The sequence below is a fragment of the Protopterus annectens genome, chromosome 8.part0 (assembly GCF_019279795.1).
Source record: "Protopterus annectens isolate FY-2018-M chromosome 8.part0, PAN1.0, whole genome shotgun sequence".
Lineage (NCBI taxonomy): Eukaryota > Metazoa > Chordata > Ceratodontiformes > Protopteridae > Protopterus > Protopterus annectens.
In genome coordinates this window covers 393,390,806-393,534,984 of record NC_056741.1, presented here as the reverse complement: position 1 = coordinate 393,534,984, position 144,179 = coordinate 393,390,806, and the positions used below count along the sequence as shown (strand labels likewise).

The 144,179-nt window shown below is 41.1% G+C and overlaps 1 protein-coding gene across 1 annotated transcript; it reads left to right on the top strand.

Annotated features, from left to right (window-relative positions):
• Positions 1-58,168: 58,168 nt before the first annotated feature.
• BOLA1 (bolA family member 1) lies at positions 58,169-126,002 on the top strand. Its single transcript, XM_044079907.1, has 2 exons — positions 58,169-58,419; positions 124,934-126,002. Exon 2 carries the CDS (start codon positions 124,954-124,956, stop codon positions 125,398-125,400), a length of 447 nt encoding a protein of 148 aa, XP_043935842.1. The 5' UTR covers positions 58,169-58,419; positions 124,934-124,953; the 3' UTR covers positions 125,401-126,002.
• Positions 126,003-144,179: the final 18,177 nt, after the last annotated feature.

Below are 144,179 nucleotides of genomic sequence, written 5' to 3'. Positions count from 1 at the left end.
CAGGTGGGTCCACTGGGACCGGCCTTTCCATACATTCTATGTTTAGGAGGATTTAATGACAATATGAGTTAGTAATAGCCAACAGCATTCCAAATTAGTTGTAACAGCATGCAGTAGTATTCCCATTAACCCAACACACCAGAGTTCCAGCAGTTGAACAGCAAGCATAACACATGCATATATAGAACAACAGTGGACATTCCAACAGCATGCAGGATTGATTGGTGGCAACAGGCCACCAAGACTGTGGTATGTGAACAGGGCACATGCATCAAAGTAAATGCAGATATTTATAAACCAATAGGACATATGTCCCAACAAATGTTATGAGATTAGACATACCCATTGAGGTGAGGAATTGCATTGTTTATGCACATACAGTAGGGTGTAAAAAGATACCTCCATTAACAACTTATATATACGTATAGTTTACACTACATTCCTATTGACTGCAGTTATATATCCCCTACATGTATTATTACACTAGGCAATGTCCGTTAAATTGTGAAATGGGTTTTGCTAGTTCTTTATATACCTGACCTGTATCTGACATACAAACGGTCCAGAATGCAGATGTTACTGCTACGTATTTATATATTTCATTTATATTTATATATCTACATATCTGTATGTGTTCAGGTGACATTATCAGGTATATTTTAACAGCCCCCTACATTTCTAGCAGCACACTGACATTTCTAGGGAACACAATAACAGGCTACTCATGTGCCAGATTAACCTGTACATGCCGGCCATGAACTGAGAGTTGAGGACTGTATATATGCTTAACAGCTACTGGCACTCCCTTCATCCACTTTATATGGGCCTACCCATGTGTGGGTTGACTGCGCTTAATACAACAGTACTATTTCTATAATGCAAGGGTACAACAACATATCGAAGAAAGTGACACGGACACACTCCAGGAATTATACCTTTATTAATTACATTACACACTTTTCTAGTGGCTCTCTCATTTATTTGATATATCAGTGCATGCAGAGGACTTTTATTCAAGACGTATTATACCTTTATTAATGGGTTACAACACCTTTTCATGCTGTCTCACTTATTTTATATAACAGTACATGCAGAGAAGTTATCTAAGACTTATTATACCTTTATTAACGGTTTACATCACTCTTTTTCAGGCTCTCTCACTTCTTTTATATAACAAAACATGCAGAATAATTACTAACCTGCTGGTCGCGCAGCCTTAGCAGCCTATCTGCATAGGCTTGCTGATTCGCAGCATGGACATCTGCAGCTGTGAAGTAAATGAAGCGATATTGAGACATACCTATCCATAATATAGACTACAATAGCAATTCTTACATACTTCATTCCATGGCTACATACTCAGTAGTGGGGCATTTTCCATTTCACGGGCCTCCGGTATCCACTGGTTCAGTCGGTCCTCCTTGCGTCTCTTCAGGTCTGAGTACTGGTGTCTGACCTGCTCACTAGTCCGAGGGACGCCTCTGGCACTGGTGAGATCATGTGCTAGACAGTTCCAGGCTTCCGCTTTGTACTCAGTGCCTTGAAACTGGCCCTGCAGGAGTCTTGCATAATGATGATGGGCAAGGAGCCAAACCATTACTTTTGACTCCTCAATGCCCCACCGTTGCGCTCGAAAAAGAGAGCCCTCTCCAACACCGGCCATGCTGACTGCAGATGGGAGCTACAACCAGTTATGGCAATTATTCCCACCTATGGAGCTTAAATATGCCTCATTTCCCACACTTATTTGTGATTGGCCGGTTTTGAAAAATCTGAGCTAAAAGCAAACCTGCTTAGCAATGGGTAAACTTCCATTGATATGTATGAGTGTGTTGGAAGTGCATCCATATAAAAAGCTGTCATGGCTTAGTGGTTTAGTACTGTGATTATGGTGCACAGTATCCCAGGTTCGAGGCCTGTCATTGCTTTTTATTTTACTACTGGCCAGACCGGCTAGGAGTTGTGGCTGTGTTTAGCCGACTTTGCTCAACTTTGCCCAACGTTGCTCGACGTTGCTCTATGTTGCTCTACGTTGCCCAACATTGCTCGACGTTGCCCAACATTGTACTAGTTAATGTGGTGCGCAGCTCTGCGCAAACATGTTTTTTGTGCTAGTTGGCGCGATGCGCAGCTCCGCGCAAAGCCATTGTGCTAGTTAAAGCAATGCTAAGCTATGAGCAATTATACTTAGCTGTGCTTAATACTAGTAAACTTTGCTTAGCAGTGCTTCACATTGCTTAAAATACATTACTTATGCATTTATCAGTACGCATGACCATTTCACCTTCACATATATATATATATATATATATATATATATATATATATATATATATACATATAAAATAATTTCAATGCATTTTACTAAAATTTAAAAGGTAAATGTCAGGGATTATTTTTATGCAGAGATTTCCTACAGAAAATGGGAAGGGGAGTGGTGGGACTCGAACCGGGAATGCCTCCTCTTTGCGAGAAGGCTCTACCACTACGCTATTGCTATTTGGCTTAATTTGCATATAAGTAGTTTATTATCCTCTTCGATGTCTAAACTGCTAACTGTAGCTAAGCAATGGGCAAACCTGCGCACACACACGCAAATACGGGCAGCTATATCGGGAATAATAAAACAAAAAAGAAGTTTTACATTTTATTATATTTGTACAGGGGTTTAGAATGTGGGGGAGTGTAGTGTTGGGGATATACACATTTGAGCAGACTCACTCATGTCTGGTGATATTTGCAGTTTAGGCACTTGCAGGGGCTTGGATATTTGGACTGCTTGGCAGTCTGACACGCCCCCTGCATTCGTGCACACTCCGTGTTTGCCTTAGAGTTGAGTCAGCATGCCCTCATGAATATGCATGACACGCTGATGTCATACTCTTAGGCTGCAGTTTCCATGTAAGGCTTATTTAGTCTTACACAGAGGATTACTGAATCCCGGCCAGACTTTTAATATCTGTTTCTATTTTTAAGATTAATGTATTATAATCAGAGAATGGACACTGTATTATATTGAAATAGATTATTCTCAAAATAATGTCTTGAAATACCATTAGTTTATCAATTTTTGATTGGGTACAAAAATTAAAAAAAAAATAATGAGCAAAATTTAATCAATTTACATCTTTAAAACTAAAAGTAGATTTAATATTTAAAGATTCTTTTCAATTTATTAAAGATTTAGCAATGGGAAGTAATTTAAATTTTGTACAAGAATTGGATTCTGAGACATCTAAAAGACAATTAGAATCATCATCTCATAAATTTCCCTTGTAATTATTAATTACAAAATCAATATGTTTTAACTAATTTAACCCCATTCCAGGAAATCAATGCAAATTAACCAGAGTCCAAATTCTATTTCTATATTTTATAATGACTAAGATAAATAGACCTTCTTTTTCCTCATACTTATATAGAATATGAGGCATATGCAACTCTTTTTCTTTTTATATTTGAGAGAATACTGAACTGAAACTAGATATGTATTTGATTTCCAAGTTTCTTTTCCAGTTTCATAAGAAAATGTGTCTCCTGAAGGTATACAACATGTGGATTATTTAAGTCCAAATTCTTTATTTAAGTTTGCTCTCTTTTTTGAGTTCTTTAGATCATTAACATTTACTGATAATAAGTTAAAATCCATTATGAAATATTACAAAAGAAAAGTCTTCATAATTTGAAACTAATAGCAAAAGGAACAAAATTAATATAAAAGGAAGATAATAAGCTTGTACTGTTATTGTAGGCAAAGAAGTTAGTCTCAGGCAAAAAAAAAATAAAAACAAAATATTAATAACAAAAAAATCTATCCATAAAAAGCTAAACATGGAATATCTACAATTCATTGTCTTATATGAGAAAAAAATCTCAAGATTAAGTATCACTGACCGATCAAAAAAAAATATCCTATTAAGTGAGCTCTGCAGTAACATAATATATATTGGGAACAATAAAAGAAAAAAAATACAACAACATTACAGTAAGATAAACCTTTGTCAGACAAAACAGCTACATAATGAATAGAAACAAAAACAAATATAAAAATCCAACAATTCTACTTCTAAGTCTGTCAAAATCATCATCATCATCTTTTTTCGGCTGTTCCCATTAGGGGTCGCCACAGCGGATCATCTGTTGCCATTTCTTCCTGTCCTCTGCATCTTGCTCTGTCACACCAACCACCTGCATTTCCTCTTTCACCACATCCATAAACCTTATCTTAGGCCTTCCTCTTTTCCTGTTACCTGGTAGCTTCATCCTTAGCATCTTTTTTTCCAATATACTCAGCATCCCTCCTCAGCACATATCCAAACCAATGTAATCTTGCCTCTCTGGCTTTGTCTCCAAACCTTCCAACCTGGGCTGACCCTCTAATATACTTATTCCTAATCCTGTCCATCCTCATCACACCCAGTGCAAATCTTAACATCTTTAACTCTGCCACATCCAGCTCTAACTCCTGCCTTTTTGTCGATGCCACTGTCTCCAACCCATCTAACATAGCTGGTCTCACTACCCTCTTGTAGACCTTCCCTTTCACTCTTACTGGTACTCATCTGTCACAAATCACTCCTGACACTCTTCTCCACCCACTCCATCCTACCTGTACTCTCTTCTTCACCTCTCTTCCACACTCACCATTACTTTGAACTATTGATACCAAGTATTTAAACTCATCCACCTTCACCACCTCTACTTCTTACATCTTCACCATTCCTCTATTCTCCCTCTCATTCACACACATATATTCTGTCTTAGTCCTGCTGAACTTCATTCCTCTTCTCTCTAGAGCATATCTCCATCTCTCCAGGGTCTCATCCACATGTTCCCTACTCTCACTACATATCACAATGTCATCTGCAAACATCATAGTCCACGGGCACTCCTGTCTGATCTCGTCTGTCTGTCCATCACCATTGCAAATAAGAAAGGGCTCAGAGCTGATCCTTGATGTAATCCCACCTTAAACACATCTGTCACTCCCACCGCAGACCTCACCGCTGTCACACTACCCTTGTACATATCATGTATCACTCTTACATACTTCTCAAAATACATTATGTAATATATGCAGAATATTGACATTTCAAAATATAATATATAAAGATTAATAATATCACAATAACAAAAGAATTAATGTTCACATTCATTACTTTGACAGAGAATCCCTTATTAGTTTATTACTGTACTTTGCAGTCAAAATTCATATAACTATGACTCAGCAATAATCACTACCAGCTATCACCCCCTAGCTCCATTATATATCATTTTATTTTCTAGATTAAGACCCCTTTAGTCTATTTATTCCCTAGAATAAAACTCAAATGAACTGGATATATGATGCCATCATCTATATTAGGGATTGATATTTTCTATATATTACTCCTCAGGTATGCCCATAAAATCCAAGGATTAGGGATCTAGTGGGTCAATATAAAGTAAAGTACTTTAACATCTATATACAAAATATATTCAACTGGCCTAAAACCATCATAAGACATCTATCACGAGATCTCTAGTTTCCAACAGGGATTTCAACATTTAAAGTATATCTAAACAAAACAGCTTCACAATCTACATATGAGAAGAAAAACAAAATTTACTTTACCTTAGCTCTTTCCCCTATGTTTCAGTTCCCCAATAGTAAAATTAGTATTTGAGTCTGGATTAACTAATTTTTAGAGAAATATCCCTCATTTCCATTCAAACTGGTTAGTAAATTTACAGTGCATTTTCATGTAGCCCTGTGTACATTAATATCTACAACCATAGTTGCTACTTTATCATTGTCATTAATTAAAACACTTAAGTCCTATAACTAGTTACAGAGTTACTAGATTAATATGAATATACTGACCTTTCTCTCTATGCTATAAACATGAACCTGATAACATACAATAATCTGATAATATTTGAATTAATGTGCTTTATTAGAAAAATATAAAAAAGTATCTACAACCTCAGTTTACTTATATTCTTCAATACAGTGCATTTAGATTCTATATCCACTATATTCAATTCCTTTAAAAAGTTTTTCCTATATTTCATCACCTAGCTGTTTTTTTTAATTGCAATCTACAATGTTTTCTTTTCAATTTCACTTCAAATCATTATTCAACAGTTTACTTAGAGTCAAGTATTGGGTATAAGAATTAAAAATTCCAAACAACAAACCCCACAATCTCTGATATAAGATAGCCACAAACAATATAAAATATGTATAGGACTTATCCAATGTTTCTGAGGGAGAAGTGTTCAAAACAAAATCAAAATAACTAACAGTAGTATTTGTATATCTACATCTGCATTAATCAACTCTTAATATTTTACTACAAAAATTCAGCATTATATTTTATTTTGTTAAATTATTTAAGTAGATAAATGCATATAAACTTTTGAAAACTTATTTCTCATATAAACATTTGTCACTCGTACATGCTAAGAGATTCATATTGAGTGGCTATCGTACATTCTAATACATTATGCAGGAAGAACCATGCACAAGAAAAATAACAACAGTTACATGAATCTGGTTTTAAGCAACTTGAAAATTAGTTAAAAACAAAAAAGCCATTATTTGTAAATAACCTAAGCCTTTCAAGTTGCACAAAGTACATCTTTAAAAAACAAGAATTAGACAAATATGAATTTTGGAATGCTGGGGTTAAACATAGCTAAAAGCATATTTTGTAATTGTTTTTTTCCTGCAAGTAGTAGTAGATATTTATAGTGCTTTTAAAAGATCCAAACAGAACAGAAAGATTGAGCATCATTGCTAATACTTCATATAAACTGACAGCTTACTGGACAACAAAGTAATCTAGAGAAACACAAACCAGGGAAAAGAATAAAAAGCAGAAATGCTCCATGATCACTGCAAACCACACAACATTTTTTAGAACAAGTACATAAGCTCTGGAGCATTGTTTTAAATTTGTGGTGTTAGATCAGCTTGATGCTAACCCCAGTGGGGGTCCCTATGTGTTAATTTTAAAGAAAAAAAGAGTTATGTCAATTTTGCTTAATGCACATAATCACCCTGAACTTAATGGGACCCCATCCATCACTTGCTTACTGAAATTAAAAGCTTACCAATGTTAGACATTTTTAAAATAAGTTTTTAAAATATATTATTCGGCATTTATCTGCAATATTCTCAACATGTTTTTATTGTTTAGTCTCATTACAAAGATGGATGTATTTTTTTAATACATTTGTTTCTCTTTCATAGTACTAATGCCTTTAATGCATTTTAATTACATTGTTGCTTTAAAATTTTTGGAGCAAAAGTGTCACGTGATTTCAAAAGCTTTTAAATAGCAGTGTATCACTTCCTTTCTGTTATATGAAGAAGTCTAATGGCTTACTAGACAACTGTTGCATTTTTCCAGACACGTCAAATATTTAAGTTTTCACTCACTTGCCATATTACGTTTTAAAATACATTCGTAAGAACACAGTATTCTCTACAGTCCACAAGTTTTGCAAATATCACTGTGCTTGACTCCAGCATGAGCAGCACCTCCAGTTTCAAATTGGATCAGCCACCCTGCCCTCCCACCACCAGTCACACATGTTGCAACATGTCCACGAAGAAAGGCCAAGAGATACACAAAAATCAAACCCCCATTGAGACCAAGTAAATCGCTGAACACATTATTCCCAAAAAAACACAGACCAATGAATCCGACAATTCAAAAACAGTGAAAGGGTCACCTGAAGCACAAACTAAACCCAAAACAGCAACAAAACATTGTGTGGTGTGATGTATTATACAAGGGGGAAAAAACATTAACATCGTGCATGTGTGTGTGTGTGTGTGTGTGTGTGTGTGTGTGTGTGTGTGTGTGTGTGTGTTTTACAAAAGTAGCTAACTGACATAGACTGAGAGATAGAACATTTACTGCAGATACACACAGTATAGCAGTCAATGTGCATTGCATTTCAACTACAGTGCAGACAGATTTTAGATATTAATACAAGGGTGCATAAAGGATGCCCCTGTTTTGCTGTCTTCTTTTCAGCAATGCTACTGGTTCTTTTTAAGTTGGAGATGCAAGGCACACAACAGAAGCAGCTTGTACACACAGAATGTTGGGGAGGTAGTGTTACTGGAATTCAGTTCACAGTGCTGTATTTGTACCCAGGCTGCCATGCTTTGTACTCCCCAATGACTGTATCAAAGGCTGTATGGTGAAAACACATGTAACTGTATTTTTAGAGAGCACCACATAGCAGCTGGCATGCACACGTTTCACGTGAACAGGATATTATGTGTTTGATCCTGCAACATGCAGAGAGGCATACTTTAGCAGATGTACACACATTTTCTGCACATGTGCAGAGGTGTAGGGGTGTTTAAGAATACAGCATTGTTTGTGAAGCTTGTAATCCACCTACTACATGACAAAGTTGTAACATATTTCTAAATAAACTTAAATAATAACTCCTTTATACCATAAAATAATTATATATATTACAGCCCCATGGTTAATACTCAACATAATATATATATATATATATATATATATATATATATATATATATATATATATATATATATATATTAGAGAAAAAGTCTGGAAAGCATGGATCTCACTAAAATCTTCCCAAACTCTACAACAGCACAAAAACATGCTTAACCAAGCAAAAACTTTGGTAAGAAATAGCCTGAAAAACTGCTACAATCATTTACAAAATGAACATATACACAATCCCAGAGTATTCTGGAACTCTGACAGTGCTCTACTAAAATCTAGAAAAAAATATTCTGACTAATAAACCTAATTATGAAACATCTTGTATACTAAATTCCTATTTATAACTGCTACCTCCTCTGTAACACAGCAAGATATCTTTAATGTTGAAGACAATCAGTCGCTAATGTCTACAGCCTCCGTCACCTTTACACTACCACCAATAAACTTTATAAAAAAAAACAGAAGAAGAAGAAAAAGGTAAAACCCACAACTTTCATTACAGACAAGTTACCCTCTAAATTCCTTCAAAGTGCATCAGAATCAATTCCCTATCTGGTATCCTAATAAATCACTCTGTCCAGCAGAACTATGTCCCACAGCTGTTGAAACAGTCATACATTACCCCTCTCCTTAAAGGAGGGAAGTCACCTGAACTTGCCAACTAGAGGCCAGTTGCCATATTGACACCCTCTTCCTACAACACTAGAAAAGTGCAACCAGAAGCAACTGTCAAGAACACAAACAAATACAACTTACTTTCCAATTCACAACAAGATTTTAGAAAGGTGACTGTAGAAAAAGAAATCAGGGACAACTTGTAATATCTCTTCCTTAACCTAACAAAAACTTTGAAACAGTAACTAACCCAAGTCTACTAATAATGCGATCTCCTGTAAATATCAGTTACTCCTCTAAGCAATGGTTTCATAATTCCATTGAAAAAGATGATAGGAGTGATTATTACTACAGGAGTTCCTCGAGGATATATATTAGGCAGTCTCCTCTTCAAAATATTTATTATCAGTTTGTATAAATGCATCAAACTGCGGACACTCATCCAATATATGGATATTTAAGCACTAATTTGCTCTGCAAACTCTGAAAGTCGGCTACAAGCTCATAACCAAGAAAGCTTTACTTAGTTAGAAAATCACTCACCCAATCCCAACTACTACTAAATACAAAAACAAAATGTAGTCTTTTCCATACTGGCTCAGACACTGATCCTGAGCTGTGTGAAAAAAAAGTCTATGGAGTCAGCGCTCTACCCTGGAAACAAATAGAAATACTCAGCACATAAATGATACCATACAGATCACATCACTTAATAAAATCATCACTGAACACACAACCATGACCAAATTACTATTATACAATGACCCCCCATTAATATTCCAAAACGTGCACGCTGATTGGTCAGCATACACGTTGTAAATCAGACTTATACTAATGGAATGGTCGCCCGGACTTTTTCCATTAGTATAAGTCTTTTTTTTACAGCAATGGACAACGCAAGATCTCCTTTAACATAGCGAGACACTTTGTAAAAAGCAATGGAGATCTTGCTTTCTCCGTTACTTCCAGCCACAGCTCTGATGTACTCCGTAAGCATATGCATGTGCAGTACATCAGAACTGCCGCAGAATACCAGACAGCTGTGGAAGGGCAGCAAGGAGGCATTATACAATGCCATTACTTAAGAAAAGTAAGTATTTTTTTTCTTAAATAATGTCATTGCATAATAGCAATAACCCACTTCTGGGTGTGGGTAATGCTGGATTTACCCATGGTTGCCTTTGTTTGGCCACTCGGGCTTCGCCCTCATGACCAAACCACACCAACCGTGGGTAAATCCAGCATTACCCACACCCAAGCATGGGTTATTGCTATATTAGTTATCATTGATCAACATCTAAAGTAATATGTTAAGTATACTATCAATAAAACAAACCAAAAACTTGGATTACTTTACATATCGATATTACATAATTACATATGAAGATGCCATGTAACAGGGACTTTAAAATAAGCAATAGGACTTCATTTTTCATGTTTGCTAAATGTGGCTTTGCTGTTTAGCACTTGTAAAAGAAAAAAAGCTAACGTGTGAGCGTGCATGTGCATTTGTCCATATGTGAGAGACAGGGAGAGAAAGACAAATAGTATAAGCAAGTGAAATACAGGAACAGCTCGTAACAACTTCTTACAACTTTAACAGGCAGTCCTTCAGCACACATTGCCTAAACAATAACAAGTATGAAACTCTAGTTTTAGTTTGGCATCATTGACTGACATTAATCATCACTGGCTTAACAATAAATCACACATTCTGTGATGGACAGAACTATGCAGCAAAATCAGGAAGAATTAAGAAGCATGGAAGGGGGCTTGCAATGCCTTTCAATGTGTGATTTTTATGCTTATTCATTTGATCATAATGAGTCGTCTGAATTGCATTCACTGAACAAAGCAGGTATAACTGCTGGGCACATGTGTATGTTTCTAGGTATATATGTGATTATGAGTCTGTCTATTCTGCGCTTCTGAATGTATGTATAGACAATAAATATTTACATAACCTATATTTTGGATATAAAATTTTCCTCTAACAACAACACTTACATATGCCACAAGTTTGAAACATTAAGCACAGGAACTATGCTTATTCATTTGATCATAATGAGTCGTCTGAATTGCATTCACTGAACAAAGCAGGTATAACTGCTGGGCACAGGAACTATTTTATATGGCTTAAACACTGGTGTCATTCAAAGGGGATCCAGTGTCTGTCTGCCTGGGATGACATGCTGGACAAGCCACGCTGCTTCGCAAGGGACGGCTTGCACCTGTCACCCCTGGGATTCCGGATATTGGCAAAGGCTCTTGCCACCCCCATAGTGCCTTTTTTAGGCAAGGCTCAAATTCTAAACCTACCACCCTAGAACACAAAAAAGGAAAAAAACTAAGGGTAATGCTGCTCAATGCCAGAAGTCTAAATCTCAAAATGCACGCACTCGAGGCCCTTCTCAGTATGGAGAACATCGATGTCTGTGCTGTGACAGAAACCTGGTTCAAGGCTCCTGAGAGCACCCCAGCTATCAGGTTTTACCTCATATCATGCGTTCCGGCCCCAAAATCTGGACAAAACCAAGAAAGGAGGGGGGTAACCATATTCATCAAGGACACCCACACCTCAAGACTGGTGGCAACGCACGATGCATCGGAGACCATCCAGGTGCAATTAACCATAGGCAAGACTGCTCTGCAAATTGTAGCATGTTACAGGCCACCCTCACAAACTCAGGAACCTCACATGGCCTTCCTGAAAACACTAGAGGGATAAATGTATCACCAAACACCATCATACTAGGTGACTTCAATTACCCTAATATAGACTGGGAACACTACTCAAGCCCAAACACCCTAGCCCAAAAGTTCCTGGAATTCATAAACTCAAATGCCATGGAACAACTAGTCACCATCCCCACAAGAGGAGATAACATACTTGATCTCATCATCACGAACATGGGAGCACAATGTTCAACACCGGAGGTGTACCCCTCACTGGTGAGATCAGACCACAAACTAATCTCGCTGGAGGTCCTCATCCCACCCCACCTGAAATAAAAAGACCACAGTAAAGAACTTCTCAAAAGCCGACTTCACACTTCTAAAGACTAGTGTGGTCTCCTTTAAGGCCCCGAGCCATGGAAAACAGTACTCAAGCCGCTGAGTCACTTACAAATGCCTTCTACCAGCACCTGCAGGACTGCATGGATAAGGCAATCCCAAGCAAAACAAAGACTCTTTGTACCAAAGGCAAGCGTCCAGTCTGGTGGACCCCAGCCATAAACAAACTCTACAACAAAAGGAGGAAGCTACTACAAGATAGAGCAAAATCCTTAAAAGGTAAGACACCCTTGATCACTATAAGTAAAAAACTAAGAGCTCTCATAAAATCATCCAAAGCAAATTTCGAGAGAAAAATAGCTAAAGACTCAAAAGACAATCGTAAGGCCTTCTTTAGCTATGTTAGAAACCTGGGAGGAAACTCCCAGATATGCTCAGAGCTAGTTCAAAATGATGTGAAGATTACTGATCCTACAGACATTGCCAACATACTGGCTGTCAGGTTCAGTGCAAACTTCTCCCCTCCCCAAAGGAGAGATATCTATACCAAACGATTGCAGCCCCCAAACATCTCCAGCGCCCAAGTGAGAACTGCTCTCTCCAAAGCAAAAAACACAGCTTCCATGGGACCTGATGGTGTCCCCGGCTGTGTGCTCCATGAACTCAATGAGGAATTAAACCCACAGCTAGGACAGCTGTTTAATCAAAGTCTTACCTCTGGATACGCACCCAGGAGTGGCGCACTGCAACTGTGGTACCACTTCACAAAGGCGGTGCCTCCACCAACCCTGGAAATTACCGGCCCATTAGCTTGACAAGCCTTATCTGCAAAGCCATGGAGAGGATCATAATGGACCTCATAAATAAAGACATAGGGAATTTGCAGACTTTGGATCCAACCCAGTTTGGCTTTGTCAAAGGCAGATCATGCCTTTTAAACTTGGTTGACTTTTTGAAACAGTCACCAAAGCCATTGATGAGGAAAGGCAGTCCATACAGCCTACCTCGATCTGGCTAAGGCCTTCGATACAATACCCCATTCGGGTATCATTGAAAAACTCATCAGCTTAAATGTCAACCCATACATCACAAGATGGGTTGCAAACTGGCTGAGTGACAGAACCCACAGGGTCAGAGCTGCTGGCGCCATGTCAGACTCAAAGCCTGTCACAAGTGGTGTCCCACAGGGCTCAGTCCTGGGCCCACTCTTGTTTGGCATCTACTTTTCCAGTACAAGCAAACACAGGAGGGTTATGGCTGACAAAGTTTGCAGATGACTGCAAACTGGGCCATAGTAGAAAACACATCTGACACAGATATCCTTCAGAAGGGTCTCACAGAAATGGATAACTGGTGCCAGAGCCACGGCCTAAAGTTAAATGCCAAAAATGCATAGTCATACCCTTCGGGAAAAACAAGGTTACCCCTAGCTACCAAATAGGTGGCAATCCACTGAGCACAGAAGAAGTTATCAGGGACCTGGGGACCCAGGTTGATAGTAGTCTGTCATTCGACACCCATGTAGCTAAAGTAGTTAGGAAGACCTTCTACATTGCCCACCTTATCATGAAGGGATTCTCATCTAGATCAAGGGAGGTCATAGTCTCCCTTTACTCATCACTCATCAGACCAATGATTGAGTACAATGCCCCATTCGAATGTATCTGACCCGACACTTGCAGCAGCTGGAGAGGCCACAAAGTTCCTCACCAAAAGGATAAAGGGTCTCAAAAATCTGTCCTATGCTGCCCGACTGAAAGAACTCCAGCTCTATTCAGTCGCTTACGCTTGCTCAGAGGTGACCTTTGCCTAACATACAAGGCCATGTCAAACCCAGATTTGATGAATATGCTTCACCTCAAAAATCTAGATCCATCAGAGCCACAAGGGCGGGAGACTTAAACCTTGACACGGCTATTAATAGGACGTGCTGGAGGGATAGATTCATCACCCAAAGACTCCCTATGCTGTGGAACAAAATCCCGGTACATGTGAGGCAGAGCACCTCGCTGGCCTTGTTCAAGAGAAATCTTGACCAATGGATGGGAGATCGCAGATATACCCCAGGGATTACCTCAGTGTCACTGCTCGACAGAGGCACAGAAAAATAATGGGTATAGTTCCCCATACTAAAGGGGTGGCGTAAGCCACAAAACGATGGGCTAGGCTTGTAAATGCCCTCGGGCAGATAGCCTAGTATGAACCTATGAACCTATGAACCTATATTAAAACTATAAAAACAAGTATATCATAATAAAAGAAAACAAATACAAAACTATTAGACAGACCATTCTCTAAATGCAATAATGCCCTCTATATCAGGAAATTAATAACATTTCAGGAATGGTAAGGCAATCCAACTATAGCATCAGGCCTCAAAACACCCCTGGGCATACATTAATTCCCTGATAATGCCCATTCTGTTGAGCATTATTGCTTGCTTATTGACCTATTCACATCTCTAAAGAGTCAACCTTTTTATTATCAAGCCACAGAGATGCATTATTTACAGTAACCTGCTTTAAAAATAAAACCCTTCAGAAAACCTTAGGTCAGAAAGTCCAACTTTATTGCTTACTCAAAACTCTATTAATCAGCATGAAGATTCATTATACTCAGTTTATGTTGTAAAACACGTAAAATCCTCCCCACCTTAATAAAACTTGAATCTAATCCTGAATCTAAACATCTGACATCCAGATGAGCCTGCCTTTGTGCCTTTCCACAATGCCAATACATGAATTAATGCACTTCCTAACTCTACTTGCAGCCCTGCAACTGTCCTCACTGATAACACTATAATTCACAGCCCCTATTCAATTTTTCTGTATTAATTTCTTGCAAACCTCAGGTACTTTTTTCACTCTCTCACACACCTAACTCCACTATATCAACTTCCTCTACTGTACAATAAGTACCACAACAGACGTAATGTCAATATAACTCCTTCTTCAAGTTCTTCCAAAACTCTCACACACTCCAGTGAACCCCTCCCTTATTTTAAAAACCTTACTACCTGCCCCTGTCTGCTGTTCCTCCTCTTCCTTGTCTTTTTCCTAGTGCATTGTCTGCCATTATATGTAGACAACCTACGTGTGTGTATGTGTGTGTGTGTGTGTGTGTGTGTGTGTGTGTGTGTGTGTGTGTGTGTGTGTGTGCCTGCGTGCGTGTGTGTGTGTGTGTATGTGTGTTTGTGTGTGTGTGCGTGTGCTTCTATGTATTTGTGTGTGAGTCTGTCTCTGCTTCTAAACCTGTTTTCATGTGTGTGTGTGTGTGTGTGTGTGTGTGTGTGTGTGTTTATATGTATTTGTGTGTGAGTTGGTCTCTGTTTATAAAACTGTTTGCATGTATGTGAGCGTGTCTGCATGCATGTGTGTGTGTGTGTGTGTGTGTGTGTGTGTGTGTGTGTGTGTGTGTGTGTGTGTGTGTGTGTGTGTTTCTATGCATTTGTGTGTGTGTGTTCACATGCATTTGTGTATGTAGACATTAAATACTGACATAACATATTTTTGATGCAAAATGCTTCCTTCAACAAGTTACATATGCTGCTGTAAGTCTAAAACATTAGGCAGAAGAACTATTTTACATTAAAAATACAAAACAGTATATATAATTAAAGAAAACAATTGAACAGATTCTCTAATCATAGTAATTCCTTTCAGAGTGGGTGTTATCAGGGAATTAAGAAATGAACAACCTTCCAGGAGTTATATGGCTTTTAATATACGCACCTCTTCACAGTTTCACTCCTGCCTTCTTCCCTGTTGTCTACTGGGCTGTGCCTGTGCTGAACATTTGTGTTATGTGTTTCAATCCGGGCCTTCACTGGTCTCCATACTCTTTATTTGTATATACATTTATTTGAATACTCATGGAATATGTTGAAAACTACCTATATAAAATCTGTATTAAGAAAGCTGTTAGTAATACGGTTTGTTACACTGTGTAGTTAGTTTCTTAGAACCAAACCAAAGAAAGGGTCTACTGTTAGCCAGAAGGACAGAGTCTTGGACAACATTTTAGACTTTTAGCGCTTTTGTTCTCTAATAAATGACAAAGAACTTCTTCAGAAACTAAAATGTGTACATAACCAGCAGTTTAAAAAGGGGACTAAGAAACTTAGCATAGTTAAACTTAGTACCTTTTTAAACTGCTGGTTATGCATGTGTTTTAATTTCTGAATGAGTTCTTTGCCACGAGAACGAAAGTGCTAAAATGTTGTCTGAGACTCTGCCTTGGTGGCTAACAATAGAAGCTTTCTTTGGTTTGGTGGCTTTTTGTTCAACAACACTGTTTGGATAGTTTTTGAGAACATATTAATCTTTCATTTTATCACAGAGCTTTTTTTTTGGTGCATCTACTGAAAATGGTGTTAAGCCCAGTCAGACAATCCCATTAAAAAATTTCAAATGAATAAATAATGAATGGCGCATGAGACTCATGATTGTGAAATACATCATGCCATCAAATGGGCCATGGAATTCAGAAACGTGCTTATACACAAATCTCATTACTCAGTCCTGTATACTAGGCACCATGTGCATCTCATTTTTGGCAGCTTCTCGATTTGTGATGTCTCTGTGCTGCTACATTTCATGGCCCTGTTGGCTTTTCCTATAGTTAGAACAGCCTGCATGTGTACATTGGAGCAACTATAGAGCAAGTGAGCTCCAGGAACATCAGTGACAGGTTATAGTAATAATGTTTTACATTTGTTTCACTTCACCTGTGGCCAAGTTTGAACATAGAATTGTATATGAGTATGTCTGGCAATGTACTCTGTAGCACTCTATGTTTACACTTTAATGTGTGATCATATCTCTGCTGAATGTGGACTTTGGTGTTGCTTTTCACTTGGCATGGCTTTATACTGACACTGGAAGGCACACTGCATACTTTCCTCTTTGATGAGTGTGAGATGGAATGCCCACTTATATACGGCTGCAGTTGTGTTCCAGGGCTACATTTGGTGATGGTCTTGGTGCTCGATGGAGCTATCTTATAATTGTGATTACAGTGATGCTGATATGTTGCTAATTATTTTGAAGTTTCTGTGCACCAAAAGCAGACCCCTAGCCACACTAATACAGGTCAGATCCAGCCCTAATATGCTGTATTTTGTGAATCATTTGGGGGATTTTCCTGTGTAATTCTAATATTATATATTGCGTACCCCTACTACAGGTACTTGCATGGTAGAAGCTCATGGCACACTTGCTTGCTTATACTTGTTTAAAAAGCAAGTGCACAAACTCCCACTAGCCCAGTCTCTTGATTATATGTAGCCTTTCCAAGATCTTATCCTATAAACTGTATAGCCCTGCCAGAAACATAATTCTAACCCTGAAACTCTCTTCTTACTCCCCAATCCCTAGACTCCCTTCTTGATCCCTAATCCTAAAACATCCTTCCTACTCCCTAACTTTAAAAACTCCCTTCTTGCTTCCTAAACTCAAAACTGCCTTCCTGCTCCATTAACCTAAAACTCCATTCCTGGTCCCTAAACCTAAAAATTCCCCTTCTGCTCTCTAACCCTGAGACTCCCTACCTGACCAGTGCCTTAATCTACTCTCTCGAACCCTCCCACTTCTTCACCATGGCTGCCTCACTCGAACTCAGATAAATGTCTTTGGGTAAGCTGCAGCAGCTGCTTGCCTGAACTCGTATTCAAATTCAAGCAGATCTGGCCCACCTAAGCTACAACACTACTGAGTCTCTGACTTCAAGACAATAATCTTCGAGCACATGGACTTGAGTTCTTGGAGTAGAACACTATATGAATGCCTTAATTGGAAAACAAGTGACAAGACATAGCTGTGCTTTTTGTAATTAGTAATTGCAATGAATATCAGATGACTAGAACCTACAACAAAATGCAAAGGCATTAACAAATGTTAAATATATGCAGTGAACAGATGACTGCAGTAAGGGGTTATATTAAAACATTATCCAAACTCATTGATGGCCATAACTACTAATACATTTGAAACAAGTTACAACCATACAGTCTTCATTACTGTGAAAGAAGAGTATTTTTGAATCTCATGGGAAATGACAAATGGACACCTTAGCTGTCCATATATATTAAGGAAAAAAACTTCCAGGCACATTCATTATATTCATTTTGTCTATTAGCCATGTGCATGTATTTTTTTAGACACAGTCCATGACAAAAAGGTAAACTTCTGATTTGTCTATGTTCACATCCTGATATACAGAAAATGTTGATTAATATTCCTACAGAGTTCATGAATGAAATGTATTTGTATTTTAACATTCAGATATAGACTAGGATCATTTTATCAAGCCTGCATAATTAAATAAAAGAACAGATTTTGAAAGTAGAATGCGATGTGAACTGAAACTTAAAAAAGAAGGAAATTAAAAGATCTTCCCTCCCCTGTCCTATCTAGCAATGTCTGACCTGATTAATGATACATGGCACAGTTGTTTAATCAACCTGGAGGGAAAGTGAAAAACTGAGGAGTGTCTTTTTATCTTTGTGCGTGAAGCAAATCAAGAGAAGCTGAGATCTCAATCTATCTTTCCCTGGACAGTGGACACACCTGTTAAAACATGCTGAGAAGAAAACAAAACAGTGAAAGAGTTTCAGGCACCTATATCAAACTTGGGAAGGAAAGAGGGATGCAGGGTCAAAGCAGTGACCCATTTAAGTGAAGAAGATACTGTCAGAGAAAAGCAATTCATAAGCACCATCATGTTAAATAAAGGAAATGAGGGGGTACAGTTTACTTCCCAGAAATGAATTTTGGTATATATTTCACTCCTCAAATACATTTGAACCCTCTGTGGTAACTACTCACTAACATTTCTTCCTTCGCAACATAACTTTCCCACGCTATAGGCTTCCCAGTCCAGAATAGCTTATCAATCCTTCTCCATCTGATTTCCTCAGAATGCCATTTTAAATCTTGCAAAAACATTGCCCCTTGTGTACATTCATAATTTCTCTTTCAGATAATTAGTTTTAGTTTCAACTTTATCACAATATTTATTTCCCTCAGAATGTTTACTATAAGCTGCAACTGACAGAAGATTTTATTACACCTCTATTACTTTCTCAAGCAAGTACGAGTCTCATCTGGTGAACAATAGTCTAAATTAAACTTGGACGCATAGGATGTTCTATCTTTATTTGTTCAAATACTTTATAGTCTAAGGAGCTCAGTTTTAAGTAGTTATTCATGTATCCACACTTGTTTCCTTGTTTGGGAATGATTTTCTTCCATTCCACAGCTTATACTTTCCAGAAAATAATTAATTTTGTTCAGTGGGGTGTGTTAAAATTTAAGTAAAAACTATCCTATTTACAATGATATATTGTCATATATTCTGGTAAACAGCTTTTTTCAGAATGTGTTGCAGATTTATTTTTCTTTGCTTAAGCCTGTCATTTCAGTTTTTTAAAGTATTATTTAGTAGTGAGAAAGTAGTGAGAATATATCATGTCAAGAAACATGTAATGTTTGAGTTTGGCGGGGTCCATTCTTGTCAAGGGAGGGGGGGACTACATTCTGGAAATGCATGCTGCATACTTATTAATCCTACAAGAATTCTAATTCAAATGGGACACTTTACACCAACAGACAAAACACAGTACAAATATAATGTGCAATAAACTGCAATCTACAACACAGTACAACTGGCTGTGTGAAAGGCAGAAGTGCAATTATAACAACAGGTTAACACTAAACTTTAGTAACACAATTATAACAACAGGTTAACACTAAACTTTAGTAACACAATTATAACAACAGGTTAACACTAAACTTTAGTAACACAATTATAACAACAGGTTAACACTAAACTTTAGTAACACAATTATAACAACAGGTTAACACTAAACTTTAGTAACACAATTATAACAACAGGTTAACACTAAACTTTAGTAACACAATTATAACAACAGATTAACACTAAACTTTAGTAACAAACACATTACACTTTTTAAATATTAACACTACTAATGCTGAAAGCTGACAAAATGTGTTGAATTATTATGTATTTTCTGCAGTACTAGAAGTCTGTAACTGCAAAGGTGACGATGAAGATAATGATAACGATGACATTATTTTATTTATTATTAATTAATTAATTTATTTATTTATTTATTTATTTATTTATTGTTAACTGGGTTAGCCCTACTAAGATCAAGTCTGGTCAAAAAGGAATTCATTAAAAAATAAATGAAGAAAAGTAAATTATTTAGTCAGTGTCTGTAACTCAGTGGGTAGCACCCTCATGTTTGATGCTGGAAGATCAAAGACTATGGATTCTATTTCTACACCAGGTGTTTGGATTCATCATTGTATCATCTTGTAGTGCTATATGATGCACTTAATTTTTTTAGTTAATATGGAAAAAAAAGCAACATCTAGCTGGCCAAAAATGAATGTACTTGCCATTTTGTGCAAAATTGTGGTTGTTACAATGACTGAAAACTATAGAATCTTTGTTGTGGGGCCTAACTCATGCAGGCTGAGAAAAACTTTCTGAAACAATAGACAACTGAAAAGGGAAAACTGTGATATCTTCACGATCAGCAGGAAAACAAGTGCAAATAAAACTGAAATGAAGTGAAGCATTTGTGGGCTATAAAGTACTTTTAGATTATATCAGAGGAAATAAAAATATCTCTGAGATAAAGCTAGCAACCTTGAAGGGTGGAATTTTCTTTCAGATAAGAATACTGTTATAAGAAAATTACATTTTGCATATAGAAAGATTTGGTGTTTTGGGAATGAGAAATATTGTCAAACAATTTTGTGTATTAGCCATATAAAAGTAATAAGTATGTGGAAAGAGAAATCAGGCAGATTAATTGAAAATAGCACGTTTTTCTTGTCCCACAACTCTTGGAATAGTCCTGCCTTGTTTTGCTTTGAATATTACCTTTCAGAAATGAAGAAAGGTCTATTTTAAAGTCTGAATGCACATAAAGGAAAAGAAAGCTAATACTTCAAAACATTCCAGCAAGTTAAAATTGAATCTGACTTTACTGTGCTGGAACATGATAGATTCCCCTTATAAAAAGCTCTTGTTCTAGATGCGCCAAAATATACATGGATGATAATTTCACTTACACATTGCCACTGAAAGTGTCTGCTAATAGGATGAAGACTAGAATGTGGACCACCACAGCAGAAAGCTATATTGTCAAGGTTCTTTCTGAAACAGCACTTAACTGTAGAGGTTGGGCTTGGAGAATCAGCAAATCACACTGGATACCTGATATTCCAATGAATGAATGAGTGAATACATGTACTAGGAGAGCCAGATAAAAAAACAAGTATGACTATTCATGGCATAAAACTCATGTGCCATGACTGAGATCTTTCACTGTAACCACTTTTTTTTCCTTTCTTCCCACTAACAGTGGCTCATAAAAGACCACTATTAGTGAGCAGGAAAAAAGACACGTAACTACAGCAGCAGTAGTTATGTGACAGAGAATGAGTGCCGGGAGGAAGTGTAATAATTTATATTGCACATGTATGGAAAACAATGATCTAAAATATATTAACATGGCTATTGATTATTCATTTGATCACAACCAGACATTTGAGGTGTAGCTGGCAGGTATTTGAGTGTGAATGTGTGCATGTGTCTGTGTGAGCGCAGCTTTCTTTGTATATATTTGTGAGTTTGTTTTTCCATGCCTATGCCTACATACTGTGTGTGTGTGTGTGTGTGTGTGTGTGTGTGTGTGTGTGTGTGTGTGTGTGTGTGTGTGTGTGTGTGTGTGTGTGTGTGTGAGTGTGTCATCATCATCTTTCAGCTGTTCCTGTTAGGGGTCGCCACAGCGGATCATCTGTTTCCATTTCTTCCTGTCCTCTGCATCTTGCTCTATCACACCAACCACCTGCATGTCCTCTCTCACCACATCCATAAACCTTATCTTAGGCCTTCCTATATATAGACGCACATATGTATCATCTATATAATATATATATATATATATATATATATATATATATATATATATATATATATATATATATACATATATACATACACACACACACACATAAATATTTGTGTGTGTGTGTGTGTGTGTGTGTGTGTGTGTGTGTGTGTGTGTGTGTGTGTGTGTGTGTGTGTGTGTGTGTGTGTGTTTGTGTCTAAGTGTCTGTCTAAGTGTGTGTACTCACAGAGTTATTATTAAATACTTACCAAACATACTCTGGGTGTAAAATACTTCCTCAGTTAGTAATTATATATACTACAGCAACTTTGAAACATTAGGTGGAGGAACTATTTTACATTAAAGATATAAAAATTGTATTTGCTAATAATAAATGCAAAACAGCTTAACAGGCATCCTATTTTGTTGGTGCAATAATAACCCCCATTGTGGACATTACAGGAAAATAATGTAACTTCCAGGTTACCAAAGCCTTCTGCCTGTAGCATCAGGCCGATCAACATGCCTAAGAGGTCCATTATTTCCCTCTGTCTGTCCTGTTGGACTTTATTGCTTACATGGCTTACAGGTAATCTTGCTGACTCCAACTATTGAGTTGTCTGGGTGCCATATAATGAATGCATCTCCTTCAAGGGAGCAGATCAACAAATATTAATCCAGGCAAGATTTCAGTGTTTTGTCTCTCATACTAGCTGTAACATTACATGGTGACATATTTAATATCCACATAACTGCAATGTCCACGTCTCAACAATAAGGATTCGTATTGGATACAGTCCCTCCTTATATCACCCTCATTGTTGAAGTACAGAGCTGAAAGTTCCCCTTTGCTTTTAAAAAAGTGGGGAAGCATATCTCAGCTTTGATGAAACCCAGCTAGACTACCCTCCACTGTTTGGTTTGCAGTTTAGGTATTGCAGTGATATTTTTTTTGTTGGACTATATCCTATAAAACTTTAAAAACTGTATTCCATGACAACATTGCAAGTGTTGTTGCGACATGTATTTGTCACCCAACTCCACCTCTAATACACAAAGCATCGGCTCCAGAAGCCCATCTTTCAGTGATTTTAGAATGCCTCCTTGTTCTCTTAACATGCTTAATTCACTGGTGTCTACTGCAGACAACAGTTAATTCTCTCTGTGACTTCTGCCTCATAACATTGTCTCTCACAAGCACAAATCTCAAAGTCCCATTCACTCTGACCTCCTTCAGGCTGAAAATTCAAAAAATTATCAATGTGTTGAAATAAGAGCTAGCCAAAATCACTTGGACATCAATTCTTTCTGAAGATAACCCAAATATTATAACGTCTGCTCTGACAAGTAAACTTCTTCTTCAAAATAAAACTTCCCCATTGTTATGAGACTACTGAAAAACAACAAAAAACAAAGGTTCCCAGTTTCAAAGGAAGTTACTAGGCTAATGGCCCTAGGATCTTTACAAGCCTAGCCATGTCATACCCAAGTTCACTAACTGACCTTGGTTAGATGGTCGTTATTCTCAGAGCGAGTCTATGATCAGCACTGACTACTCTTGTCCATGAGGGACATAGGTGCCACCCCCCAGGGTGAATTTACAGTCTCCCATCCAATTATCTAGGTTGTGCTTAAATCAGGTCATTGAAGAGCTCTGCTACACATGAATTGGGAGTTTATTCCAGATGAGCAGCAATCTCTGGGAGACATATTTGTCTCTCCAGCATGTTCTGTTGATGTCACAGGCTAGGTTGAGATCCCTGGAGTGAGTGACTCTTTTTCCATTTGATTTGCAGACATGCAGCATCTCCATTAGGGCAGGGTCAGAGACTGCTCTGTAGGCCAGATGCAAGTTGCCTTTCAGAAGCCTGTAGGATACAGATTACAGTGACAGGGCTTTCAGTCTTTCCACGTAGGTCATGTTTTGGAGGCCATGAATTTTCTTAATGAGAAACCTCTGTGCTCTCTTCACCTGTTGCAAGTATCTAGTGAGGTACATGCAAAAGGGGCACTGCACTCTGTTAGTGGTCTGATGAGGGATGAGTACAGGGAAGTTATAACATCCTTAGTTTTGGATGCAATGCCCTTACTTGTGAGATATGCAATGTAGAAGGCTTTCCTTACTACTATGGGCACATGGTGTTCAAAGTTTAGGTTCCTCACACCACTGGGTTTGAGCTTAGGGAGTGATGTCAATATTGTAATTTGCAGGGACTTCTTCCTTGCCAAAGGGGATAATAATGTACTTTTTGGAATTTAGTTTTAGTCAGTGGCTTTGGAACGAATCATTTGTCTGTGTTAGCCCCTTTTGTAAAATGTTAACATCATTGAGGGACTCAGTGATTGCATCCACTTTGCAGTCATCAGCAAACTTGGTAAGCTACAGGCCGTCTACTTTTGCCTGGACTTCCGAGAAATACATTCCAAACAGTAGAGGGCCCAGCACAGATCCTTGTGGTACACCCCTGTAACTGGTCTACTGGTAGAGGTGGACTCCCCAGCTTTGACAGTATGCATTCTGTGGGTGAGCCAGTTGGCTATCCATCTAGTGGCATATGGGTTCATCCATAGCTGGGAGAGTTTCTCAATGATACCTGAGTGGGGAATTGTGTTGAAAGCCTTTGTCAAGTCAAAATAGGTGGTATGTACTGTTTCATCCAGAGATTTGGTGACATTCTTGAAAAAGTCCGCCAAGTTTAATAAGCATGATCTACCCTTAACAAAGACAAACTGGATCGGGCCAGGAGTTTGAAGATTGCCTATGTCCTTGTTGATAAGGTCCATGATGATTCTTTCCATGGCCTTGCAGATAAGGCTGGTTAGCCTTATGGGTCTATAGTTCCCAGGGTCAGTTGATGGACCCCCTTTGTGCAAGGAGATTACTGTTGCTCTTTTCCACTTTGCTGGAACAAAGCCTGTGCTCAGGCTGTAGTTACTACAGAACTCAAATAATTATACAAATCAAGAGACAGCACATGGAGAAAATGGAGCACCCCAGAAACCCATCTCAAATTCATTCAACGTTGAAACCTAGCCAAGAAAGCCACAAGAAGAAATAAAGCCTCCAAAGTAAACAAAACTCCCTGAAAAAAAAAACAATAAAAAACAATTTAAACAGCATCTATGGTCCCAAAGTTGTACATGACAGGAACTCAATAGACTGAGCCTCAAGACCACTTCTTGTATTCGACTTCCTTAAAGATTTATTCACTCTTCACACAACACCTCCCATCACTGCAAACACTATCAATCCCCCAACAGAAACCCCATTCCTTTAACATGCCAATTCTACTTCAAAAGAATTTCATCTGATGAAATTATTAACATCATGGAGCAAATCCCTTCTGATGTTCTTCCAAACATAGCCTGCCTATTACTTTGGTTTTGACTTCTGTGTAAAGACCATATCATATCCCCTCTCCAACATCTATATAACATCACTCTCCAAAAACATAATGCCAGCCAAATGAAAACAAGCAATAGTAAAGCCTACACCTAAGCTCTCAAAGCAGAAAAACACCAAAGACTTCCAACTAATATCAGTGCTATCAATACTAGGGAGAATTCTGGAGAAAGCCTATCTTTAAACAGTTAACAGGCTACATTAAAAAGTATAGTATGCTGTCCCCCACCAACAGAGCTTTTGTTCAAGGTGTAGAACCATGACCATACTCTATACTGTAATGGATGACATACAACAAAATATTGGCAATGGCCTCCTCATGGATGCAGTGTTTATCAGTCTCAAAAAGTAATTTCACCTTGTGTACTATAAAGTTTTAATAAACTCTGTAATTAAAGCACAAATTAGCTTGCATACCCTCCTTTGGTTCAACAGTTTCCTGTCTCAAAGATAATTTATAGTCATTATCCTCCCCACTCACTGAAGGCCTCCTTTGGATCAATTCTACCTCCACTTCTACTCTCACTTTTCATAAATAATATTTCTCCAAAACTTCCACAAACCCCTTTATACTATTGATATATCTGTATCTAGTAATCCAATTCCTCCATTAAATGAGAAATAGAAAAAGATCTCAGCTCACTATCACATTGGTTCTCGCATAACAAACATATCCTTAATAAAAATAAAACAAAATATATGCTGTCTGGCACCAGACAAAAAAAATGTCTCTGTCTCCCAAAACTGGGACATCCTCCACAACAACAAGGAACTAAGAGAAATTCTACTGGACTTTAAAAATACTTTGGCATTTGGTTATCTCACTTGCTTAACTTTCAAGTAAATAAGAGCAAACTTAACACTCTTATGCAAACAAATGGTATGTCACTTCATTTCAACAGAGAGCAGAAATGATATTAACAAAGGATTTTTATCCACTCAGCTTGAGTAAAGACTTTAAATCATGGCTATTGCATCAAAAGAAAAAAAACAAAAGACTGCATTTCAAACCAAATCCAATCATATATGCAGATTCCTCATCTGAGACAGCATTGCTGATCAGTTCTGACTCAATCTAAATGGCTCCCAAAAAACAAAGATGTATGTCAGTCCTGATTTCTTTAACTTACAAACTTATGCAGCAAGAATCCTTCCACTTTTTTACCAGCCTACTTACCACAAGAACTGCCACCTATAACCTGAGATTACAATACTCCCTCACTATAATCATCCCCATAGTAACCCTCATTTCACAATGACATAGTTTCTCAGTAATGGTCCCATATACTTGGGAATCACTTTCTAGTCACTTAAAATCAATCTAAGACACTAATAAGAAAAAAGAATCCTCCGAGACATGCTTTATTAACAAGGACACTGAATTATGATAATAACTACACTACAACTTTCAAACCACCTACAAAGCATCCCACTCCATAGGCAAACTGAAAAAACACAGATTAAACTTGATTATCTTCGCCTTCCAACCCCCGACCCCTTCTCTCTCCCCCTGCCTGCATCTCACAGTCTATTACCCCCTGCCCTCTCCTCCTCCGATTTCTTTTTTTTTTCCATCAAACTGCAAATATTATAGATACATAAACAATTAGTGAAGGCTAATGTACACTGCTAACATTCCACTGTATGCCAGCTTACATTACTTACAATGTATTCTGCACTTATCAGTCTGTTTTGTCTTTTCTATACTTTGTTTACCCACATAGGCTGACCCCAAAAATGGTCCATGAGCATCAGCATTCCATCCCAGTTAACGAAGTTATAAATAATTTATCAAACGTTTAAGCAAAGAAATAAATAAGGATGGTATGAAGGGTTTTGCTTATGATGGCATATCCCCATGTCACAACACATTATAGTAAAAAAAAAAGTGAAATGCAGAATCTCTCCTCCATATACTGAAGAAAAAGGTCTGCTTAAAAACTGGGTTTACTATTGCCCTTGGGGGAACCCAGATTACATGATAATATTAGTCATTAATTTAATATTATAGAAACAAAAACTGCATAAGATCTAACTTTGCCAGTTTTCCTCAAGGCTAAAAAAGTGCATCTGACAAACTAAGCTTAGGTTCATAGTTAGTTTATTATAGAAAACTGGATTTGACTTGAAGTTTATAAAACATTTAATTAACATAAAGACTGCAGAAGTGAAACTGATAGCAAATGTCACTCATGTCTAGTTTTAACATAGGCATGGTGACTAGATACGGTTGTCTTATATGCCCAGTTCTGTTTTCACAAAGGACTGGACCATTTATCAGAGCACACAACAAAGTAAATATCATGCAAGTGAAATGTAGGAGACATGACATTTCACTGAACACATATGAGGGATACATTGACATAAATGATATACCCAATTCAGTGATTTAATACTATTGTCCATATTACAGATATTAAGACGGGTTGCTGTAAAGATAATGTGTAAATAGTGTGCATTGCTTCCATGAGGTGACTGCAGATGGTACTCCTAAGAAATTACTGTAACGTCTGAATAGATCAGTTCATATGTTGTAATACTGTAAATACCAGCTGAATTCTAAATGTAAATATCTTATAGTATACTAAACAATATTTCATCTACTATAGATATACAAACTAGCCCATATACTACTTCAGCATATTACCTTATAATGTATATACATACACAAATGCAGGCAATACAGAGCTATCAAACTCCTTTCACTGCATAAAAATGTTGAATTGCTGGAGAAAGTGCCTGATAAATGAATACATAGAGTAATAGAAAGTAAGATGTGAGATGAGCAGCTTAGATTCAGATCACTATACAGTACAACTGACTTGATGTTTGCAGTGAGCTAGATAGTGATGAAGAAGCTGGAGATGAGGAAGGAGTCTCCAATGGGACATTCATAAACTTGGAGAAAGCATGAAACAAGGTTCCATAAAAGCTGGTTTGTGTAGTTCTGTCACAGTTTACAGTCCCAGAAACATTGGTAGAGTTAGTGCAGACTGTGTATGAGGACCCAATAAAACAAGTACAAAAAGTATTCAGTCTCATAGAAGAGTTCCTGGTGGGAATTAGTGTGCATCGGGGTTCTGAGCCCACACTTGCTCATACTTGTGATGGGCTACATTAGCAAACAGGATGGAGAGGACAGATCAGCAAAGTTGCTGTATGCAATGTGACACTGATCTAATATAGCAACATTACCATGTTTACCTCAACGGCAAAACATTCCAATAATGCATACTAACGTAAAACTAAAGCAGATCACTTCACATTATTTTGACAAGAAGGCTGTGATCATAACTGTTAAAAATTATCAGAGACTGCATTACAAACCTAAAAACTGTTATAAAAGATCATGAGAACATGGTTATAACAAGATATTTATATCAGGGTATACACCAAAGGAAATTTTGCACTAAAACATACAAAGATAAAATATAATGTAATGAAACCAAAACAAATGAAAACGAAGAAACGTGGATGTAAAAATCTACTGCATCCACACACACAATGCCAGCGCTCAATAACCATGGTAATGTTGCTATATTAGATCATTAGTTGTCTAAATTGATTTTTAATTGTTTAATTGAGTAATTTTACCGCCAATTCATGTATTTATGAGTTGTAATTTTGGTGTTTTTCATCTGAAGAAGCGTAGAGGCATCTACGCGAAAGCACTCATCTTTGTGTCTTTATCAAATAAATTGTTCCGTTTTGTTGCTACCAGCTTCCTTGTGGATTCATTTGGATTCGTGGCGAGACCATCTGTTTTTCTGTTTTTCATTTGTTTGCTTTAGTGACGGGTGGTCTCCTCAGCTATTCAGCTGCATCTTTCTGTATTTTATATTTTATATTCAATGGCACAAAATGTCAGAGGTACTACTTCACAGAAGAATGTCAAAGAATTTGAAAAATAAAGAGTACAAAACAGTGGTGCAACCATTGGTTCTGTAGGAAACCTGGACAGTGAAGGCAGAGCATTTGAGGATGCCTGAGGTGATGAAGATGAAGTGACAAAAACAAAAGCACAGCCGACCAGGGCAGCATGCTATGGGCCTCCTGTGCCAGCGGCTGAGTTTATTTATCAAACTGTAAGTTATGCTTTACACTATGTACCTACTTGACAAAAATATATATGTTCTGTGTTTGGCCTACTGTTTGTAGTCATAGGCATCTGTGGATTGCTGTGTCTGTGTTTATTTTTTTTTCTTATTCAAAAAAGCAAATCTGTATTTAACTTTTTCTTATTATCAAATGCAAAATTAATGCATGGTACAAGTAATCCAAGCATTTACTGAAAACAGGTCTGTGGTGAAGATTTTATAATTACTACTTTACAGTTGGAAGACTAACTGTATTGCTTTCTGTAATATGCCTCTGAACTAACTTGTTCAGTACATATAATGGTTTTAAAAAGGCAGTAACTGATTGTTTTGTTTTTTTTGCTGCAAATGTGGACTTGACCTGTTGCAAGCTGAATAGGTCTCTCTCTTTATTGGTACTCAAGAGGTGTTTGTATATTAAGTTAATATAGTATAGATCACTGTTGTTAGTTAGCACTGCTGCTAATCCACACCTGTGTTAAATTGCGGCTTGCTGCCTTGTGACTCTACTTTGCACAGCATCTATTTACAGTGTGACTCTTGTTAAACTTTTAGCAGCTATGCATTAGGTGTATATTCTCTGTCTGTAGATTTCTGCAACTGTATTCTCCTTCACATCAACTATACTGCTGTGTTCTTCTGTTCTTTTTCTTCTCTCTTCCATATATTTTCGATACTTATTTTCACAATTTACCTGATGACTATCTTTTCTGTTACCCCTTGCATTAACATTCTTCTTTACTTTTGTTGTTCCATTGCTTGCTACCTTCCAATTTCAATGCATTAACAGCTTTAGAATGTTGTACTGATAAAATCTGTATCCTTAATTCTTTATGTGCAATTATTTACTGCATCTTTATTTTTTCTTAAGTTTATGTAGTTAACTGTCATTTTTATGTAACTATTTATGTTATTCATGTTAGATGTACTATAAATATTAAATGTTCTATAAATCTTAGTAGTTCCTTCAATTGTTTTTTTGTGTATACACATTACACTTGATGTACCACAGATTTTCTTTGTCCTAAGGCCTCCACTAAAAATGGGTTACAATCCAGATGGACAACCCAGTCAATATAATACAAAGAAACAAACTGCATGTACTCTCTGAAGTCACGTGGGTTTCCTCTGAGTGTTCTGATTTCCTCCCACATTCCAAACACATTCAGTAGGTGGATTGGACAGTCTAAATTGTGTGTGTGTGTGTGTGTGTGTGTGTGTGTGTGTGTGTGTGTGTGTGTGTGTGTGTGTGTGTGTGTGCGCGCACGCGCAAGCAGTATGAATGAACTACCATGGCAGGGCTAGCCACCCAGTGGTGTAAACCTTGGCTCGAGATGATTGTCACTGCTGAAGTGACACCCCGACCCCATGTGCAAAATGGGAAAAGGGGCTGAGGATGGATGGATGAAACAAACAAGCAAGAAAGAAAACAAACAGACAAACAGATAAATAAATAAATCGCTGTGCCCTAAATTTCTATGATGGATGCAGCCATGCTGAAGTGATTTTGCATTCCAGTCATGGCACATTCTTTCCCTAATCTACTGTGTCCTCATTCTATAAATTCTTTACCTTTCATTTTCCTCCAGTCTCCTCTCTAAAATGACTTGTCAATGGCAACAGCATAGGTTTATAGTTTCATAGGTAGGTACTAGGCTATCAGCCCTGGGGCCTATACAAGCCCAGCCAAAAAGGTACCCAGGCTTTTGCCACCCAAGAAAATTATTTTCCTGTGCCACTGTCGAGCAGAGCCACAGAGGTGATCCCCGGAGTGAATTTCCTATTTCCCATCCAATCATCAAGATTTTTCTTGAAGAGTGCTAATGAGGAGGTTTGTTTGATATAGATAGGTAGTTTGCTCCAGAGTATGGAAAGTCTCTGGGTCAGGAATCTATCCCTCCAGCATGTTCTGTTAATTGTGGTGACAAGGTTTAGGTCCCTAGAGCGTGTAGCTTGGAGGGATTGGGATTTCTTTAAGTGGAGCATGTCCAATAGCTCTGGGTTTTACATAGCTTTGTATGTTAGGCAGAGATCACCTCTGAGTAGGCGATATGCGACGGAGTAAAGCTGGAGTGTTTTGAGACGGTCTGCGTAGGGCATCTGTTTGAGGCTGGTAATCCTCTTTGTGAGGTATTCCTGCGGCCTTTCCAGTTGTTGTAGATGTCTTGTGAGGTACATACCAAAAGGGGCGTTGTACTCTATAATGGGTCTAATGAGTGATGAGTAGAGGGGAACAATGACCTCTTTTTTTCTAGATGAGAAACCTTTTGTGATGAGATGTGCCACATAGAAGGATTTCCTGACTACTGTGGCAATGTGATTATCAAAGGAGAGACTACTGTCCACTTGTGTCCCAAGCTCTCTTATCACACTTTCGGTGTTAAGTATACTACGACCTATGTTGTAGTTCATGGGTACAGAGTTTTTACCAAAGGGGATGACAATGCACTTTTTGGCATTGAGCATGAGGCCATGGCTTTGACACCAGGCATCTGTCTCCGTGAGGCCCTTTTGTAGGATGTCCACATAGTTACGAGTTTCGATTATGGCTCCTAGTTTGCAGTCATCTGCGAACTTCATTAGCCAAAGACCTTCTGTTTTAGCCTGTACTTCAGAGAAGTAGATACCAAACAGGAGAGGACCCAGGACTGAACCTTGTGGTACTCCACTTGTCACTGGTCTGAAGTCGGATTTGGAGTCTGCTACTTTCACAGTGTGGGTTCTGTCAGTGAGCCAGTTGGCAACCTATCTTGTGACATAGGGATTTATACCTAGTTTAGTGAGTTTATCTATAATTCCAGAGTGGGGGATGGTCTCGAAAGCCTTGGCAAGATCTAGAAAGGCTGTGTGAACCACCTTACCCTTGTCTGCGGCTTTGGTGGCTGCTTCAAAGAAGTCTATCAGGTTTAGGAGACATGATCTGCCTTTTACAAACCCGAACTGGGTGGGGTCCAGAGTTTGGAGATTACCAATGTCTTTGTTTATAAGTTCCATGATGATACATTCCATGGCCTTGCAGACCAGGCTCATCAGGCTAATGGAGCAGTAGTTCCCGGGGTCCGTTGTGGCTCCCCCTTTGTGGAGTGAGATAACCATCACTGTGCGTCACTCAACAGGCACAAAGCCTGAGGTGAGGCTATGATTGAACATGGTACTTAGGTGGGGTGCCAGTTCATTCTGTAGTTCATGTAGAACGCAGCCTGGGATATTGTCTGGTCCCATGGATGCTGTGTTCTTGGCTTTGGAGAGTGTGGTTTTTATCTGTGCAGCCATGATTACAGGAACTTTGCATTCTTCCGGTATAGAGATGGGCTCTTTAGGGGGTGAGAGGGGGGTAAAGTTAGCACTAAACCTATCTGCCAGGATGTTGGCAATATCAGTTGGGTCTGTATATTTAGTGCCATTGTGCTGTAACTCAGAGCAGATCTGAGTGTTGCCATTGAGATTCTTGACATAGCTATAGAATGCTTTGTGGTTGTCTTTAGAATCAGTGGCGATTTTGTTTTTGTAACTAGCTTTGGAGGATTTTATCAGGGATTGCAGCTTCTTACTGAGGCTAACCAGGGAGCTCCTCCACTCATGGGATTTTACTCTCTTTTGCAACAGTTTCTTCCTTGTGTTGTATAGTTTGTTTATGGCAGGGGACCACCAGATTGGCTTCCTTTTTTTGGAGGATAATGTCTTGGTTCTGTTAGGGATAGCACAATCCATGCACTTATGTAAGTGCTTATAAAGTGCAATTGTGTAGGATTCAGTAGTCGTAACTGTATTGTCCATCTGCATGGGTGTCATGAAGTTCACCACTTCTGTCTTAAGAAGCATGAAGTTGGCTTTGGAGAATTTTTTACCATGGTTTCCTTAATGTGGGGGCAGGATGTGGATATCTAGGGTAATTAGCTTATGGTCAGATCAGACCAATGAGGTGCTGACTTCAGGTGTGGAACACTGGTCACTCATGTTGGTAATGACTAGATCTAGGATATTGTTGCCCCTGGTGGGGGTGTGGATAAGTTGATCCAGGGCATTGGAGTTTATGAATTCCAGAAAGCGTTGAGCAAAGGAGTGGGTACATGAGTAGTTTTTCCAGTTAATGGTGGGGTAGTTGAAATCGCCCATTATTAGGGTGTTTGGTTGAACCCCAATATTTTCCAGTACATCAAGAAAAGAGGAGTGGGAATCCTGGGGCATGGTGGGTGATCTGCAGCAAGCTACAATTTGGATTGCAGTTTTGCCCAGAGTTAGTTGCACTTGGATAACCTCGGCTGCATTATGCTGAGCAACTAGCCTGGAGGTGTGGATATCCTTAATGAATATGGACACACCTCCGCCTTTGGTGTTCCAGTCCAGGTTACATGGCCGAAAAGTATGGTATGAGTTATAGCCTGGTAGTGCAGGGGTGCTCTCTGGAGCCTTGAACCAGGTCTCAGTCACTGCACAGATATCAATGTTCTCCATTTTAAGGAGTGCCTCGAGTGAGTGCATTTTGAGATTTAGACTTCTAGCATTGAGTAGCATCACCCTCAGTTTTTGCTTGCCTGTTCCTGTTACGGTGGTGAATTTGTAATTTAAACCTTGCCTAAAAAAGGCACTATAGGGGAGGCAAGAACCTTAGCCAGTATCCGGAATCCCAGAGGTGACAGGTGCAGGCCATCTCTCACAAAGCATCGTGGTCTGTTCACCATGTCATCCCAGGCAGACAGATACTGGATCCCTTTAGAATGGCACCAGAAGCTTAGCCAATTGTTGAAGTCAGTCATTTTGTCCTTGTACTGCAGCATCATTCTGGGTGATGGCAGAATGCTACTCAGGGCTAGGGTCATACCTGCCTGGGCTACAAGATCGGAGAGCTCTTCCATGTCTCTTTTCATGTAGTCCAGGGAGGTACGTCTCAGGTCATTCACACCAACATGGACAATGAGAGAGTCATATTTGTATATGTTTTGGAGTGACCTGAGTGCATAGGTTATGTGGTGGATCCTGGCACCCAACAGGCAGCTGACAGTAACCTTCTCCTTGTTTAGCCTGGTGAGTGGGACATCAGTGTGTCTGATTATAGAGTCACCTATGACATGCTCCACCTCAGTAACTCTAAATCCCTTAGAACCACATGCTCGAGGGACTTGAACCTCAGCACAGAAATAAATAGAACTTGCTGGAGGGACAGGTTCATAACCCAGAGGCTCCCTTCGCTCTGGAATAGAATTCCAGTTCATGTGAGGCAGAGCACCTCACTGAATCTCTTCAAGAAGAATCTCGATAAGTGGATGGGGGATCGTAGGTTTGTCCCAGGGATTACTCCCGTGTCACTATTAGACAGAGGCACAGTAAACTAAACCTTAAAAAGGGCACAGTATACTCAAATCAAGGGGTGGCGTAAGCCATACAGAATCGGGCTAGGCTTATAATTGCCCCAGGGCAGATAGCCTAGTATGAACCTATGAACCTATGAACCTAAAAACTCCTCTTGATCCACTAGGACAGGGGGATGGAGGGTGGGATGCAAGAAGGAAGGCTTGATGAAGACAACTAACATGGAACGTTATGGTAGGTACATAACTTCTTTATGTTAAGTTGTCTATCTCGCCTTCATTCTCGCTGGTTGGGACAGCGTCCCTAGCACTTAAAAACCTGGGTGGCTCAGTGGAACAGACTCTTCAGAACAGTGGACCCAAATTCGGCTCTGCTCCTGGAGACCACATCCAACTTGTAATGAGAAATAAAGGTATGAGGGTTTGCCCATGTGGCAGCTGCACAGATAGAGTCCATAGGCAACCTGGACTGGAAGGCTACAGAGGTGGCCAAGGCCCTAGTAGAATGACCTCTCAGTTTAATAGGTAACTCTTTGCTCCTTAGCTGAAAAATATAAGAAATAGTGTGTGATAACCATCTGGACAAGGTTACCTTGGAAAATGGGAGACCTTGTTTGCTCAAGGCATAAGAGAGGAATAGTTGGTCCGATTTCCTTACTTCTTTTGTTCTGTGCGGGTAAAAGTGCAATTGCCTATGAACATCCATTTGGTGTAGTTTGTATTCTGCCTTGTTGGTATGATTAGGGAAAAGCACAGGAAGATCTATCAATTGGTTTAAGTTACTTTCTGAGCAGACTTTAGGGAGAAATGAGGGATTCGTTCTCAGAGCAACCCTGCCCTTATGAAAAACCAAGTAAGGAGGACGAACACATAGCACCTGAAGTTCGGAGACACGTCTGGCTGAAGTAATAGCTACCAGAAAGAGTGTCTTCCAAGATAGGAACTTGATAGAGCAAGAAGCTGCTGGTTCAGAAGGGGGCAGAATTAAGGAGGTTAGGACTAAATTAAGGTCCCAAAGAGGAGGGGGATCTCTCACTGGAGGCCTAAGAAGAGTTGCCCCTCTCAAAAAAGCTTTACATAGCTTATGAGACATAATGTTAGAGTTCGTAAAACCAACATGAAAGTTAGAAATGGCCGCCATTTGTACCCTGATCGTAGAATCAGAAGACCCGGAATGAAACAGCAGAGCTAGGAATTCCAAGATTTCGTGGACTGGGGCTGAGAAGGGTTCCACATTCCTAGTCTCTGCCCAACAAGAAAAACGTTTCCATTTGCTAGCATAAGTTTTACTTGCTGTAGACTTGTGAGAGGACACGATAATGTCACGGACTGCTGGGGAAATGCTGGAAAGCCTGGCTAAGCTGTGAGCTGGAGGGTTTTTAGGGATTGATGTAACCTGCCTGATTGATGAACCAGGAGGTCTGGAATTGGGTCCAGAGTCCAGGGTTGATCGAGAAGGTAACGGTGCAGGAACGGAAACCATATCTGTCGAGGCCAGTAGGGAGCAATGAGGATCATTTTGCAACCCAACGATATTGCTTTCTGTATAAGTTTGGGTATCAGAGGGAATGGAGGAAAGGCATAAAGAAGTCCCTGGGGCCAATCGTGGACTACAGCGTCTCTGGGTGTGTGACCCGGAAGCGGAAGAAGGGAGAAGTAGTTGCTGCATTTGCTGTTGAAGGGGGTAGCAAAGAGATCGCAGCAAGGCTGTCCCCATTTGCGAAAAACAAGATTCGCAATTTCCTGATTCAGAGACCACTCGTGAGGCATTAGAATAGCTCTGCTGAGCCTGTCTGCTATGACGTTGGATCTCCCAGGGGATGTGCGTCGTAATCAGAAAACGTTGGGAGGAAATCGCCCACTGCCAAAGCCTGAGTGCTTCTCGACACAGGGGGTAGGACCTGGTTCCACCCTGCTTGTTGATGTACCACACCACTGACATGTTGTCCGTTTGAATAGCAATGGTCCCAGGAGGAAGAGAGTCTTGAAGGGCTTGCAACGCCAGGAGCATGGCTCTCATTTCCAGGACATTTATATGCAAATGTAACTCGTGAGGTTGCCATGTGCCTTGGACTATCCTGCCCAGATAATGCCCCCCCACACCCTATCAGGGAGGCGTCTGTCGTCACTGTGGCTACCGGAGGGGGTTGTATGAAAGGTCTGCCCTGAGTAACTAGTGGGGAGACCATCCACCAAGAAAGATGCCTTTTGCATGCGTCCATGATCATGATCTCGTACATCATGGGTAGCTCTTGGAAAGACCACTGCATGAACAGAAGCCACTGAAGAATCCTCATATGAATGCGCGCCAGTGGGATTAGGAGAATGGCTGATGCCATGGAGCCCAGAGTTTGAAGGACGTACCTGACTTGGATCCTTTTGCTCTGCATCAGAACATGTACCTGCTGACGAATTGTGGACACCCTTTCTGGTGGTAGCCTTGCAAACATATCCCTTGTGTCTAAGTCTGCTCCTATATTAGTGATAGATTGACAAGGCAACAAGGCAGATTTTTTTAAATTTATTGTGATGCCGAGCTGTGAGCAGATTGTGTAGTCCCGTGTTTGTATGAGTTGATGCCTGGTGGTTGCAGTAAGGAGCCAGTCATCTAGATACAGTAACACCTGGAATCCTTGACGCCTCTGGTGAGCCGTGACCACTGCCATACATTTGGTGAACACCCTGGGGGCTGTGGTGAGACCAAAGGGCTGAGCTCTGAACTGATAATGACTGGCCCCCAGCTGGAAGCGAAGATATCTTCTGGAGTGCCTATCCATCTTTATATGGTAGTACGCATCCTGAAGATCTATAGAGCACATCCAATTGTCCTGACCCAGAAAGGGTAGAATGGACTGTAGCGTGACCATCTGAAACCTCATTCTTTGGACAGACCTGTTTAGTCTGCTGAGATCCAGAATTGGTCTCCAGTCGCCTGTCTTTTTTGGTACTAAAAAGAACCTTGAGTAAGTTCCGGATCCGTGCTGGTCTGCCGGGACTTCCTGGATGGCTCTTTTTTCTAGCAGTTTTGAAACTTCTATTAATGCTTGCTCCCTCAGATTGGGTGGAACATCTGGGAGGGTCTTCCTTGACTGCAAGGGGGGGGGGGTTGAAGGAAGGGAATTTTGTAACCTCCGGATATAACGGACTGTACCCATCTGTCTTGTGTTAAACTTCGCCAGGCTTTTGGGTACAGCAAAAGTCTTCCCCCAACTGCCTCCAGAGATGAGCAGCCGGGCAACCCTTCAGGGATGCTGAAAGGGCTGATCAGAGAAGGATTTTCTGTTGCCCTGGTTCTGCGGACCCCCCTCTGCCACAAGGGCGGCATCTATTATTATTGTTTCCCTCTCTGCCTCTGGAGGAAAAATCACTACGTGTCAGGCAAGGTTCCCTGAGATTTACGGAACCACATCTTACCACTCTTCTGACCTTTGGGGTAGGATCTAGAGGGAGTGGAAAAATGGACTCCCACAGCAGAGAGAGTCTTGCCTTCTTGCTCACACCTAGTCAAAGTGTCTTTCACCTGTGGTCCAAAAAGAAAGGAACCATCAAAGGGAATGTTGGTGAAGGACGCTCTAAAGGGTTCCGCAAAGTTACACAGCCACATCCAGGCATGCCTCCTAAGGGCCACCCCGGTACCAGTGGCTCTACTTGCCCCATCGGCTGCATAGGAAATGAGCCTCATGGAGGAGTTAACAACAGAATTAAGCATCGCTAGCTGGGAAGCTACCTTAGCTTGTGCTCCCTCAGCTGTTGGATCTTGGAGGATATCTCCGAGCTCTTTAAGGAGATCCCTTTGAAGGTGAGTAAAATGACACAGGTAGTTCAGTGACCTCATAGAGAAGGTTGCTGAAGCGAACATTTGCTTCCCATATCTGTCCATCATCCTAGACTCCTTGTTAGGGGTATGGACAGATGAAGAGGTCTCCGTTAACTCTTTTTTTGTGGCTGCTGCTACCACCATAGCATCAACAGGGACACCTTTCAAAAGGAACTGCTTATCCTGGGGTGCTGTAATAAATTCACCAGGTCTCCTCGGAGTTGGTTCCACTGTATCCGCAGCTGACCAAGCCTTTCGAGCCACCACTGTCATAAGTGGGTCGAAAGGCGGAGACACCCAGGAGGTGGAAGGTCGGGAACCGAAGGCATCCAGAAATACATACTGATCCTCAGAAGGGGCTAGGGGATTCCAGTTCCCCCTCTGCTTGAGCATTTCCAGGATGTCCGAAAAGGAAACATCTTCAGAGGGGGATCTCGGGGACCCTTCCAATTCATCTAAGTCTGTATCAGAAGTGACAGACTCAGGGGAGTCAATGTGCTTCCTCTTGCACTTCTTCTTCCGAGGGGGCTCCTCTGAGAGATCAGGGGAGGCCTTGGAAGAAGAGGAAATACCCAATCGGGTGCCTGGAGCATCAGTTCCCTACGCTTGGGGTCTGGAGGAGGAGCAGAGGTTGGCACAGGCACTACAGGGGACAGAGCCGGTGGGGCTGATAGTGGAGCTGGCTCAGTGGCCAGCACACTCCGCATGACATCGAAGGAGTCCCTGCCATGATGCAGAGAAAGCTCCGGTTCCGAAGAAATAGGAATCTTTCTCTGCACCGAGGGAGACAGCTCTGAGGCCGATGTAGGAGCTGAGCTCACCTGCACCAAAGCTCCAAGAGGGAGAAAGGGATCGGACAAGGGTCCGATGCCACTCGCCCCCTTAGAGCCGAAGAGGGAACCCCGGCACCCAGATCCCTCGATGGAAGGCGCCACCGAGGGAATCGGAGCCGACATCGGAACTGAAGGAGATAGTGTTATCGGAGCCGATGGTTCCACTACTCGAACCCCAATGAACTCCGGCTCCGAACTCACTGTAGTCGGAGGAGGAACATCGAGAGAAGTGGTAGGAGCCGATACCTGTTGAGGAGGGCTGGACAACAACTTGGCTAGTGCCTGCGACATTAGCAACCTACTGACCACTCTCTCCACATCGTGATCCGATAGCCTAGAGGGCCGAAAGGAGTGAGAGGATTGGTGACTGCACTCGCTCTGAAGTAAAGGAGACCGAGGAGCCGAATGCACTGATTCAAGTGAGGGGGACCTTAGCCTCTTGTGGCTCTGCGATGGCTCCGAAGCCACTGATGGAGCTGACGGGGAGACTGTCTTGTTGGTGCCAGCCGGAACCGACGTGGAAGGTAAACCCTGAACGGAAGATGGCTCCGAACTTGGAGCCGACGGCTTAGTGGGTTTAGGGGATTTCACAGGCTGTGAGCTCTTGGCCGGTGAATCCTGGGGTTTTAAAAGACCCCTAAGGATAAGCTTATTCTTACGGTCCTGCAGGACTCTTGGACTAAAGGCATGGCAGATAGAACAAGAGTCCTGCAGGTGCACAGCGCCTAAACAATAGACGCAAGAAGTGTGCCCATCTGTCAGAGACATTTTCTGACAGCATGAGTCACACTTCTTGAACCCAGAAACCTTGGATTCCTTTGACATCCTTGAAAGTAAGGAAAACAATTATAACAATAACAACCAGAAGCAAAATACAGTCTACAAAAAACACACTACTATAAAGACTATAGCCAAAGGTTTTTTTTTTTTGTTTGTTTTTTTTTAAGATAATAGGAAAGCCTCTAAATTAAACGGCTAGCCTATAAGAGAAAGACAGAAGGAAAAGCCTCTAACTTAAACGGCTAACCTGACAAGAAGAGGTAGGGGGGAGGGGTGGGGGAGAACTCTCTAAGTTAAGCGAGTTCTACAAGAAAAAGGAGGGATACTACAAGCTAACAAGCTAACTATCACAAAACAAGACTATCATTAACAATAAAATACTAGAAGGGTTGAATTTTAGTGAAGAAAGTTATACAAAAACTTTATACGAGCCTGAGCCAGAAAAACGACACCTCGCAGCTGAAGCGGCAAATGAGATCTGGGTAGCTATCGCTAGGCATTATAGGATAAGGGGTAGCCTCGAGCCAGTAAACAGCTCTCGAGCTATTGAAGATGGCCGAGTCGGAGCCGAGGAACGGCTCTGATCCCAACCAACAAGAACGAAGGCGAGATAGACAACTTAACATCTACAATTTCTGGGCCAGAACCACTCCTTATGTGGTAGATAGGTTACCTAGTGCTTACCACTCCCACTGATAAGCTAGAAGGCTTCCCTCCAACACAGAAAGCTTGGGGGAGGGGGCTCAGAAGCTTACATACGGTCCTGGATACAGCAAATCTGAATCCGGACTACACTAGTTACAGGAAAGGTATTTTATATATATATATATATATATATATGTATATATATATTATATATATATATATATATATATATATATATATATATATATACATACAGAAAAGTAGCTAAAACAGCAGTAAAAACAATTCAAATGCAGTGCAAGCTAGCACACTTGAGCATGTGGCAATGTTAGACCAAACAGTTTAAAAAATGCAATTAAATTAAAAATGACTAAAAACAAGTGCAGAAGGAGTCTATTAGGTAGAATGAGGTAAAGAGATGGGACTGGGGGAGTGTCCCAGATCAAATCTACAGTGGGGGCGGGCAACTGCAAAAGCCTCCAAATTTAAACAACAAGACAGGAATAGGGAGGGTGGGTATGGGAAAACCAGCACCTTCAGCAGAGATCTAAAAAACTATACAGTGAAGCAAAAATAACAGTGCACAACTCTGAAGTCAGCCAGCAATGATATAAAATTAGTCAAACAACAATTACCAGTACACAACTCTGAAGTGCCAGAAAAATATACTCAGCTCTGTATATCTCCAGATAGCTTGAAGAGCACTCTGTCAGGACACAGGAAGGCTCCAGCAATGATATGCAGGCTGCTACTAAGAGGGTCTAATTTTATGCAAGTAATAGGTACACAACATTTAGAGCCTTTGCAATATACTCAGCCCTGTATGTCTTACTAGTTACTTACTACTACCATAACTTACTACCTTCGCAGAGGATCTCTGGAGGCAGTGCAACTTGTTTTTTAGTGATTCCCACTGATTTCTTATAGCAATATACCACTAAACTGATATTTATTATCTTTTCATTGTTAGAGCAAGAAATGAAAGCTTAATTATTTATTTTTGCAAAGGCTCTAAATGTTGTGTACCTGTCACCAACTTGTCCAGTGTGTCAGGTTTTCTGTAATACATATCAATGCTGTTCTCTCACCTGTAAATAATAATCTTCAGTAATATCTTACTGTCAATGGCCATATGACATGTTACAACAAAATTCCAAAGGAAGATATTATTAGATTTCAAGTAAAAATAAATCATGAGCAAGAATACTGCAAAATTAGGAGCAGGTAAGAAACAAAGCAAGAAGAACTTAAAACAGTTTCTTTATTTATATATGGTGGTCTAAGAATCAGGTGAAAAGAGAGATAAACCACCCTGAGGTGGGAAAATTAGCATTTGTAAGTTTTTGTCTCTTAACTATATATCTATCCATTGACACTGATATTCCAGCCATTGGACCCTAAGTAAACCAGAACACAGCTTGAAGATAAAAGGAAGATGGCAAAGAAGTAATGTGAGCAAGCTGGAGAGGAAATGTATTCAGAAATGATAGGAGAAATTGTGAATGAATATAGCAGGCATGGATGGATCGGGCAACTCTTATATGTCATAAAAAACCTCTTTTCTTATTACTTCCATGTGGATGTCTTCCATGGTAAGGAAGGAACACCCTAAAATTATATCTAACCCTGCAACTCTTCTCCCTTATTCCCTGACCACACCAAATTTGCTGAATCATTCTGGAAAAGAAGCACTTATGTCTGCTGAATCTCATCCTGTCAATAAAATAAAACATGTCTCCTTTATGCTCATCCATGAAATAGTTTTCTTCCTTTACTATGTTAAGAGTCTTCTTTAGTAAATAAGTCATACTGAACCTCTAGGCACTGCTACATATATGACATAGGAGACATATAACACATATTGATGCACACTAATTATTTTAATAAGTACTGTATATTAAAAATGACACATTAAGACGAAAAAGTAAATGCCATTAAAAATGTTTAGAAATACTATACATACAGGAAAGGGGGATAAACAAATAAAACAAGTATATCTACAGAAAATATCTCAGTCACTAGAGGCAACGACATAAGCAAGTAAGTACACGTGTTATCTAGAAAGTTACTTCCCTTTATATGCAAAGTGTGTCACTAACATCCCTGTATTACAGACAAGCACATGAGCAGATGTCATAAGAACTAAGAGACGAGCACAAGCAGATGTCAGCAGAGCGAAGATGTCTTAAGTTATACTTCACACATGAGTTTCATGTTGGTAAAAATCCTTGACCTTTACTGACATGTCATTCCATACAAAGAAAAATTGTCTGAATACCTGGCCTTTTAATACTTGCACATTTCTTGAGTTTGAATGTTTTTGTTAAGATCAAAGAAAATGTAGGAACAGATATGAAATAAGCAATAGCATTTATTAAAACAGGTAATGTCAGACTTACTTGAATTTTCACTACATGGTATTAAGTCCAGCCTGATAGATGCTATTGATTAAACGTATGTAATAAACTGGTGCTGTAAGAAAACTACAGCTATGCAATTCTGTTTGAAGTGTACACATTTTTGAGAAGGACAGACAGCTTCTTTATAAGTTATCCAGGTCAATCAACAATGGCTACTAATTTCCAGACTCGCATAAGAAATGCAACATACATTTTTAATTACATTAAGTAAGCTTTTAACTTAAACTTTTTTGCTGATTATCAGGCATGACCTTGTTTTTGCATTATAATTCTTCTCTTTCCTTGTTAAAATCAGCATGTTTCTTTCAGTATTACACTAAATAAATAATGCCAGAAATTACATATACAGATTTCATACTCTTTCCAAAATTAGATGCTAATAAATATGTCTTTATTTTATCACCTTTTTAAGTAAATAGTGCCCTTACTAAAAATGTATCCTTGATTTTGGGTGTTTGTTAAAGATGACCTTTGGCCTTGTTCCTGATCCTTGAAACAAAAAAGTTAAGACTTATGCATTCTTTTGAACAAATTAATACAAATAATAAAAGCATAATATTCTGCCTGAGTAGATCAAATTGTCAGAAGTGAGAGGGAAGCCCGGGATCCTGCAAGCGATGGTTAAGAGGTCTAACACAGTATTCCCAGTACATGTGCACCATCTAGTGGAAGCAACTGACTTTATAATAATCTAATACAAAATAATTCATTTTTGAGGACGCTGAATCACTCTGTGTGTTTCTTACTTTGCACAGCAATAGGTCTGTAAATACTAGATCATAAATGTGGAGATAAGGAATGTCTGTGCCTACCTAGTTAAGGGATTTAATTGCTTATGCATCCATTAATATCTAGAACCATGCTATACTTAGAACATTGATAAATAAGTATAGCAAGAAGAAATGTGAAAATCAAAGCATAATGTTTTGCCTTAATCAATATGTGCGGAGTTAAATTCAAATGCCTGATGGTATAAATGCTTGGCTTTTAGAAATGCTATAAAAGAAGAACCACTTTAACAAGACAGGTGGATACTCTGCCCTCATTACTAAGCCAGATTAACCATTAAGAGACAGTTGTACCCTGAAGTATAAAAACAAACACATGCACACATTTACACAAGCACACTGCTATGCCACTACTATGTAAACAACAAAAAAGTAACTTTAGCCAATGCATACAAAAGAATGTTGTTAAACCACACTAAGAGTTCTCATTCTGCTCCATGATCTCTTGTTTACATATGAATTTATTTTTTTCTGTTTTCATCACTGTTCAGAAGTAACAACTGGACCTTTCATTATGTCCAAATACCTCTCAAACACACTCCCTGTACCAGTGTGCCTAGAATTTATGCTGAGAGGTTGTTCTGGGATCATTGAAGTTATTACACTCACACACACTCTCTCTCTCTCTTTCTCTCTATTTGTCATCATCGTGTGCTGTGGAAGCAAGGCTTTTCTGGTAGTGGAGCTACCACATGGAGCTTCATCCCAAACCACCTAAGACTTGAACCACACCCTTCAGGCATTCTTGACTAAACTAAGACACTTCTTGTTCAGCAAAACAAAATATAGATGCCCTGAAGCAATTACCTCTGTTACTGAATTCATTGTCATCAGGAGTACTATACTGTCTAATGCAATCTTTTAAAATGCAGTATTAGAAATGCATCAGTCTTGATTAGAGTGCATTTTTTCTTACAATCTGCATGCTGTATATACATAAAGGAACAAGCATAAAAATTGCTACTGATTATCTCTGTATTAAGGTACATATTTGTATGGTCTGTTCCTTCTGGCACTATTACTGTCTCTTTTCTGTGAGACTTTGTATAAAATGCTAAGTGATTTCTCTTGCTTTAATTCCATTTATTTATTTATTTATTTACATTTGCGGACCAGGAGTGTCCGACTGGACGTAGGTCCATTTTCAGCGGAGGCCCGGGGAGAAAAGCTCCACAGTTAAAATAAACAAACAGACAGTAGTTACATTGGATTACATAGCGATTAACAATTTGATTAACATAGCAATTAATTACAAACATATTTACAGATGAAGAACATAGTACATCAGTAGACAACTAGAATCTTTATCTGCGAAGTACATAACAAACATTAACAAATGTTACAATAAGAAATTCCTGCTGTATAATAAGTACTAGGCTTATGAGCATCTGAGCTTGCTATAATCAAGGTAGTTAGTGGGGTGGAAAGAAAGGTAGTGGTTGGATGGGGTGGGTGAAATTAGAGTGGGAGTTGCAAGGGTATAGCCAGTATGTTTTTAGGTGCACTTTTAGTAAAGTTTTGAAGTGGGTGCATGATGGTACGGAGGTTATTGTGGGTGGGAGGGAGTTCCATAATTTGGCTATGGCGCAACAGAATAGTGCTTCACCAGCAGAGTTATTGGCTTTAGTGATCTGCAAGTGATTTTTGTTGCTGGATCTTAGCGGTCTGGTGGTGCGATAGGGTTGGAGTAGATTCTGGAGGGATGGGACATTTAGTGGATGGTTTACTAGTTTGTGGGTGAGTGAGAGTTGATACCATTGAAGGAGGTGAATATAAATATAATAGACATAAATTAAGAAGTTTCTTCAGTGTAAACTCTTCTCAATTTTCAGTTTATTTAGCTATGAACTAGCAGTGCACGCTGTAATTGTTTTTAATATTCTGTGGGTCAGAATTTAAAAGGACCAGTTATGTTCTACTTTACCTGACAAGTTACAAAGTTAAGGTAAATACAGATACTGCACATTGTTTTTTAACATTCGCATGCATGAGGGAGGGGTAATGTATAGCATTAAGGTACTTGATTCTGCTGTTATATGAAAATAAAGAAACATTTTGAAAAGCAAGTTGTTTTCCCAGTTGTTACTGTTGCTCATCTAGAGGATCCCCTTCAATTACCCCAAGGAACAGGGTGTAGCCAAGATTTTTGAAACTGTATGCCAATCTCCACAGTGCAGCTCCCTCCACAAGTGTAATCCCTACCACACAAACTGCATACATCTGGCAGCATACCTTTCCATACTTGAAAAAAATAAATTTACAGGTTTAAGCAGAAAAATCATTTTGCCAACAAGAGTTCATTCATCCGTTATATCTTAAAAATGCAAAAATACTTAAATTATATGCAAATGATTTTTTAAATTAAAAATTCTAGCACTTCTTATGACCACAAATACATACACTTATTTTTAAAAAAATTATGCATTTTTGAGGATGATATATGTTTGGGCTATGCCATTGTCAAGAAGGTACTCCAATGAGTCATGGTCAGATATCGGCGATCTCTTACATTTGTACCTCCTCAGGAGTGCAGCAGCAAGTCCCACCTAAACCCCACCCACCACCCAACACCCCATGAAGTGAACAAATAATTACATGACCTCATAAATATCCATCACATACTCCAGATGCCAATCATGAATGTTCATCGTGTCTTTGTGATGCTACATCAACTGGCATATAGTTCTCTAACAAGTTATAAGTAAGAGCAAATACATTATTTTACAATACAGAAAATATACACATTTCCCTTTGCCTTAACATTCAGCTGCTGTGTCATGTATTCGGCATAACAATTGTATTTCAGTGGCATCATAACTGATTAAAATCATAGTATTTCTGGCTCACACTGGTGTCATGGATATTTCTCGCTGTTATGTATTTCCCTGCCAGTTCCAATGTAACAACGATTACAATCAGTACATTTGTTGCTGGCACCGGCCTCATTTTAGCAAAACACGTGTACTGCTATAACAGCGTGTGTGTGTGTGTGTGTGTGTGTGTGTGTGTGTACGTGCGCGCCTGTGTGTTATTACAACTTACATTGAACACCTCATTTGACAGGACTGATTTCCAGACATGGCAATCAACTACCAATATATGCATTATGTCTCTTTAAAATCTGCATGGCAGTCATTCATGGCTCATTTGCATAAAACATCACCAACACTTGGCATGAAAATCTTGCAAGGCACACCCACTCCATGCCCACTTCTAAAAAAACTACCAGGGGAAGTACGGATGTAACAGATCGCCCAGATATCATTCTAAACAACAGTAAGTACCTTCCCCATTACAGCAGAGTCACCGTATCTCACTGTGCACATTCTGTCTCTCCTGGTTAATCATGCCCCACTATTATTAGTCTCTTACAGGTAATGGTGAATAACCTTGACTATGGTGCCCACATTTAATTGTATTACAATCAGGATTATCACTTATCTTTAAAATACTTCTTAGATAAGATCTACTGTCCCTCACCATACAGTCACACAAACTTGAATTGCTAGGAAATGTGCATTTTTTTTCTTAATTCCCTATATGTAAAAATAGAAGTTGGCTTATATAAGAAATAGCTTTGAAAATAAAGTTGATATTATTCTAGGGCACCTAAATTTCAATAATATTGATGTATGTTCTTACTACATCCATTAAGTCTATACATTTAATAATAGTAAAATTAATAAGTATTCTCAAATAGTGAATGACATGGAAAAATATACAGGATGTGGTATGGATAATTAGTAATAAGGCTGAAACTGAAGGACTGTAATGTTGGTCCACAATTAGGAAATTCTGATAAATTATGTGCACATGTTGATGCTGCATTTTATAATTTAGTGGCCACTAATCAAAGAAAATTGGTAAAAAAAATTATCAATCAGATTTTGATTCAATAAATGGTGAAATTAAATAGAATATGGATGCCAGCTTTGAAAACAAAGTGATCAGTAAAATTGGCAAAGTTTTTGTACTTATATTAATGAACTAATAGAATGTTATGCTCTTGTTTGGATTCAAAGATAGATAGAGAGCGGATAGTCAACTATGGTGGAATATAAAACTGTCAAAACTAAGAAGAAAGGAGAATAAAATATGGAGATATAAAAATAATCAAACAGTAACAAAGGTAATAAATTGAGTAAAAATCTACATATGAACTCAAAGCATCTAAACTGAATGATAATAACAAAGGTTTATTAAGGTATTTCAGGAACTATGGTCTTGAAGATATAGCTGGTATAATGGTAAAATAGGGGTCAAAGCCTAATGAGATTGTGAATTTATTTGCAGATAGATTATTCTGTAATTCATTAAATGGTAATTTACAAAAAAGTTTCCCCTTTGATGGCTGATGGGATTTCCCCTACTCTGAAAAGAAATATATAAATCAAGATTTATTGACTATAAAATGCAACTCAGCTGTGGGTCCAGATGGCCTTAATGGGTACTTTTTGAAAGGGGTTGGGGAGAGGCTGATTTCCCTATTTAGCGTTTTTATTTCAAAAGGCATTTAGGGAATAAAGTGTGCCTGACTTACAGATATAAGCTATAGTGGTCCCAATTCAAAAAAGTAAACCAGGCTAGATGGTAGAAAATTATTGAGCTATCAGCCTGACGTTTATTCTGGGCAAGTGTTTTGAAAGGACATTATGTTTGATGTCCAACCAAATTCTAGAGTTTAATACTGACATACGTCAATATGGCTTCTTGCCAGGTAGATCAATTATAACTAACTTGATAAGTTTCTATGAGAATGTTGCTGTCTCTTTAGATAAAGACCTAGCAGTGGACATAGTGTTGCTCGATTTGGCAAAAGCATTTGATACTGGCCACTATGTGGTAATAATAAATAAAATAAAGAAATGGATATGTGGCTTGGTGGGTATCTGATTTGTTGTTAGCTAGAAATACAGAATGAGCATATAAAATTCCTTTTCAGATTATAGACCTATATTTAAAGGTATACCACAGGCCTCAGTCTTGGGACCATTGCTGTTTAGCCTGGCAATGTTAGAATGTCTAAGCTTGAAATTAGTGTTGCTGAGTAAATTTGTGGATGATATTAAGATATTAAAATGCCTAGATAGTTTATACAAATTGGTTATGTAAGTAGATATGAGCACTAATACCAATAAATGCACTGTACTGTATTTTGGGAAAAGCAATTATAGCTACCCATATGCTTCAGATAATCATGCTTGTGTATCCTCTTATACAACAAAGGATTTGGGTGTCATGGATGATTCTAAATCGAAATTTGAGGCACATAGAACAAATATGGTCAGGAAATGTCATTGACTTATTAAAAAAATCCTTTGTTTTTTTAGTAGACACAGACAGGTATTACTATAGCAATAACCCACGCCTGGGTGTGGGTAATGCTAAATTTACCCACGGTTGGCGTGGTTTGGTCCCGAGGGCGAAGCCCAAGGGACCAAACAAAGCCAACCGTGGGTAAATTTAGCATTACCCACACCCAGAAGTGGGTTGTTGCTATTATACCATGACATTATTTAAGAAAAGAAACTGTTACTTTTCTTAAATAATGGCATAGTATAATGCCTGTTTACTGCCCTTCCGCAGATGTCTGGCATCCGCGGCAGTTCTGATGTACTGCGCGCCTGCGCAGTACATCAGAGTTGAGCAAGCAACGGAGAAAGCAAGATCTCCGTTGCTTTTTCATCTCGCTATGTTAAATGAGTTTAACATAGCGAGACAGTTTAAAATAAACAGCGGACATCTCCGTTGCTTATTTTAAAACTGTCCCGCTATGTTAAACTCATTTAACATAGCGAGACATAAAAAGCAACGGAGATCTTGCTTTCCGTGCAAACACTGTCTCGCTATGTTAAATGGGTTTAACATGGCGAGACAGCTAAAATAAGCAACGGAGATCTCCGTTGCTTATTTTAAAGCTGTCTAGCTAGGTTAAACCCATTTAACATAGCGAACAATGTTTAAAACAGTTATACTAATGGAAAAAGTCCGGCGACGGACCTTTTTCCATTAGTATAACTCGATTTACAACGGGCACGCTGGCCAATCAGCGTGCACGTTTTGGGGGGTCATGGTATAATAAAGATTTATGTTAGTGTAAGACATTATTGAATATGGAGGGTTCTTTTTGTGTGTTAAGTATTGCAAAAATGAAGATGTTAGAATGTATAAAAAAAACTTCTATAAGACAAATTGAAACAATAACTGATAAGTTAGGTTGCCTATTGCTAATTCAAAGATAAAAAAATTTTTTTTTTACTTTAGAGCAGGTAGAATTTAGAATTAATTACCTTGAGAATAAGATCAGCAAAGTGGCTAAAATCTTTTACAAAAAAATATTAAATTGCTCGTTTCCAAACATAAATAAGAATCAGTGACAGTAATAAGGCAAACCCAAATATAGCCTACATAGACCCAGGGTTTGTTAATAAAACCAATTAAATAATCGAAAACTGAATTGTTAAGAAATGTGGAGTTTCTTTTTCTTAATTCTCTATAAACTTAAAAATGGAAGTTGGAAGATAATTTCCCATATTCCTCTTGAAGTGGTTAGTTAACATGGCTGAATTAACTGCAACACAAGACCATTGGTTTATGACTTTACATGGTGGCCTTAAGCTCAGACATGCAGTTACACTCCACTCTGCCTATACCTTCAATTGAAAGTTTCCAGATTAAATATACAAGAAACTACAACAGACATTTTTTCTACTCACTCAACAATAACTACTTTGTAGCATATCTACCATCAGGAGATGATGATGAATGGAATCAGCTCTCCCCACTCCCCAGGCTATACCCGCACAGTATGTGGCAAAGGGGAAATTAATTATATTGCCCAGTGACACTATAAAATGCTTGCCTTTTTTATCTAATTTACAGGTGCAGAGATTGGAGCTCATGAACCTCTGCTAGCCACAATCCAATTGCATATATACAAAAAAGTAGGATTCCTGTTGACAGAGCAACACCATTTCCGCTAAATGCCATTTCAGCAAAAACATTTTCGATGAAATCAATGTCAGTGAACCCTGGAGTACTTTTATTTTATTTATTTATTTATTTATTTATTGTCATTTGGTGACCATGAAAGTTTGACTGGGTAATAGACCCATTTTCAGTGGAGGCCCGGGGAGAAAAGCTCCTGCACTGCTCACAATAGTGAAAACATATTACATCAGTTTACCTTTTACATCAAAATTACAGACATATGATAACAAATAAAAACGTTACATCAGTTTACAATTTACATCTAAATTACAACAGTGATAAAATATCAGATGTTATATACTGTACTAATTATAAGCATATGATACAAAGGAGAGAGTTGATGTCACATCATATATATTTTTATGAAGATTTAATTATTAGGATGGAAGAAGGGCAATATAATAAACACACTATAAGTTCTGGAGATGAAAGTGAGAGGAGCATAAAGTTGGCAGATAAAATGGTGTGTTTATTTGGGAAAGAAAGACGGGGTAGTGGGAGGGGGATGTGGGAAAAAGGACAGCTACAAGGGGGTGTTAAGAGATGAAATGGGTAGTAGGAGGTTGTCAATGTAGGGAGAAAGATGGGATGAGGAGTAAATCTTTTTTTTTTTATTTTTCAGGAGAGCAACCCTGAGCTAGTACCAAGCTTATAGCTAGGTAACAACATTGCTGTATTTACATGCAGCACCATTTAATAAACAAGCTTTGAGAAGAGTACACAATGTCCAAGTGGTATGAAAGAATCTCACATTTTCTTTTAAGAATTTAACAGCATGGTTTATGTTTTCCTAAAATCAAAATCCATGATCATCTGTTTGAGTCATGCACCTACACATGCAAGGTCTTTAACCAGTACTCTGTTGATCAAATGTGAGCAGTTGGCTAGTCAAATGGCCATGCTTTCTTCATAAAGCTTAGTGTTAATTTTAGGGAGGTTACAAGTGAGAGTGTTTATGAAAGGAGAAAATAGCAGGGTGCCCAGACTTAGTGGTAATAGTGACTGTCCTGGCACAGAATGTAAGAATGATTGACTTGGCAGTGCTCTAAATGGTCTGCTTTCCAGATAATCTATAAACAAGAGTAGGGCAGTTTTTTTTAAATCACAAAAGCTAATCTCATACTTAAATCTTTGATTTAAAAAACAGAGTCAAATGCTTTCATTAGTTCAATACAAACAATCATGGTCAGTGGATTTGCATCCATGGTTTTGCAGATGTTTTCAGTCAGTGCCAGTAAGAAAGTCATGTTGTGTCTTTTGCAAAAATACACTGGTGTTTCCATATAAACCCTTGGCCCTGTAAGTGAGAATAAATAGCCTTTTCAAGCATTTTGACAATGGCAAGGCAATGAAAAAGATCAATATAGACTGACCATACTTTTCAGATACTGACTCAGGGAGACAATGATAGGTTCATAGGTAGGTACTAGGCTATTAGCCCTACAGCCTATATAAGCCTAGCCAAAAAGGTACCCTGGCTTTCCCCACCCAGGAAAATTATTTTCCTGTACCACTGTCGAGCAGAGCCACAGAAGTGATCCCCGGGGTAAATTTCCTATTTCCCATCCAATCATCAAGATTTTTCTTGAAGAGTGCTAATGAGGAGCTTTGTTTGATACAGATAGGTAGTTTGTTCTAGAGTATGGGAAGTCTCTGGGACAGGAATCTATCCCTCCAGCATGTTCTTTTAATTGTGGTGACAAGGTTTAGGTCCCTAGATGTCAACATCGTTAGGAGTTTCGATTATGGCTCCTAATAGTTTGCAGTCATCTGCGAACTTCGTTAGCCAAAGATCTTCTGTACTAGCCTGTACTTCAGAGAAGTAGATACCAAACAGGAGAGAACCCAGGACTGAACCTTGTGGTACTCCACTTGTCACTGGTCTGAAGTCGGATTTGGAGTCTGCTACTTTCACAGTGTGGGTTCTGTCAGTGAGCCAGTTGGCAACCCATCTTGTGACATAGGGATTTATACCTAGTTTAGTGAGTTTATCTATAATTCCAGAGTGCGGGATGGTGTTGAAAGCCTTGGTGAGATCTAGATAGGATGTGTGAACCACCTTACCCTCATCTACAGCTTTGGTGACTGCTTCAAAGAAGCCTATCAGGTTTAGGAGACATGATCTGCCTTTTACAAACCCCAAACTGGCTGGGGTCCAGAGTTTGGAGATTACCACAGTCTTTGTTTATAAATTCCATGATGATACGTTCCATGGCCTTGCAGGCCAGGCTTGTCGGGCTAATGGGGCGGTAGTTCCCAGAGTCCGTGGTGGCTTCCCCTTTGTGGAGTGGGATAACCGTCGCTGTGCGCCATTCAGTGGGCACAAAGCCTGAGGTGAGGCTATGATTGAACATAGTACTTAGGTGGGGTGCTAGTTCATTATGTAGTCCATGTAGAACGCAGCCTGGGATGTTGTCAGGTCCCATGGATGCTGTGTTTTTGGCTTTGGAGAGTGTGTTTTTTACCTGTGCAGCCGTGATTACAGGAACTTTGCATTCTTCCAGTATAGAGATGGGCCCTTTAGGGGGTGAGAGGGGGGGTAAAGTTAGCACTGAATCTATCTGCCAGGATGTTGGCAATATCAGTTGCTTCTGTATATTTAGCGCCATTGTGCTATAACTCAGAGCAGATCTGAGTGTTGGCATTGAGATTCTTGACATAGCTATAGAATGCTTTGTGGTTGTCTTTAGAATCACTGGCGATTTTGTTTTCGTAATTAGCTTTGGATGATTTTATGAGGGATCTCAGCTTCTTACTGAGGCTGACCAGGGAGTACCTCCAATCATAGGATTTTACTCTTTTTTGCAACAGTTTCTTTCTTCTGTTGTAGAGTTTGTTTATGGCAGGGGACCACCAGATGGGCTTCATTTTTTTTGGAGGATAGCATCTTGGTTCTGTTAGGGATAGCACGATCCATGCACTTGTTTAAGTGCTTATAAAGTGCAATTGTGTAGGATTCAGCAGTCTTACCTCTACTGTGCGTCTGCATGGGTGTTGTGAAGTTTGCCACTTCTGTCTTAAGAAGCGTGAAGTTGGCTTTGGAGAAATTTTTTACGGTAGTTTCCCTAATGGGGGTGGGGGCAGGAAGTAGATGTCTAAGGTGATAAGCTTGTGGTCGGATCTAACCAACAAGGAATTGACCTTTGGTGTGGAAAACCAGTCATCCATGTTGGTAATGACCAGGTCTAGCATATTGCTGCCCCTGGTGGGGGTGTGGATAAGTTGATCCAAGGTGTTGGAATTTATGAATTCCAGAAAACGTTAAGCAAAAGAGTTGGTACATGAGTAGTTTTCCCAGTTAATGGTGGGGTAGTTGAAATCGCCCATTATTAGGGTGTTGGGTTGTACCCTAATATTTTCCAGTGTATCAAGAAATGAGGAGTGGGAATCCTGGGGGCATGGTGGGGGATCTGTAGCAAGCTACAATTTGGATTGCAGTCTTGCCCAGAGTTAGTTGCACTTGGATAATCTCGGATGCATTATGCTGAGCAATCTTTTTTCCACAGCTCTGAGAAAATGCGTCTATTCATAGATATGGCAAGAATACAGGCAAGTGCAGAAGGTGTCACACGCTCTGAGGTACTTTATGAAGATGGTCCATCACAGTCAGCTTTCCTATGTTAAAATGCTAAATAGCCACTGATATACCTTACTTATCCTTTGCTGACCAGAGATAGCTCTGCTGAGCTAGTTGCCTCTTTTCAAGGAAGACTTAAGATGGCATTTATACCACTCAGAAAATTTGGTTAGGGCATTGAGGAACTTGCCCTACTCTTCAATAGGTGCCATAGGATCTTTTTTATCCACCTGAGCTATCACCAACTCAAAGAGATGAGAACTCGGTTTAACATCTCACCCGAATGATAACAACACACTCAGCACCCTGGAAAGTAGTACAGCAAGCAACCTGAGATGTGACAAAGATCCAGTCACTGGTAGCCAACTTAGGTAGCATTGATGTAACTTTATTTTGTTTGAGTGACCTGAATGCTATATAAAAACTGAGCAACTTATTTTTGTTTTCCAAAGACATGTAAATCAAAATGCAATGGGAATTCAGTATATGAAAATCAATTATGGGAGTGGAAAAACTCTCTGGATAATTACATCATATCTTTCCAAGGAGAATATGCTTACCACTTTGTGAGCTGGGTTTAGTAGGCTAATTAAGTGAGAAAGGTAGCATATGTTAAAGAACTCACTATACCATTCATTGGTCTATGAGGGTAAATATTATGTGAAAGAAAACTCATTTTGAGAAAAGGTTTTCATTTTTTTTTTTTTTTGTAATTTGGTAAACATCCTTCTAACTCCAATGTGAGGAAAACAAATTCCATAGTCATTCTGACATCAGGAAAGAAGGAAACCCCCAGTAACTGAAAATTCAAATGTCAGTAATTGAAAATGTAGCTGTTTTCAACCAAATGACTAATTTTCATCTGTGGGTTCCATTGCAAGTTAAAAATCTCCCTTTATCAGTGTATTTTGCATCAGTCGGTTAAATGTTTAAAGCAATTCATATAAAGGGGAATATTGAGGATTTGTCCAATATTATGTAATCCCTACAATGTCTGGTGTGTGCGTTTTAAACCAAGTTTCAAGAGGGGCAAATGTACTTCTAATACTTGGAATATTAAGAGGAGATTTCACAGTTTCTTTGTAATTAGCAGCTATAATGTGACTGAGGTGAGAGTCACTCTGGCTCTATATCAGAAGCTAAAATGAACAAGAAAACTGTGACAACAAAGAGTTTAAAAGAAGGGCAAGAAAATATCCACCCAATGACAGTTCCTACCTCCAGTGAATAAGCTGGTCAGGTTACCCATGCTTTATTTGACTTTACTTATCCTTTGTTGACTGAGTTAGGCCCACTAAGCTAGTGGCCTCTTGTCAGGGGACACCCCTGGTGGTATTTAAAGTACTAGGGGAAATAGGTGCTGTGGTACCTTTTACTTCACCTGAGCTATCATTAGGTCAGGCAGATGGGACCTTGGTTTAACATCTAATTTGAAGCCAATGACACACTCGGGAATGTATCATACTCCGTATGGTCATTAAACCATCAAACTGGTGTGGGAAGAGAACCCACAGCCTTCTGCACCAAAGGCTAGTGTGCTACCTGTTTAATTTGACTGTTTATGTTGAGACAGATGACTTCCTCGAAACACACACACTCGTGGCATATTCGCGAAGAAGTGCACACTCCCGTTATTCTTAATCGTTAACAACTCTCAGCTGTCCAGATTATCACAGACGGACCAGATTTGTGCCTCATATTTTTGTCTGTTCCTCGTAGTTTATTGTTTTCCGGCAAATGACTAGAAATGAACTCAGAAAAAAATTTCTCCGGGGCCTCAGCTGAACTTGTGCCCATAGCTCTCAACCTTCCATCTCCAAAATGAGGAACACTAGCCCTCATAAATGTGGAACAAATGGGCAAAATGTGGAATGGAACACACACTAATGGCTTACTAACAACTTCAACTAGGAAGGCCATATGATGGTTAAATATGCTGGTTTTGCTTATAAAGAAGATATTTTAATGAATTAATATTATTAATTTATTTGTACCATGGATTTCACTTAAAACAATTCCTAACACTGAATGTGTGACAGAGTCTTTCAATGTGGAACATTGAGGAACTTTGAGGAACATGAACTTTTTAAGACCCCAAATTAAGTACTTCCTCGTAATGAGGTACACTTGAGAGGTGTGCTTGTGCCCCGACAGAAGATCGTAGTAAACTAGCTAATAAATAATGGCAAACAGTTGAGTTTGACTTCATATATTTCACAAAGTGCATACTAAAGAAAAACTCGTTATTCTACCAACTATGCTTATAACAACACAATTTAAAAACAGTTTCCTATTTGCACCCTCCCTCCCTTAACTTTGCCTTTGCCTAGAACTTGCCATGTCAGTTTTAGAGGTAGGGCCCAAAGACTCCGGTACATATAATGATATCGTAATCATTACGTTCTCTGGGAAGTGGGAAATAATACTAAGAATCGCCTGGAGCAAGGCGGGAACTACGATGTGCAAAGCATACAAAGATTTTGTTCTAGTGTGCGTTCAGTATTCAGTAGCAAGTTTATCTCGACTTCAAACACTAAAACTGGACGAAAGCGTGCGTACTACTGTTTCTCAGCCTTTTAGCCAATCTCAAGCAGATCTTATTTGTATATATGGGGGTGCTCCACATATACCCATCAACCTCTTAGCGCAATAAATCCGTACAAAGCCTAAAATAATGGGGGTCCAATAAAGGGCCAAAAATAGAGGCAGATTTTAAATATTGCCCTTATAAACGTAGAAAGTTGTTAGAATAATAGAATTTGTGATCGCATGCATTTTTTTCTGAAGGATATAAAGTCTGAAACTCGTACGCAGGTCATAACTTAGACAGTTCAACCGTAAGTGATTTGCCAGAAAAGCACAAATTGTACGAGGAACAGACCAAAAGTATGAGGTTCAAAATCTGGACAGGGTATGCACGTAGTAAAGCAACGCTGACGGTCAAGCACCTCAATTTGTAAGAAGAATCAATATAATGATAATCAGACATATCTCTTAAACTGTCTTGATTTTTGTCACATATTTTTGGGTCCGTTCCTCATAAAATGTTTGGTTTTCTGGCAAATCACTCAAAACCAGTCACTAAATAATGACAAACATTTTAGTTTCCCACTCCATACCCTTCAGAAGATACATACTAACACAATAGGTTTATTCTAGCAATTTTCTAAATTTGTAAGTGCAATATTTAAAATTTGTCTCTATTTATGGGCCTTTGTCTCGGATAGTTTAACGTTCTGACCAGATTTTTTGCGCTTAGAAGTTGAGAGGTATGTAATCAGACTTGTTTTACATAATCACGTCCAGTAATGACGTACGCACGATTTCAGCACTATGCAGTAACCAAAACAATACAACTAATCAACCGATGGTCCCTTAAGCCAAACTATTAAAAATAACAAGGCAATGGCCATCTCTGATTTGTTTTTCACATTCTAATAATAAAAAAATGCGAACTAGCTTATACAGCTACTGTTAGTATTAACGTATTTTGCTCTTCAAGACAGCAAAGAAAAACAATTAAGTTAAATCGGAGACTGCCATAGTCGCAAAAATTATATCGTAAATTCAAACACGTGATCAGAAAATAAGTCGCACACCTACGTCTTTCCTTGTTTGCGTGCTTTACCAACATTTCTCATTTCGCGAGTGTTCGTTGACAGAAATTTATCGGGTTTGTTGGACATATTTGGATTTTATGGCGTAATTGCCGTTGACAGGTATACACATGTATTGGAGAAAAAGGGAGTTGGTAACCAGTTTATGTGCTTGGCGAGTGACTGAAAATGTAACGATAATAATAAAAGAAAATGGGGGTGGAGGGGTTACTTGTGATGCCTGCATTATAGGTAGCTAGTTTAATATTAGACAGGCGACCTTTTGCTTGCGTTGAGGATTTGAGCTGAATATGATCGTATTATGGATAGTGCATGGGAAAAGTTTTTTTTTTTCCAATTATGCGGTGGTGGTGCTGCGGTAGCGTTGTCGCCTCACAGTTAGACGTTGCCCATTCGATTCTCAGTTACAGCGTCTTCTGTGTGACGACATGCTTGAACGAGCGTTCCTTCGTTGAAGGTTGTGTGTTAGGCCCGGCAAGCCAGCACATAAAAACTCTACTGCCAATCATTAGCGGACCGGAGTTCCGCTGTGGCGACCCCTAACCGGGAAAAGCCGAAAGACACAAACAAACAGTGTCAGTGTGTTTTATGTAAGGTATAGTGAATATGCAATATGTTTTGCCTGTCTACTAAGTAACATGTCATCCATTCATTATATGATCTGTTTATGTTAGTCAGTTAAGAAGTTTTATTGTGCGTTTCCCTTCGCATCACATGATGGCATTAAATTGAACATATGTGATTAAATTGAACATATGTGATCTAGGATGGCTTAAGGTATATTAACTGAGCAGTAACCGAGACGTGATGTGGTGTATTGAAGATTTACCCGCGGTTGGCGTGATTAAATAAAGCCATCCGTGGGTAAATTTCACTATACCGCAATCACGGAGTCTGTTATTGCTGTTCATATTTAAGTAAATATGAAATAAGGCATGATTGGCATGCTTTGCATATTGGCCACTGACGTCATGCATACAGTGATTGTAGTTGAGCAGCATTTCCAACAGGTTTACTAACAATTATTAAAACAAGTTCATCATAACGTTCCTTAGTAAAGGCTGCCTAACTCAGCTGTTCATCTACATTCATTGTATGCATCATGCATAGCATGCCAATATCTACATTTATCCTTCCTTTGTGTTGTGTTGGTTATTTATGAGAACAGCGGCGTGTCAACCAGCTGGGGCGGGGTTTGGGCGGCGTTTGCATCTGCGCATCTGGTGAGCCAGTAAAGTAAAATGTCGCCAAAATGCTTACTTTTCTTAAATAATGCCTTTGTATAATTAATGTCTTTGTATAACGGCATATTACTGTTTTTCCTCCATATTGCTTCCTTGTGTTGATGTACTGCGCATGCGTGTGGGACTTTCGTTCCTGTGCATACCCAGTACATTTGAAACGGAAACAACGGAGAAAAGAGTCTCTGTTGCTCCGTGTATTTTATTTATTAAAAAAAAAAAAAAAAAGTGTTTGGACACTTTATACCAACGGAAAAGGTCTGGGCGACCGGACCTTTTTACGTTGGTATGTGGGATTTTACAACAGGCACGCTGGCCAATCAGTGTATACGTTTTGGAATATTAATGGCGGTCATTGTATAATGTGAGATGTAATATAATGGAACTGGATGTTGTGCGTATTTGTCCAGTTATGCAGTGTGCCACATATAAATAGTTTGGTTCATAAAGCCCTTTGAGTGCATGTAACATACTTCGACTTCCTTTGCTGGTGGCAGTCCTAGAAAGTTATACTCAAGGGTGTTAGGATCGGTATGAGGTGGGACTTTTGTCAGTACATATCCTGTTTCATTCAGCACTGTGTATACTTACACATGTAATCTTTGTTGTACATGTAGCTATGATGTATCCTACTTTAGTGGCAGCTACATCCTGTGACCACTGCTGGTGGTACATTGAGTGATGCTTATGCAGCTCAACATGTATCCATTGACACGTACCTATACCTGTTTGTACCAGATATGTCGTGTGTGCAGTAGCAAACCTGTATAAGAAACTCCTGACAAAAAATTGTGATTCATACAATAACAGTTATTCCAAAACTTGCAGTTCCAACTTTAAAGCTTTTTTTTTAATATTGACTCTTGAGATTGCTGTAGTACTGAATAGGGGCATAGCATGAAGTATGACAGCTTTGAACTTACGAACTTAGTATACAGTTCATTACAGTTGCACATTATTCTCTTCAGAAAGTTGGTGCCCTCCGAGCTTAAACAGGCACTCCCCTGCTCCTTTACCATATATATATCCTGAGACTAACTTGTGATCGTATAAAGAATGGTATTTCCATTAAGTTTATTTAATTGCTGCACACTGGAATACAGACACACACACGCTGTGTATATGTTCATCTCTTCATTAATATTGGATGTTTACAGTGTATTTAGAGATGCAGGTAACTCAGTAGTGAATCCTACTGCTCCTGTACGTTAAGTAGTTACTGGACATCATTGCATTGCAGTACTATACCTACAGCTTGTGGTTGAGAGTGTAGAGGGCAGGCTTTGCAGAGGATTCCTGTTGGTGGGACATTGTATCTGGTAATGTTGTGCTCAGACTAGTGACAGTACCTAGCTCACTGACGTGATCCAGGTTAATACTTGGATGTTTGTATGCATATTGTGAGGCAGTACATGGTGATGGTGTAGGTGGATGGAATTTTGCCACATATTTATTTAATTGTTGGGGTATCTTCTCATAGGAGTATTATCTTTTGACAGTGTGAGGGGGCTGAATGAGATGTACACAATTTTAACATGCTAAATATCATGATAGCGTGTACCATGTCCACTACTTTGACTGAGCTACCAGTCACTGGGCTACATATGTTGGGTCCCTCTGAGCTACCATCTCATTTATGTTGTATGGGGATGTGTTTTGAAAGAGTATAAATTTTGGAGATGTAGGGACCTTATGATCCACTTATCAGTCCCAGCAAATGGGGTGTGCTTTATTGACTGTTTTCCTGAAGCTTGTTCAGCCTAGTTGTAATTTTTCTGATCAACTTTTTAAGTGGGGGTCAAAGCTCCTCACAACATTTTGTAGGGTTATAGATCTCTGTACACCCTCCTTCTGCTCTTAAGATTGCTTTATTTATTTGATTTCTTGGGGAAGATGGTTTTGAGTAGGTAGTCCATGATTAGACAGACTTTTGGGAAAATAGGCATCAGTTAGAGAAACACATATGGTACAATGAAGTAGTAACACTCCTTAAACAGTTGGCTGTCCAGCAGTGACATTTGCCTGTCCTGTGATGTTCCTTATGTAGACATTGCTTTGCATCCTGTCCTCACCGGGGGTGCTGTGGGTCATAGGTACACTGATTGACAGTACAACATATGTATTCAGGTTAGCTGTAGGACAGCTCTCTGCTGTGCATTGTCTGCTTGGTGCATTTACTCAGACTAGTGCATGGCTAACTCTTCAAGATACTACTCCTAGTGTGTTCACTGCAGTACATGTACTGTGGGTCCTTGCTGCTGCTGTTGCAGTGTTCACTGCAGTACATGTACTGTGGGTCCTTGCTGCTGCTGTTGCAGTGTTCACTGCAGTACATGTACTGTGGGTCCTTGCTGCTGCTGTTGCAGTGCATGTATGTTTTTTGCAGCTGCCCTGTCTGATATCTAGTGTAGACTTTCAGCATATGTTGTAGACCTTGAGTGGTGTGAGGTGTTCTTTCTAATAAATCACTTTATGCATGCTGATCTGGCATCCTTGCTTGGTAACCCAATGTCATTATAGAGTTGTCTTATGCAATGTCTATTGTAAAGAGCATTACTGACTGCTATGTTTTCTAGATCTTAAAACATAACTTATCTAAGCTGTCTGTTAGACAGTAAAGATGTCCTAGTACATTAGGGCTTGCTTTGTTACAGGTGCTATTTTTTTCTGTTTTAAAAATTTCCAAGGCTGTATGACCTGTGAAGTAATGTGGAGGAAGAGCCCTCCCCAGCAAAAGAGACTGTTTCTAGTGTTTTGTTTTGTGCAGTAGTTTTTAAGACTATGACTTGGTTTGCTGTAGCTATTGTAATTTAAGTTTTTACATATTGATTAAGGACTATGCAACATTTTACAGTAGATCCCTCAATGTGTGATATGCCATAAATGTCCTGTGACATTTTGGCTGGTCCTCTCATCTTATTGTGAGCTGTGTCGCAGCATGCTGTGCAATGTGAGATGTAGTAGGGACATCTGTTTGCATGGACTGGACTATGTGTCTCTACTGGAGGTGCTTGTGTACCTTACCTCTTGCATTAAGCGACACTTTCATTCAGAGCCCCTGTTTGGCTATGTACACTATTATATTTATCCCCTACTGCTTTGTGGGAGATGGCAGATTGAGATAATCATCCTGTGTTCTACAGAACGATATCTTTATTACATAGCTGACTTGAACACTTCCATCGGAAACCATCTTTATTGTTACATTGTGTTTCTCTTGTTCCCTAATTTTTCCAAATCCATTTTGATGTTCTGCACTATGTTCTCATATGTGTGTGTATCTGATTACATTATTGTATAATCTTTGCTGACAAGATGGTTCCGTAATATTTTTCCATGGATAAACACCCATCTCACATAATGCCCAATGTGTGTGACATGCACACTTCCAGGATGTCACTGGCAAACATGACAATGCCATCGCCACTGCAGGTGAGCCAACATTTGATCGAGACATGCTTTTTTTTTTTTTTTTTTTTTGTGTATGTACCTTGATTTGGGGCACTTGAAGGACCTTGATACATACATTGGTGCAGTATTGAAGCATGGTATATGCCATTCCATGTGCTGTAGCATACTGTTGAGGACTGCAGCCATTATGTGGATGTCTGTGAGATAACTGCAGCCTTCCCAGTGGGTCACTGACACAATTTTGTTGCCAAGATGCAGAGTGCTGTAGAGACTTGTTTACATTGTGATGGGGCTGTTATTGCTGTCCTGTAACAGTCAGATATTCACGGCACATTGTGTATAAAACAAGTCTCTTCAACACTTGATTGGTTTAGGATCTGCTTGTGCAGAATCTGTTTTTGTTGTACTGCATTGGAATATGTGGTACCAGTTCAGTTTTATACTCTTTGTCATGTTTGGACTTAGGTTATATGGACAAAACAAACATGATATTGTTGGATAGCCTTTCTTTGTATGTCAAGTAATTACAAAATAGCCTGAAATGAAGAGGCTTGGTCTTATTGTAAAGGACAAATCGGTATGTATTGTGGTGTTGATGGATATTAATGCCTGCAGTAATCCCATGCTTCTTAAGTGCAAAAAAGATGTCTGTCTAAATTAATCCCGTCTTTTCACTGTTTAATATTCTGTATGGAAGGTTGGGTTTATACAGTAACTACAAAGGTTGTACAGTTGTTTTATATTGATTTTGTTTTCTTTAGACGACTCCATGCTGATCTTTGTGCATCACTGAAATATGAAAAACTTTTTAAAAGAGTGATTATGCTATAGGAGTAGTGTGTGTTTTATGGACTTGTCATTGTGTCAGTGCTTAGGCAGATGATCTCCTTTCTGGAATGCTTTAAAATTTGAAAGAGGAGTTGCATTTTTACCAACTAGTATTTTGTCTGATGCCAAGTGCTTTGTTTGGTTTGAGATTTTAATGTCAATTGCTTCTGCATTGTAAGTGATTGACATAGTATTAGCTAAATCTTTCTTTAGTTTACCAGTGCAAAGTTTGTTTAAATTGTTGATGTTTCACGAAGTAGCTTGATAGTCATTTTGTATGGTCCATGTATAATTTAGTGGAATGTGTCCTGAAATTAGTTGTGTGTGTTGTTTGTGTCCAGGGTTTGATTGCTGGTATTGAATGTAATGATTCATAGTTTAGTACTAGGCTATTTGCCCTGGGGCATTTGTAAGCCTAGCCATAGTGATGTGGCTTTCGCCACCCCATGAAATGGTGCAAAAAATGCACAGAATAGATTTAGAATACTATGCCTCTGTCTAGTAGTGACACAATGAAGGTCCCCTTATATAATAGAATTAGTTTACTGTGCCCCTGTCTAGTAGTGACACAGATGTGACCCCTGGGGTAAACTTACGATCTCCCATCCACTCATCAAGATTTCTCTTGAAGAGAGTCAGTGAGGGGCTTTGCCTAATATGAACTGGGATCTTGTTCCAGAGCATGGGAAGCCTCTGGGTTATGAATCTATCCCTCCAGCATGTCCTATTCATACTTGTGCCGAGGTTTAAGTCTGTAGCTCTCGTGGACCTGATGGATTTGGATTTTTTGAGGTGGAGCATGTCCATCAGTTCCTGATTGGACATGGCCTTGTACGTCAGGCAGAGATCACCTCTGAGCAGGTGGTATGCTACTGAATAGAGCTGGAGTTTCTTTAGTCTGGCAGAATAAGACATATGTTGGAGACCCTTGATCCTCTTGGTGAGGTACTTTTGTGGTCTCTCCAGCTGTTGCAAATGCTGGGTGAGGTACATACCAAATGGGGCATTGTACTCAATCATGGGTCTGATGAGGGAGGAGTATAGGGGTACAATGACATCCTTGGATCTGGATGCGAATCCCTTCATGATAAGGTGTGCAAGGTAGAATGTTTTTCTAACCACTTTGGCAACGTGGGTGTCAAATGAGAGGTCGCTGTCGACTTGGGTCCCTAGGTCTCTGATTACTTTTTCCGTACTCAGTGGGTTGCTGTCTATGTGATAATTTGTGGGTACTTTGTTTTTCCCAAAGGGGATGACCATATATTTTTTGGCATTTTAGTTTAAGGCCATGACTCCAGCACCAGTTGTCTGTTTCTGTGAGGCCTTTTTGTAGGATGTATGTGTCCGCTGGTGTATCGACTATGGCGCCTAGTTTGCAGTCATCTGCGAACTTTGTCAGCCACAACTCTCCCATGTTTGCTTTAACATCTGAGAAATAAATGCCGAACAAGAGGGGTCCCAGGACAGATCCCCGTGGGACACCACTTGTGACTGGCTTTGAGTCTGACATTGCTCCAGCGATTTTAACTTTATGGGTTCTGTCCTTTAGCCAGTTTGCAACCCATCTATTGACATAAGGGTTTACGTTTAAGCTGTTGAGCTTATCTATGATGCCTGAGTGGGGTATTGTGTCGAAGGCCTTAGCCAAGTCCAGGTAGGCTGTATGGACTGCTTTGCCCTCATCAATGGCTCTAGTGACTGTTTCGAAAAAGTCAACCAGGTTCAAAAGGCAGGATCTGTCCTTTACAAAGCCGAACTGGGTGGGGTCAAGTGTCTGTAGGTCCCCAATGTCTCTGTTTATGAGTTCCATAGCTTTGCAGACCAGGCTGGTTAAGCTTATGGGGCGGTAGTTCCCAGGGTCTGTAGAGGTACCCCCTTTGTGGAGTGGGACCACTGTTGCTGTACGCCAGTGTTCAGGTACATATCCTGTAGTAAGGCTAAGGTTAAATAGCATTTTTATGTGCGGGTTTAGCTCCTCTTGGAGTTCACGTAGCACGCAACCCGGGATACCGTCAGGTCCCATTGATGCTGTGTTTTTAGCTTTGTTAAGGGCGGTTCTCACTTGGACATCTGAGATGACAGGGAGATTACATTCAGCTGGGATAAGTATTTGGAGGGAGGGGAGAAATTTGCACTGAACCTGTCAGCCAGAATGTTGGCAATATCTGTGGGTTCATTCAGAATTTGGAACTTCAGTTCTCTAACAGTCTCCAGGAGAAGTCTCCTACTGCACCTTACCTTAATTCTCTTATGTGGAACTGTATTCTAACCTGTATTTAAAAAAAAAAAAAAATTGCGCGGTAGTGGTGCTGCGGTAGCGTTGTCGCCTCACAGCAAGACGTTGTCCCGTTCGATTCTCAGCTGGATCGTTTTCTGTGTGGAGGCATGCGTGAATGGGTGTGCCTTCGTGCGTCAGGGCTGGTAACTTGGTACGTAAAAATCCACTACCAAATATTAGCGAGAAAGAAAAAAAACACCTGTATCTCACTATTCGGTATTTCCCTGTACCAGTTTATCGCATTCTATTTTATGCTGTATTTCTCTGACTATAAAAATGATTGTATAGATTTGCATGTCTGTAATTGTCATTGGAGCTCTTCTCCCTGTGCTTCCACTGAAAACGGGCTCTTCTTGGCTGAGTTGACTTCCCTGGTTATCAGACTGAAATAAATAAATATAAATAATACCACACTTCTCTATACCTCAGGAGATACTGAATAAAATCATGTTTTACTTTTTTCTAGGAACACTTTCATTTTATTCAGGACTTAGTGAATTATCTTTTTTTTTTTTTTTCAACTTTTGAATAAATTCTGAGGCAAGCAGTTCTTTTCTTTCAACATGTTTAGTGGCACTTGTAAGACTCAGATACTTAATCTCGTTTGCCAACTCTGTTTATTTAGAGAATTAAAGACACAAACAAAATTATGACGCTGTGATAACATCTTGAAAACTTATTATTTTACTAAGAATTTTTTTTTCAGGTGTTGGAAGAAACAGAAGTGCTCCAATAAAAACTAAAATACAAATTTATCAAGTTTTCTATTAAAAAAAACTAAAAAAAAAAAAAACAAGCTTGCATGCTTGTAGGCACTTATCAGATTTAAAGACCAAAGTTTGACCCCAGAAACCTGGATTGTAGTAGCAGTTTGGGCATTTGTTGGCAGTGGCATGCAGGGAAGATGGCATCCCATCCTTGGGAGGGACAATTTGAGTTGTAGGTTCTCTCAACCGTTTGGAGAAGGGGTGGCACAGCATAAAGTGACTGAAGAGGAATGTGTTTGGCTCACCAGGCCATGAATGTTGTAGCCTTCATCTCAGCAATTGCATGTGGAAGGTATATTGGCTTCACAGGGAAATGCTGGTCACATGTCACCCACTAACTGTAGAGACTATGGCCATAATAGAAATGCCTTCATTGCCATGATGCCATTGTGAGCACCAATCACCTCCTTGGCTGTCATGATGGTGGCCCTTCCTGATGGCAAATGTGTATGTGCTGTGGGAACCCAGTACAGGGAAACAAATGGGCCGAAAGTCCAGTAAGGGGTGGCTTGACGATCAGCAAAAAGCTCATAGATGTATGTGCCTTATTTATTGTTTAGGATTTTAGACTTGCATACATATGGTTCTTCCAGTGAACCCATTTTTGTTGCTGGACACATTTTGTACCACCTCATGACTGTTAAAATATAACCTCTGTGTCTGCTGCAACAATTTTAGCTTGAAGCAAAGCTTTGCGTGTCCTCAGGTGAATTTGCCTCTACAACCACCTCTGATCATCATTATACTGCATTTTCTCTCTGCAAGTAAGAAAAGCAGTGTTATAATTAAAAAAAATATATATATACAATGGATGTAATGGACAGTTGGTGGTTATAGGGACAGTGTTAACTAAAAAACATACAGTCTGTTAGGAGCTGTGAACGGTAGAATTTGTATAGATCTATTAATTCTCCTATAACTATTGTGGACAATGGAATTCTGAGTGAAGTGACATCCTTCAGTCTAAGCTGCTGTATCTATGGATTCATAATTTGGTTGTTTATATGGAAGTGTGCTAAGCAAGAGTATAAAGATTTGTTAGCTAGATAAAATTTCCTGCTGTTTTTAAGTTATCATGCTTTGAAGTTATTATCTTTGACACTAGTTTGAGGTGTTTATTTTGGCACCTGGATGCAGGTATCATAACTTTTTAAAAATATACTGCCATTAATTATTAATTTAATTTAAAGCCAATACTCATGTATTCCTCAAGGTGTGCATTGGTACTGCATGTGTTAGTGTTTTTAAGCTTTATAATACCTCCTTTCTTTGAGGTATTTAGACATGCAGAGAGATTAGAAGTAATGAATTGTATACAGAGGGATTATGCCAAAAGAGTGGAAAAAATACATGGTTTCACTGTGAGAGATTAAAGAAGCAGAAGTTTTGAGGACTTCCTGTATGGCTCAGTAAAGCGTAAAGCAATCCTCCCTTTCCTCATCAGAATGTAATATGTAGGAAAACAATATTAAATCAAAATCGGCCAGCCTATAAATTGACAGGGAAACTAAGTGCAGCAGTTGGAACCATATGAAGAAAAGTTACCAAAACTAAAAATAACATGTCCCTTTTCTGGATATACTAGTATAGCACAGTATACCATTACCTCCAGAATTGCCACAATAGCTGAATCAGGGGAAGAAACCCAGGTCACACTCTTGAGAGTTCCTGGGAGAAATTAAGAAAATTAACTTGATCCTGGAGAAATTCATGACTGGCAAATTTAGGTACTGAGATGTCAAATTGGTGCTCCATAACCAACCAGATGGCATCCAGGACAACATCCAAGAAACCAAGCAATCACCCCTGAGGGCCAAACCTTCTGAAGCCAGGCTGGATGTGTTAGAGAAAGTTCTCCATGACTAACAAGACAGATCAAGAATAAAGAACCTGTTATTTAGCAGAGTTCTGGAAGGTGCACAGGGAAAACACTGTGCACAATTAATTGTTCAGCTGCTTTCCAGATAGACTGACCTACCTGAGAACACCAACCTGAGAACACCATTAGGATTGAATGGGCCCATCGCACTTCCGTGGGACCAGGTAACCAGAGAAACCCCAGGCAAATTGTGGTTTGCTTTAAAACTTACCTTTGGAAAACAGATGAAAGGTGGATGCATGGTTAAGCACAGATATTTACTGACCTGGATTTCTCTCCTACAACAGGAAGAAGGTGATGTTCTTTCCTCCTCGTAATAAGAATGCCAAAACATAAAAGCCTCCACGTTAGATTAGTGTCCAACTGTCTGTAAAGTATAGCTAGCTTTTGGAGCCAAAACTATAGAAGATATTACGGAAGCACTTTGGAACATGGAAAGTAACCAGTGCCAACACAGAGGAATTCAATGCAATCCCCACAACACAATCAAGATGTTTGGCAGGGGAGTAGTACCATGGATCAGGTCACTGGCAGGTCAGGATGATTTCCTTAATTTAAAAAAAAATGTCAAATTTTGAAGGAGAGGGTTGAAATCTCCCAACAGCAAAGAAACACATTACCTAATAGTGGTAGTAAAATACTGCAGCTTTCTCTCACCAAAATAGTCCCCTCTGCTCAACACAACATCACAGGTTAAATCTGACCGGTATTCAGCAGCATTCACATTTAGGGTAAAACTTGATTTACCACAAAACCCCTCTTCCTTTTGAGACTATTTATAGCAAATCTGCTGTACCTAACTGATAACCTGATGAAATTTCAGCTTCTTCCTCACCTCGATGACAGCATAGTACATGCTGCCACGTGCATCTTTTTGATGAACTGTTGTCAGTATTTTAAAAGTAATTGAAGAACCTAGCATGAGAATAGATCAGCCAGCATCAAAGGCAAGCACACTACCTTTTGAGCCACTGATGTTGGTAAAGTAGAACATGTAAAGGCATGATGAGAGCATTAAAGTTAGTCTGTATTCTGAAGATGGGGGGTACTTAATGTCATTGGTCCATCACAGTAAAAAATAAAGAATTCAAAATATTTGGGCTTGAGTGGAAATTCATGCATGAAATGACCAGTTCTCACTATCTACAGTCAGATGGACAAGTAAGTGGAGAGAGCTATACAAACACTGAAAAATCAAGAAAGAATGTGCAAAAAATACAATGAGATTTGTAATCTTGCAGTTTTGAGAAAAGAAGTAGTTTACTGTAGTGACTCCATGTTTCACCAACTCAACTGCTAATGAAGAAAAGATTGAAAATCATTATAACTTTGCCAGTCTAGGGGGCATAGGGTGATAGGGTGAAGCCCTGACTGTAACCCAGAGCATCTGTATTCGATAAGCAGCGCTGACACTAGAAGGGTCAAGCTGGAGAGGATGGTAGTGAGGGTCCATCATCACCCCCCCCCCCATCCTGGGGGGAGGGATGCGGTTCTGCATTCCTTCTTCGGTGACAGCTAGAGGGAGCATTAGGTATTGGTACCATGAGCATAAGCCTTGCTGAGCAGTGCACCTGCTGTGCCCAGGGAGTCATGTTCAGAAGCAAGCATGCTCCCCAGAACTTGCAGTTATCGTAGAGCTCAAGGAAGCTGCTGCAGGTGATAGGTCACTAGAGGAGGGGATGGGTAACCAGTCATAAAATACACCTGTCCAACTCCCTACCACCCAAATCTCACCTCAATAGAAGGGAGTTCACTCCATGCAGGTAACTAATGAGACTTCTGACTCTTGCCTTGTTCAGGGTTGGTCCTAGCTATTCTTGACTGGTATACTATTTGGGCTTGGCCTGTGAGATGATTGGTCCAGTTCTGAGCCCTCTAAGTGGTGATCAAATGGGTCAGATGGGTGTGGGTATAGGAGCCTTTAAGTCATCTTAACAGTTGGGGGAACAAATTACAGATATGTGAAAAGCAGTGCAAAGTTAAGGGGTTACTGGAGAGCAATCAGATGAGACAGAAATATTATTATGGTAGTAATTGCCCCAAACTATCTCATTTACAGGTTGGAGTCAGAATACACACACAAGTCATGGGAATTTTTGGAATGTAACACTGTTATTGGTCAGGTGGCCAAACCAAGAACCACCAGGAAGACTAGCAACTGAGATTGACATGTACTCTTACAGCAAAATAAAGACCGACTAAAGAAGCAAAACAAAGACTGTCTAAAGCGTTGCAGAGAGAGAGAGAGACGCTCCTTTGGCTGTGTCTTCAAGTAAAGCTGCCATGCAACATGACCTGTGTCAAAAACATGATCAAATTATTTCTATAAATTGTTCCTTTAAATATTTCAGGTATGGAAAACCTTTGAGGAACCCCAACATATATACAGACTTGCTGCCTATATGAAGTTGCATGTCATGTGATACACGAGTGTGTCATAAATTTTGGATGGTGTGGTGTAGCAGTAGTAGTGATAATTTTCTACATGGAAAAATATCAAAGCACTTAAAGTAATTTACAATAAACTACCATGGCATTACAGTGTGGCACAAGTCAGTGAGACACACTGGGACACTTGCTGAGTTGGCACTCCACCATCACGAGTTTGCCTCAAGAGTATGCTTTCTCCTTCATCTTAGTATGAAGGTGGCCTGCCATTCTCTACCAGAGCCAGATCTAGCACAAGGTGACTTAGGAAGCTACCTAGAGCCTAGTGCTGGCTGAGGGACCCAGAGATTAATTTCCTTTTTGCTTCTTTTCTCCATGATAAGTGCACAGATGGATTCCTGTTTTGCTCTTTGACTTTAATGCATAGTGTGCATACGTAGAATTAAGGGCACACAGAACCAGACCATTATGAAAAGCCTGGAGATAACTTTTTGTACTGCATTGCATTATGGTCCAATGAAAGAAGACGGAGGTTAGTGTAACATGGGTGTTAGGTGTGTGTGTGTGTGTGTGTGTGTGTGTGTGTGTGTGTGTGTGTGTGTGTGTGTAACACTTAGGGCACTGTCTAGTTAAGTGAATTCACACAGACTTAAACCCTGTACCTTCAGAATGGCAGTTCTTAATCCTCCACACCAAGTGCCAGGCATTCTTCTATTTTTTGGTGGTCAGTCACTGAGGATTGCAGTTTGTCAGTGAGTTTCATAGCTATGTGTTTATAAAATACATGTTGTGAAAACCTGCCTCTCTGTCAACTTTTAAGTAATATAGAATAGTCTGCTCTTATCTCTGTCTCCGGTTTTGCAGAACATCTCTGATTTTGCCTCATATTTATGCCCTGCTTTGTCCTTGAACAAATCATTTAGCCCGACAGTGCTTTGGAGTAACTGGAAGTCTGGGCTAGGCTTCTTAGGTGTCCCCCTGGACTGCATGCCTAGTAACTACCTAGTTGTTTTGGTGTAAAGCAAAGTAATGGATTGTAGTAAACGGGAGTATCCTCATTTGTCCCATGTTATTTGGATGTGACCCTTGATTTCCTTGCTGTGTTGAATCCTGGCAGTGTGTTTATTATTTAACTGTGAATAAATTTGTCACTTTTAGCCACTACTTCAGAGACCCAAAAGAATTAGCAACACATTGAAGAATTTTTTAAGTCAGATTTATTAAACACTACAACATCATCATCATTAAAATCAAACAATTCCCCTTTGGTAGCATGGTAGAATGTTAACCTATGTAATTTATACTATTTATAAATGAAATTATAACTCATTTACTAAACAGGCCAGTATGTTAGACCGTGCACCAACCACCATTAGCAGCACCCCCAATGCTCACTATTGAAACCACAGTTGCTAAGCAACGTAACACCACTCACTTGACTGTGCAAGGAAACGGTGTGTAATCTAACAAAAAAAAAGGAAAGAAAGAAAGGCCAACACCTCTGCCATGTAGGCTGGTCTGGTTTGAATCACTGTGCCATGAGTTGCATATTGCTTGCTTACCTCCTCCAAAGGTGATAGCAATAGACTCCCATCTCCTGTTTCCATGAGAGCACCATTGGATGTGCCACTGCACTGAATCCAGCCCCCAGTTTTTTTTTCCATCAGGTCTCGCCGCTGCTTTTCTATCTGTCCAGTAAACAATCAAAGTGTCCAATTATGACTAATAACTTCTTACCTAAAACCAAGAAGACAACATTAATACCATCAGCCATCATACCATCGGTTACGATTCCATACATGTCCTACCTAGTGTAATCCAACTGCTTTCTTGTGTCCGATCGGTTACCCTATCCAAAGGGAATGAGAGGCATAATTGCCCCCAGTAATCCCCTGCACCTACAAAGCTCTCCTAATCCAACTAACATATACCTGAGCATCTGTTTGCTTTCCAAAGCCACCATGAAACACCAGACCTTCTGTTTCCCACACACCTCATGCCACATAACAAATGAAATGCCCCTCATTCCTCAGTAACACCACCTGTCTACATTTTCCTTCCTGATCGGTCTTTGATCTTTTTAACCTGGTGGCATAATTTTTGGCTCTTGCCAGTGTAAATTGACTAACATTTCACTTACCCGATTCACTTACCCGAAATGCCCTCACATATAAAAATTGATAGAGTAATCCATAAAACATCGTCCAAATAAGAATAAGCAACACTGTCAAACCTTGTAACAGCAGTGGCAACATATGGCTGCCCAAAGGTAACATATTCTCACTCAACTTAGGCTGCATTCCACCTTTTTAACGTGCACAAAATCAGCCAAGACTTTGCCACATCCTTAAGGTCTGATAACTTAGCCATCACCCCCAATGCTGCCAAATGAACCCTAATACTATGTACTGCATCAACTGATTTCCATTTCTGCACCAAGTACCTGACCACCATCTGTACATACCAGTCCTCTCCCCCACAGGCAAAGCCAGAACAAAATTCTTAAAAACTTTAAGGGCCTTCAGACCACTATTGCTGTACATCCAATTCAATTGTATCCAGTCTCCTATATCACCTTGGGCACTGTGGTGTGACTTGCCTGAGTTCTTGATGCCAACCTATGGAACCCATGAAGCTGAAAGTTTGTCTTGACTGACAGTTTATCATTCAAATGACCAGGGATATACTCAAAACAATGCAATACAATCTCTCTCAATTCTTGCACCAACTTTGATCTCACTTTCCTTTACTAAGACCTAATCCATTGCCATATTATCCAAATTAAAAACACATTTTTATTTCAAAATTGCAACTCAGCCACCATTGATGCCCAGGTTAGCATGCCCTCTAAAAGGTGATTACCTCTGTCCCTATCTCCACCCCTTTTACTTAAATCTAGCCTCATCCTTCACACCTACATCACACCTCTACTCCACCACTCCACCCCTACTTCAGTTGCACCACCCCAAACTCTTCCACGCACACTCCACTTACACACTCTGCTGCCATAACTACTCCTCATACATTCACCCACCACACTCTACTCCCCACTATAATGCCTTTCATAATCCACATTTCTCCTTGCTCTTACTATTTACCTCACTCTCCTTCTAACACTCTCACTTCACTTAACCTACTTACCTCCCAGACCCACATCTGCTACAGCCACCTACTGTGCCACCCCTCCAGCTACTCTGCAGTCTGCTCCACTTACCTCCCCAACCTACTACAGCCACCCCCTCCAGCTACTCTGCAGTCTGCTCTACTGTGGCAAGGGTGCAGGGTTTGAATATTTCCATCTTCATTTATTTACTGTGTGACATTGGGAATCTGGTCTAGGCTCCTTAATAGCCTCTTGGACTGCATGCCTAGCAACTATGAACCTGTTGTCCTTCTTTGCCAGACATTCCCCTACGGCATAACTGATCTAGTTCGGGAAATGTTATGGTAATACCAACTGCACACCAATTTTTAATGTAACATAGGCAATGTATTCTTCACGGGTAGCAATGAAATACTGAAATGCAAAGTTGTGTGCCAACAGAAACCTCTGCATTATTAATCGTTCTCTTTAATGTGGAATTATTCTGATGGCTTTTTCTTCTGCATAGATTGTTCATAATAACTTAATATATGTTATCTGATGGTTAATATTTCATGCTTTCATAAATACTTTTCCCTGTAAACTGAGCTACACGTAGATGCACATAGGATCATAGGAGGTTACTAGGCTATTGGCCCTGATGCCCTTATAAGCCTAGCCAAGAGTTTAGCCCATATTTAGACTAGTCAGCACCCAAACCCCTGTCCATCTGGGACACGGGTAAAATCCCAGGGGTGTATTTTCTGTTTCCCATCCAGTTGTCCAGGTTGTGCTTAACAAGGGATAATGAGGTACTCTGCTCGACATGGAGAGGGAGTCTTTGGGACACAAATCTATCCCGCCAACAAGTCCTATTGATATCACCGACCAGGTTGACGTCACGTGTATGGGTTGCTCGAGTGGAGCTTGACTTGCGGATATGCAGCAGTCCCATCAAGGCGGGGTCTGAGATTGCTTTACCAAACAGTGGTCACCTCTGAGGAGTCTGTAGTGAGTAGAGGGATATGGCTTTTAGCCTGTCTTGTGTAGGGTAGATGTTTGAGGCCCTGGATTCTCCTGGTGAGGAACCTCTGTGGTCTTTCCAGCTGCTGCTTATGCTTTGCAAGGTACATACCGAAGGGGGCGTTGTACTCAATAATTGGCCTTTATAAGGGAAGAATATAGGGATGTTATAACCTCTTTGTCCATGGATGAAATACCCTTCCTTATGAGGTGTGCCGTGTTGAAAGCTTTCCGTACAATGGAAGCAACATGGTGGTCAAAAGTCAGGTTGCTATCAACCTGGGTGCCCAAATTCCTCACTGCTGATTGTGTAATTAGGACATTGACATCCCAATATATTATCACATTAATAACATTCTCCCCAAAGGGGTATGGGGATGTCATTCTCCCCAAAGGGGATGATGATGCATTTTTTGGCATTCAGCTTGAGGCCATGTTTCTGGCACCACTCATTTGTTTGGGTGAGACCCTCTTGGAGGACGGCCATGTTTCTGGCACCACTCATTTGTTTGGGTGAGACCCTCTTGGAAGACGTCCACATCACTTGGGGAACTGATGACTGTGCCCAGCTTGCACTGGTTTTGGCTTGCACCTCAGAGAAGTATATCCCGAATAACAGAGGCCCCAAGACCAATCCCTGGACTGCTTTAGGTGGCTTCCTCTATTTTTATTAGTTGGGTTCTATCAGTGAGCCAGTTTGCTACCCATCTGGTAACATATGGATTGATGCCTAGTTAAGAGAGTTTATCTACTATGCCTGAGTGGGGAATAGTGTCGAAGGCTTTGGCCAGGTCAAGGTAGGCGATGTGCACAGTCTTCTCCTCGTCCATGGCTTTGGTGACTTGTCTCAAAGAAGTTATCCAGATTTAATAGACATGACCTCCCCTTAACAAAGCCAAACTGTGTGGCGTCATAGATTAGTACTAGGCTAACTGCCCTTGCGAGACATTTTAAGCCTAGCCAGTTTTCCCCTGTGAGATTCAAACCCTGTACCTTGTGTTTGTAAGGCAAACAACTTAACCATTAATTTCCTAATAATCCCTTCCATGGCCCTGCAGAACGGTAAGCAACCGAGTAGAGCTGGAGTTTCTTTAGCCTAACTGTGTAGGGCATCTGTTTGAGTCCCTTGATCCCCTTGGTGAGGTACTTTTGGGGTCTTTCCAGTTGCTGCAGGTGTCGGGTAAGGTACATCCCAAATGGGGCATTGTATTCAATTACGGCCTGATGAGTAGAGGGGCACAATGACCTCTCTTGATCTAGATGTGAATCCTTTCATGATAAGGTGGGCTATATAGAAGGTCTTTCTAACCACTTTGGCAACATGATTGTCAAAGGAGAGATTGCTATCTACTTGGGTCCCAAAATCCCTAATTACTTCTTCCGTACTTAATGAATTACCACCTATGTGGTAATCTGTGGGCACTTTGTTTTTCCCAAAGGGGATGACTATGCACTTTTTGGCATTTAGCTTTAGGCCATGGCTCTGGCACCAGTTATCCGTCTCTGTGAGACCCTTTTGGAGGATGGTTGTGTCAGTCGGCAAGTCGATTATGGCACCCAGTTTGTCATCTGCGAACTTGGTCAGCCATAGTTCTCCCGTGTTAGCCTGTACCTCAGAGAAATATATACCGAACAAGAGAGGTCCCAGGACTGAGCCTTGTGGGATGCCATTTGTAACTGGTTTAGTCTGACATGGCACCTGTAATTCTGACCATGTGGATTCTATCCCTGAGCCAGTTTGCAACCCATCTTGTGACATAGGGGTTGATATTTAAGCTGGGGAGCTTATTTATGATGCCCGAGTGGGGTATTGTGTCGAAGGCTTTTGCGAGGTCCAGGTAGGCTGTGTGGACTACCTTCCCTTCATCTATGGCCTTGGTGATTGTTTCAAAGAAGTCGACCAGGTTGAAGAGGCAAGTTCTGCCCTTAACAAAGCCAACTTGGGTAGGATCCAGTGTTTGGAGGTTCCCAATGTCTTTGTTTATGAGTTCCATGGTGATACGCTCCATAGCTTTGCAGCTTTGCAGACCAGGCTAGTCAGGCTTATAGGGCGATAGTTTCCGGGGTCCGTTGTGGCACCACTTTTGTGGAGTGGGACCACTGTTGCTGTACGCCACTCCTTGGGTACATATCCTGTAGTAAGGCTGAGATCGAACAGTGACTTTATGTGAGGGTTCAGTTCTTCTTGGAGCTCGTGTAAGACGCAGCCCGGGACACTGTCCGGTCCAATTGATGCTGTGTTTTTTGGTTTGGAGAGGGCAGCTCTCACCTGTGCATCTGTGATGTCAGGATAGACATTTGCTCTTTTGGGGGGGAGAAGTTTGCACTGAACCTGTCTGCCAGGACTGCCAGGATGTTGGCAATGTCTGTAGGTTCAGTGTATTTTTTGTCATTTTGCACTAACTCAGAGCATATCTGGGAGTTGCCACCCAGGTTCCTGACATAACTAAAGAAGGCCTTGTGATTATCTTTCGCGTCTTGTGCAATTTTTCTTTCGAAGCTGGCCTTGGATGACTTTAAGAGGGATCGTAGTTTCTAGCTAGTACTGATCAGAGGTGCCTTCCCTTTTTGGGATTTTGCTATCATGTAGTAGCTTCCTCCTGTTGTATAGCTTATTTATGGCTGGGGTCTAGTGAGTCTTGGTTTTATTTGGGATCACACAATCCATGCATTCCTGTAGGTGTCCATAGAATGCATTTGTAAAGGATTCTGTGGCTTGGGCCGTATTTTCCACTGGCCCGGGGGCTTTGAAGGATTCTACCTTGGTTTTGAGAAGTGTGAAGTTTGCTTTTGTGAAGTTCTTCACCATGGTTTCCTTGGCTGGGGGTGGGGATGGGATATGGATGTCCAGTGAGATTAATTTATGGTCAGATCTTACCAATGAGGGGTATACCTCTGGTATGGAACATAGAGTCCCCATGTTGGTGATGATCCCCTCTTGTGGGAGTGGTGACCAGTTGTTCCATAGCATTTGAGTTTATAAATTCTAGGAACCGTTGGGCGAGGGTGTTGGAGCTTGAGTAGTGCTCCCAGTCTATGTTTCATGCCTGAGTTCATGTAGGATGCAGCCAGGGATGTTATTGGGTGCCATGAAGGCTGTACTTTTTGCCTTTGAGAGGGCAGTGATTACCTGTTCCCTAGAGATAAGGGGTAGAGGGTAGGTACTAGCTATGTCCTGATTTACTGATGGGGGGACAGAGGGGAGAAGTTTTCGCAGAATCTGTCAGCAAGTAGATTGGCCATAAATATAGCATTTGTGTATGTGGTGTCCTTGACTGCCACAGATCTGGGTGCTTCCTTTGAGATTTTGGACATGTGTGAAGAAGGCCTTATGGTTGTCTCTAGTAGATGTGGCCAATTTGGACTCTAAGTTGGCTTTAGAGGATTTCACTAGTGCTCTTATTTGCTTGTTAGGGTAAGGAGAGATTGCTTCCAATTGGGCACCTGCTCCTTCTTGGTCATAGACAGTACTTTTTTTCATTTTGCTATATAGTTTGTTTATTGCAGATGTCCACCAGACAAGTTTACTCTTCCTTGCGGACGATAATTTTTTTCTTGTCAGGTATTCCTGATTCAGTACATCTATGTAAATGCTTGTATAGTACTTTGATGTAGATTTGGACATTGGTGCCAGTTCCTACAGTGGGGGAGGGGGTATGTGAAGCTGTTCCCTCAGGAGGTTGTAATCAGCTTTGGAGAAGTTTTTTTGTTTGACCCTAGCTAGAGGGAGGTAAGGGGAGATGGTGACTTCAAAAGTGACCTCTTTATGGTCAGATCTTAACCAGGGAGGATGGACATAGATGCATTGTATGGTACGATCCTAGTAACCTTTATGTAAATTCATGTGGTTCATCTAAAGTTACCAATAAAGTGCATGTCATTTATTTCCTCATAACAATAATGGGTGTACACAGTTATCAAAGTGGCTGTAATGGTTGGTGGGAATGGGAGGCACTCTGTAGATGAATCCTCAGGTAATTTTTTTTTTTAACAGACTTGAGGGAGAATTCAATAAAGCCTATGCATTTTTTTCCCCGTCTGAGCTTGGCGGTACATGGATGCAAACATATTGAGATTCAGTAAGCATCGCTGAGTGGCACGCACGTGCATGCAAACAAGTTTTGTCACATACTATTTATGCATGACGTCACGAAAAAAGTATGTGATTGTTTCAGCTGAGGAGGGTGTGCGCCTCGATTTTTGGGGGGGCACCATCTCCCTAACTGTCACACAGCAGTGTTCACCTCTTATTGTACAGCCTGCTAATGGCTGGTTGCCCACCAAGCAGGTTTGCTGTGCCATGAGGAGCTTGTTTTCCTCCTGTCCGGTACAGCCGAGTCTGTGTAGTTGTACTGTTGTTTATATAAAGCATGGGTGTACAGCTCTGCATACTTGCCTGTCCCATCTGAGGGGTTGGTGCAGTCAAGCTATGTAAATCATCCCATAGAAAGTAATAAATTGCTTTGTTGAAGTATATTTCTGTATTTTCTGCAAGGTGGATGATTTAAGTGAGACTGATCTGTGGTCATATTTCACCAGGGAGGATCTCACAGTGAGGGGCTACAGTGGTCACCCATATTGGTAAATATATGATGCACTACATTGGCTCACTCTTGTGGGATGTCACACCACTGGTCCAGGGCATTGTAGTTAAGGACGTGGACTAACCTTTGGGCAAGTGAGCTTCAGCACGACTAACCACCACTGGTGGTGATTACTTGATGTCAACTCAAACCATGGTGTACTGATATATCTTGATAGACACAAGTACATTCAAATGAGCACATCAGGTGTCTGGATTCATAGAGCTGCTCCTGTAACTGGCAGTGGCTTAATTATGTGCCCTTCCAGCAGTGAATAGCACCTGCAGTGTCTCTGGGAAATCAGTGTTTCACCAAATCTGGATGTGTATCTGTCCATAATAATTATGTATACGTCACGTGCATTACCTTGCACACTGTCAGTTTGAGGTCTGAACATGTGGAAGGACGTGTAGTCTGTTATGGCTGTGGTGATGTCCACAGCATTGAACCAGGTGTCTTTCACTGCACAAATATATGCATATTCCAAGGTGGGGACACCTTTCACAACGTGGGGTTTAGTGTTGCCATTCCCAGAGTGCAGCAGCATAACTGTGATGTATGAAGTTTGTATTCTTATTGGAAAGTTTTCTCTCCAGACAGTGAGTATAAGATGCACTGTGGGGTGTCAGCAGCTTTCACCAGTACTCAACATCCCAGGGGTGAGACATGAAGACCATCTCTGGCAAAGCATTGACGTCTGTTGAGCAAGTTATCCCAGGTGGACATGTAGTGGATCTCCTTACAATGACACCACACGCTAAGGCAATTATTGACATCTCATTTTCCATGTGTATTGAGCCATCATCGTAGGTGAGCTGTGCATGTTGGGAAAACGCTCATTGCCATATGTACTGACTGTTGTTTGAGACAGCATGGAATCAAGGTTTGAAATAGTCACATCTGCCACACATTGTTTGTGTGGCATAGGAGTAGAGGGGTGGGGACATTTTCCACATGTCATCAGCAGTCATTGATAGTGCCATTAGCAATATAGGCATGCTTTTGTATATGTCACAGCATGCCAACGTTAGGCAGTATCATGACATGGTTAAATGTAACATGTCACCTTTATGTAGATCCCCTAAGGTAACACAGCACCTGACAGTGTGCCATACAATGCTTTGCCAGCCATGTGGCTCTTGGATTGACAATAATCCTGTTATTAGGCTCGGTTGCAGTACTGTAGCTACACATGTGACACTGTGCCAAGTCCAGCAAAGTTAGGGTCATGCTGCCACACCCTTGGGGTTGTCAGCCTGAAGCACAGTGTTTGTAGGCAGCCCTTGCAGTGAAGATGTGGATGTCTGTGGATGTCCATGCATGCACAGAAGTCTTGTTCAACTTCGCTGACATTATGTTGGCCTTGCAAGCATACAGTGCCTGTCAAGCAACCAGACAGCAAACTGGTTGTGTGACATAATGTGGGAACACAGTCATATTTTCCGGGTGCATAACTGTACTGTGACATACCTGGGAGATGTGGCAGGTGGACACACTTTGATAATAGGTGGCCAGTCCTCTGCAGTAGGCCTCTCAGCCATGGCATGCAGATATCCACCATTAAGCTGTTGAAGGGCAGGATGCATGAATTGCTGTAACATTGTCACCTAACATGGATCACCACCACTGTGCTGTTTGTTTCAGCAAGCTTGGACATCTGTGTCACAAAACATTGCACATTATATTGTGATGCTGCAGCTGTGCTCCTAATCACCATTTGTTGATTTCCCTAGTGACATACCACCAACCTTGGAACAGAAGGCATAATTCATGCAAAAGCCAAATGATTGCTCGAGTTGCTAATCGAGGCATCTATCTGGAGAAGAGTATGTGAAGCCTACAGAGCCTTTCATGACATGGGACAACTATATGGATGAACAAATTGGCTGTGTCCTGCTTCTCATCATGAGTTCCATATTAACATTTTGCTTGTGATGACAAAAAGTATCAGACCATGGTATTCATTAGCCAGGCACCAGCAATTTGGGGGACTGCCCTGCTTTCCGCATTCTTCACAAGGTAGTTGGTCCTTTTAGTACACATCACTTGGAGTAGTGTCCAGCTGAAGAATACCTGTGTAAACCCCCCCACCTTACCTTCACAGAGTATACATATTACCCTTCCCTCCATCGTTTGCCTGTGCTCTGTACAGACACCTTGGATGACTATTTTCTTGGAACATGATGGAAGTAACTGCAATACTTAGTTGCACAGAGGACAGCTAGCATGCAGTGCCAAGCAGTGTCTCCAGATCTCTGTCGTCTGATATGTATAGCCATGAAATGAGTTAGTTTGGATACGATCAGTAACAATGTTGTACACCTACTGACACAGGAACAAACACAGTTTGTTTTGCTCAAGGGCAGGCCATGTCTACCTACCCTAGCCAGTGAACCTCACTGAGTGTTAAACTATGCAATGGGTGAGGGGAATATGACTCCACCTACCATGGCCTGGCAAGGTGTTTGACATTATTAGGCCACCAGGCCTTGTTGAAAACTGTGTAGGTTATTTACAAAGCAGTATGTCAACTGGTGGATAGCCAAGTGTCTGATAGTCAGTCATAATCTGGGAAGATAGCATTTGGTAGTCCAATGCTACAATGACGCCTGTCACCAGTGGCTTCCTTCAGACATCATTAATGGAGTACCCCTTCTAGCTATTCCCTTCTTTGCAGTCACGGCCACTGTCAGTGACCTCTGACTAGCTACATTGGCAGGTGATTGCTAATTAGGAGCTGTCACTGAATCTCGTACAGAACCAACAGTTATCCAGGATGGCATGAGAGACCCATTCAGTTGTTGTCAGAGCCACTGACAAATAGTAAATGCCAAGGACTGCACAGTTACTATCCTTTAGGAAGTCATCCACCCCTGGGAAATATAGTAGTGTCTGCACACCACACAAAGTTGAGCCATTACTCGTGGACTTAGAGACAGAAAGTAATGTAGCCTTTGAATTTCACTGGTCGGTACAATGTAGGGATCCATTCAGTTTTGTACAACCTATACAGAAAGGTATGGCGTGTAAATCCCAGACTCTCATTGTTATACTGTATTTGGCACTCCTCACACCTATCATTGCGTGCAATGGCACCTTTGCTATGTCACTACACTGGCATGTCTTATAACTGTAGCAGCCACACAGATTCTATGGTAAAGCAATACATATTGTAGTTAACATATCCTATTCAGATCGTGTCAAGACTATACATGTGTAGTCTTGTCTCCTACATGCTTTGGAAGGGGATGGGTATGGCTGCCATACAGGTAGATGTCAGATACCACTGTGTGCCTCCCACTTATCCAAAACCGGGCTAACACATGTATGACCTGTTCTACTCGCCTACACATTCACTGTGGTATAAATAATGCATGCTGGAGAGACAGATATGTAACCCAGACACTACACCCTATATGTAACTGGCTGTCCATGCATGTGAAGCACACGTCTGCTATAACACACATCGTGTGCAAGTTAACACAGTGGGATGCAGAACAAGATAATTATAACTGGTGTAGGACAAATGTGTGTAATGGACATAGGAAATTTGTAGGTGGGTCTGTCATCTCCATCACCACAGCTTGCAGATGTGTTAGCTCCCGAAACCTTGGTGACACATCACTGGTATCGGACCTTTTCACAGATTAGGGATGCGTGAGTAGGCTGACTGATGCCATTGTCCTTGTTAGCCTGTTATACACACATGAACCTATGGAGCCATGCACCTATAGTGCTTTACTTTTCTGAAGACCTATTTCTTCTGTGCTGACATTCCATCCTGTGCTGTGATGTGTGTGGGTTTATTGCTGCTGTGTATCCATAGGTGTCCCACAGACTCCTGAAACTGAACCATAAACAGGTCCGTGATACACCTTTCATTGTGTAAGTATACAGCCAGTACATCATCATACAATGTAAGATGCACAAAATAATGTGGCTTACTCATTACAAATGTCAGTGTGCAGTATCTGTCCGTGACCAGTACAAGTAGCATGGCAAAGGCAACAATGGAATATACAATTATATAGCCACTCTGCATCAGACACACAGTTTTGTTTCCCTGCATCAGTGACGATGACAGGGATGTGGCACAGGTATCATAACTTGCACAGGGTGTTGTGTGGGGGCGCAGGAGGCCTATGCTGACCCAATAGGTTGAAAGCATGTGTGAGAGTCAGGAAGGGAAGCAGGCAAGATGGACCATGGAAATGTGCTGTGTGTGTCTGTAAGTGACCTAATTTTGACAGTTGTGTGTGTGTGAACACAGTCAAGCTCAATGCTTGCCCTATATGGGTGTATGTTGGACAGCTTTAAACCATGCATGGTAGAGCTGACAGTTCACTGTCTCTGCCCCCGAACACAGGAACCGGCTCAGCCAGGAGTTGCACTGGCACCTCCATGCCCAAGGTCAGAAGCTGTCCGAGTACCTGACAGTGACTGCTGTCTGCTGGGACTGTGTCCCCCACAGGAACACCCAGGACCACGAGCTCATGGCCTGCCATGTCTTGGTGTGGACAGCACACTCCCCTCTGGAGAGCTGGGTGTACTGTCACTATGGGAGCTTGATTGTGCATGGCCATGTGGACTCAGCAGATGGAGTTGCTGACCTACGTTCACTAGTCCGACGCTCCACTCCAACCACATGTTCCATGACAGATATTTTGTGATCTGTCTCAGACCAGCTTCTTTCCATTGCATCAGTGAACCAATCCAGGGTATCAGCAATGTGGTGGAGGCAGTCACAGATGTCAGACTGTGCTGCATCCATAACCCTGAGCATTTGTCTGGGAGTTCCTTTCTGAACATGCCTGTGCCTCCATGATGGCCCTAAACATATGCCAAGTGACACTTGAGACACCTGCAAAGGGTGGTAGAGGGGCAGCACCCCCTCCTATGAGCACCCCTATCAATCTGCCAGTGTGGAACCTCACCAGGTCTCTGGCTATGGCCAGTGTCAGCACTCACTGGAGCCATAGTTGTCGCACTTTCCTGTTAAATGCTCCCACCCTCTTGACTGTCCAGTATCTGTGGCCTCTGGGAATGGTTATGTGTAGGCATACTGATTGTGTGCAGTGAAGATGAGGGCAGAAGAGGTATGTAAACTTCTGGAATAAATTCGGCCCTGGAAACCCCACCTGTGCCTCACTTTAGGCACCATCATCATCAAAGTCTGAAGAGATACTGACATTGAGTTGTGTAGGGGACATATACCAACCCCCCCCCGGTCACCTGTGATAAAAAAGGGAAAAGCAGTACATTAACATCTGCACTGTTATGCTCTGTAGTACTGTGTTGCAATACATGTAAGGCTTTATACACTGTTGTCACTATTACAGACCTCTTTAACCCCCAACCTCGTGTAGTATGACATGAGGACGTTACTTTTCCCACAAACAGCTGTAGTTACTTGTAAATAAAAGCTCTGTACACAGCAATCTCATCAGCAAAAATGAGGTACACTGTTGACATTTGTGCAGACTCTGCCACGTGTCAACTGTGCAATCTGTAATGCCATGACAATACTGTCACATCCATCTGTGTGGTCACACCTACAAGGCATTGGTGTGACTTTAGTGTGTACAGTCAGAAAATATCTGTGCAGTTGGCAATCATGCCGACATTACAGCAATCCAGCCAGCAGGCCTGGGATGACACTTTAGGGAGTACATTGCAGTAAATCTACATCTGTAATAAAACAGTGTTGTGCTTACCCTTGTCCAACTTCTGAGGGACCTGTGAAAAGTTGAGGGAGAGGTAATGTAAACACCACCGCATGTTGCATTACAGGGTAATACATCCATATATCTCACATTTACAGTAGCTACTTTGATAATTGTTATGGTCAAAATCTGAGCATGAGATTCAAACTGCAGTTAACCTCCCCCCCACCCCCAAAAAAGGAGACCTGACACCCATGTAAAAGTGTGTACACCCTGGCACACTGAATGCTACAGTATTCCAATGCTGATCAAAGTAAGTCTACCTGGACACTCCTCTGGCATGGAAACTGTGGCACCCACATCTACGATATACTATGCAATGGATGCCTGGGAGATGTGTGTTCTAGATTCGCCAGGAATTCCTTAGTGCCTGATAGTGGTTGTTGCATTGCAGGCCTTCCACCGGTGACACCACAATACCTGGCCACATCTGCTGCTTTTCTGCGTGCAGCATTTATCATTCATCATATCTGTCGCAGGGTGTCAAACCTGCTCATATGTCCTGCTGTGGTGACCTATGGCATTAACTTCACAGACAAGGTCAGCCCATAGTGCTGTCCGCTGTTCCCTGTTTTGCCTCCCCTAGACAGTAGGTGTTCATTGTGTTAATGGAGGCCTTCCAGGTTTTATCATTCTCAGCATCCATATAAGGAGCATGGCATCTTGCGTACATGTTTCCTGAAAGACAACAAAATGGGAACACATGTCAGGATCACATACGTGGAAGTACACTATGTAGAGATACAGCAATAACAGAATGGCTGGCCGTATCCACTGCTTGATCAGACATGTTATATTCCACAGTATGCAAACATACTAAGGGTGTGGATACAACTGAGATACTAACAATAGTCGGCTATTCCTGTTTGTGCTTTGACAGATACTGCTGTATGATCACACACACCCAAAACAGGAGTCCATTGTAGTGTGGCCCCTAGGGGTAACCCTCCCTTATATGTCAAAACAACAGTGCCAAACAAATAGCAGTGTGCTGTTACAACCACTATAAAGGGACATTCCCATGAGATCATTGTGCCACATTGAAAAAAAGTATTCCGCCCTTGATGTACTGTACGTCCTCTGTAGGTATAACAAATCTGGAGATCAATGAAATGTCATCATTCAGTTTCACAGCAAGACGTTGTCCCATTCGATTTTCAGCTAGAGCATTTCTGTGGAGACATGCGTGAATGGGCGTACCTTCGTTGAAGGTTGTGCGTTAGGGCCGGCAACTCAGCATGTAAAAATCAACTGCCAATCATTAGCGGACCGGAGTTCCGCTGTTTCGACCCCTAACCGAGAAAAGCCGAAAGACACAACAACAACAGTTTTAGAAAAGGCTTAATGCTGTAATCCCCATTCCCCCTAAGTGTATTCACACATATGCATCATGTTGTAAACAAAAAGGTTACATATGTGATGGAGTACTGTACTCCTCTGTTGATATGTGCAGATATATAAAGTTTTTACAATGCATTTACTGTGTGAAGAAAGTCTCATACAAAGTGGTTCCCCTAACCAGCTGTTTGCTTTTTTAACATGATTCTCATTACCAGGTGATTGGTTATGGTTCTGAAATACTAACTGCAGCCAGCACAGCTGATTTGCAGTATATTCATCCAGTGATGGGCAACCACAGAACAAGATACAAGGCCTTCATCTAGATTAGAAGCCCTATGTGATATGTTGTGCTGGACATTACTGGGGTCAAGATATTATGTCATCGCAGGGAGTACTTCTGTAGCAGCTACTTTTACATAGCAAGCAATAGGCAGAGTGTGTGAACACTTTTGGAGGACAACAAGCTGTAAGAGTATGTGTGGGAGCTGTGGCAGCCTTGTTGTAGAGGCAGAGCAAGACTGAGGGTACAATTGCACTGCAAATTAAGGCATATGTTTGTTAAGTATGTTAGCCAATGGCATCATTAATGGAGTACTAGGCAACATGTTTGTTGTGTCCTTGAGCAACATAGGGGATAAATATTCCATTATGTCAATCATTTGGGCAACTACCAGGCCATGTGTTACATTATGGTAGTCATTTGGAACATGTGTGCTTGCAGTCCTTTGTTACTAGCAGGACCTCCATATGTGTATGTTAGTTGTGCAGCTGTGCTAATCTGTAATATCATTATGAAATTATTGTATGCTGCACTCTGATATTAGTGGGCCTCATTTGCATTACCTAAATTAAAATCCTCTGTGAGTGCATGTAATGCATGACTGACACTTTATGCACTTTATAGTGTTGCTATAGGGATATGTCTAGTGTGTTCCTATCTGCAGGCCTTTGACTTCCATCATTGAAAAGCAGATACTGCATTTGAAATGCATTGTGTGGATAAAGAGTGCATGACTCACTAATTCATTAATGGCTTCACAATCATGTAATTTAAATGCTACACACCACTGGATTTGAACCCAGGACCATATGTGGCAAAAATACTGTTTGCAAAGCGTTTAACAGACTGAGCCACTGTTAAAGCATGTGTATTTGTGAATATATAAGTGCACACTTACAAGGCTGTGACATACCTCCATTACATCCTTTATTATGTGCCTGGCTTTATAGGGATGTATTTCTCCACCTGAGTCCCAGTTGAACATGTATTTTGCCATTAAGATTTTAACAGATTTATTTCTACATGTTGCTGATAAATGTGCATATTTACCTACTATTAGAGACCTCACTTACATCCATTGTTATGTGTCTGACTTTCCAGTAGTGTAGTCCTGCGTCTGACTCCAAGTTACACTCCCAGTTTTTCCATTTCTCTTTCAGCAAGTTTGCGTGATGCAGTGCATTGCACAGCTCTGCTTACACACACTTACTGACGGTATTTTGCAGTTGCTATGTTTTGCTTACAACACTTATTTTATGTGTGGCGTGGCAAATTAATGCAGTAGTCTTGAGGTGCAATGGGCTTGGGTTTGAAATAGGGGATTGGTGTTTATTGTGTACGTCTTTATTATCATTTAAAACACATATATCAGTATAGCTTCATTTAGCTGAGCTTAGCAGTGCGTTTTCAATGAATGTGAGTTAAAAGGGAAGAAAAGTTTACCAGGTCTGTTTTTAGTGTTAGACTGTTTTGGTTTGTTTAGCAAATGACGTCAGTGTTTGTGCTATAAAATTTGAAATAAAGGTTTTAAATCAAATCTCTGCAGTCATTGTAAAAGTAAAGAAGAAATGCACACGGATAGGTTTGAGCATTGTTTATGGTAATTGAGGAGAGGCAGCTAGGTAATGGGGCACTGAAATGGCTGTGGAGAGGTGGGGACACTGGTCCATTACCCAGCCTACTGCCTCATTTGACCATGATTTGTCTCTGCTAAGTTTTAACTTGTCGAGTTGTTGGGAACAGAGGTTTGACCAGATGAAAACAACCTGCCAAACCTTAAATTGAATCCTGTTTTTAAAAGACATCCACACCACCAAATGTACATATAACAACTCCACAGCTACATAAGATGGGGAACTAGAAAAAGTTAACACAGTATATGTGCTATCCCTGTTGTTGAGCAAAAAAAGGCAGAGTAGCAGTGACTTTCTATGGAGAACCATGATGTGGGAGTAGTAAATCAGCAAGTTTTAAGTATACAAGTTGAATGGTCATTCATTTTGAAATCATGGATTAGTAAATTAGCTGTTTTCTGCTACATGAATGTCACATTTTTACTAGGACATCTTGCATGTAGATTTAATAGTAAGGTCTGTATATTTCTCCATTCATTGTGACTCATGCTAAAGACGATGTGTGAAGAAACTATACAGATGTCTATCATTTTAAGTGTTTGGAATGCCTGTAATGAATACAATTTCCTAATTAGGCTTCTAGCATTGAGCAGCACTGCTTTTATGAAGACTTGATTTTGTTTGGTGTTGTAGGTACTTTGAGGAGACAAATCTTGCCTAAAAAGTCTAAGCCAGTGTTAAAGTCGATTTATCTTTTGATTCTTTTGTGGCATTTATTTATCATTCTTGACAATGGTAGGATAATGGTCAAGGCTAAAATAACTCCAGTTTACAAGACATCAAAGAGCTCAGTGATGCCCTTTATATGATATAAGGGTTGGTGTTGTGTCTTCTGGCTTTTCCCAGTTAGGGGTCGCCACAGCGGAACTCCGGTCCGCTAATGATTGGCAGTTGATTTTTACGTGCTGAGTTGCCAGCCCTAGCGCACAACCTTCAACGAAGGTACGCCCATTCACGCATGTCTCCACGCAGAAGACGCTCTAGCTGAGTTGAACCGATCAGCGTCTTACTGTGAGGCGACAACTCTCAAATCATTCACTCCCACATGTACGCTGTACCAGGTTATGTACCCAGAATGAAGGGACATGAGGACTCTGGTGACATTGCAGATCCTGGCACATAAGAAGCAGCGGTCATCCCAAGTTTGCTTAGCTAGGTAGGTGGTGCATGTATTTGAGTCTGACTATGGTGTCTCCTATGATGAGAGAGTTGCCAGATGTATTGTCCTGGCCTTGCTGCCTTAAGCGTTTCTGCTTTTCAGATGAATGACCCCCCCCCCCCTTTTTTCTGTTTGAGTTACTGTGATGTATGCTAATTATGATCTGTTGATGATTGGCTGCATGCAGGAAGTATGGGGCTTTGGCTAATGTTTAGACCTTGAAGTTCTAGGAAGCTTGGGTAGAGATTTATTTGACAGCATCAAAGCATGTCAGTATTGTGTTGACAGTCTGGGTATGTGGCATAGGTTTGGGTGAGGGTAGGTCACTGCTTTCATCACTACATGCAACAGGCTGAGAGAGGAATGCTGGGTCTATATTAGATGAACAAACATTTAAAATGTCGAGCACGACATGCTCAACAGCTTTTAAGCGAAAGTTCATCTAAGCGAAACCCCATAATGTTGAAACAAAGAGTTCCGAAAACTTATAGTTGGTCAGCTGTCAGGAAGCCAATGGCTGTCAGCTAAAATGTACTGTACACCATTAACCCCCCTCCAAAAAATCAACAAACTAAGTAAAGTGGGGGGCTTCGCCCACCCACACCCCCCAACATGGGGGCTGTGCCCCCCACGCCCCCTACTTAAATATACCAACTCTGAGATTGCAACACAGTGAAGGACTGTCATAACATTACACAGGGTGAATGATGAGACTGCACCACAGTGGAGGACTATAAGAACAGCTAGACAAGGTGAACGTTCTGACGTCAGCCGTTGGCTTCCTGACAGCTGGCCAACTATGAGAAACTCCTTGTTTTGACATTCTTAGGTTTCGCTTAGATGAACGTTTGCTTAAAAGCTGTCAAGCATGTCGTACTCTACATTTTAACCATTTATTCAGCTAATAGGGAACTGGAATGCCTAGTGTGTAATTGGGTATATATACTTTTTCACAGAGAGAGTCCCTTGAGTTGAGCGGAGGTTCATTCTCAGTGAACATGCTTCCGTTTGTATACTGCCTTAAGAAACCTAATGCTAGAAAGTTGGCAATAGAAGGGCATAGTAAGCTGTCTTCCCATAATGACCAAGGCAGCCATGTGCTGAGAGTTGGTGAGGGGAATGAAGGGGTGCAGTATGAGTATTTAGAATGTGAAGTTTTATTGGACTGGTGATGCTCTGACTGCAACTCTGCTCAGATGTGCAGAGCTAGTAACTGCACTGTCAAGACAAGTGCAGCTAAGAGGAAGCTCATGTAAGTAAGCGCAAGCAATTTACAAAACAAGAAACAAACTTGGCGAAAGACCAGACATGATGGCCTCTACACCTGGCCAGACAGATTAACTGACAATACTGTGGGAGGTTGGCATAATGGTTGAGATGTTTACCTTACAGACATAAGTTGCAGGGTTTGATTCTGCCATGGGATAATTGGCTAGGCTTAAAGTGGCCCACAAGGCAGTTAGCCTAGTACTAATCTGTATGCAGAAGGTAGTAAAGAAATGCAGAAAATCAGTTCAAAATGGCATAAAGCAGTTTCTGGTATTTGTTAGGCAGTTTAAGCACAAATACAAAAATGTAGTTTCCTGATTATCTGCAAGTGTAGATGCACGTATCCATTTCCAAAGTGAGTACATATGGGTACAGTTGTCTGTAGTTTTAACAAGAAGACCAGGGCTAAGCTGCGCCTTGCCCTTGAAATAGTAAATAAGAGAACAAAAGAAGCAATGGAAAAATACCCAGGCTATCTAGGGCATGTAGCATTTTGTCCAAATCTCACTTGGGTTAACTGCCACTCAGTCCAATATGGTCCCTACACCTGACCAAACAGAGTAAATGAGAAAATGCAGAAAAGCAGTCTAAAATAGTAAAAAGCAGCATAAAATAGCAATGTAGTTATTAAGAAATTTAAGTGAAACCACAAAAATGTTCTTTCCTTAGCTGTTTTGTGAAAATCGGCACATCCAGAAGCACTTATCCAATGTCACAGCGAGTCCACATGGGTGCATTTCTTTGCAGTCTTAAGGGCTGAGCTGCATTCCACCGTTGAAATAAAAACTAATGAAAAACAAGTAAACCTGAAGCTAGTACCTGCACCAGCCTACGTAGTACATGCAGCAATTGATCCAACTTTCACTTAGGTCAACTGCCACTCTAGGCAAGATGGCCACTACACCTGGCCAAACAGATTAACTATGCAGATGCCAGTAAAGCATTGCAATGCAGAAAAGTTTAAAATGGCAAAAAGCGGTTTGAAATGGCAAAGTAATTTGGGTGATTTAAGTGTGGAAGGTGAGTATAGAACATTGTGCAAATTGCTCGTAGATATGCTTGTGTTTGTGTGTACAAGTACATGTGCACAGGGGTTGTGTGATGTATTGATACTGTGTTCTGCATAACTTTTCAATGCCTTGTGCCCATTAGTTTCAGGGATATGCTCAGCCATTCCAGTGGCCCTGTAAAATGAAAAAAACATGATACCAGGAAATGAATGGAGAGAGAAATAAAGTATCCATTAATAAGAGTGTAGATGTTATGTGATCCTATCTCGCCTACATTCTGAATGATGGGTTCGGAGCCGATCCCTCGGCTCCGACTCGGCACGCTTATGCCAAAGAGCGAAGTCTCTTATTGGCTGAGCTTACTATATCCCAGGATGCACCACTACCAGTCCCCCAGATCTCGTTTGCCGCTTCCCTGCGAAGACGTGGTCTCGAGCTGGCTGGGCTGAGTAGTTTTTATTAACTAACTTTTCTGTCAGTTTTTGCTGTTTTTTGGTCACAAAAGCTGTTTTAACGGCTATCGCTCTTTTGTGTACGTTTGGATTGTGAAATTTCTTGTGTGTGATTGGGTTGAGTTTGTTTTCGGCCCCTCCATCCAGGGCCTTCGGACTGTCAACCTGTTAAAACTTTACAGGGTCTCAAGTAAATCTTAGTTGTTAGAGTTCCCTGTCATTTTCAGGAAGTGTTTGCGTTAAGCTATAACTGTGAGCTTAAATTTATCATCAGTAAATTGATAATTGTTTACTTTCCTGTCAAAGTTACTAGAATTGTTTAACATCATGTCTCAAACTCCTAGGCCTTCGGGCTTTAAAAAATGTTCAAAATGTGGTTTCAAAATGTCTATCACAGACGATCATTCGCTCTGTGTATATTGTCTAGGGGCAAAGCACTTGCAGGAGTCATGCAGCGTATGTCACGCTTTTTCCTCTAGGGTCCTCCAGGAGAGGAAAAATAAATTGATTCTTAAGGGGTTAATTAAACCTTCCTTTGAAGAAGCCTTGGCATCCTCTCCTGCTCCGGCCAAAAAGAAAAGGGCTTCGGTTCCGACCAGTCCGTCGGATCCGACTGCCAAGAGACCTAGGCAGGCCTCTCCTTGGCTCCAAAGACTTGAGCCGAGGTCGGAACGGTCTGCCTCGATGCCACCAGTATCGACTCCTCTGGCTTCGGAGCCGATGGCTGGGGCATCGAGAGGCGGGTCACCTTCGTCGGCTCCGCTGCTCGGAGCCGACAAGGGTCGCCCGCTCAGACACTTCCTCCTCGGCGCCGAAGTCTACCTCGGCACCGATGGAATCTGGTGTGAGTGTTCCCTCGGCGCCGATACTCATCGAGTCGCCTCGGAGCCGGTCCCCTAGCCCTTTGGGGCCGATGGAGAGGCCTTCTCGAACCCGTTCTGTTTCCTCTCGGTCTTCGAGAATGTCGGATTCTGATATAGACAGGGTGCTCCAAAGACTGTTCCAGTCCCCAGTCTTCCAAAAATTTGCTTCGGTTCCGACCCAGTTGGCTTCGGAGCCGATGACTTTGGCCCACCCCATTGCCATTCCTCCTCCGACTGCTTCGGCTCCGTCGGAGCAGGTGCTGTTGGAGCCGGTGGAGATCTCAGGGTCGGCTCCGACCTTTACTCCAACCAGGCCTCGGGTCCGAGTTTGGTACGCGGACTTCTTCGGCTGGACCCGGGGTGATGTTTGGGACCTATGCTTCGGTTCTGAGCCTCCCTCGGTGCTTCAGCTGCGGGACTTCCGTCGGCTATCACGGCTCGAGACCGGACACTCCCAGGATTCTGGGGTCCGGCTTTCAGGGCCATGAGGAGTGCCTTGGCCAAGTCCTCTTCGCCATCTCTCCGGCTTTACCGGCACCTTCCTGGGCGTGGAGACTGGGTCTTTGGCAGTTCCCCTGTCCGTAGCCAGCGGAGCCCGAGGCCTGAGGTTACCCCAGTGGGGTTCCCCTCCTCCTGAGGGTTCTTCGGAGTTGTCTTCAGAGGAACCCCAAGGAAGAGATCGTGCAAGAGGAAGCACGTGGACTCCCCGAGTCTATTACATCGGACACTGATATGGATGATGCAGAGGGTCCCAGTCGTCCTCGGATGATGTCTCATTTGCAGACATCTTAGAGATCCTCAAACAACGAGGCGGCTGGATATCCAAACCCCCTCTGCGGACGAGTCAGTGCTCCTCAAGGCCTTTGGAGCTCAGCCCTCCGCCTCCTGGGTGTCTCCGCCTTCGACGAGCTTCTGGATTTAGTTTGTCGGCGTGGGAACATCCAGATACCGTGGAACCAGTCCCTTCTCGTCCAAATAAATTTTTGTCTGCTCCCCGAGAAGGAGTTCCTTACTAAAGGCGTGGCTGTAGATGCCATGGTGGTGGCATCTGCTACACAACAGGACGTGGCAGAGGCTTCACGTCCGTCCATCCTCCTAATAAGGAGTCTAGGAGTATGGACAGGTACGGAAGCGCACCCTGACTTCAGCGGCCTTTACCTTAAGGTCTCTGAATTATTTGGCACATTTTACCAGGCTTCAGAGGGATCTGGTCAAGGAGTTGTCAGATTCCCTCTCGGTAACCAACCTGAGCAGCTAGCCCAGTCGGTTAGCTCTCAGTTGGCTATCCTTACGTCAATTTCTAACTCGTCCATGAGGCTCATTTCCTATGCGGCCGAAGGCGGGTAGAGCGGCAGGCACAGGCGTGGCTCTCGAGACAAGCCTGGCTCCGCTTGTGTCAGTTTGCAGAGGCCTTCAAGTCTTCCTTCACGACGCTCCCTTTGATGGGTCCTCATTGTTTGGACCCAAGGTGAAAGACACCCTTACCGCTGTGAGCAAGAGGGAAAAACTTTATCTGCCGTAGGTGCCCGTTATTCCACTCCCTTTCGGCCTTACCCCAAGGCTAAAGGAGGGGGGAAAATGTGGTTCCGCAAATCTGCAAGTTTTCCTCCCAACAGCAGGAAGATTCCCGGTCCAGAGGCAGAGGACGGGGAAATTTTTCAGGGAGACGCCGTCCCAGAGGCGGCAGAGGGCCCCGCAATTCTGGAGACCGCGAGTCCTTTCGTGGCTCTTCAGCCTCCCACACGTCATGAGGGATTGCCCGGCTGTGCTGCTCGAGCCAGTCGGGTGTCGTTGCCAAGCACCTAAAAGCCTGGGAGTCAATCACTCAGGACAGATGGGTGCTTGGATCATTGCCGGAGGTTACACCATCCCATTCACATACTCACCCCCACCGTCCAAGAGAATCCCGGACCCACCACCCAGTCAAAGGGAAATAGCAGCCGCAGAAGCTTTAAAGCTGCTAGAAAAAGGAGTCATCCAACCGGTCCCCACAGACCAGATTGGATCAGGAAATTACTCCAGGTTCTTTTTAGTGCCAAAAAAGACAGGGGACCTGAGGCCAATATTGGATCTCAGCAAACTGAACCAATCCGTCACAAAATCCAAATTCCGAATGGTCACGTTACAATCCATTCTCCCATTATTGGAGAAGAATGTTTGGATGTGCTCCATAGACCTCAAGGACGCCTATTATCACATACCGATACATCAGGCGTCCAGAAGGTATCTGCGCTTCAGCCTGGGAGTCAGTCATTACCAATTTTGCGCTCTGCCCTTTGGTCTCACCACAGCCCCAGGGTGTTCACCAAGTGTTTGGCAGTAGTGACGGCTCACCTGAGAAGTCTTGGATTCCAAGTGTTTCCCTATCTCGACGACTGGCTCCTGACTGCCACCACCAGGCATCTACTAATGGACAACCTCAAAGCCACCATCTCCTGGGTGTTTCCCTGGGGATTACATCCAACTGGTCAAAGCCTGTCTTGTTGCCCACCCAACGCATAAAGTTTATAGGAGCAGAGATAGACTCAAGATTGATTGGCGTATTGCTTCCTGCCGAAAGGATCCGAACTTTACAGGGCCAAGTTCAAGCTCTGATCTCGAGATCCAAAGCCCCAGCCAGGATGGTTCTACAGGTTTTAGGCTCAATGTCTGCCACGGTTCTTTTAGTTCCTCTAGCAAGATTACACATGAGGATTCTTCAGTGGCTCTTGTCAACTCAATGGTCCTTTCAGGATCTTCCCTCAATCATCACATCATGATTACGGAAATATGCAAAAGGGACCTTCGCTGGTGGCTTCAGACATCCAACTTGGATCAAGGAAAACCCTTTGTTCTCCCCCCTCCAGTGGTTACCCTGACGACAGATGCCTCCCAGATAGGGTGGTAGGGGCATTGTCTGGGCAGGCTAGTTCAGGGCTCCTGGCTTCCAGGCGAAGCTCTTCTCCACATCAACGTGTTGGAGATGAGGGCTGTACTTCTATCCCTACAGGCCTTACACAAGTTTCTTCCTCAGGGCATCATCGCCATCCACACAGACAACATGTCGGTGGTCTGGTATCTGAACAAACAAGGAGGGACCAGATCGTACCCCCTCTGCAGAGAGGCCATGAGAGTGTGGGAATGGGCTGTAGCTACCAACCGCTTCTTGGTAGCGACCCACATCCCGGGAAAGTCAAATGTATTGGCGGACAAATTAAGCAGGACAATTCTCTCTCCTCACGAATGGTCTCTAAACCGCACAGTAGCAGCCCAGGTTTTCAAGAGATGGGGGCGTATGCTGCGACCTATTTGCAACCCCACAGAACACCAAGTGCCAAAGGTTCTTCTCCTTGATCCCACATCAGGAAGTACCAGCCATGGATGCTCTAGCACAACCTTGGCCAACAGGGCTACTTTATGCCTTTCCTCCAATTCCACTTCTACCCAAAGTTATTCAAAAAGCTTCTCAACTGGGGTCTTTAATGATTCTGATTGCCCCATACTGGCCTCGTCAGATATGGTTTCCTTACCTGAAGAAGCATGCAGTGGACGATCCGTGGACCTTAGACCTGATTCCGGACTTGCTAATCCATCAGTCGGGACATTGGCATCAGTCCCTTCAATCTTTGAAATTGACAGCTTGGCTCCTCCACTTCCGACCTTAGTTAGAAGGCACACACTAGACCCGGAAGTTGTTCACATTTTATCTTCGCCCACAAACCCACCACTAACAAATTGTACCTCAGTAAGTGGAAGAGGTTTGCTATCTGGGCTCAACTCAAGGGCTTAGACCCTATCACTGCTCCTGTCCCAGAGGTTTTGAAATTCTTAACATCCCTGTTTAATCAGGGATCTTCTGTCTCAACTATTAAAGTCCAACTAGTGGCTATCTCTAAATTCCACGAATCCACGGATCCTCCTTTGATGAGCAGCAGACTATGCAAAACGTTCATTAAAGGTGCGAGCCTATTAAGACCACCAGTTTTTCATCCTGCACCTCCGTGGGATCTTGATTTGGTGCTTGGCGCATTAACATCTCCCCTTTCGAACCGGCTGCTACATGCGAGTTAAAATATCTGTCTTGGAAAACGGCATTCTTAGTGGCTATTACTTCTGCAAGAAGAGTTTCAGAGCTTCAAGCCCTGGCTATTAAACCACCGTACTTGATTTTCCACAAGGATAGAGTATCACTTAGGCCTAATCCATCCTTTGTCCCAGAGGTCTGTTCTAGTTTCTGTCTTCAACAATCTCTAGAGCTACCAGTTTTCTTTCCAAAATTCTCCAATGAAGCAGAATACACTCTCCATAAATTGGATGTTCACAGGCAATTACGCTTCTATTTGGACAGGACTCAGCAACTTCGTAAGTCAGACCAGTTGTTTGTGTCCTTCTCAGATAATAAATTGGGCCAAACCATCACAAAAGCTACTATCTCAAAATGGATCAGAGATTGCATAACTCAGGCCTATTCTTCTTGAATAAGCAACTTACAACATCTATCAAAGCTCATTCTACCAGAGCTATGGCTACTTCTATAGCCTTTCATTCCAAGCTCGCTATATCGGAAATCTGTGCTGCGGCTACTTGGTCCAACCGCACACTTTCATTTCCCACTACAAATTGGATGTGGCATCTAAAGGACGAGCATCTTTTGGTTCCACGGTACTCAGGAGTGTTTTCCAGTGAGCCACCCAGGATTCAGGTGCTAGGACGCTGTCCCATCATTCAGAATGTAGGCGAGATAGGATCACATAACATCTTTTAGTTATGTACTCACCATAACTTCAGATGTTTGGGATCCATCTCGCCTACATTCCTAATACCCACCCTCCTTCCCCCTGCCTTGGAGATCAGAAGAGATTGAACGGTTTTGAGTTCTACTGTTTTATCTTGTTTCATCTGACGATGTTATATAAGCAGGGCGTGCATGTGTGCATGTATGCGGACAAACTAGATCTGGGGGACTGGTAGTGGTGCATCCTGGGATATAGTAAGCTCAGCCAATAAGAGACTTCGCTCTTTGGCATAAGCGTGCCGAGTCGGAGCCGAGGGATCGGCTCCGAACCCATCATTCAGAATGTAGGCGAGATGGATCCCAAACATCTGAAGTTATGGTGAGTACATAACTAAAAGTTCCCATCTGGATTGTGTTTTCACGTTCATCTCTAAGTTGCTTCATAACATGAAGATGTAGTGAAGTTGGACCTTGAGCTTGTAGTGACTCATCAGTGTACCATAAATCTTTGAAGCAAAGAAAGAACCTCCCATTGTTTGCAGTGAGTCAGTTTAAAACAATCTAACCTAAAATACTGAAATGTGCTCAGTCAAAAAACATTCTTGAGTGTGAGGGGGCAAAAGAAGCACACAACTGAGATCATTTCTTTTTACTTGAGAAGGAGGTAAAGATATGGGAGCTTAGTACTCTGGTATGTGTGTATGTCCAGTACTTTTTTCCTCTATCATTTATTTTAAAAATGTTTCCATTTGATGCACACTTTAACTGTAACTTGGTCTTTATTGAAGTAACAGGCTCAATTTCCTCTTTAATAGGACTAGGTATGCAATTCTCTGCAGCATCAGAGAACATTTAGCAGGAGTGGGTATTCCATAAACGTCTGAGCATGCTTTTTGAATGTTATACTGTCAGTCTCAGTGCTGCCTCATTACATATAAAATTAATCTCTATTCAACCTTTTTTCACCTCCGTATTCCATTACTGTTAGAGTCTGCTAGTCATTTGTAATGCTGACTAAACAGTAGTCTTTGGTCTTCATATGCTCTAGGTGGCACTTTTAGAGGCATAGCTATACTCTCCGTACCCGTTTCTTAATTTGTCAAGTTGTTGTACAGTTTACTGATTTCCCCATGAAAGTCAGTATGTCTTGCAATGACCATTTCTCATCCCTCATTACCTTTCTCTGGTTACCTCTTTGCTTAACCTCTGCAGAATGATACCCCTTCCAGTGAACTTGATAATTTTGGCTGGAAACATTATAACGTTTGGTGGTGCAACTAAGACCTACTATTTTTATCAAATTCTAAGTGTTTGTTGCAAAAAGGGAGAGAAATATTGATCTTGTGAGAATGAGCAGTTTTGACTTATTGCTAAGATTGCAAGCTCTTTTGTTACGATATAATGTGTTTTATTTACTTACTGACTATGCAAGTTTTTACAAAAGTATCAGCAAAAGAAGTGATATATATTGTATTATATATTATAGCAATAACCCACAGCTGGGTGTGGGTAAATCCAGCATTACCCACACCTAGGCATGTGTTATTGCTGTTATACAGTGACATTATTTAAGAAAAAAGTTACTTACTTTTCTTAAATAATGTTTTTGTATAAGGGCGGTTTGCTGCTTTTCTGCATTTTTCACTGGTACCCTGGGGCTTTGTTGATGTACTACGCATGCGTATGGAACATTTGTTCCCACGCGTACGCAGTACATCAGTACTGTGTAAAGGAAGCAATGGAGAAAGGAAGATCTTCATTGTTTTGGAGTTTTTTTTTCCTTCTTAATTAAAAACAAAAAAAAGAAAAAGAAACTGGGAGACTTTCATTGTACGTTTTCAAATCTGGACACTTACAGCTACCAAAGAGACAGGACAGAGAAAATACAAGGAAAATCAGGTACGTTTATTTAGTTTTACGTTACTGTACCTGATTTTCCTTTTATTTTTATCTGCCCTGTTTCTCACGTAACTGCTAAGTGTCAAGATTTGAAAATGTATTTATTTTTAAGTGAAGAAAACGGAGCATTCCAGTAATTTCATAGAAAACCTCAAACTTTATGAGAAACGGACCAAACTTATGAGCCAAAAGTCTGGACAATTGGGAAGTATCACTAATAAAAAGGCAGATAATCAGTTACTTTACACATAGTATGGGTTGATATCACTTACCCGAACTGCAGAATGTCGAACAGCTGATGTGCAAAGTCACGGTTCATACGGGGCAGGAAATCGAATGACGAGCGGTCGAATTAGGTTAGTCAAGAATGTGCGTACTGAGACTGTAGAGGGAGGTCGCACTTCAGTGAAGAACAGGGAAGTAGCCCATTTCCTCACTGTAGGGTGATCTTGGAGTTAGTATGTTTAAGTAGGGGGTGTGAGGGGCAGAGTCCTCCACGTGGGGGGTGCAGGGGCCCCCCCTGCAAAATAGTAGAGGTGAGGTAACTGTCGTATTTGAAAGAGGGGAATGTCGATATTATGGAATGCACTTTTTAGTGCAAACTATTTTCAACATTCCTCTCTTTAGATATGTTAGGATTAGATGTTATTTTTCGGTTGAATGCACGTTGTGCATTCAGCCATATCATGGTAAACCACGTAGTACTCATTAACGGTATCCAGATTACCCAAACTTCTGTATGCAGATCTTTCGGTGGAAAAACTGTATACTTTTTTATTATAATACTTTTGCTATAATCATGTAACATTGACTTTGTGTTTACTGCGAGGCAATGGCTTGAGGAGATGCTGATGACAAGATTTAAGAAAGTAAGGGACTATCAATTAGAAGAAATATGTAAATTATTATAAATTACTGTTTTTTCGCATTTAGACCTGTTAAACATAAATACCCTTTTAGGTTTGTTTGAATACTGTGTGCCACCTAAGTCCACACCCCAGTCAAGCGGATAATAAGGGAACGGAGGCAACCAGACTTCTTTCTATTGTTATATGCTCAATTTACAATGGGCACATTGATTGGGCTGACCTTGACCGTTTTTGAATGTTACTGGCCAGTCGTATAATATTTATATATATATATATATCCTGGTGCGGAGTTGTAGCATTTCTTCTTTGTCCTCCTTCGAAACACTGCTTGAGCAAATAAAGTAGTAATTTAGAATTGCCTGTTAGTCAAAAAAAAAGAAAACAGTGATTTTTTTGAAGTTCCATTGTGACTGTATTGGAGAGTGGAAATGTACACAAACAATTATTTGTATGGTCATTGCTGAGTTTGATGCCTTATCTCTCCTTTTCAGTACCTGCTTTATACAGTTTAGGGTTACAGAGGACCAGTGCTTAGCCTGACCACCAGTAAGTATAAGGCAGGAACCAGTCCTGGACAGGATAGTAGATATATTCATATCTTGCACAGCTAGGAGAATGTTTGAAGATAATGTGTAGAGAAGGATGAGTTACACAGAGGTGTAGTCGGTTCAGCTACCGTCTTGTGCAGTAATAATGCTCTTATGGTTGGGGTGCTTGCAAGAAGACAAACCACCTCTGATGCCTGAGAGGATAACAGTGGTTTCCCACACAAGACTCTGTAGTCCGATCTGGAGGCTGAACCCCACTGTCAGGGAAGAGGGTTGGTGTGTATGATTGGGGAGAATTAAAAGATGACAGGCTAGTAAGGAAAAAAAAACTCCTGAGCTTTGCTGTTGAGATGAATTGCTTGAGATTCATATCTCAAATACAAACAAGATCCTTGTTATAATCCACTGCAGTACAAGGGTGTAGCAGAATCAGCTGGTTGGAATGCATTTTTCTAACAGCTTGCCTTTACTGTTTTGGACAGGAGCGAAATGAGAATTACTGTTGTGTCAGGGGTTCCTGGCTTTGTTTGCTGCCTGGAAGATAAGCACAGTTGAAAGTTACTCTCTAGGGATATTGGGAAGGTCCTATGTCTGGCTCCTGCCTCTCGGCCTTAACACTGTTACAAGGAATGAAGCTTGGAAGGTAGACCAAAGCTTAGCTTTTCTGGAAGTGAGTCTAGTGTTAAAATGTCTGTTTGGGTTCCACAGGTACTGAGCTCATCCTCATCTGGTGAGGGCTCGGGATTACATTAGCCCTTCACCTCCAAGGATAATGCACTGCCAGATCCCATCCAGTGTAGGGTTGCTTTGCATGGTATGGGTGCTTACCATTCTGTTCATTTGGCAAAAGATGTTGGCTGACTTAACCTTATCACAGGACTGGTCTCTAAAGTCATATGGCAACAAAATTGGGGGGGATTGGGAATGCAAAGAGTATAAAAACAATGGGGGACAGGGTTTAAATAGTACTATTGCCAGCCAGTGAGAAGGACAATAGCTGTGCTATGGTGTCATTATCTACCTGTCTGCTGCACAGCCCACCACTAGATTTAATCCCTTTAATCTGATTACCACAACGGGTATGGCTAGTGGTGCCACACAGATTAAAAAATGTGTACAAAGTATACAGATAGTCACCAAACAAATTCCTGAGTGCAGCCTGGCTGCAAGAATATACAGGAAATTTACACTGTTGCCCAGGTTATAGGCCTTACACCATCCACACCCTTGCCTTCCAGTGCTCAGTTGCTTATGGTAAATGTATGTCAGATAAAGTTTTCCTTTCACACGCCCACTAGGGGAGAGTGGTATTATTCTCCATCACTACAGACCTTTATCCTAGCTCATGATAGTAAATTGTCACCATCCCATGTTATCAGGCTAAGGAATTCCCATTTATTGTTTCACTGTTGTTAATAAGAATAATTATAAACACAAGTTATAGCATGCTGAACAGTTTAGCCAGTAGAGGTGGACGCGAGCAGCTTGCACTGTTTAGCGATAAACACCTCCTTGTTGGTCTGTGACTGACTGTAACTGTTTTAAAACTGAATAAATAAAAATACTTGGACAAGAATGAGAGAAGCAGTACAGCAACAGTTAAAACTAATGCATTGCAAAAAAAAAAATCAGAAAGTTGTCAACTATTTATTTATGTTTGTTTTCCATGGTAGGACACTGTGTAAAATATGTAGCTTATTCTTTCTTTTTTCATACAGAAGCAGAGTGTCACATTTAAGTGTTAATGAGCCTGTTTACTTGCTTTGGCCATCTCTCCCTTTGAAGTGTATTCTAATTGTTCTTTTATGGATCTCTGAACATGGAACAGACACTGTTGTGATTACACAATTACATTTTATGTTGTCTGTATAATTGCTGCAATTCCCATTAGAAGTTGTAACAACGTCAGTTACAAACACCATATATCCCCCCACATTCATAGAACTGTTCATACATCGTACCAAAGCACACACATTCCAGATTAAATCCCACATTTTTATTTTACCAACTGCTGATTTTATAAGACTTAAGTGTAGCTGACATTTTTGTTACATTCTAATTGAAAAAGATTGGCATGTTTGTGTATATATAACTCTCAATGGGTACTTTTAAGGCTCCCTTCCCCCAAGATTCAACAGTGTTTAAGCCTGGTATGGGAGGATTATGGGTTTTCCATTCACTGGGGTTCTGCCTCAGGATCTAGGCATCTAGCAAATGTTTGATTTATGGTGGGAGAATAAATTAGTACTATGGGATTCCTCCCTTAGGGAATGTGGCCAGATGCTATTGCCAGGCCTGGCAACGACATCTTTCCTCTCCATATTTTGCTTCTGGCAAGTGCCCACCTCTTGCCTGACCTACCTACAACATGCCTTGCACATACTTACCCAAAAGACTGTTCACATTCACTCCTGGGTTTGGTGAGGTGGATGACTTCTTTCCATTCAGGGTTCTTTGAGGACTCAGGGGACCTAGAGGCCATTGTCACAGAGGTAGATGAGGGCACCTAAGTATTTCTTATTTCTGTGACTTACTCAAGTTGATTCTTCCATTAAAGAGTCGTCAGGAGTATAAAGTTCTCTTTGTGCTGGCCTTGATCTCCATTCCTTTCCCCACTAGAAATTTCTGAATGTATAGCTGGGAAGAAAGAAGCAGCAAGTCATCGCAACTGTTGAGACAGTGATCAAAGATGCTGTTTTGTTGGTGTAGCAGCACCCAGTCTCTACTTTTGTATCACCAGGAAGGTATAGACCCTTTGTAAGTTCTTGACTGATTAGAGCAAGTAAGTCTCTTACCCACCAGTCGTGGACTAGCTCCTGTTTATTCTTATCCAGTGCAAACTTTAGAGACCACATTTTGTTACTGTGCTTCCAGACAGAGTCAAAAGCTGTAGACAGGTGTACGAGAGTGTACCATTGTACTTTGTTAGGGCTTAAACCTTTTAACTACTCCTTTCCTTCTCTCCAGATTTTAGTCCTCTGTAATGGGTTAGACTTTAGTAAATCTGGCTGACCTCCCCTGAGTCTGACTTTGTCAGATCTCTGTTTGCAACTTCTACAGTGGGCTACCATATGTCCCTATACTTTGTGCTGATATAGCTGTCAGGCCCCAGGTTAAGGCATGTGCCTTTGCAGGATTGCATGAATGGGGCGTTTCTGTCAGGAAAGAGCTCAGAAATGTCATTCTGTATGACAGGCTGTAGGAGAAATGCAGACGGTCTCATGACTTAGTGGATGACCTCTTGAAGATGAAGCAAGCCTTCACCACTTGGAAGGACTTTATACTTTTCCTGCACCATCTGTGTCCTTTTGTAGACCAAAACATTGAAGAGGAGTAAGCCTCCTCATCACCTACAGAAACTTCTCAAATATTGCAGTCTTGCCCTTTCATGCTAGCAAAGTCTCCCAAGAGGAAGACTGCGCCAGCCAATTACAGCAGTCTTGATTATAGTTTGGGGCTACCCACAAGTGATGGTCATTTTGAGTTTTTCTGGCATAAAAAGCCATCACTGTGGACCATGTGGGTTATAGACATGCTCATTTATTAGCCATGTGTGTAGAGATGTTAGGACAGAACCACACTTTGGAGTTGAAAGGGTCCATAGAGGCTGTTCTATAAAGACAGAGGATTTCTGCTTCCATCTTTTCATGCTGTGAGGGATACTTTCCTTTTTTTGACCTTGGCAACTTGAGTCAGCATGGTAAAAAGTCTGGATATTGATGGCGACCCTCCAGAGAGTTATGCCCCTGTTGCATTTGGGCATCTAAACAGTGTTACGTGACCATGATTTACTCCCTTTGGTACTTCAGTGTCTGTATCCATAAGGGAGGGTTCTTTGTTTTACACTGGACTTCTTTCTTCCCATACAGAATACTGTTTGGGCTTTCTTCAATACCCAGAATATTAACTATGGTGTTGACTATACTGGCTGAAAGTTTGCAGAAAAAGGATCTCCCCATATTCCCCTAAATGGCTTCTGGTACCCCATGTCAGGATTACCTGGATAGACCTCTTGATTGGGTGCTTCTGTGGTTGTAGTCCCTTGGTGACGGGATTAGTGTTAAGTGGGAGAAACCCTGTCTAAACTCCTTTAAAGGATTGCTTATAATTCCTGCCCATATAGAGTGCAAAGTAAGTCATGGCATTGTCACTAAGGCCACCATGTGGAGTTTGGGTTCAAGACCTACCATACTTTGTAACTGCAATGTTGTTTATAGTGATATTTACTTTTAGAATGTGGTTGTTTTGTAGATTTTGAGGTTTTGCAGACTGTAGAGCCACCATTGTATGCCTTCATTCACCTTTTGCTAGACCACTATTTCCAGATGAACCCCTCATAGGTCCTTAAGAGGGCTGTTTTGTTGGCAGGGTGAGGAGCTGACATCTGCATCCATGTAGTCTTGAGGCCCTGTTGCCACTCTAGAAAGTATGGCTGTACAACACTATTTGGATTTGATAACATTCTTCTGGTTATGAAAACCTTAGACATGCTTTCAGAGCTGCCCCTGCCCCCTCCACATGTTGAGCAGTTAATCCTTTGTGATGAGTAATCAGAAGAAGGGGTATGAAATCATACTTCCTCTAGATGGAAAACATATATTTCAGTTGGCTGTAGACAAGGAGTGTTACTATGTTGATAGTTTACATCCCATAAGAAGTGAACAGACTGGTGTTCTCTTTGATCTGCTTTTTCAGCTCTCTGCTGTTGTTGCAAGTACACAGGTTGTGCCTAATTTCCGGAAGTCAGACCCTCTGTAATCAGCCTGTATGCCTTTCTGGAGAATGCAGTCCTTTTCCTAGATTTCCATGTGCTGAAGCATGGGAGGATTTTGTATACCCACCACTGCCACCATTCCTGCTGAGCCCATGCCTCATTGGTACATTACAAAACAAGTCCAGAGCTAATTCTTATTACTGTGGCTGGGAAGTTCTTTCAGACTTGCAGTGAAAAAATTCTCAAGTCCGTCATGCTTGGGATTACAGCTGGCTCCATGTCAGGGTCTGGATATGATGTGAACCTACTGGGCCTGCCTGATCTTTTGACTGTGATATCAGAATCTGAGACCGACATGAAGCCTTCTTTTTGACTGTTAGAACCATACCTTATAGTGCCCCCATTCTCTCATGGTGCAGCTTATCCATACCCATTTCAAGCATCTTGTACATTTTAGACCTCCATTATTTCACAGGTGGGATGCATGTGCCATTTATTTTTGCCCATCATGATTTTATGGAGGACCGGACTGTCAGATAGTTAGTCCCTTAACTCTTTATCGCTTGCTGGCAGTCTGTAATTGAATCTGATTGCAGTTGACTAGGTCTCTGAGGCTTAAAAAAATGTGAAGAGGTTTTCTCAGCTGCACAGGGAAAGCAGATCAACATGTACGGCCTGCCTTTCAAGCGTTGTCAGCTCAAGTGAGACAAAGCACCCCATACAACTATTACTGCTGGCATGATTAATAACAGCGCTGTCAGCATTGATGAGTTAAATCCCTGCATATCATCCACCTTTGAGGAATCCCTTTTTCCTCGGGAACAGTGCTTCATGACTGGCAGGCTTGCTTGTCTCCTATGTGAACCATTTCATTCAGATAGAGGTTGCATTTCTTTTGGAAATGTGTCTGTTTTCCTGGAGAGTATGTCTTCTGTTTGCAAGATTTTTGAGTTGTAGAAGGAAACCATTATTTGATCTTTCATAAGGGCAGTAGAACAAGACAGTATTTTCTTCTGAAAAAGTATTTTTTTTTCCTGATGATGGAATCTTTCTTTCATTATGTAGAAATCTCCTAGCATGTATCATTTTATCAGTTTTTAGCTGTTTTATATAGCTTCTTAATGTTGTACCATAAGATGTCTAGCTACCCACCAAAAGATAATCCTGTTGTTAAACCTCACTAATTGAGGTTGTAGCTGCTTGTGTTATATGTTTCATCAGTCCATTGTAGACATTTCCACTGTGGTAACCTTTTGAAATGTTGAGACCTGCTAGAGCGAGTCCCAAAACATGGAGACAAAATCGGCAAAAAAAAACTTGCACATACTAAGCCTGAGCTAGCCATTTCGGACGTATTCCCTTTTCTCCAGAGTGTGATAATTTTAGAATTGATTTATAAGTTTGGATGTGTGGGGGCTTGCTGGGGGCAAGCCCCCTGCAAAAAAGTTTAAATTTGAGATCCGCTCTTCTCCTTCACTTTTGTGTTTTGTCAGCACTCTGCATTGAGTGCCAGCATTTAAATATGGGGTCTAGCATTGCAGCTACAAGGTCATGAGTGCATCAGTTCACTAAGCATTATTATCTCAACTCGGTCTGCAGGAGTTCTGCTTCCTTAGGCACCTCTTTATAGTATTGTTTTTGACATGAGTAAAGGAGTTGGCTTCCTTTGGTGCAGTGTACTTCAAGATGTTCTTCATATCACATTGCTGCAGTCCTAACACTTGGGTAGTCCGCTGTCCCAGTCGGCCCGAATACCAAAGTATAAGGCTGACGTCGGTCAAGGCGCATTATTCTGACGTCAGGACGTCAGGGTACAAATGCGCATGACCGACGTCATATCCTCAGTCTTTTTTGCCGCATGGTCCGATGCAGAAGCAGTATTGCGAGTGCAGGTTGGCGTTCTGAAATTTTCTGAAGTCGGAGTTTCAGACCAAATCAAAGTTGGCTAAGTACCCCGTTGGGGAATATTTTGTTTTTTTCTTGCCTCAGTATTTAACCGGATGTCAGAAAAAGTGAATAACTGTATTTCTTGTGGGAAACAGATACCTCATAGGGATTACCATACCTTGTGTATACCTTGCTTAGGGCCTGAGCACGACGTTGTTGGATGTCGCTCTTGTGCTAGATTTAACAGACGCACTATAAAGAGGAGATTAGACTGTGCCAGGTTAGTTTTTGGGAAGCGTTGTAATTATAAAATGCCGTCGGATGCTCCGACGCCCGCTTCGTCTAAAAAGCGCAAGGACAAAGCAGCAAAGCCTAGGTTGGAAGAACCGTCTGTCCCGGACGTCGGTTCTTTAGAGGGCTCGGTGGAGCCGGAGGTTCTGCCAGAAGTTTCTTTGGAGTCTCAGGGAGAGACTTTACTGTTACAAGATGTGTCCTCTCAGGAGGTAGGCCAGGCTGAAGGGGCTTCTCAGGTAGCTGTTCTCCCTCCCTTCTTAAGGTGGTTAGGCCCTCCCCTTCTGTTTCCAAGGCTTCGAGAGGCAGGCCAGGTTTAACTTCAGTGGGTGTCTCTCCTAGTTCTTCAGGGTCTCTGCCTAAGAAACATATGCTTAAAATGGCAGAAGATTTGATTACTATGATTAGAGGTTCTATGCCCCCTCCTGATAAGAGGCCTAGGGTGGAACCTGAGCTTGAGAGTTTTGAGCAGTGTTCGGAGGCTTCTGAGTCTTGGCTGAAGACTTACAGGAGTATCCTCCTAATTCTGATTCTGATGTAGATGATTCTACTCCTTCGGCTTCTCCTCCTGAGGATTTTTCTTTTTCAGAGACTCTTCATTCCATGAGGGAGCATTTTAAATGGGAAGGTCAATATTTCTCTGATTCCAGGAAGAGGCTTAGGGAATTTTTGTTTCTACCCCAGCATAGGCCTTTAGCTATACCTCCTGTTCTGGATGTGGTGGAAGATGTTTTTGCAGAGGCTTCCCTGAACCCTGATTCTTTGCCTCCTGCCCCAGTTAAACCGGATAGGTATTATAGGGTGCCTGAAGCTCATAAGTATCTTTTTAAGAGTCCTAGAGCAGACCCAGAAACTGTTTCTCAGGGGCCTAAAGGTGTTAAGGCTTCTGTTGTTAAAAATCCGGTTCCTCCTGATAAAGAGGCAAGGGCTTTGGATAGATGGGGAAAGAAGGTGTATACTTCTTCCACTTTAGCCATGAGGGCTTTGAATTGCCAGTTCCACATGTTAAAATACCAAAATTATCTCCTTTCACAATTGAAGTCTAAGGTGGATGCTCTGGCGGAAGGTATTGAGTGTAAAGAGTTGCAGGATTTAGTTCATGTTTCTGAACAGGTGGGTAAGCATTCTTTGCAATGTGGTTTTGATGCTGTACAGGCCTCTTCGAGGGTGGCTGCCACGGGTTCTGTTCTTCGCAGGCACGCCTGGCTGAGGGATCAGAATTTGGCTGAGCATGTTAAGACAAGGATTTTAGATGCTCCGTTACAATCTGATGTGGTGTTTGGTTCGCCTGTGGAAGCAGTTTTAAAGAAAATGGAGGACAAGGCTAAGTCTATGCAGACTGTTAAAGATTTTTTGCAGGTCCAGCCTCCAGTTTAGTAGAAATTGGCCTACTAAGGGGTGGACATATCCTTCTTATGATTCCCAGTCTAGGGGTAGGTCTAGACGTGGTAGGGGCAGAGCTCAAGGTTCTTTTAGGCCTAGAACAGGGAGTGCACCTGCTCAGTCTTCTGGTGAGGGCAGGGGTCAGTCCTTTCGTAAACAGGCCCAATGACCTGCCTTTTCAGCTGCCAGAGCCTTCTCGTCTGGCAGCACCTTTGGGAGGAAGGCTGGCACTTTTCAAAGAAAATTGGAGTTTAATTACCCAAGACAGATGGGTATTGGATATCATTCACCACGGTTACAGGTTTTATTTCCATACCTTGCCTCCTTTCAAAGGCATGCCAGACATTCCTCCTCTACAAAGAAAAGAGGCTCACAAGCAAATTTCTCTGTTACTCCAAATAGGGGCAATTCAGCCGGTTCCTGTGCCAGAAAGGGGCCTAGGATTTTATTCTCGCCTGTTCCTAGTACCAAAAAGGGGAACACGTGGAGACCAATTTTGGATTTATCTATCCTCAACACTTATCTGGACATTCCCAAGTTCAAAATGTTGACGTTACAACAGCTTTTACCTCTGCTGGGAAAAGATCACTGGATGGTAACTTTAGATCTCAAGGAGGCTTACCTTCATGTGCCTATCAGACTAAGTTGCAGGAAGTATCTGCGTTTTCGAGCTGGGAATTCCCATTATCAGTTCTCTGCATTGCCCTTTGGCTTATCTACTGCCCAGAGTATTCACAAAAGTTCTGGCTCCAGTGATAGCTTACTTCAGGCTAAAAGGAATACAAATCTATCCTTACTTGGACGACTGCCTGATTCTGGCTCAAGAAAAGGAAGACCTTTTTCAGCATTTGGAATATGTGATAGCAGTGCTAAGATGCCTGGGGTATTCTGTGAACGAAATAAAGTCCAGTCTAGTACCCTCTCAAGACATGTGCTTTCTGGGTGTGAGACTGAATACAGCAACCCAGATGGCCTTTTTAACCCCGGACAAACAAAAGAATCTTTCCCTTTACTTCCATCAACTATCTCTTCAGTCCGGGCTGACTGCAAGGACAGTCCTTCAAGCCTTAGGGTTCATGGCATCTTGTATTCTGGTGCTTCCCAATGCCAAACTGCATATGAGGAAGCTGCAATGGTATCTCAAAAATGTATGGACACAGCACTGCCAGGATTTGGACACTGTCATTCAAATAATACCTTGCATTCAAAAGGAATTTTTGTGGTGGGCTCAGGAATGTCACCTAAACAAGGGACTCTCTATGACCCTGCCAGAGGCGAGTCAGATTCTAACAACAGATGCCTCAGACATAGCTTGGGGAGCTCATCTGAATGGAAAGTGGATACAAGACAAGTGGCCTGCCAGACTACAGCATCTACATATCAACATGAAGGAGATGTTAGCAGTCCAGTTTGCATTAATGGCTTTCAAGGAGTTACTTCTTCCAGGGCAGGTGTTGATTCTAACAGACAACACAACTGTCATGTGGTACATCAACAAACAAGGGGAACACATTCTTATCCTCTATGCAGGCAAGCAATGATTTTGTGGGAGACTGCGCTCAGCTTGCAACTAAATCTTCAGGCAAGGTTTCTGCCGGAGCACAGAACTCCTTAGCAGATGTATTAAGCAGGCAAATCATGGATCCCCACGAGTGGAAACTGGATCTTCATGTATTTGGAAATTGACAGTGTCATGGGGAACTCCAGACATAGATCTGTTCGCTTCTCCACTAAACCACCAGCTGCCAAAGTTTTGCACGAAAAGGTTTCATCACACAGCTTGGAAAGTGGATGCTCTTTCTTTCAGTTGGAAAAATCTTCATGTGTATGCCTTTCCACCTCTGCCTCTCCTCCCAAAGGTACTCCTAAAGGTCAGACAAGACAGGCCAAGGATGATTTTAATAGCTCCAGATTGTCCTCGGCAACACTGGTACCCATTACTGAGGAGTCTGGTAAGGAAGCCTCCATGGCCTTTACCTTTGATTCCACACCTATTGTCTCAGAGGGACGGTCATCTACTCAATGTCAAGCTTCACTCTCTTCATCTAACAGCCTGGCATATTCTGTTTTGAACCACAGCAGGTCTCAACTTCCTCAACAAGTTTTGAATGTGATTATGGAAGCCAGAAGACCTAGTACAAGGAAAGTGTACGCAGAAAAATGGAAGAGATTTTTATTTTGGAGTGCAGCAGAGGATTTGGAGGTTTCTGAGCCTAATTTGAGTATGGCTCTTCAATATCTTACTGAGTTATTGGACAAAGGTTTGTCTTTCTCTTCCATTAAGATTCATGCTGCTGCAATTTCAGCTCACTATGATTGTGACCCACCATTGTTTTCTCATCCTTTGTTCAAGCAATTTCTTAGAGGGGCAAAGAATATAAGACCCCCACGTAGAGCTCCTACTCCTGCTTGGGACCTCAATTTTGTGTTGGAGAAACTTACTCTACAACCTTTTGAGCCTGCGGCTACTGCTGAATTGAAATACTTGTCATGGAAGACTGCTTTTTGTTGGCCATTACTTCTGCAAGAAGGGTTTCTGAATTGCAGGCCCTTATGGCGGTTGAGCCTTTTTTGATTTTCCATAAGGATAGGGTATCATTACGTACTAATCCTTCCTTTATGCCTAAGGTGGTCTCTAGTGTGGCTTTAAACCAAACTATTCATTTGCCTACTTTTTATGCAGATCCCCAAAATAAGGGGAAAAGATTTTGCACACTTTAGATGTACACAGGCAGTTGCGTTATTATTTAAGCAGGACTAAGGATTTTAGGCAGTCTCAGCAGTTGTTTGTTTCTTTTGCTTTGAGTTCTCAGGGCAAGCCTGTGTCAAAACAAACTATTTCTAAGTGGATTGGGTTTTGCATTGCATTTTGTTATTCCCATCATGGCAAGGAGATTCCAGCTGGGATTAGGCCTCATTCCACTAGGGCTACTGCCACTTCAACAGTATTTCTAAGGGGGGTGGCAACTAAGGATATTTTGGAGGCAGCTACTTGGAGTTCAGTGCATACTTTCTCTAAGCATTACCACCTTCCTCTCTACTCTAAATCTAGGGCTGGTTTTGCCACGGCTATTTTGCAGGGCATGTTGACAGCTCCTGCTTCTTTATGATTTGCCAACCTCCCTTACCTCTGCTTTGGGATTCTACCCAAGTGTTAGGACTGCAGCAATGTGAGATGAAGAACATAGTACAGTTTTGTACCTACCATAAATGTAGATGTTCAAGATCCACATTGCTGCAGTCAATCCCTCCCTCCTTCCCTCTGTGTTTAGGGGTGGTTGTGTGGGTGGGGTTGTACTTTTGTAAATTTGTATATATTGTACATATATTTGGTACAGGAGTATTTGGTGTTTTTTGGTTTTGGCCTTATCTTTTTAGGGTCTTCTGACATCTGGGGCAAGAAAAGACTGAGGATATGACGTCGGTCATGCGCATTTGTACCCTGACGTCCTGACGTCAGAATAATGCGCCTTGACCGACGTCAGCCTTATACTTTGGTATTCGGGCCGACTGGGACAGCGGACTACCCAAGTGTTAGGACTGCAGCAATGTGGATCTTCGAACATCTACATTTATGGTAGGTACAAAACTGTACTTTTCTGTCTTTTGAGTCTTGGTTCTTTAGCTGTCCATTATCTTTCATCTTGGTAGATTAGTACTTAGGATTCAGCTCATTTAAAGGGTAGTGTGCAATGTTAGATAAAAAAAATGTAAGGAAGATGCTATTATTAGTGGCAATTGCTCTGTAAGGGGCTCTCCTTGATGTGTGTCCCTCATGCCATCTCAGTGTTTTCTATGTATGAATAACCCCTCCTAGCCTCTGCTATTGAAAATTCCTTGTAAGCTGGGCAAGCGTATGATTGTATCTTAATTATTGTCATTGTAAGGTGCTTATATCTTCATTACTGGATTTGCAGGATGCATGCAACTTGTGTTATGTGATAGCTAAATTGAATGTTGACTGCCTTTCAGGTATTGTATTTTCTTAGGTTTGATGAGACATTATCAAGATCCACTCTTTCAAGAAATCCAAATTTTCCAAGCAAGACATAAAGTCCAGTCTTACCCCCCCCTTTTTTTTGTCACATTTTCTGTTATTTTTACCTTCAGTCAGAAAATAGCCACATATGAAATGCAGTATGGCACCTAAAGGTCATGACTAAACAGCAAGTCTCAAAGGTGCTGACTAAAGTTATACTTTTCTTTAAAAGGCCTAACCTACTGTTTTTTTTTTGTTGTTGTTTTTTTACCTAACAGGAATCCAGCTTCTACCTACTCCAAAACCATCCTGGCAGATTTTATTTGTGTTGAAGAATCTGACACAAGGTCACATTAAGTAAGAAGCAGCACTCCCCATACTGCTGTATCAAACTCGTGTTCCTTGTCTGTCCTGAAAACTTGCTGGGGGCTGCTGCTTATAAGTTCCAAAGAATAGGAATATTTCTGATCTGATGTTGGCAATTTTCATTCATTCCTCAACCAATGGGACTCTGATCCGACTCGGCCGTTCTACTAGCTTGAAGCCACCAAAAAAACTCTTGTGCTTCCTTCCTACCCGTAATGCTCTAAGCTCAACCTCCCTCAGATCTCGTTTGCCACTTTCGTGCCTAGACGTGGTCACCTTGTCTCTTGAGCTACTATTGAAAAGTGGGATTTTTGTTCCTTTTTTGCTATTTTTCTGTCTGCTATAGCTACAGTGTAATTGTATGTTAATTTCTGCTGTGTTTATTGTGTAGTGTTTCCTTTCCTACCCCTTTTACACACTTGTGTACTTTCTGATTACCATTGTTGGTTTTTATTTCCCTCCCCTTTCCTTTACATTGTGGTGTATTTCCTCAAAATATCATACTTGGTATTTCTCTTTTTTTCCCTTTGTCCATTCTGCATCTATCTTTCTATAATTTGTAGTGCTTTTTTGTTGTGATTTTGTGCACCATCCTCCGGGTTTGGTCAGTATGTCTGAAAAGGGATTTAAAAAGTGTGACCAATGTGGGCAGAAAATGCTGCCCTCAGACTCCCACCAATTGTGTGTATACTGTTTGGGCCCTGCTCGTTTGGACTCATGTTCTATATGTGCTGGGTTCATCCACAGAGCTGTTATGGAGGAGGGTCTTTGAAGTCACCACCTGATGACATCTCCTTTGGAGACATTCTTGAGATCCTAAGGCGTAAGGGTGGTTGGTCGGCCCAAAACCCAACTTCTGAGGACTCAGTACTTCTGGATGTCTTTGGAGGTGACCCATCTACCTCCTGGGTCTTTCTGCCCACTGATGACCTTATCGACCTGGTGTCTCGGTGGGCATGGAATGAACTTGATATGATTGAGCCAATCCCCAAAAGACCTGATGGGATTCTGGCTCCACTAGTTGGGAGAGCATTGGAACAAGGGTGTACCACTCAATGCCATGGTCGTGGTGCTGGCTACGTAGAAGGAACTTGTGGAGTAGAGTTCCTCTGTCCACCCCCTTAACAGGGAGTCTAGGGCTTTGGACAAGTTTGGGAAGTGTGTGTGTGTATGTGTGTATGTATATATATATATATATATATATATATATATATATATATATATATATATATATATATATATATATATATATATATATATATATATAAAATTTAGTGACATTTATTGTCTGATTGCTGAACTATTTGGCACACTTCACGAGGTTGCAAAGGGACTTAGTCAAGGAGCTTTCCAACTCTCTGGCAGGGACCATTACTAGAGAGGCACAATCTTCTGTGGCCTCACAGTTGGCTACCCTTCAGTTGATCCATAATTTGTCTATGAGGCTCATCTTGCATGCTACAGAATGTACCTCAAGGGCTGCAGGTTCAGGCATTTCCATTAGCAGGCATGCCTGGATGCTGTGTGATTTTGTGGAGCCTTTTAAGTCATCTTTTGTCAATGCTCCTTTTGACATTTTCTCCTTGTTTGCCCCCACAGTGAAAGACGCACACACAGACCCTGTCTGCAGTGGGCATACATTTTTCGACCCTCAGCAGACCTTTCCCAGGAACTAAAGGGGAGGTCGTAAGATGTGGTTCACGAAATCACAGGGTCTTTTCCAGGACACACGTGGAGGTAGCTCCCCAAGGAGTGGGGAGGGGACCGATTATGGTAGAAGATGGCCATATGGCAGAAGAGGTCCACAAAACTGGGGGTTGAGGGATTCCTTTTCCGACAGGCTCTTTCAGCACTCCTGAATGGAGGTCTGATTTCCTTCCTGTGGAGGCAGTCAGGGGTTGCTTATCCCTGCACCAGGAAGCCTGTTGAAGTTTAACAAAAGATACCTGGGTGCAGAGGATTGTTTCCAGAAGTTATATTATTTCCTTTTTCCTTCCACCCATGTACCCAAGAGATTCCCCAATGTTCCACCCAGAGGGAAGTAGCAGTGCTAGACATACAAAAGCTGCTAGAAAAAAGAGCCATCCAGGAATTCTCTCCAAACCAGATACAGTCCGGAACTTACTCAAGGTTCCTTTTAGTGCCAAAAAAAAAAAAAAAAAATGGGACTGGAGACCAGTTTTGGATCTCAGTGTGCTAAACAAACAGTTCGACACACCAAGTTCCAGATGGTCACTGTTCAGTCCATTTTGCCCTTTCTGAGCAAGGACGATTGGATGTGCTCAGTAGACCTTCAGGATGCATACTTAAAATAAACAGATGATCCAGAAGGTACCCGCGCTTTTGGCTGGGAGTCAGTCATTACCAGTTCAGAGCACTGCCCTGTGGTTTCACCACAGCCCCCAGGGTGTTCACTAAGTACATGGCAGTGGTAGCAGATCACTTGAAACTGCAGGGATTCTGGATGTTTCCGTATTTGGGCGACTGTCACTGCCCTAATTAGGCTCAGTTGGTACAAGTGAGACTTCACATGTAAACTTGTTCACATCTGGGCATAATGGTCAGTTACAGCAAGTTACAGTTACAACCCACTCAAACTCTTGAATTCATAGGGGCAATGTTTGGTCAATGATAGCATCTCATCCCATGTCAAGACAACAGACAATAAAATCTCAGGTCAGGAAAGTAATCTGCTGTACCGGGATTTCAGCACAGATGGTTCTTCAGGCATTGGGGTCAGTGTTAGGAGCAGTAATCCTTCTGCTCTTGGCAAAATATCACATGAGGATTCTGCAGTAGATGCTTCAGGCGCAATGGTCGATGATCTCTCAGCCCATGTCTATGAAAATAAAGCTTTCTCAGGTTTGCAAGCAGATACCTTGCCTAGTGGATGCAGTTATGGCAACATTTATAAGGTCGTCCCTCTGTCCTCTCTCAACCCAAGGCTCTAGTGACCACAGATGTTTCGCAGATCTAGTGGGGGGTATTTCCCAGGCAAGACGGTCCAAGCAATTAGTCCCCCAATGAGGCCGACTTCATATCAGTGTTCTGGAGATGATGGCGGTGCTGTTGTTTTTGCAGGTATTCCAAGACTCTTCCTCTTGGAATGATTGTGGTACAGACAAACATATCAGTGGTTTGGTACATCAACAGACAAGGGGGAACCAAGTCCTATCCCTTATGTTGAAAAGCCCTAAAGGAGTGGCAATGGGTGATCACCTCCAACCGCTTTCTGACTGCACTGGACATTCCAGGGAAGTCCACAGTGATAACAGATTAAGCAGGTCCATTCCATTTCCTCACGAGTGGTCCCTCAACCATAGTGTTGGACATGGTCCTTGGTTAGTGGAGCCAGCCTTGCTGCAGTCTCTGTGCATCTCCCCTGAACGAGTTCATCTTTTTTGCCCTGATCCCCCCCCCCCCCATCAGGTGAGTCACCGGGGGATGCTCTGCTCCATGATTGGCCCACCTGGTCTCCTGTATGGTTATCTCCCGACTTCTTTGACACCCGTATTTCTTCAGAAAGCAGTCAGGTTGAACAGCATAGTCATCCTCATTGCCCCTTATTGGTCTTGATGACAAATTTGATTCCCTTTCCTGTGGCTTCATCTTCTGTGTTCCCCTTGGATTCTGGATCCAGTTCTGGACTTAGTTTCATATCACAGGCCTGGTTCTTCCGGACCTTCAAAATCTCAAACTGGCCACATGGTTTCTCCCATTCCATTAGTAGCCCGGTAGCCCATGCATTCCTGTCCTGTCTCTTCTGTTCTGTCATCACACAAACCATCCACGAGGAAGCTGTACAGAAGTAAGTGGAGGAAGTTTGCTTATTTGGCTAAGCAAAATCAAGTAAACCCCTTTTCATCTCCGATTCATTCTAATCTTGAATTTTTGTCAAAATTTTTCAGTGCTAGTGCCTCTACTGTCAAAGTTCAACTCGCTACCATTTCTAATTTTCATGTGGGGTTTTAAAATTCATCTTTAGCTTCTTCTCAGCCATGTAAAGCTTTTTTGAAAGGCACATTGCTTCTCAGACCTCCTTATAAAGACACCGCTTCACCATGGGATTTGAACTTGGTACTGCAGGCCTTAATACAGTCTCCCTTTGAACCACCAGCTACATGTGATTTGAAGGTTTTGACATGGAAGACCATCTTTTTAGTGGCTGTTATGTCTGCCAAGAGAATTTCAGAAATACAGGCCTTGTCCTCCAAACCTCAGTGCTTGATTTTTTTTCCCAAGGATAGGGTCTCTGCATACCAATGCCTCTTTCCTGCCTAAAGTGGTGTCAGGATCCCACATTAACCAGGCCATTCACCTGCCTGTGTTGTCCCCACCTTCACAAATAGGGGAGAATACTTGTTATATTTACTGAATGTTTATAGACAATTGTGTTTCTACTTGCACAGAACAGAATGGATTAGAAAATCAGACCAACGTTTTGTCTCTTTTGCATTCAGTAAGTTGGAAAAACAGTTGCTAAAATAACATCTAAATGGCTGATAGATTGCATTGCTTTCATTTACAATAGATTGAATCTTCCCTTACCAGAAGCATTGAAGGCTCATTCATCCAGGTGTATACTGCTACAGTATTCCAGTTGAGAGTATCCGTGGACAATATCTGTGCAGCTGCTACTTAGTCTATTCCCCATACCTTTATCGTTCATTACAGATTGGGCATGGTCTTGAGGGAGCCTTCAGCTTGAATGTACTCAGGAATATCCTTCTGTAGAGTCCACCCAAGGACATAGGTAGCTGGGGACTCTGTCCCCATTGGTTGAGGAATGAATGAAAATTGACATCAGATAAAGAAGATATGTACTCACCATAACATTCCAACTGTGTTGGCCATTTTTATTCTTCCGCAACCTTCCCCCCATCCACCTCCCTGACTTTTTCTGATGACTTCTGGTGGAATGAATGTTACAAGGACTTATAGCAATGGCTTATGATGTCATTATTGTTTGACATTTGCTGTCATTCTCAAGTTGTGGAAGGATCTGAGGGAGGTTGGGCTTGGAGCATTATGGGAAGGAATGGAGCTCAAGAGTTTTTTTGGTGACTGCGAGCTAGTAGAAGGACCAAGTTAGATCCGAGGGTTCTATCAGAGTCACATTCATTGAGGAAGAATGAAAATGTTCAACACAGACGGAACATTATGGTGAGTACATAATTTCTTTTTATAGAGAATAGGGAACCTGCACATTGTCACTCTGATTGGAGAGTGAACACTCTCTAGCAGGGTGTTACTGTACTGGTAATTCCTACTGAAAAACAAGTCTACCACTTCATGGCAACATGTTAAGCTACCATGGAGCTTGGACTGTAACAGCGATAATGGCTGCCATTGTTTTACACTCGCTAAGCAGGTCTTTTACTGTTTAGTAATGGAACAAAAAAACAAACTCAAAGTCAACTCCACAAAGAAGAATTCTGCGGCTCTCTATTCAGGTGTTTTAAAAACTTTTAATACAACCAACACGCTTTCTAAACACATTTAAAACAAAAATAGTTAAAAGCTTGTAGGATTAGACCTTTCGTCTTGAACTGTGCCAAAACTTCATTAGATAGATCCAGGTGTTTTAAAAACGTTTAATACAACCAACACACTTTCTAAACACATTTAAAACAAAAATAGTTGAAAGCTTGTAGGATTAGAGCTTTCGTCTTGGACTGCACCAAAACTTCATTAGATACAATTTATTCATAAAACCCCAGTTAAATAAGCCAATCATAGTGTGTTTCATTCCTTTCCTACACACATCCCATAACTCAAAAAAAAGTCAGTAGTAAAAGGGCAGTTTGTGCGCACCACTAGAATGGTCACAAGAGAGGACGACTTTTTAGAACAAATATGAGAACGTAACCACTATGTTTTTAAGGAGAGGGTATCCAGCGGATTTTATATAGAAGTCTAAAGAGGATGTGATTTATAAAAGGACAACTGGGTGTTTTATACCTACTGTGAATCAAGAAAGTACTGAAATCAGTAAGAAAGAAGGTAGAACAAATGATAAGTTTAAATGTGCTTATATAACTACTTATAGCCTTGAACGTGATAAAATGACATGCAGGTAGGTGTGTGTGTGAATGGGTGTGGCTTCTTTGAAGGTTGGGCGTCGGGCTGGCAACTCGGCACCGTAAAACTCCACTGCCAATCATTAGCGGACCAGAGTTCCACTGTGGCGACCCCTAACTGGGAAAAGCTGAAAGAAGCAAACATCAAACCGGGAAAAGCTGAAAGAAGCAAACATCAAGAAAATGGTTATGCTGAAATCAATAAGAAAGAAGATAGAACAAATAAGTTTAAATGTGCTTGCATACTGCCCTAGGTTTGTGTGTAAAAAGGTATGAGTTTAAAAACAGCACTAGAAAACCTTTTAATAAATTTCATACCACTGTGTTCCATGGTATGTGTTGCTGTGGTCTATGTTACTATTGTAAAAATATATGTTTGTGAACAGGTGGAAATAAAGAGGAAAATAGTTATATCAAATAGATTTGACTGCCAAACTAAAGGCCTTATGCCAGCTCTGCAAAGCATATTATATAAAAAAGCAGTGTGTTCTTTAAAAGAACGCATCTATGAACATTTTTATGACATTAAGAAAGGGAAATCTATCAATGCGCTTGCAGAACATATTATGAACAGTGATAAGCATTGGCTTTAAATTTGTTATTTTAGAAAAGGTACATAGGAATGAGAGGGGTAGACCCTGGGCAGTCTTCCTTGAAAAGTTTGCAGTTAATTCTTAACGCGACCAATCACCCAGGACTGAATGAAAATGTCTCTGTTAGTACCATATTAAAACTTAAAGCTTTACAAAGATGGTTTATAATGTATTTTAGTTTGTAAAGTATATTAGTAATCTTTTCTAATAATTTTATTTATGTATATTTAATTTTTAATATTTATGCATTTGTTTGTGTTGTTTATATATTTATTAGCATTACACTGTCCCACGTTTCACTGCATTAAAAGAGAGTGGGCATGTAATACGCAAAAGAATCCTATTGGTTGTTTATTAAAATCATATTTTTGTGATTGGTTTAATATCAGCTGGAGTATTTTGAATTAATTCTATTTGTAAGGTAAGGGGTGTGTGATAAATGGAAAAATGTTATTGGTTTTTAACGTAAATTACATATACTGTGATTGGTTTACTTAGTTGGGGTTTTATGAATAAATTGTATCTGATGAAGTTTTGGCACAGTCCAAGACAACAGGGCAAATCCTACAAGCTTTTAACTGTTTTTGTTTTAAGCGTGTTTATAAAGTGTATTGGTCATATAAAACTTTTTTAAAACACCTGGATCGAGAGCCATAGGATTCTTCTTTGTAGAGTTTTTCTTTTGCTGTTTAGCTAGTGTAAAATTGCAAAAAAAAAAAAAAAAAAAACATAGAAAACTGTGTGTGCTCATGTGTATGAAAGTAAGAGAGAGAGAGACATTATTTTACACTCATGAAGCAGAACTTTTGTTGTTTAGGGAGTTTAAAATTAAAACAAAAAGAATATAAAAAGTGTAAGTGTGTGTGTGTGTGTGTGTGTGTGTGTGTGTGTGTTTGACCAATTGAGCAGTGGATACAAATCTTTTAAAAGGTATGCATAAATCTCAGCCTCTTAGTTCAAGAAATCCAGATAAAGTTTAAAATAATGGGGGAACAAAGGCAGAAAAATAGGGACATATTTTTAATACCGCTGTTATAAAATTAGAATGTTGCTATAATAACATGATTTATATTAACACACATCCCTGATTGATATGAAGTCCATACTTTTTCACCTGTCCCTGTGCTTCAGGGACACCCTTGATTTTGACTCCGATTTTAGCTCTGCCTCCCTTAATCCCTCCTAAAACTGGGAACTTTTGAGGTAAAGGTGGCAAATTACATCTAATAAATGATAACAGTAAATTGAGTTATAGACTTTTTTTTCAGAATATATATATATTAATTTGTATTCTTTTATTTTGTCAGTGTTTGAAATTAACAGTACTAATATTTTAAGTGTTCCTGATTACTTCTCGATTTGTCCCTCATTCTGTTGACGTTTGTCTTTAATTAGTTAAGGGCTACGATAAAGTGTCTGAAACTTAAATGCAACTCATTATTTAGTGACTTCAACCCTCAATGATTTTCCAGCATGTACTGCAGCAAGCTTGAAACAGTAGGTGGAGGAAATGTTTTATATAAAAATGATTTTATATCTATAGATAGATAGATATATATGTGTATGTATGTATGTATGTGTGTGTGTGTGTGTGTGTGTGTATATATATATATATATATATATATATATATATATATATATATATATACCTTAATTAAAAAAACATACAAAACAATTCAACGTATAACCCATTTTCTTACCACAAAATAATGCTCTCCAGGTTGTGTTATTGTGTGAATAACACTCTTCCAGGGGTGCAGAGGTCCTCCACCTGTGCCATCTGGCTTTAGAACACCCACTGGGTGGATGTATTTACACAGTAACACACACCACATATCCTGGAGGGCATTATTGCTTGCTTTCCACCGCATTCTTCTGGCATATTGTATCTATCTATTTATTAATTTGGTTTTCCCATTGCATCATTGTTCATTCCTTCTCTCTCGCTCTCTCTCTTTTTTCAAAAAGTTCTTGTTCCTGCTTTAACAGGAGTAGGTCAAAGTCCACCTTTAAAATGTGTGTACCTTGCTGCACAGTTTTCTTTCTTTAGCCTCTTTTTGAATATAAACGTATCTGTTGTGTTTAATGGTTGATTTTTTTTTTTTTTTTACATAAATGGTGTTAAAGTACACGATATATGTGTATGAGTATTCTATTTTAATGCAGTAGGCATGTCCTAGGTAGACTGTCCATAAGTGTAATAGCAGACTAGGTACACACTAGCTGTACAACGCAGTCAGGGAGCTAAAGGCATATATAGCCCAAGAGCCTAAATTAATGGGGGTCAAAGGTCCAAAAATAGGAACAGATTTTAAATGTTGCTGTTATAAACTTAGAAAGTTGCTAAAAATAACAGATTTGTGTTAGCATGCTTGATATGAAGGCTGAAACTCAAATGTATATCATTATTTAGTGACTTCAGTCAGTGATTTGCCAGAAAAACATAAATTTTTATGAGGAACAGGCCAAAAATCTGGACAGTTGAGAGGTATGATAGCCCATTTTACCTTTTGCAGGATCCCCTCTTCAGCATATATGCAAGTTAGTTGGCTGCCAGGTTCTCCTTTAAATCTCTTCATTAGTAGGCTGCTGGTCATGCTGATAGCATTAAAATTAAAATCTCCAAGTAGATAATTCCATCCTATACTCATTGTTAGTTTTGAACTAAAGTCAAAGTCTTTCTCCTACAGATCAGGAGAAGGCTTTTTTGTTGAGTACCAGCTGCTGTAGAAAAATAGCAACAGTTCAGTAATCCGTTTTAAACGAAGTAAAGTTAAAACTTGTACATGTCTTCCTAGCTGAAATCTGCTGTCATTTTAAATAATTTTTTCATCTACAAGTAGAAATATCTGTTCAAAGCTTGCACCCGTATGTAGCAGTAGAATAAAGTCGGTGTTAAATGCAAACATACAAGAAGTAGCAGGACAATAAATTCAGTTAATTGAATGCATCATGTTTCTAGCATGACAGTCTGCAGTGGACTAATCTGGCATGGGGCAGTGGCGTCTCGCACAGAATTATTGCATTGTTACAGGTGTGCCACTTACAAAAAAATGAATGCTGAGTTAACAGTATTCCATTCTTACTAGATTGTATCCTTACTAGATTTCATTTTTATACTTATTTGTGCTTGTTTACCAAAACGTTCTGGCTAATTGTGTTCCCATTTTCAACTGAAAACCAGAGAGGAAAGTATCATACTTACATTTCAAAATGTTTAGTTATATAAAAGCAGGCTAACTTTTGGGGGGGGGGATATCTCAGCAGAGTTTGACTGACAAGTCATAGTAGCATAGTGATTAGTTAGCCTTTTTGCCTCACAGTGCTTCGCTGTCCAGTTTAGTTCTCAGCTAAAATGGCTTCTATGTGGAATCTGCATGCCTTCTCTTTCCCAGATGGGTTCTCACTGTATGCTGCAGTTCCCCTCCCTCCCTCATTCCAAAGACGTGTCATAAGCAAACTGGCAGAAGCAAGTGTCTCCTTTCTTAGAAAGACTGGCATCCTGCCCAAAATTTAATTTTTTACTCTGGGCCCATTGAATGCTAGAATGAAACTGTGGTGTTTCTGTGACTTTAAAAATAAATGACTTACTCCAGACATTAAAACATATAGGCTACAATGTAGTGTAATAACAGTGAACTATTTACATATTTAAATATGTCCATTTTCATAAATAAAGCCTTTTATATTAATGTCAAACTTATCAGCCACTTGGGTTGAATGTAGACAGAAATTATAACTTTTACTATGAGAATTTACTTGGTGAAGATGTATTATGGAAGAAAGAACATCACGCTTTAAGAGATTAAGTGAACAAATTGAATTTATTTTATATAAACATTCATTTTGTTGAGTTGTTTGTTCTCTGGGGTCAGAGATTTTAAATGAGTGAATAAAAATTGTTTTAATTGAAGACAGAAAAATGTTTTACTTGTAAATTTTTCCTGTGGCTTTGAAAATTTGATAATGGTCAGTCTTAAAAGTCTGATAGAAGTCTCAGCTAACAGTGCACACTTTTCTGTTGACAAATACCTTCCATTGCTCTTGTAAACCTATTTAATGTGACCATTGTTTTCTTTCAGCTTCCAGTACTGAGTCGTCAATGCTGTCTTTGGTACTACTGCCAAAAAACAGAATCTTGTCTTTAAGAGTTGTGAGGAGAGTTTTGTGCAGCACCTTGAGGTCTGAAATGGAGAAACCAATAGAAGCATCCATTCGAACAAAACTCACAGAAAAACTAGAACCTGTCTACCTTGAGGTCCTTAATGAGAGCCACAAGCACGCTGTTCCTGAGGGATCTGAAACTCACTTTAAAGTACTGGTAGTTAGCAAAACGTTCAGTGATATGAGTCTAATCCAGAGACACAGACTGGTGAATGATCTGCTGAAGCAAGAGTTGGATGGTCCAGTTCATGCTCTTTCAATAGAGGCCAAAGCCCCAGAGCAGTGGAATGAAAATCCAGCTGTCAGTGAGAGCCCTGCATGCCTGGGAGGTTCCAAACACGATGCTAATATGCATGCAAAGTTAGGAATGGAAACTTCTGTTTAAACTTCATAAGACTTAAGACTTAAACTTGTGTCCTTTTTGTCTGTTTTTATGTTAGCTTTATATTTGTAAAACCAGAAAGATTAAAAAAAAAAAACAGAAGGCTTGCTTGTACAGCTGTTTGAAGGAGGATTAGCATTTTCTCCTCAGGAATTAGAGAGAAATAGTGGGCACATTGCACAGACCTGTGTGGATTAAGTTCTGGCTGTAGTCATATGCATGTTTGTGTATCCTGTACCCACCCATTAACTTCCTCCAAGCAGTTTGTGCACCTAGCATCTAGTATCCCATACCCACCCATTAACTTCCTCCAAGCAGTTTGTGCACCTAGCATCTAGTTACTGTATTGACTGTCTCGTGAAACGTTGTGCATACTGTTTCAGATTACCATGCTGGCCAGTCCTAGTTTAGCAATAACTGCTGTAATGCATGCTGCCCTTCTGCTGGGGAGGCGAAACATTTAGGCCCCCTTTTATCAAAATGGTGGAAAAAGCAGTTATGCTGAACCTTGAAGGGATTCTTTACTTCTTCATGGAGCCGTCAGTTTTTCTGTTGCTGAGATCTGTACCCTCCACCATCTCAATAAAGCTTGGTTATAGTTTTGAGTTTTTGCTTTATTTTGTATTTCACTTGGCTGTCATGCACCTGTTTGTTTGTTTTTTTTCTCTCTTTTTTTTTCCATGCTAGCCATTTTCCTTTGGAAAAAGCAGTCTACAAGTGTATAGTGTGAAGGACAATCTTTTCTTTCTGAGTTGCCCAGTTTTTGTGTGATTATAATGTAGACATGGTGATGAGGTTTGTGCATTGTGGGTACAGCATATCTTTTGCCTTGTCATAACATGTGAATTGATCGAGGGAAGGATCTGAGTGTTTTCCACAACAGCATGTTGTTATGTGCTGTGCAAAAAGCAAGACAGTCTTTTGGCTACTCTGTAGGGATTTAATTTTCATCACTAATTCTGGAGACTAATTTTTCAGTTTGTTGTTAAAATTTCCATATTCTGTCTGTAGACACAACACATACATTGCAGTTCACTACAAAATCTCTTAAGTCTTTGAGACGTATACACACACACACACACACATCTTCTCCCCAATATACACAGCATTCCTCCTCAGCACATGTCCAAACAACGTAATCTTGCCTCTCTGGCTTTGTCTCCAAACCTTCCAACCTGGGCTGACCCTCTAATGTACTTATTCCTAATCCTGTCCACCCTCGTCACACCCAGTGCAAATCTTAACATCTTTAACTCTGCCACATCCAGCTCAAACTCCTGCCTTTTTGTCAGTGCCACTGTCTCCAACCCATATAACATAGCTGGTCTCACTACCCTCTTGTAGACCTTCCCTTTCACTCTTACAGGTACTTGTCTGTCACAAATCACTCCTGACACTCTTCTCCACCCACTCCATCTTGCCTGTACTCTCTTCTTCACCTCTCTTCCACACTCACCGTTACACTGAACTATTGACCCCAAGTATTTAAACTCGTCCACCTTCGCCACCTCTACTCCTTGCATCCTCACAATTCTTCTATCCTCCCTCTCATTCACACACATGTATTCTGTCTTAGTCCTCCTGGCCTTCATTCCTCTTCTCTCTAGAGCATATCTCCATCTCTCCAGGGTCTCCTCCACCTGTTCCCTACTCTCACTACAGATCACAATGTCATCTGCAAACATCATAGTCCATTGGGACTCCTGTCTGATCTCGTTTATCAACCTGTCCATCACCATTGGAAACAAGAAAGGGCTCAGAGCTGATCCTTGAAGTAACCCTACCTCCACCTTAAACGCATCCGTCACACCCACCGCAGACCTCACTGCTGAAACACCCGAAACACTACAATACCGAAAAATCAAAACCGCGAAATTCAAACTACCGAAAACTACACACAACATACACCACACACAAACATACACACACCTTCCCCAAAACACAAACACACAAACCTAACCTACAGACAAGCAGGGGGGCAAGCAGCCCTGCACCCTCCACACCCCCCTGCTTAAATATTCTAACTACAAGGTTGCACTACTGAAACAAACACATGAATACACCACCACACACCTACATCCCCTCACACACACACACACACATCACACTCACAACACACACTTACACATACTAAACCTCTAACCAGCACAGTTAAATAGAAATACTTACCTGCCCTTGTACCATACAGCAACAAACTCCCGATATATATATATATATATATATATATATATATATATATATATATATATATATATATATATATATATATATGAGAGAGAAAGGGAGGTGGAACAAGATTTGTGATAGGTAGTATGTTCATTTCTCCGTACTTGCTTCCCCCTTCCTTGAAAATTTGTTATAACCTCTTTTGATTATATGTAAAGCAGCAAATATACATGACTTTTGACGGAAATGCAAACCTTTCCAAAAAATCATAAGGTTGCAGTGCACCTAGCTTACTTTAGGATTCAACCTAGAGAACATGAACTGCTAATTGTTTAAGTGGCAGTGAGTTAATAGCTGCATTTTTTAATTGTAAAGATCGGAAACACGTCTGTTTCACACCTGTCCTAATCTTCCTTATGCCACATGCTAGAGTCTAAACTTTTTTTCCTCTGTATATTTGTGAGATGCAGAGACAGACTTGTGTTCTCTTGGTTGAATCATGTTTTTGATTGCTTGAACCCCTGTATTCTCTTTGGACTAGATTACAGAGCAAGACAGAAATTATGCTCCCTCTGCCCAGCTCAGAAACATGCACTACATTAACTCTGCATCACGTTATCATCACAGAGATTTGCAGATGGAAACCTGCTGAATTGCAGTATTGGCCAGAAAACATGTCCAGAGCCAAAATTACCAAGATCCATTTCTGTGGGAAGCAGACCCCCCCCCCCCCCCATCCCCAGTAGGGACTGTTAGATCTTGGGGCATTTTTGTAATGAAATCTGGAGTCGATCCATCTTGGAGAGAAAGAGAAAATGTTGGCTTAATCAGTCAGCTTGTTTTAGCCAAATACTGACTTTGTTCCTTTTACATTCATCAACTAACATACTCCTGTTTTGCAAGATATGATGAGGGTAGTTCTTTCAATCATCTGTGCATTACTAGAAGTTACTAGATTCTTAACAGCAGACTGGAGATTTTTTTCATTTAGTGTCAGAGTACCAGTTTACAGTTGTACATGTCAAACCTGTTATTTGGCAAGACCTTTACTTGGGATGCTTGTCTTTGTTGAAGCACTTAATCAGAAAAGGTCTGAACTTAAGGAGGGTTGTCGGCATATTTCATTAATAGGGATAAAAAAAAAGTATTAGGTTATCACACATCTGTTCAGTCCGTTTCCCTGTTTTAAGCTGTAGGTCAAGCATTCTGTCCCATTTCAAATCCACTCCTTTTCTTTGCTCTGACTGCCTTTAGTTATTTTTTTATATGCAGTTATTACCTGTAATATATTGACGTGGAACTGTAACTGGCATCAGCCATGTGTTCCAATCAAATTTTTTTGTGATTACGTTCCTACTTTTTTGATACTGTAGAGCATAAAATGACCAGTCCACAAGCTTCTCATAATAGTAGAAAGGCTAGCATTATTTCTTTCTTTCTAGATTTATTTATTTATTGATTGTGTTAACTAGTTAACTTGGTGTGTCTCATAGCCTTTTTTCTCCATGACCTAGTCATCAGACCAGGGGGGTAAATAAGAGTATAATAATATATACTTATAAATAATATTTGTTATAATAGAGTATAATGGTGATTTGGTATAGTTTTGGATATTGGTGCCAATTCCTAGAGAGGGGGAGAGGGCTGTGAAGCTGTTTAGACCATCCCTCAGGAGGCTGTAATCAGTTTTGGAGAAGTTTTTTTTGTTTGACCCTAGCTGGGGGGGGTCGGAGGAGATGGTGACTTTGAAAGTAACCACTTTATGGTCTGATCTTACCAAGGAGGATGATACTGCAGGGATGCTGTAGTGGTTACTCATATTGGTTAATACCCAGTCCAAGATATTATCACCTCTTGTGGGGGTATCGACTAGCTGTTCCAAAGCATTTGGATTGACAAAATTGAGGAATCTCTGGGCATTTGTATTCTGGCATGAGTAATTCTTCCAGTCTATGTTTGGGTAGATAAAGTCACCTAGGTTAAGAGTAAAGGGTTGAATCTTGATAGATTTGAAGAGGTCCAGATAGATGGATTGGGTATCTTGAGTCAGATTTGGGGACCATTAGCTAGCTATGATTTGTATAGGGGTCTTATCAGTGGTTAACTGCACCTGGAGTGTCTCCTGTGCATCATACTGTTTGACCAGCCTGAATGTATGCATGTCTTTAATATGTGTTAAAAGTCCACCTCCATTGGCTTTACTGCCCACAGTTTGGTGCCTGAATGTAGGAGTTGACACACAAACAATGTAGAGGCTGCAGGTGCTTTAATTCATGTGTATGTGCAACAGGCTGAAGTCTATGCTGCTGCTGCTAATAGACCAAGGCCAAGAAGGAGAGGGGTTTTCAGTCCCTGAGTAACTTATCACAACCTACATGATGTGGAAATTGTAGAGTTCTACAGGGTGGATAAGAGACCCACTACAGGAACTCTGCAACCTCTGTTGTCCTCAACTCAGAGAGAGGGCAAACAAAAGGGAACCATACCTGTCAACCTCTCAACACAAGAAATCTGGACAAAGCCATAAATGATGGCTGGACAAAACACCCAAATTAGGGACAGTGTTTAAACATTGCTTTTAGAAATAATCACAGGGGTTTTGCATTAGCATGAATTTTCTGAAGGTTATGAACTCTGAAACTCCAGTGGCTGTCATTATTTTTTACTTCACTCCTCAGTGATTTGCCAGGAAACTAACAATTTGGAGAGAAACGGACATGAGACAGAAATGTGGACATTCTGCAAAAATCTGGACAGTTGAGAGGTATAAGGGGTACCCATCCTTGTGAGAAAAAGGTATGTGTAGCACTTAGAATATTAGCTATAAGTACCTTTCATAGACCAAGAGGGGACATGACATGCTGGGGGTATCACAGGCATCAACATTCAGGATCCTCCATCAGTTTTTGAATGCTATGCTCCAACATGCTAGTGACCACATATATTTTCCCAGTGCTCTTGAGGATAGGGCCAGAAATATTCAGGAGTTCTGTCCTGTAGCACACTACCCTGAAGTACTGGGTGCCATAGATTGCACACATGCAGAAATTAAAGCACCACTTGAGGAACAGGGAAGGCTCTACATTAATAGAAAGGGCTTTCACTCTAACTGCCAAGTTGTGTGTAATGCCAAGGGAATCATCTTGAATGTGTGTGCTGGCAACCCAGGGAGTTACCACGACTCGTATATCTGGCACACCTCCCAACTGTATTAGATGTTCACTAGGGGGATATCCCACAGGGTCATTTACTGGGGGATGCAGGTTATGTACTGGAACCATGGCTGATGTTATCCATCAGAAATGCACATGCCCCGCTGAAGAACCCCATAATGAGGCATACACTCAAACCAGAACTATCATACAGCATGCGTTTGGGGTGCTGAAGTCGCCGTTCTGGTACCTAGGATGCATCTGGGAGAGCCTTGCAGTGCAGTCCATGGACGTGTACTGAAATATTCAGAGTATGTCCTATGCTACACATCATCATCCTGAGAAAACAGCTTCAGAAGGATCAACCAGGGGAAGGAGCACACATCCCAACAGCAATGCTAACGTCGCCACAGCCACACAGGTGAGAAGTCAGAGGGGGAAGCAGCAGCTGCTGGTGGGGTATATGCAGACATAAGCACACTCAGTATGCCATTGCATTGGCTAAGAGACGATGCGTAACACACTCACCACCTAAGAGCCTAAAACCTTCCCCCTATGCACATACATATAGCAACATCGATGCTAGTCAACTCTCACCTTTACCTCCCCATGTACTGGCTGTGTACTATCTAAACAGCTTCACAGCCCTCTCCCGGAACTGGCACAAATATCCAAAACTATACCAAATCACTATACGAACATTTATAAAGATGCATGGAATCAGGAATACCCGGCAGGACTAAATCATCCTCTGCAAGGAAGAGTAAACCAAGGCTGGTGGATGTCTGCAATCAGAGTCAGCCCTGAACCAAAACTGTTACCCTGTAAATTTAGCAGCTGTAAGTTTATTGTGTAATAATATGAATGACAGACATATCCTTACCTTTTAGTGGTTACATTACCAAGTAACAAAATGCAAGAGATTTGTAGAGAAATTACCTTAACGTGTGAAAACAGAGACTTATTTGACTTAAATGTGTTCATTATTAAGTAGTAGGCCTCAGGCATCGAAGATTCACACACTCACACCTCTTAAAAGTAGTGATGGTCACTGCATGCCCTCAGTTTAGCACCATATGTTTGTACTGAAAAATCATTAGAGAGAGAAGTTAGAAAGTAATGATACACATTGCAGTTTCAGTCTTCGCAACCCTCACAAGATCATTCACTATAAAGTTGGAAAATGTTGATGGCATCAACTGTCCAACTTTCTAAGACCAATATAAGTCAGAGGTACAGTTACCATTTCAACATCACAAATGCAGATATAGTAAGCAACAAGTCAGCTATGCACCCTGAGCATCAGACACAAAGTTTATGTAGCCCTGAATCCAAAAGATACATAAGAGCTATGGCACAGTTAGCACTTTCACAGTGTGTTGGGGAGGGAGTAGACTGACATAAAAGGTCGGTGAGTGTTAGTGAGTAAGAAAGAGAAACTGGCAGACATTTGGATAAACCAACAAATGGCCAGTGAGACAAAATGAGTTTTAAGCTGAACGGCTGAGCCATGTAACTGTTGTGTGTCTGTAGGGGTCCTGCAGGTGAAATTGGTATGTGAGTGTCTGCAAGAACACAGCCAAGCTCTGTGCTATCTCTATGTCTCGGTATGTTGGACAGGTGTGAGCCATGCATGGTAGAGGTGGCAATGTATAGTTGTCATCCCCAAACATGAGAACTGACACTGCCAGGAGTAGCACTGGCACACCCACTCCCATGGTCAGATGAACTGCTGCTACCTGAATGTGACTGATGTCTGCTGGTTGTGCTCCCCTCATAAGAATGCCCTCCCACTTCTGGGTGTGGACAGCTCACCCATTGACGGAGCAGTGGAAGTTCAGCCACTACAGGACTCTGATCAAGCACAGCCATGTTGGCTAACAACAGGTGATGTGGCTGACCTACAGCTACAAGGATGCTGTCCACCTTCCAGGTGTTCCATCACAGACGCCGCTCGTTCCAACATGTCATTCATCCAATCCATTGAATTGGCAACACAGTGGAGGCAGTCACGGATTTGAGTTTGTGCCACATCTACAATCCTAAGCATTTCTCTGTAGCACCTATGGGAACATGTCTTTGACCCCATGACAGCCCTAAACATATGTTGAGTGGCACAGGAAGAGACACCTGCATCAGGAGGAGGATAGACAGCAGGCCTCCTCCGAGCACCCCTAACAACCCTCCTGCATGGCACCTTGCCCACACTGTGGCTACAGCCAGAGTCAACAGGCACTGAAGCTGCAGTAACCACACTTCCCTGATCAGTTGTCACCCTCCACCTGTCCATTATCTGTGGGCTCACTTGAATGGGTAGGCGTAGGCCTACTGGTTGTATTTGGTGGAATATCAGGGGATGGGTCTATGTCAACATCGGTATCAGATTCAACCACTGCACCCCCCCCCCCCAGCTGTGCCTCTGTTTGGCCACCATCATTATCAGAGTCTGCTGACACTCTAAACATCAGATGGTAGAAGTCTCACACTTCCACTGTTAAGACCACCTGTGATAAAAAGAAACAAACACAGGAAAAATTAATACATAAACTGTATTCCAATGTATGCTAACAAAATAACAGTGCTGCCACTATTAGACAGTACACACAACAGTCCTGACATCAACATTGCACATTAAAATATTTCTTTGAATTGCTCATTAGTACTGACATAAAATGTTTGGCTTACCATGTGTAGATGATGGTATCCTCTGCATGCCAGATAGTCCTGGAAGACGTTATGCAAAAGGTAAGGACAACATCATCACAATTGACAGTAACACAAGGGGTAATACCTTTCCCCTTTATATGTCCATTACCTATACTTTTAACAAGAACTTGTATGACCACTCCAACCTAAGCTAATCAGAATGTTCTAATAACTGTAGTAATCTTCATTCTGCCCCTGCAAAAAAAAAAAATTCTTGTGAAGCACAATTAACATTGATTTAAACTGTTTTACTATACAACAGTATTCAACAATTGAGATACAAAAGCCTACTTAGAAGCTCTTCCTGAGACATGCTTGCTGTCTCTGAAACAGTACCATCAATGTCAAGGACATGCTGATGTTCATCGTGTTTCACTGTTGCAGTCATTACATTTGGGTAATCTGCTGGCAGGTTGCCCTCAGTCGGCCTGATTAACAAAGTCTTGGGTCCTGCGTCGGTTGCTGTCCCTTCTTCCATGATGTCAGGGGTATAAAACATGCAGCCGACGCCATTACATCAGTCTTTCTTTCCATGCGGTGCCCTGAGCAGAAGCAGTTCGCAAGTGCTGGTCGGCCGACTCCTGAAATTTTCATTTTCGAGTTTCAGAACCAAAGTCTTCAACTTAAACCTAAGTACCCCATTGAGGAAACTTTTTCTTGCTCCTTACCGATGTCTGTAAAAGTTATTGTATTACTTGTGGGAAGCAAATACCTCATAAGGATTTTCATTTGTACTGTATTCCTTGCCTAGGCCCTGACCATGACATACCTTGCTGTCGGTTTTGTGCTTTATTTAATCAGTGCACTATCCGTCATCGGTGCATTTTTGCATCAAAATATTTCGGTTCTCGGTTTAATTTCCCAGAAATGGCATGGGTCAGCCATCCGACTACCAGAATACTGAAAAAAAACAAAGAAAAAGACAAGAGACAGGCCGTTGAGGTCCAAAACTGCCGACGACGCTTCTAAGTCAGTCGCCAGTTCTCTGGTACTCAGTAAGGCACTTTCACAGCCCCTGATACCCGCTACTTCTGATTCGCAGGACTCTACTGAGACTTATTCAGAGTCCGATATGCCACGAGATGCTTCAAATTTGGAACCCGCGGATGTCTCTACCTTGGATGGGTCCGGAGCCGCTGAGCAGGCACCAGCTTTTGAGGGTGTATTCAGGCCTACAGACTTGCAAATTAAACAGACACCAACTTCAGTGCTAAGGCCTAAATCTCAATCTATGTCTAAAAAAACGATGCCCAGGCCACATGTTCAGGCCCTTATGCCTAAAAATCAAATGATCGAAATGGCTGAAGATTTAACTACTCTAATCAGGGATAGTCAATCCCCTCCCTCCAATAGGCCTAGGATTGAATTTGACTATGAATCTGCTGAACAGGACTCTGTTTCTTCTGACTCTTGTAATGGTCTGGAATTGTCCATACCTACTTATGAGGACTCTGATGCAGAGGAATCCATTCCCTCTGCTTCTCCGCCTGAGGATTTCTCTTTTGGGGAAATTTTAAATACCTTAAGGGAGCATTTCCACTGGGAAAGTCAGGATTTCTCTGAATCCAAAAAGAGGCTTAGGGATTTCCTTCTTTTTCCTCAGCATAGGCCTTTGGCTATACCACCTGTACTAGATATTGTTAATGATGTATTTTCGGAATCCAGTATGACCCCTGATTCCTTGCCTCCAGCCCCTAGCAAACCAGACAGGTACTACAGGGTTCCCGAGTCCCACAAATTCCTTTTCAAAAACCCTATTGCGGATCCTGAAACCATTTCTCAGGGGCCCAAGGGCATTAAGGCTTCTACTGCTAAAAATACTACCCCTTCTGATAGAGACTCCAGGGCGCTGGATAGATGGGGTAAAAAGGTTTATACTTCTGCAACCTTAGCAATCAGGGCATTAAATTGTCAATTCCATATGCTAAAATATCAACAGCATATCATGGGACTGCTTAAACAGAAAATGATGATTTCTGACTGTGTGGAGAATAAAGATTTGCAGGACTTAATGCATTCAGCTGAACAAGTTGGCAAACATACTTTGCAATGTGGTTTTGATTCTTTAGAGGCTTCTTGTAGGGCTGCTGTTACAGGGTCTGTGCTTAGAAGGCATGCTTGGCTTAAGGAGCAATCTCTGTCTGATCACATTAAAGCAAAACTTTTGGATGCACCTTTACAGCAGAACCGCTTATTTGGCAATAAGGCTGAAGAAGTTCTAAAAAAGATGCAAGTTAAAGCTAAATCTATGCAAACTGTGAAAGATTTCGTATAAGTGCAACCTCCTAGATTTAGTAGGCATTGGCCTACTAAGAACTGGTACTTTCCAGCTCCTTCAAGAGCCACTACGGCCAAACCCAGACCTTCCAAAACCACCAGGTTTCAGTCCCAAGGGACTTTCAGATTTAAGCAATGGGGTGCTTCAACTTCCAAATCTGAAAACAAGGCACCACCCTGTGGTAAACAGTCTCAATGACTTCCCTTTGAAATTACCAAGCACTTACCTCTTAGCCGCCCCTTTGGGGGGAAACTGGCTCTTCATTCAAGAAACTGGCAACTTATAACCCAGGACAAATGGGTTTTAAATATAGTGTCCCAGGGATACAGATATTTCCACACGCTGCCAACTCCAACTGGGTGGCCAGACCTGCCCCCAAATCAGTGGGCAGAGGTTCAGAAACAAGTACTTTCCCTCCTAAACATGGGGGCAATTCAACTAGTACCAGAAGAGGAAAAGGGACAAGGTTTCTATTTGACTTTTCCTGGTACCCAGAAAAGACAAATCATGGCATCCATTTCTGGACCTGTCCACTGTAAAGACCTTTCTAGACATTCCAAAATTCAAGATGCTGACTCTTCACCAATTACTTCCTATGCTAGGCAAGGATGCTTGGTTGGCAACTCTCGACCTAAAAGAGGCTTACGTGCATGTCCCAATCAGGGAATCTTGCAGAAGATTCCTACGCTTCAAAGCAGGCTGCATGCATTATCAGTTCTCTGCACTGCCTTTTGTGAATACCCTGGGTGCAGTAGACAAGCCAAAGTGCCTGGCTCCAGTATTTGAATATTTATTTGCCTGCAAATAAATATTCAAATATATCCATACCTGGACGGTTGTCTAATTCAGGCAGAAAACCAGGCCATTCTTCTACAACATCTGGCATTTGTAAAAAGACTTCTAACCTGTCTAGGGTACACCATAAACGAAAAGAAATCTCAACTGGTACCCTCTCAAAAAATTACATTCCTGGGTGCAAGCTTGAATACAACTGCCCAGATGGCTTTCCTTACGCCAGAAAAGCAAATTCATTTGGCGACTTACTTCAAACAGGTGGTCACAAAAACCCTACTATCTGCAAGGCAAATACTGCAAAGCCTTGGGGTTCATGGCCTCATGCATTCTTCTAATTCCATATGCAAGACTGCATATGAGGAAACTTCAGTGGTACTTAAAAAGTTTATGGAGTCAGCATTGTCACAATTGTCACAGCCTGGAAACAATGATTCCTATCATTCCTTGCCTGAGCCTAGAGTTCCTATGGTGGGCAGAGGCCTGCCACCAAAGCAAGGGACTGCCATTCACACCACCCTCTGCCGCCCAAACCCTAACTACAAACGCATCGGACTATGCATGGGGGGGCTCATCTGGCAGGGAAGTGCATTCAGGACAAATGGAGTCCAAATGAAATGCACCTTCATATCAATCAAAAAGAAATGCTAGCTGTACAGAATGCACTGACAGCCTTCAAGGACTATCTTCATCCAGGACAATTACTGATAAAGACGGACAACACCACGGTTATGTGGTACATAAACAAGCGGGGGGGGTGCTCATTCCTACCCCCTCTGCAAACTAGCCATGGCATTGTGGAACATGGCCTTGAGCTACCAAGTACAATTACAAGCTCAGTTCCTGCCAGGAAAGCATGTTCTGGCAGATGAACTAAGCAGAAATCTCATGGACCCTCATGAATGGAAACTGGAACCATGAATTTTCAACATGTTGACTTGCAAATGGGGAGCCCAGACATAGATTTTTTTGCCTCACCCCAAAACTACCAGGTGGACACATTTTGCCAACAACTCGTCACAAAAAAGCCTGGAAAGAGGTTTTTCCAACTGAATGACGGAGCATCCAATCAGTGTATGCCCCCCCCCCAGCCTTTGCTGTCCAAAGTTCTACTAAAAGTCAAACAGGACAAACCAAAAATGATTTTGATTGCTCCAGACTGGCCTCGCCAACACTGGTACCCACTCCTGTGCAGTGTGTCACACATTTTTCCGTGGCACCTGCCTCAGCCACATTCCTTAGTGTCTCAGCAGGAGAACCAATTTCTGCACCCTCTGCTCCAAACACTGAATCTTGCAGCTTGGCTAATTGTTTAAATTCACCCTTAACGTCCCTCAGCAAACCTGTGATGGGTGTCATTTTGGAGGTGAGAAGACCTAGTACTAGAAAATCTTATGCTGATAAATGGAAAAGATTCTGTGCCTGGAATCAATCTCAAGGGATGAGCACAGCAGTGCCCAGTTTACCTCAGATTTTGCAATACTTAACTGAGATGCTTCACAAGGGCTTGTCTTTTTCTTCCATAAAAATCCATGCCTCAGCCAATTCAGCTCATTACAACACAGACCCCCCACCCCCTCTTCTCTCATCCTCTTCTAAAGCAGCATCTCAGAGGGGCCAAAAACTTGAGACCACCCAGGAGAGTTCCAACCCCTGCCTGGGACCTTAACTTTGTATTGGATAAACTCACTCTACCTCCTTTCGAGCCAGCTGCAACTGCAGACTTAACATTTTGTTCCTGGAAAACAGCCTTCCTTTTAGCAATCACTTCAGCCAGAAGGATTTCTGAATTACCGGCCCTTATGGCAGTGGAGCCTTTCATCATATTTCATGCGACAGGGTGTCACTTAGGACCAATCCATCATTCATGCCTAAGGTGGTATCCAGTGTGGCTTTTAATCAGTCCATTCATTTGCCAACTTTCTTTCCCACTCCACAGAACAAGGGAGAGCAGATTCTGCATTCATTGGATGTACACAGACAACTCAGATTCTACTTGGACAGGACTAAATCTCAAAGAAAATCTGAACAACTGCTGGTAGCATTTGCTGCAAGGGCAGAGGGGAAGGCTATTTCAAATGAATAAGCCATTGCATTCATTTCTGTTATAAGTATAAGCACCATGGAAAACCTATCCCCCAGGGGATCAGATCTCATTCCACCAGGGCTGCATCTACTTCAGCATCCTTTCATCAGAGGTGTTCCTACCAGGGATATTCTAGAAGCTGCTACCTGGAGTTCAGTTCATACTTTTACCAAGCATTATCATTTACCATTTTTTTCTAAATCCAGAGCTGGCTTTGCCGCTGCTGTCGTTATAGCTGGTCCTAATGCTTTATAAATCCATCCTCCCAACCTTAGCTTTGGGAATATACCCAAATGTAATGACTGCAACAGTGAAACACTACGAACATAGTACAATTGTGTACACTTACCATAAATGTAGATGTTAAGAGTGTATTCACTGTTGCAGTCCTGGTTACCCTCCCTCCAGCCTCCTGCTTTTATTTTATTATACCTCTTCTTTCTTTTATTATGCTTAAAAGCCTTTTTGGTATATTTGCTTTTGTTTGGAGGTATATTTTTGTGTTTTTAATTATGTATATAATATATATATATATGTACATATTTTGCTCCCTATTTGGGGGGCACCTGACATCTGGGGCAAGAAAAACTGATGTAATGGCGTTGGCTGCATGTTTTTTTACCCCTGACGACCTGACATGGAAGAAGGGACAGCAACTGACGCAGGACCCAAGACTTTGTTAATCAGGCCGACTGATTACCTGCCAGCAGATTACCCAAATATAATGACTGCAACAGTGAATACACTCGAAAATCTACATTTATGGTAAGTGTACACAACTACTTTCTGCACTTTCCTGTGAGCTGTCTAGATCCCTGACAGTGGACAGGAAAACTCTGTTTGCTGTTAGTGATGGCTCTGTAGCAGGGCCCCATTACCCATCCAGTCACAGCCCACTGTGGCTGCTCTCCATGCAGATGAGATCATGCCAGTGACCCTGTGATGCACCTAGTTATATGTCCTGCTGTGACCACCCACTGCATTAACATCTACTAACTCTGCTGCCAAATATGCATTCTGACTAGTATATCTCCACTGCCCTTCTCAAGCAGGAAGGCATAATGTTGCCTAAAAGTGTCAACAATATTGCCTACTTAAAGGCGATCTCTGATTGACTTACAAAGCCATGTCTAACCCAGCTCTGTTAGAAATGCTACATCTAAAGAAATCTCAATTCCTCCTCGCCACACGCTCCAGAGACCTCAACCTCATTACAGCAATTAACAGAATATGCTGGAGGGACAGGTTCATAACCCAAAGACTGCCCATGCTATGGAACAGACTTCCCATACATGTCAAGCAGAGCACCTCGCAGACCCTCTTCAAGAGAAATATCGATGAGTGGATGGGAAACAGAAAATTCACCCTGGGGATACCACCAGTGGCTCTGGGAACTAAGGTCAGATGGCATTATGCCAGGTTAATCCTATGGCTAGGCTTGTAAAGGCCCCAGGGCCATTCGCCTAGTACACACCTATGAACAATGACCTAATTCTCAGGTGCAGTGAAGGGTGTTTTCTCAAGATTGAGATGTTTGTGTGGTGTAGTTAAATTTCCAAAAACAACAGAAGGATAATACACATAAGTATCACATAACTGCAAAATAGCCGTTCCCAGATAAAACAGAAAAGGTAGCATTTCAGTATTACCCACCGGAGAAACATAAAACAGTCTAAAGATTTGAAATGCGAACAGGCTGGATGCAAAAAAGGACAGTAGCAATTGAACATACCCTTGTTTATGCCATAACAGAAATGTGGCTTTGCTCCCCCAAAAAGAACAGGCAAATGACACATTTTGCTAACAAACCATCTTTGAAATTCTAAAAGTGGTATCAAATGAAGTGTCCCTGAAACATGTCTACAGATTTAAAACAGAACATATAATTTTATAGTGCCAATCATGTAGACCTGTGAAATGCCCTGACAGAAATGTATTGATGGCATGGGCGTATTTAACTAATGCATAAAGATAAAAGTATAAAAGGCTTTGCTCATCAATATATACATACATATATTGTTGTGTCTTTCAGCTTTTCCCGGTTAGGGGTCGCCACAGCAGAACTCCAGTCCGCTAATGATTGGCAGTTGATTTTTACATGCTGAGTTGCCAGCCCTAACGCAAAACCTTCAACGGAGGTACGCCCATTCACGCATGTCTCCTCGCAGAAGATGCTCTAGCTGAGAGTCGAACCGGTCAGCGTCTTGCTGTGAGGTGACAACGCTACCTCCGCACCACCACCGCGGAGATATATATATATATATATATATATATATATATAATTATTACACAGGTTTTTCTTAATTACATTCCAGCAGATGCAGTATGTAGCTGACAAAATGCAAGCATACCTTCTCAAGTTCAGTAATTCTCTGTGCAGATATATCCCAAAATAATAGCCTCTTTTTCTGTGATTGTCACATAAATCTCCACCTTCAGTTTCCCAAGCTGCCTGGTGCCTTTTTGTGATGTATATTCAGGGCTGTCAGTACGGTGAAGATGCAAATCAGGTGTGAAGTCATTAGAGTCGCCGAATCCCATATACTTGGTTTCATGTTGCACATGTAAACATAGTGCAGGTACTTCCTCAGTGTTTCTTTTAATGAATTGCAACTGTGAATGGTTATTGGTTTGGAGAAGGAAAACACAACCACCCTGCAGACTGCCTTACATCCAGTAAGTCTGTCAGGTCAGATGCGTTAGATGTAATTTTGTCAAGGGTGGAAATGTAAGTAAGCAGCACACAATTCACAGGTTCTGTTCATTAATATCCAGCCTTCCCTTCATTTGTTGGCAACTGCATATTATTGCCATTTAATATCCTCTCACATTTTAATGACAGTGATGTAGAATGACTTACAGACTGCATGTCCCAGATTACTAATCAGATAAGAGAAGAATGACAAACAGAGAGGTAAGACACTGCCGTATGATTGCAAGCAGTGGTCATAACTGTTTGTGTGATCACTTAGTGTACTACATCAAAAAATAATAAATGTACAAATAACAGTTGTATGGTTTCATATTATATTATATTATTATGATAGATGATGTTGCAGTTGGTCATATGGAGCATGATTTCAGTTCCATGGTGCAAAGCTGCTTGTGTGGTAAAGAGGGATAAAGCACCCTTCCTGTGTTCTGAAGGTTCATTGTAGTGAGAGTTCAACTCCAGGCCTATGTAGAAATATCTCATATGTACTAACAAACATATTGCTGGGTTTATTTCATAGATTGCATTGTTTCATTTGAACTTCGTTTCCCTTTTATTTGTTTCAGTTCCCTGCTGCAAAGCTGTTTGTGTGGCAAAGAAGGATAAGGCACCCTTTCTGTGTTCTGAAGGTTCATTGGTATGAGTGTTCAAATGCAGACCTATGTAGAGATATCTCATGTGTACTAACATTTTGTAGTGTGTATGTCATAGATTGTTTTTTCTCATTTCAACTACTTGTCCCTTTTTCATTTCGTTCTTTTTTTTTTGGGGGGGGAGCAGTGTTTGTGTGATGCACCGCTTAGTGCAAATACAGAAAAATGGAGAAAAATTAATGTCTGGTTTGGCTATGCTTATCTCGACTGGGTGGAGTGTGACAGTGTGCAAACTGGACTAGTGTGCCACCTGGGTTGCAGACAGAACACCTTCAAACAGGGAGTCTGTAAAAGGGCAATGGTCAAAAAATACATTGTTTCAATTTCTGTATTTGATCAAGTGCACTTAGCAGCTTTGTGCAATGTTTAGCAGGGTTCCCCAGCAGCTGCAGGCAACAAACACCTGCAGACAGGACTCGGACAACCAGTAACTGATACTGGATACATTCTGATAATTCTGTTGGAAACTGTGTAAACCCACTAAGCAGAGTTGCGAGGCTGTTAACACAGAGACCTTGAGAATGATTAGGAAATTTCATGTAATTAGTCCTGTGCCAGCAGGTATAAGTGTATGGCTGGAGTACAGATGGTCTTGGGTTCTAGTACATGATGTGCAACCTATTTTTACTGTTCTGACAGTGCAGTTTATAGCAATCAACTGAAAAATAGACGTGTTATTTCAGCATTCTTGTGGCAACAGGGGTAAGTGTAGGATTGCCATACACATGGTTCTTGGTTCTGATACAGGATATTCCAGACATATTTACTGTTGTTCCACTTCCCATTATTTTCACTGTCCCTTATAACACTTTAGATAGTGGAGCTGATATGAGTTACATGTATGAGGGATGAGAAACCATTAATGTGTTTCCAGATGTAGGACTGAGGGTATACTGTCTACTATATTTTTGTAAGTATAATTCTGCTGTCTGGACTTGCATGGCCTTCACAATTAACTAAGACACATGCAGATGTGGATCTATATCCAATAAGCTTGTCAAGTCACGCACATACATTTGTAACAGCTCAAACTGTCACCAGTATTATTGTATGATTCCTGACTATGTAGAGCAGCATTTCTGTGGCAAAGATGGAAAATCAACACTGTAGAAGAAAATGTTTTCTCCCTTATGCCTAGGTTTGAGTCCCACAGTTTAAAAGTAAAATTTCCTCAGTGTATAAAGACATAATGTTTATTTTGCACTGGACATACTGCTTCACAAGTGCTTTCGTATTTTACAAGTTATTAAAAGGCCAGCAAAAAACTTTGTTTTTTGATGGCCTTTTAATAAATTATTTTGCACTGGACATACTGCTTCAAAAGTGCTTTTGTATTATTTTATTGGTTTCCCTTTTGGGGTTGCACTTACTTCTTGTTTTTGGTCCAAAAATAAAAATACATCTGGTAATTTCATTTATGCCCTCAGTAAAGGTCTACAAACTTAACTCACCTAACAGTTGATTTCCAATTTCCAATATATATTCCCAGGCTACATCGGTACACACCCCTCAAACTAAGGCCAAGTGTCAGATTAACCTTCCAATTTCAGTTACATAATTCCTCTCTGCTTGGCACTACTGTGCTCTGCTTAACATCTTGCAAATGCATTGATGCTCAGGTTTGCGCACTACCAGTAAGCACGATACCTGGGATTGGTGGGAAAGCATCAGTTTCCATTGCTCTAGTTTGCCTGGTACACATTGCTGGTATTGGAGAGGAAGGCGTGCACACTTTAGGACACAAAGTTGGGGTGTCCAGGATATTTATTGGACTCCTGGTAAAGCACCACAGCAAAGGCTTCTGCAGATGGACGATTCTGGCTCCCTGGACAAGTCTGAGGTGTGGAATAGTTTGGTCCTGGTCGTATCCAGTGCAACTGGTATCCCACATACTGGAGGGCAATGTAGGCATCATTTTAATGACTGATGCAGGAGAATAAAGGGATGCTGTCAACTGTTAGCTGTGGGATGTCTGCAGTCTCAAATTCCTACAGCCGTGTAAGTATTACAATAAGAGAGTACTTCTAAGATTTAGAAAGCTAAATATAGGCAAGACTGGTATGCATAATGCTCATCTATTCTTTTTTGTTCTGTTCTTTCCCCAGCTCTCACCAAACGCGAGTTCAGTCAACATGCTCATGTTGCTCGTTTGCAGCAGAAGAGAAGTGTTATTGTAACATTAAAAGTTAAGATAGCTTTTTTTGGTCATTTATAGAGTTGTATCAAATTGAGAATG

What these genes read in the sequence shown, in the direction of transcription:
- BOLA1 (XM_044079907.1), top strand. Translation starts at nt 124,954, where the DNA reads ATGCTGTCTTTGGTACTACTGCCAAAAAACAGAATCTTGTCTTTAAGA.